This window comes from Halichoeres trimaculatus, unplaced genomic scaffold, assembly GCF_033239565.1.
Source record: "Halichoeres trimaculatus isolate MK-OKI-2021-1 unplaced genomic scaffold, fHalTri1.1 fHalTri1_scaffold_17, whole genome shotgun sequence".
NCBI lineage: Eukaryota > Metazoa > Chordata > Actinopteri > Labriformes > Labridae > Halichoeres > Halichoeres trimaculatus.
Genome location: NW_027437195.1, coordinates 26758048 through 26899152, shown reverse-complemented (window position 1 = coordinate 26899152; position 141105 = coordinate 26758048). Strand labels below are relative to the sequence as shown.

At 38.9% G+C, this 141105-nt stretch overlaps 10 protein-coding genes across 17 annotated transcripts; 3 read left to right on the top strand and 7 right to left on the bottom strand.

The window, feature by feature from the left end:
* Positions 1–9922: 9922 nt before the first annotated feature.
* ap5s1 (adaptor related protein complex 5 subunit sigma 1) lies at positions 9923–14856 on the bottom strand. Its single transcript, XM_074692213.1, has 3 exons — positions 14570–14856; positions 13673–13964; positions 9923–11164 (listed from the first exon to the last, which is right to left on the bottom strand). The coding sequence occupies exons 1-3, from the start codon at positions 14749–14751 to the stop codon at positions 11036–11038; spliced, it is 603 nt and encodes a 200-aa protein (XP_074548314.1). The 5' UTR covers positions 14752–14856; the 3' UTR covers positions 9923–11035.
* Positions 14857–23896: 9040 nt separating this feature from the next.
* cdc25b (cell division cycle 25B) lies at positions 23897–30880 on the bottom strand. The gene is made up of 15 exons (XM_074692746.1): positions 30333–30880; positions 30096–30178; positions 29514–29565; positions 28325–28366; positions 28132–28165; positions 27740–27877; positions 27341–27460; positions 27114–27251; positions 26934–27011; positions 26631–26819; positions 25455–25556; positions 25301–25363; positions 25003–25101; positions 24627–24872; positions 23897–24517 (listed from the first exon to the last, which is right to left on the bottom strand). The coding sequence occupies exons 1-15, from the start codon at positions 30545–30547 to the stop codon at positions 24377–24379; spliced, it is 1740 nt and encodes a 579-aa protein (XP_074548847.1). The 5' UTR covers positions 30548–30880; the 3' UTR covers positions 23897–24376.
* Positions 30881–45337: 14457 nt separating this feature from the next.
* pgrmc2 (progesterone receptor membrane component 2) lies at positions 45338–57775 on the bottom strand. Its single transcript, XM_074692858.1, has 3 exons — positions 57298–57775; positions 52167–52322; positions 45338–46016 (listed from the first exon to the last, which is right to left on the bottom strand). Exons 1-3 carry the CDS (start codon positions 57638–57640, stop codon positions 45919–45921), a joined length of 597 nt encoding a protein of 198 aa, XP_074548959.1. The 5' UTR covers positions 57641–57775; the 3' UTR covers positions 45338–45918.
* A 1290-nt stretch (positions 57776–59065) lies between these two features.
* On the bottom strand, positions 59066–95288 carry larp1b (La ribonucleoprotein 1B). Of its 6 annotated transcripts, none has more exons than XM_074692040.1 (19): positions 94474–95288; positions 91071–91132; positions 87824–87880; positions 85207–85438; positions 84433–84603; positions 82470–82595; positions 82228–82387; positions 79193–79337; positions 78760–78937; positions 76110–76297; positions 75221–75583; positions 68440–68554; positions 67781–67950; positions 67224–67330; positions 66685–66845; positions 66448–66592; positions 63844–63953; positions 60618–60745; positions 59066–60436 (listed from the first exon to the last, which is right to left on the bottom strand). In XM_074692040.1, the coding sequence occupies exons 1-19, from the start codon at positions 94847–94849 to the stop codon at positions 60167–60169; spliced, it is 3264 nt and encodes a 1087-aa protein (XP_074548141.1). In that variant the 5' UTR covers positions 94850–95288; the 3' UTR covers positions 59066–60166. The 6 variants fall into 6 exon arrangements, with proteins under 6 accessions (XP_074548141.1, XP_074548145.1, XP_074548142.1 ...); XM_074692041.1 differs by having other exon boundaries at positions 59067–60436; positions 68440–68551; positions 82470–82598; XM_074692043.1 differs by having other exon boundaries at positions 59067–60436; positions 82470–82598; positions 85213–85438.
* A 3399-nt stretch (positions 95289–98687) lies between these two features.
* On the bottom strand, positions 98688–103914 carry LOC141806482 (phospholipase B1, membrane-associated-like). Its single transcript, XM_074692045.1, has 10 exons — positions 103845–103914; positions 103665–103716; positions 103491–103571; positions 103064–103129; positions 101183–101274; positions 100804–100885; positions 100403–100504; positions 100210–100305; positions 98901–98972; positions 98688–98812 (listed from the first exon to the last, which is right to left on the bottom strand). Exons 2-10 carry the CDS (start codon positions 103689–103691, stop codon positions 98702–98704), a joined length of 729 nt encoding a protein of 242 aa, XP_074548146.1. The 5' UTR covers positions 103692–103716; positions 103845–103914; the 3' UTR covers positions 98688–98701.
* Positions 103915–104070: 156 nt separating this feature from the next.
* Positions 104071–105331, bottom strand: LOC141806804 (phospholipase B1, membrane-associated-like). The gene is made up of 6 exons (XM_074692484.1): positions 105208–105331; positions 105021–105055; positions 104797–104887; positions 104633–104691; positions 104412–104479; positions 104071–104156 (listed from the first exon to the last, which is right to left on the bottom strand). The coding sequence occupies exons 1-6, from the start codon at positions 105329–105331 to the stop codon at positions 104084–104086; spliced, it is 450 nt and encodes a 149-aa protein (XP_074548585.1). The 3' UTR covers positions 104071–104083.
* Positions 105332–106246: 915 nt separating this feature from the next.
* LOC141806710 (dr1-associated corepressor) lies at positions 106247–110498 on the top strand. The gene is made up of 6 exons (XM_074692351.1): positions 106247–106404; positions 106924–106996; positions 107335–107428; positions 107612–107728; positions 107956–108055; positions 109436–110498. The coding sequence occupies exons 1-6, from the start codon at positions 106363–106365 to the stop codon at positions 109460–109462; spliced, it is 453 nt and encodes a 150-aa protein (XP_074548452.1). The 5' UTR covers positions 106247–106362; the 3' UTR covers positions 109463–110498.
* Positions 110499–110589: 91 nt separating this feature from the next.
* Positions 110590–115903, bottom strand: LOC141806709 (activator of 90 kDa heat shock protein ATPase homolog 1-like). The gene is made up of 9 exons (XM_074692350.1): positions 115671–115903; positions 114064–114254; positions 113799–113881; positions 113594–113711; positions 113328–113419; positions 113063–113191; positions 112847–112948; positions 112716–112767; positions 110590–111058 (listed from the first exon to the last, which is right to left on the bottom strand). Exons 1-9 carry the CDS (start codon positions 115748–115750, stop codon positions 110886–110888), a joined length of 1020 nt encoding a protein of 339 aa, XP_074548451.1. The 5' UTR covers positions 115751–115903; the 3' UTR covers positions 110590–110885.
* A 4200-nt stretch (positions 115904–120103) lies between these two features.
* Positions 120104–127105, top strand: cdca4 (cell division cycle associated 4). Of its 3 annotated transcripts, none has more exons than XM_074692263.1 (2): positions 120104–124330; positions 124664–127105. In XM_074692263.1, the coding sequence occupies exon 2, from the start codon at positions 124673–124675 to the stop codon at positions 125591–125593; it is 921 nt and encodes a 306-aa protein (XP_074548364.1). In that variant the 5' UTR covers positions 120104–124330; positions 124664–124672; the 3' UTR covers positions 125594–127105. The 3 variants fall into 3 exon arrangements, with proteins under 3 accessions (XP_074548364.1, XP_074548363.1, XP_074548362.1); XM_074692262.1 differs by having other exon boundaries at positions 120105–120344; positions 124193–127105; XM_074692261.1 differs by having other exon boundaries at positions 120107–120344.
* Positions 127106–131304: 4199 nt separating this feature from the next.
* On the top strand, positions 131305–136727 carry LOC141807099 (SERTA domain-containing protein 3). Its single transcript, XM_074692885.1, has 2 exons — positions 131305–131421; positions 133103–136727. The coding sequence occupies exon 2, from the start codon at positions 133107–133109 to the stop codon at positions 133878–133880; it is 774 nt and encodes a 257-aa protein (XP_074548986.1). The 5' UTR covers positions 131305–131421; positions 133103–133106; the 3' UTR covers positions 133881–136727.
* The last annotated feature ends 4378 nt before the right edge of the window (positions 136728–141105 follow it).

The window sequence follows — 141105 nt, the reverse complement described above, 5'->3', positions numbered from 1 at the left end:
GGCAGGAGTTCGAAATCAAAACATGAAAGAAGAGACAAGAGGAGAGGCGGGACTAAAACATTAAAGATGTAAAAAGGTGCGGTTTTAACCCACGGAGGTATTAACTAAGAAGAAAAGTCTGCATCCAAATCTGGTTTTTGTCTTTGTTGGTCCTGACTCAGCTGCCTCAGTCTGGAGGTCACAGGCCTGAGGACCAGCTGTTACAGCAGGAGGAGTGACTCCGCTCTTACAGATTTCTCCTCGCAGTAAATCTGACACATCCCTCCAACAGACTCTCAGCTTTCACTTCCAGATTTTAAGCTCAACACGGAGGAAACACGATAATCACGTTGCAGTTGTGATCATCATTTCCTTGGCAGATCTGTGCCTATGTGCTGTACATCATACATGTAATCCTCCTGTCTCCCTCGTGTTGTGTTAAGCTGCTCTGGCTGAGATTTCTAAGGGAAACTCTACTCGGCTTCCTGTGAGAGGAATATTTTAAGTTCTGGGACTGAACGCTTGAAAGGGAATGGAAATGATGCCTTAATGTATATGAACGGGAGCCGTGGCGTTCAGGTATTTCACGCCGCATGCCCCGACAGAGGCTAAAGTGAATAAGTCGTCAACTGGCATTGAAATTCATACTGTATCCCCGGCTGGAGCCGAACCCATTTTCTCCACTGTGCTCTCGCCATGAGCCTCACAATAGTCAGGGAGACGTCTAATGAGGCAGGAGGAAAAATATTAGGAGGAAAATCCTCAAACTCAGGGGCTGACATATTCAAAGGGCGCTCTCCAAATTCAGTGAGGAAATCTTTTTGTTGGAGCTCGGGGCTGGTGGGAGGGAGAGGACAAAAAGAAAAGACAAGAAGGAGATGATGGAGCCAGTGAGTGACTGAGATGGGCTGTGACAATGTCAGCTTTGGTCTGGTCAGCGCGCGCTGAAGATGAGAGGGTATGAGGGCAGATAGAGGACGGAAAGCAGGAGGGGAAGGTTGAGGCACCAAACAACGGCAGGAGGTCGGAGGTCGGAGCAGATATCGCCTGAGGCTCAAAGCTACAACGACAGAATAAAAGGCGCTGTGAGGAGTTTGTGATAAGCGTTGACTGCAGTGACACCTGTGGCCAGAACTGGTAGTGTTTCTCCTCAAGAAAAGGGCCAACTCTGCCGGCCCGCTTAGTGTCACCAAATAGACTTTCAGTTCACGTGCCGTAAATGGATTCCTGATCAATTTCGGCCCAACCACTGATACAAGAAATAGCATTTAGAAATAACTAAATTTTGGCACTAAAAATATAATTTTCATGATTTCCATATGACCTAAAGTCCCCACAGGGCATTTGAATGAGCAACACTTTTGGAAACAAATTGAAGCTAATATAGCAAATTTAATGTTTGTCACCCAGGTATCAAGTTATTTCAGCCTAAAGAAGTAAGAAACCAAATTTCATCTTTTTTCTTTCAAGTATTGTTTGAATTTCTCTTGCCCAATGTTTGAAGAGTTACAGTAATGATAACAGAGATCGTGTTTAAGACTTTAGCCTGTGTTTTGGCCTTTAACTCATGTTTTAGCCTTTAGCTTGTGTTTAATTCTCAAACTTGTTTTTAAGACTTTAGGCTGTGTTGTAGCCTTAAACTCATATTTAAACTTTTAGCTTTAGTTAAGTCATTATCCTGTGTTGTAGCCTTTTATTTCTGTTTTGGCCTAAAGCTCCATTTTTTTTACCTTCAACTCATGGTTCAGCCTTTAGCCTTTGTTTTAGCTATATGCTCATGTATTAGTCTTTAGCTTGTGTTGCAACCTCAAACTTGTGTCTAAGCCTTTCACTTGTGTTGTAGCTTTTGGCTCATGTTTTAGCCTTTAGCTTGTGTTTAAGCCTTAAACTTGTTTTTAAGAATGAAGCCCGTGTTTTAGCCATTAGCCTGTGTTGTAGCCTTTAACTCATGTTTCATCCTGTTTTTAGCCTGTGTGTAGGCTTTTACTCATGTTTAAGCCCGTGTTGAAGCCTTTAACTTATGTTTTACCCTATAGCTCCAATTTGGTTTTTAGCTCATGCTTTAGCCTTTAGTTTGTGTTTTAGCCTTTAACCTATGTTTTTGTCTTAAGCCTGCATTTTAGCCTCAAACTTGTGTCTTAGCCTTAGCCTTGAACTTGTGTTTTAGCCTTTAGCTTGTGCTTTAGCCTTTAACTCGTGTTTTAACCTGTAGCTTGTGTTTTAGCTTTTAGCCCTTATTTCCGCCTTTGGCTTGTGTTGTAACCTCAAACTTGTGTTTTAGCCTTTTAGTTTTGCTTTAGACTTTAGTATGTGTTGTACCCTTTAACTTTTGTTTTAGCCTTTAGCCTGTGTTTTGGTCTTAAGCTCATGTTTAAGTCTTTAACTTGTGTTTTAGCCCTTAGCTTGTGTTTTGGCCCTTAGTTTTTGTGTTAGTCTTAAGCCAGTGTTGTAGCCTTTAACTCGTGTTTTGTCTTTAATTTATGTTTTAACCTTCAACTCGTGTTTTAGCCTTTAACTCTTGTTTTAACCTTTACCTTGTGTTGTAACCTCAAACTTGTGTTTTAGCCTTTCGCTTGTGTTCTAGTCTTTGACTCATGCTTTAGACTTAAGCTTGTGCTTTTTATTCTTTACCTTTTTTTGCCATTAGCTTGTGTTTTAGCCTTTAGCTCATACGCTGTCACCCTCCTGTTTAGCTCTCTTGTGCTGTTCTATCCTTTTTTTATCTGACAGTTTGGCTCCAGTGTCCACCATCACTACAAAAATTATCACAGAAATCATTTTTAGCATAGAAAAACACAGATCTCTCTTTCCTTTACTAAACTTTGTTAGCTTGCATGGTGTCGTCAAAGAGACTTTAAAGCTGAGAAGCAGCATTTAGGAATAACCTGTATTGGTGGTGATAATCTCATTAAAGTGTGGATTACCATCAGGCATAGATCCAGAAGAGAGACTTTTTCAAGATCCCTAAGAAACTCCTCACAGCCTCTTTAAGGAGCGCTCATGAAACGTGAAAAAAAAAAGTTGCAGTGAAGCGGTTTGAGGAGGCTGAAGGTCAAATGTTTACATCAGGATCTGTGAAAAACCTGCTGTTTCCCTGTGAGACCCCCTTACGCCCCAGTGAGTCAGCGGTGAACTTGAGCTCATGTGTGAACCTGCAGCACAGATTTCTCCTCTGATCCCCTGACACTGCTCCCATGTTCAGTTTGATCCCTGCGTCCTCACAGAAACCCCTCCAACTCTTCCTCCGCTTGTTTTTCTCCGTGTTGCACTCTCTAAAAAAAACACTTTACAAAGTTGGTTAATGGTACAAGATTGTTTTTTTTTGTGCTATGAGAATTTTATGTACTTCAGTTAATGGCCTTCAATTTATTCCCTCTGTAAGTGCTATTGAAGCCCGAGAGTGTTCAGGTTTTCATTTCACCCTCGCATTAAAGCAGCTGATTTCACCCACGAGCCCGCGCCTGGCTCTAATCAGGAAGTAATCACCTGCAGTGTTCTGCGCCTGGAAGGAAAAACGCTGCAGATTCTTGGGCACTTGGTTCAGAAACACTTGAAAACATTTAATCCTTGTTCTTTGACCCTGGGTGGATTCTTTATTCTGAGTGTACACAGCTGAAATTGCAAGTTACTCATTTTCAGTACTGTGATTTTCTTTTTGCAACTGTCCTGGGACACACACACTCACACACATCCTCCCTCTCACACACATGTGCAGAGTCAAATTCACATGAGGACTCGTATTGTTTTGGCCTTTAGCTCATGGTCTAGCCTTTAGCCTATGTATTAGCCTTAAACTCATTAAACTCCTTAAACTCTTTTTTTAGCTTATAGCCAATGTTTTAGCCTTTGACTCAACTATTTTTTGACTTTAGCTTGTGCTTTAGCCTTTAACTTATCTATTAGCCTTTGGCCTAAGTTTTAGCCCTTAGCTCATGCTTAAGTCTTTTGCTTGTGTTCAAGCATTTAGCTTGCATTTACGCCTTTACTTTGTGTTTTAGTCTGTAACCAGTGTTTTAGCCATTAGCTCATGTTTTAGCCTCTAACTAATGCTTTACCATGCTTTAGCTTTAAGAAAATGTTTAGCATTTTAGTTCTTGTTTAAGTTTCAAGCCTGTGTTTAAGCCTTTATCCAAATTTTTTAGACTTCAGTTTGTGTTTTAGCTCTTTAGCTCATGTTTTAGCCTTTAGCACATGTTTTAGCCTCTAACTTATATTAAGGCATTTGGGCCTTTGATTAAGTCTTTAGCCTGTGAATAAACCTTTTAACTATTTTTTTTTTTTTTTTACTTCAGCTTGTTTAAGCCTTTAGCTCACATTTTAGCTTTTAGCTTATGTTTTAGCTTTAACTCGTGTTTTAGCTCATGTTTTAGCCTCTAGCTCATGTTTTAGCCTCTAACTTATGTTTAGGCATTTTAGCCTTTGATTAAGTCTTTAGCCTGTGAATAAACCTTTTAACTATTTTTTTACCTCAGCTTGTTTAAGCCTTTAGCTCACATTTTAGCTTTTAGCTTATGTTTTAGCTTTAACAAGTGTTTTAGCCTTTTACTAATCTACTTTTAGACTTTAGCTTCTGTTAGGCCTTTGGCTCAGGCTTTTGCCTTTAACCTGTGTATTAGCCATTACTTCATGTTAAAGCCTTTAGCTTGCACGCCAACCTTTAGCTCATGTTTTAGCTTTAACTAGTGTTTTAGCCTTTTATTCATTTACTTTTAGACTTTAGTTTGTGTTGAAGGCTTTGGCCTGCTTATTAGCCTTTAGCTCAGGTTTTTGCCTTTAATTTATGTATTAGCTTTTAATTCATGTTTTAGCCTTTAGCTCTTGTTTCAGTCTTTAAATGTTTTGGCCTATTAGCTTGAGTTTGTCTGTGTTTCAGTCTTTAGCTTGTGTCTTAGCCTATAGCATGTGCTCTTTCTCACCTGTTTAGCTTTTTTCTGCTCTTCTGTCCTTTTTTTCTGTCTGACAGTTAGGCTCCAGTGTCCACCATCACTACAAGATAAATCACTGAAATCTTCAGCAGAGAAAAACACAGATTGACATGCAGACTGTGCTGTGGTAGGACATGTTTTTCCTGCTCTCTCTACCTGAAACACCTGGCTTCCCTCTGATGAATGTGCATCACAATCACAGGTGATGAAAGCAGAAAATCTGCAGCAGGATCTGTCACTCTGATCTCCACTTGATGCTGACTGGTGCAGTTTCATGAAGCAGCTGTTAGCATGCTAAGATCAGCTTCCTGCACCTGTCATTACTCGTAATTAAAAGCCAGTTTGACTCAGGGGGAAATCATCTTTCTGATGTCAACCAGATCCTTTTAAACTGTTTCAAAGCAGACGCAAATACACCGATTGTGATTTCTGGTGTCACTTATCTGTCTCCTGTTATCATCCAGAGAGGCTGCAGATCACAGCATGCCTGACGACACACTGCCCTCTAGTGGAGACACCTGAAAACCCTGACGCTGCACTGCTGTGAGGTTTAATACAGAGGATTTAATGGAGCAGAGTGACTGGATGTGCTGAGCAAAGGAAGGCAATTTTACCAAACAACAAGATGTGTTTCAAACAACTTTCTCCCCAGAGTTCGTGAGCACTAAATACGTTCCTACAAACCGTTTGGAGTCTTGACTTTGTAGTGCTCAGAGAGCTCGTTGCAGTCGAAGGCTGCTGTTTGAAAATTCAAAGATCCCCTCCAGACATGTGGTAAGACAAATAAAACTCCACAGCTTTAAATAGTGAACGCTGCCAGGTTTGGTTTGAGTTTAATTACGAGGAGTGAGGATAAATTTTCCCTCTGCAGTAGATTAATGTGAGATAAGTCTTCAAATATTTACTCTGCAGACGTCACTCTGCTGAAAACTCCCTGACAGAGAGCGTCAGCAGTATCTAAGGGTCCAGGGATGACTTTGAAGCTCTAAACCGAAGCTTAGAGACTCTTTCAGCCACATCTTCATCCTGCTGCCCAGTAAACCTTAAACCTCTCTTCCCCCCTCTCTCAGTTTGTCGTTTCAGTTTTGTTTGCTTCAACCTTCCTCCACCCCGTCAGCTCTCATCCATCTCATCAGTGTCCAGATCCAGCTCCCCACAGCTCATCCTGCATCCTTCCTTCAACACCAGCAGAGTCTAGACTCCACGGCGGGGGATCCTGCCCTCACCTTTCACGACACGAAGACATCCTGATGGAGCCTGACGCCTGAAGACATGCAAGCTTTTCTCAAGAAATAAAAAGCTGCAGATTCAGAATAGTTTCTCCTGACAGGAATTTTAGGTGGTGGTTAAGTTATTTTGTTGTCGCTGAAATCACTGTTTCAAAAGTTGAACTATATTTCCTACGACTGGAAAGTAGTTTAAGATGAAGTGTTACACTCAGTTCAAGTCTGTTTTCGCCGATATTGTTGATCTTTCTATACCTGGAACAACTAAAACACTGGGTTAGCATGTCTGTTTCAGTTTCAAATTGGTTTTCTTCTAGTTCATGGTCATTGCATGCAAAGCTGACTTCTGGGGTTCCCCAGGGGTCTGTCCTGAGACCTCTCCTCTTCTCTTTCTATACGTTACACCTGGGATGTATCATCCCCAGCCATAACCATAGCTTCCACCTTTATGCAGATCATACACAACTGTATATGTCTTTTTACCCACATCTTTTAACCCATGTCTTTTTATAAATCCTTAAATATCTTTTAAAAACACATTTTTATAGATGTGCTTTTACCGGTGATGTTTTAATGGGGTAGGATTAAATAAGTTTAACTTTTTCCTACTCCTTTTCGAGCATGTAGATCTGTAACATGCTGGTTGTTGCTGCAGTCGTCGTTTTCTTTTAATTTTAGTATGCATGTGTTTGTTTATGGTGACGACCTATTTTCCGCTTTCTTTGCATGTTCGAAATAAAATTCGTTCATTCATTCAGTGGTCATAATGCTGCTTTTATTTTATCAACAGTATCATGGGCAGGATCTTACATTTTTATCTTTTGTTGTTTTTATGGTACAGATGTTTCCTTAATCTGATGGTGGTTCTTAGCCTTTTATATATTTATATATTCTTCCTCACATTTCTCTTTTTCCTCATATTTCTCTTTTATCTTTTTATTTTATTTTTACCGTTTCTTTTTATTATGTTAAGCAGTTTGTAATATTGTTTCTGAAAAGAGCTATACAAATAAAGCTTATTACCGGTATATATATATATATATATATATATATATATATATATATATATATATATATATATATATATATATATATATATATATATATATATATATATATATATATATATATTTTTTTTTTTTTTTAACTTTATATTATTTTCATTATAATTGTTGTTGCTGTTTTGTTATTATTATTATTATTATTATTATTATTATTATTATTATTATTATTATTATTTTATTATCATTGATGTTTTGTTATCATTTTTATTATTAATAATAATAATTATCATTATTATTATTATTATTATTATTGATGTTTTGTTATCATTTTTATTATTAATAATAATTAATTAATTAATAAGTTAATTAATAATTCAAATTAAGTCATTTTAAACAAGGTGTTAAAAAAAGGATTGTCTCATCTTAAAGTTGAAGCCAGAAATCAAGGACCTTGGTTCCCAAAGTGTGGGTCTAGGGCCGTGAAACGCTTTTCCAAACCATAAACTAGTTAGAAATGCATATTCCATCCATAGCTGTAAAAAGTTAAACAGAAGTAGGAGTTAAACTTTAAATATAATCATGCAACATACTTTCTCCATTTTCTTTCCAGCCTCAGAAGTCAGGCCTTTAAAACTCGACCTCCAGCTGCTGTCTGCTCACAACTGCACTGCTTCAAAAACAAAAATCAATCAGAGGAGTAAGAAACATGATCCTCAACCCACTGTTTTGTTTTTTTATATTTCTGCTCATTTCAGTAGTTTGGGCGTCATTTTATGTCTTTTAACATCTTGAAATTAAACATTTTTCTGTGTGTGTCAGGTGAATGGGGCTCATATTGAGTGTAACAGACAGTTTTCACTAAAATGAGACATAAAAACTTGCTGGTGTTGTAGTGAAGGCAGATGTGTGAATGAGCAAAAGTGCTTTCAGGGGTCAGAAAAACCAGAAAGGTTGGGAATGCTTTCCAAAGCTAAAACTTCACCTTATATCGTGTGAGTTCTAAAAAACAAAAGTGTAAATGTGCAAAAGTCTGCAGGTGGGTGGAGGTGGAGCAGCAGCAGAAAGGGAAGAGCACGCTGCAGAAACAGGAGGCTGAAGTCGCTCTCAGGCAGTGATTTATTCATAAGTTGGCTCACTAATGTTCAGAGATAAGACCTGAATCAGTCAGTGGTTCACTTCACCTCACAGGGTCTCTGCAGGTCAGTCCAGTTCTTACACGCTGAGCTTCGTGCACGTTTGAGCTCTGGATCATTAGCAGAAAAATAATGTGACTAAGAAAAAGAAACACAACAAAAACATCTTAAATCATGCTTGACCTTTCAGAAAGCTCCTTCCTGATGGAGAGAATAATTGTCCTCATGGGACTGCAGGGTGAAAAGATTTAATAAAGAACTTTTTCTTTTGGTTTTCATCTTTGGGGGCTGAAAAATGTAATCTCAAGGCTCAATTTGCAAAGCTTACTTTTCTACTGCACAAAGATTGGTGTTTGAATCAAGAAATCGAAGCCTCCAGATTAAAGGATGAATCATTTCTATGTATCTGTACATCCTCTACTTTTGACTGCAGCATCTAGCAGACAGTTTAAGATATTAAAGTTTAAAGTCAGGTAAAGTTTGACTCGTTACACCTGTTGAATAAAGGTTTGCTGAGCTGACATGTCTTACTCTGCATTTCCCCTAAACAGGGGTGTTGGCAGCCTGTCAGCACTCCTGATTGACAGAAATACATTTTCTCCATTATTTTAGTTTAATTGACTTAGTTTTGTAAACTCATGTCACAATTTTAGTAAATTATCACTTTACCTTGAGCCTCGCTCTAAGTTTTATTTCAACAAAATGTGTTTGTTTAGTAAAAGAACCCTGACATGGAAACACATGCATGTCTGTTGATATGCTTTGCTTTAATTTAAAAATAAGTTTGTTGTCTTCATTTCAAGTTACACAAAAGAAATAACGTGTTTTTTTAGCCAATGCTTGTTGCAGACAAACTTCATATTTACAGTAAAATATTTAGCAAATATAACTCGAGTTGCTGTAACTGTAATTTTATTTGGCTTCTTGGTTTATGTTGGTGGCTTGTTTGTCTCTTTACCTTTGTTAATGCATTGTTTTTGTTCCATTTTAATATTTGCTCATGTAAAAGAAAGAAAGAAACAAACAAACAAACAAACAAAGAAAAAAGAACGAAAGAAAGTAAGAAAGAAAGTCAGGAAAAAAGAAAGTAAGAAGAAAGACAGAAAGTAAGAAAAAAAGAAAGTAGGAAAAAAGAAAGGAAGAAGAAAATAATAAAGAAAGAAAGAAAGAAAGAAAGAAGAGAGAGAAAGAAAGACAGAAAGAAAGAAAGAAAGAAAGAAAGAAAGAAAGAAAGAAAGAAAGAAAGAAAGAAAGAAAGAAAGAAAGAAAGAAAGAAAGAAAGAAATAAGAAAGAAAGAAAGAAAGAAAGAAAGAAAGAAAGAAAGAAAGAAAGAAAAAAAGAAAGAAAGAAAAATAATAATAAGGACAGAAAGTAAGAAAGACAGAAAGAAAGAAAGAAAGAAAAAGAAAGAAAAAGAAAGAAAGAAAGAAAGAAAGAAAGAAAGAAAGAAAGAAAGAAAGAAAGAAAGAAAGAAAGAAAGGAGGAAGAAAGAAAGAAAAAAATAAAGAAAGAAACAAAAAAATAATTAAGAAAGAAAGAAAGAAGAAAAAATTAATACAGAAAGAAAAAAGAAAGAAAAGCAAGAAAGTAAGAAGAAAGAAATAAGAGAGAAAGAAAGAAAGAATCTATTATTTTCCCTGCGAGATGTACACAGCCTCTGAATCCCCCTCCTGTGCGTTTTATCATTTTTAATGTGATCTCCCTGCTGCCTCCTTTTAGAAAAACGCGCCGTGTGTCCTTGATTGCACAAGTTTCAAAGAAGGCGCCTTGGGTAATGCAGAAAAAAAAATGTTTTATTTTTTGATGTGGAGAAGAAGAGAAGATCAAAGGAATTGATGTTGGCATGTCGACAGATCTCTCCTGCCCCCCCCTCCCCTCCCAAAAATCATCGCTCTGGTTTTTGGTTGCCAGGACACAAACCGGGGTGTAAAAGGCTCTTAGGAGGCCGGGAGGAGGAGCAGAACTAGTCTGGTTTCACAGACTTCACAAAAATGTTTGTTGTGAATTAGTTTTTCATTTCCTGCTTCTCTGCGTCCATGCCGATGTCTCTGCACATCTGTGGTCCGTTCTTTCTAACACATCATGTCACTTCCTGCTTTGTCCACATTTTTTTGACATTTTTGGTTCAAACTGACGGTAAAAGGGTCTGACTTTGATCTTTGCTTGCTCCCTTTTTGTTGTTTCCATGAGATGATTCACTCTGTGTCCCGGACAAAAACCTCAAACCCTGATTGCCCTCCTACTCCTGGAAAAATAAAAGGTGCACTGAAAGCCAGAGAAGCGTCCGCAGAGCTCTCATTTACACTCAGAAATCTCCAATAACAAAAAAAACAGGTTGAGATTGACTCCTCAGGGTCACACGGTGACATTTCCAGCACGGTGAATCAGATAAATGGCCGTCTCCGATGCTGGTGAGGAGGTTTTTAACCGGCCTCTTCAGCTCCACTCTGGGTGCACTTTAATCTGCCACATTTCGCTTTCCACTCTTCAATTTGACAAACAGGATTTGAACTGAAGCCTCCCACGCAGTAAACACTCAAAGAGAGCTGCGAATGGCTAAGGGAGATATTTACCGCTCTATGTGTTCACCACCTCATGCAATCTGAAGCAGCAGCTGCCAGCGCTCCATTCTTCTTCTACTGCCGCAAAAAAAAATGTCACCTTAGGTAAACAAGAGTGTGTTGGAAGGCGAGGACTTCATGGTGAGCTGAAATTGATCTCGAAGTGGAAGTCGGAGCACGATGAGGTGACACAGGACAGGTTGGGTTCACTTGGCCATGTATGCGGCTACTTCTTTCTCCAGACTCTGGGCGAAGCGGTGGTTGAGGAAGAGGAGCTGGCCGTGAGGGAGGAGGCGGCTGAGCAGAGCGTCGACACGATTGCTCCTCAGCAGCACCTGGAAAGAGACTGCTGTTAGCGACTTTTAGCTGCTGCAGTCAGTAACATGAACTATTTAAAGACGGGGTCTGCAGGAGTTTTGGTTTCATGTTTGAAAACGCATCATCCAAACTGGGCTCTTCACACACCTACTGGCCCAGAAACCACCTGTGGCATCCGTGGTAGAGACTTGAGAGCGGTGCACCTGACTTGGCATGTTAATCACAGGTATTTCACACATACCTGGTTAGCAGAAAGCTAACTCACGTCCCTCTTTGTCCCATGCTGCTCTCTAAGTTCCCAATAGCAAACTGTCTGAGGATGAATGGCGTCATTAATTTCTGTCGGACCGTGACATGGGGACAAGATGGCGAAAGTGGTCGAAGTGCAGAAATACAGGTATCTGCACCACTCTTCACACAGAGATCACCATGGTAACCAAGTGGTTAACAGTGTTGCAACAGTTACTTTGAAAAGTAATCCGACTACTGATTACTCCTTTAAAAAGTAACTTAGCTACTTCACTTACTACTTGATTTTAAAAGTAACTAAATTAGATCACAAGTTAATTTGTGAGTTACATTCAGCAGCTGCTAACAACACCTGCAGGTGCATGAGTTGGCAAAGTTGTGTGATGCAATTAAAGTGATAATAATATAAGTCCACATGTTTTTTTTTAAAAGTAACATGCAGACATTGGTAGTTGTTAACTTGAACTTAACAGTTAGAAACAAAAATATTCATTTTATACATTTTGAATTTCAAAATACAACTAAAGAAAGATTTTAAAGTACTGTTTTTGGTGCACTACAGCACTGTTCAGTTAAATTTTAGATTCTTTTTTTTTTTAACACTTTGTTTTATTGTAGTTTAGTTTTTATCAGTTTCATTTTTTGTTGAATCTGTCTGTTGATCCTGTATTTGAAATACAATAAGCAAGCAAAAGTTAATGTTAGTGGAGTGTGGGCTCAGGGCACCCCAGTCTAAAAAGTCTGGACACGCCCCTGCGTGTCACCGGCTGCCTCGTTGTAGCCAGCGTTATGTTGCTCTGCTCCTCAACAGATGGTTTAATGCTAAACAGAGTGTTCAGCTGGAATCGAGGGAGTTACAGTGAAAGACAGGACTCACCTTTCCCCCAAGCGTTTATGACCGCAGTGCTCTGATCTCTCTCGAATAGATTCCTAAATGTTTACAATCTTTAGCTGACACAAACTCCAAACAGTGACTGTGTTTCCAGCTAGAAAATGTGAATTTCTCCTCCCCTCCCTGTTGTTTACCTTTGCGTGCTGGCTGCTGTTACACCTGAGCTGTTCACATGCCGAAAACGTGATGAACACTTGACTCCTGTCACTCCCAGAGTCGCAAGAAAAAAACACACCGATTTTTTACAAGAAAAATGAAAACAAAACTAACGCACACTGATTTGAATAAGTAACTTTAATCTGATAGCGAATCTGGAAATAGTAACGTGTTCAATTACTCGTTACTGAAAAAAGTGGTCAAATCAGAGCAACGCGTTACTTAGCAGTATATTACCTGCATCACCGGTGGTAAATTTTTCAAGGGCTGAAATTGCAGACACTCATGGCAGAGAAGAGGAATTGGAAAGGAACCTGGAAAAATCTCCCAGACAGAAATGTAAATGTGTCGTAATCAAAGCCAAACTTCTTGACTCTTGTTTAGTACCCTGGTAAATGTACATCTGTGATACACCGCCCCCTGCAGTTTGAGAATGGACACCAATGGACGCCATGCGGCATGTTAAAAAGCATAAAAGCCTCACACATTCTCTCCATGCGGAAAGTATAACAGCCATTTCACTCCACCCAGAAACATCCCGATACAACCAAAACATCAACACACAGGCTGAGGAGAGGGTTTGAGTCAAACACAGACACTGACACACATGTATAGAGGCCCATAAGAGAAGATTAAGCAGGATTATTCCTGTAAAAGATGACATTTTATGTTCAGGTAATCCTAAAAGACTCTACCTTTAGGCCTGAAATGATTCATTTTGGGCTGATAATCTCTTGCAAATCATGGATTATAAACAGGCAAATACATAAAAGTGAGACTAATTGAAAATTCCTTTCAAAGCCTTGATACCGCCTTTACTGAAAGGCAAAATTTTGGTTTGTATACCAATAATAATGCGCAGAATAATACTGTATATAGTCATATTGTTGTTTCAGCAGCCTATCAGCATTAAGCCATCACTGCTCCACACATCAGCTGTTTCTGTGAAGGTCTCACTGAACTGATCCCAGTCTAATAAGGCCTTTAAACATGTGTAGACACCCTGCGACAAAACGCTTTACTCCAATACTAAATCATTAAAGCTGCATCAGGCAAAGTCTCTGTTTCATCAAGCTTATCCAGCAAGTGACACCACAACAGAGGAACATGTTCCAGTCCAGCACACACTCTCAGACTGTGTTAAATGGAGACTTTCTTTCAGCAGAGGATTAATGTACAGATGGTGCTTGAGCTGTTCTGGATGCTGTTCTGTGTGCAGAAACCTCACCTCACTCCCCTGCCCAAGCATGTGCAGGTGCTCCAGGCAGTGCCGGGTCAGGTTCCTCAGGGTCCCCTCAGCCAGCAGCAGGTTCTCATGAGACTCACAGACCAGAGTGAAGCCCAGACTCTGGACCCCCAGCCACAGAGCGCTCATCTCCGCATCAAAGGGGTCTCCGGCTCGCAGACGGATCACACCGCTGTCGGCTTCCTGCAGAGCCAGGGCCTCCTCACCGGGGACCGTCTCCACCAGAGGGCGACCTGAAGCCTCACGGGACAGAGAGACGGAGCTGCGGACCTGCCTGAGACACAGAGGAGCAGTTCATGACATGTCAACAATTCTTAACTTTCACTAGCCCTTCGCTATCAGTCACAAATACTTCTTATCCGTGCTAAAACTAAAAAACTGACCTGACCTGTGGAACACTGTGAGGAACTGTGCATTGATATAATCTCAGATGTTTCTCATATTGCTCAAGGTAAATAAATGTGTCATTTCAGCTGAGGTTAAAAGGGGAGGTGGTGGAAATTTCTTTAGATTATAACTGTAATCTGTGTCACATCCAGTTGTCAACGCTGTCTCCATAGAGCCAAATGTAGGTGGCAAAATTTGAAGATACAGGAACAATACTGCTCAACTGATGCATATAACAATTCGTACACTTAATGATTTTATTCAATCACAGCTTAAAGCAGCAGAATTTTCACACTCTGCACACAGACTTTTATTTTTTGAGGTTGTTGATATTTATAAAGATAAAATCCTATTTTGTAAAATGTAAAATATGCAAGGGTATGTGTGTGTTTTTTGATATTTTTGACACACTGAATGTTGCAAACGGGTGTTCCGATGAATACTTGCGTCCATTTAGGCTTAAAAACAAAACAAAGTCACTAACTGACCCACCTGGCCACCACAGCGACCTTCTCCTTCTGCAGGAGCCGTCTCTCCTCCGGGCTGAGCTCCGGGCTCTGCTCGGACACGATGCTCTCATCTGGACCGAACACCCGGGAGTAAAGAACCCGACTCTCCCCGGGACCGAGAGCACTGACCGGACAGACGGTGTGGATCAGGAAACAACGAACCATGATCCGAAAAGTGGACAAGGAGGAAAAAAAATTCGAAATACAGGACAGGGGAACTTTAAACACGGTACAGAAACGTTGTTGCTGCGAGGCCACTTCCGTGTTGGTCATGTGACGACCACTCTCAGCGACCGTTGCTTTTCTGTATTTCAACCACCAGAGGGCGCTCGGATACTAAAATTAACAGTAATTTATATTGTCCTGTACCATTTTATTATATATATATACATATATATATGTATATATATATATATATATATATATATATATATATATATATATATATATATATATATATATGATGCATTAGGATATATACCATGGAATAGAGCCATCATAGGGTGATAAAGGTGGACAAACCAAATCAACCACCTGCATGTTACAGGATCAGGATTTGGAGGCAAAAACAAGGTCAATACTTTCTGATCTATATTATATTATATTATATTATATTATATTATATTATATTATATTATATTATATTATATTTGAATATTGTTTCAATTGTTTATTACTATTATTGTTGTTATTGTTATTATTATTATTATTATTATTATTATTATTATTATTATTATTATTATTACTATTATTATTTATTTATTTATTTTTCTCCTTCAATTGTTCTTTTTCAGTTGATATTCTTCTCTCATTTCCCTTTGTATGACTCTCACGTGTTTAAAGTAAAGTATTCATTTATTCATTTTGATATTATATTATATCATATTTAATTATATATTTTTAGCTTATATTAGATTAGATAAGATAAGATAAGATTATATTATATTACATGTAAATATTTTTTCAATTGTTTATTATTATTATTATTATTATTATTATTATTATTATTATTATTATTATTATTATTATTATTTATTTATTTATTTATTTTATTTATTATTCATTTCATTTGTTCTTTTTTCAGTTGATATTCTTCTCTTGTTTCTCTTTGTATGGCCCTCACATGTTCAAAATAAACTGTTCATTTATTCATTATTATATTATATTATACTATATTATATTATATTATATTATATTATATTATATTATATTATATTATATTATATTGTATTATATTATATTATTATAATCTAGTTATAAAAGGAAGCTGGTAAGTATGAGGCATGGCTCAACATTTTCATTCATACTTCTTACAAAATACTGATTTTCTTTTGTTTTTTATTATTGTTGTTGTTTTTTTTTTCTTCTTCTTTTTTTTCTAAGCTAAAAAAATGTTAATTTCTTTTAGTTTTTACTGCAAAGGGGTAGAAAAGTAACACTTAGGTCAGCCTGCACTGAAATAAAAAAAAACAAAAGGTGGTAAACAAAGACATCAAGAACTAAGATTCAGGAGCAGAAAGAGTCTCTGCAGAGAAGTTTGTTGGGATCAGAGATCAGCGTGTCGGGGGTCTCAGCAGACAAACAGAGCAAGCAGCTGTTAATCCAACAGCTGCTGCTGGTCACGCTTCTTTTCTCTGAGAGGCCCAGCTTAGTGTGAGTGTGTATGAGTGTGTGTGTGCGTGTGTGTGTGTTGGAAGAAGTAATGGAGGGAGAGTAAAGAAAGAAAGAAAGAATTCACTCCTCTGACCTGTTAACCTCCTCACCCTCTGCCAGGCACAGACTGCTGAGACCGAAGTAAGACGGGTGCATGATAGGATTGTTGGAGATTTTTCTCTTTTCTTTTCTTTTTTTTTTCTTTTTTTTTTTTTTTTTTTTTACAGAAAGTAGACCTACATTTTTTTTTCTCTCAACTCTGCTTAAACCTTGATGTGTGTTATAGCTCAGCAGCAAGTTTACGATTTTGCATTAAAAATTATGTTCAATCATTGGTTCAAAGGCAAGTTCTGCTGACATATTAAATCTTCAAAATGTTTTCCTGGGATTTGGCCTTTCAACAAATACATTGATGAAATAAAGTATAAATAGTTGGCTCAGGTCAAATACAGCTGGTTTTTGACACCAAATGAAATTTACTTTATGACACACAAAACCAAACAAGACAAGAGGGTCGGTGTGAGACCAGCAGCAGGCTGAGGAAACGACCTTTCTTCATTATTTCCCAACTCAAATATTCACTGTGAATAAGACAAATGACTGTTAAAATGAACCTGAGACTTTTTTCATCCAAAATTGAGTGTCTGTTGTTGCTGAAAGTTTATAACAGTGAAGAGTTCAGTGGATATTAAGAGCTCATTTTGTTTCAGTAAATAGTACAGATGAAAGGTGTGCGACAAGTTTTCACTGACTTCTTGATGAATTTGCCTTGAAATTGTTGCTGATTTTGATTTCAAATGAGAGTAAAACACCACCTGTAAGCCACACCTTGTATTTCCTCTCAACGTACTGCTAAACTCACTCCTGAATATTAAATGAATGGATATGAAAGTAGGATCAAACTTCTGATCCGACTCCAGGCTTTATAGGGATAAGCTTTTTATTTCTCTCTGCCAGCTCCAAATGTTTGGCCTGGTAATGTTTGGAGGAGGATTTCTGCTACGCCCACACTGTGTGTAATTATTAACCCAGAGCTCTGTGCCAGCACATCTCCTCAGTAATGAAGGACTAATGGGAGTTAGCACTGCAGGTAATGCTTAACCAAAATAAAATCAAAGTGAAAGTTAAGTCAGACTTCACTGATCCAAAATGCAACACATGACAAAACACTCAGTAGCAAGCAAAAGCAAAATGTTAATTCATTGAAAATGTAATAGAGTGTGTAAATATGTACTTTTATGTATCATCCTGCATTTGTGGCAGAGAATTTTAGGAAATCATTACAAATCTGAAAGCAAATCTGTTGTTTTTTTAAGCTGTTTAACATAAGTAGTACTTTTTGCGCATATGTATGCAGAGTTTGACGTGCAAACAAAGAGCTTCTAATTTTTCATGCAAAAGCAGGATGTGCAGCGACTCGTCATAAACACACCACAAAAAAGTCTGAGCTGGTTTCAGTGGTTGAGATTAATGAGTCACTTCTCCCTCTGATGAAACAATCAGCTGAATAAGAACAACAACAGGATGTTTCAGCCGTTTGCATCCACCAATGACAGCGAGACCGGCAAGTTTGAAATAAAGGAAGTTTTTCTAGTTTGCACAATCAGCAGAGCTCCTGTAGAGAAACTTCAGTGAAGAGTCTGCAGACACATAAAATAGGAAGTTCACAAACACTACCTCCTCCCTTCCCCTGAAACCTGAGTGTTATGTTCCCTGTTTCCGCCTTCAGGTTGTTACCACCTTGTTTTACAGTCTGGTTTGTCAGTTTGTCGCTAGTATCAGAGCAAACAGGGGTGGAAGAGGTGACACCCGGTCTGCAGCCGCCTGCAGGACCTCAGGGTTGGTATCAAACAGTGCAGGTTGGGGGGGTGATAGGAAGGGTGGAGTAGCTTTAAGTGCAGCTCTACAGGGTGTTGCTGAAATGCATGAATGTTAGCAGAGATAGGTTTGTAAAAGTGAGTTTTCAGAAAATATTCCCCTGATGCTAACCATAATTAGCATCAGAAGTAATATTTTTAGACCTGTTAGAAATGTTTTTATGCGTTTACAGATATTTTTTAGACATAAGACTTCAAAGAGAGGAAAAATTATGCAGTTGTAAAGCAGATCAACAAGCTGTACAAACAAAAGCCCTGGTTATCAATGTTCTGTGTTAGCTTAGCCATCACATTTAGCAGCTCTGGAGCAGTAATACCATTCAGTGGTAGATCAGATTACTCATAAAACAGCAGTAATTTTATTTAACACTGCCCTGGTGTCCTTTAAATTCTAACTGTACCTGAGTTAGCTGCTAAATTATCCACTGTTTACGAGCTAATTGCAAACTCAAGGTAGCTGGGTGATGAGTATGCTTTTACTGGTTAAGACCAAATACAGAAGTTGTCAAAGCGGGTGATTTTACCCTGAAAATTAGGAAAATAGGACCACAAGAAACCATATATGTTAAGTGGTAGCAATCAACACAGAGAGCTGAAATCTACAACAAGCTAGCTCAAAGCTAAGGGCAACAACAGAAGTGGTGATATCTTTTAAAATGATTAAGAGTTGAAACTGAGATATAATGTGTCCTGAAGTGATTTAGACATTACCTCAGTTTACTGAGAGAGAATGAAGGAGACAAGAGGGGAATAAGCTGAGAGTTAAGCTTCGCCTATTTTAGCTTAGCTCCGCTTAGCATACAGCAACATTAGCTGGCCTTATTTTGTCCCACAAGAACTACCTGTTACAACTGTACTCAAAACTTGACTGTCCTAAGAACAAAATCTACCAACTTGTCAGGATAGAAACTTGTATTTTGTGTCCTAAAGCTCCTTGGTTATATTTTAATAGTTTAGCATAATAGTAATAATCTGTGTACATATCTGGCACTTTTGCTCAAATACAGCCATTTAACTCAAGCTTTAGGACACAAAATGCTAGTTTCCATCCTTACAAGTTGGTGGGTTTTTATTTAAGAACACTCAAGTTATGAGTACAGTTGTTGTGGGACAAAATAGAGCTAGCTAATGTTTCTGTATGCTAAGCGGAGCTAAGCTAAAATAGGCGAAGCTTAACTCAGTATATTCCTTTTTGTCCTTGTCTTTTACACAGTAAAATGAGGTAATGTGTAAATCACTTCAGGACACATTAGTATATCCCATAAGAAACCAAATATGTTTAGTGGTAACAATGAACACAGAGAGATGAAATCTACTTCAAGCTAGCTCAAAGCTAAGGATAACAACAGGAGTGGTGACATCTTTTAAAATGAGTTGAAACTGAGATATAATGTGCCCTAAAGTGATTTAGACATTTAATCAGTTTACTGGGTAAGAGAGAGGGATGAAGGAGACAAGAAAGAAATAAGCTGAATGTGAAACCGCTTAGCATACAGCAACATTAGCTGGCCTTATTTTGTCCCACAAGAACTCCCTGTTACAACTGTACTCAAAACTTGACTGTCCTGAGAACAAAATCTACCAACTTGTCAGAATAGTAACTAGCATTTTGTGTCCTTAAGCTCCTTGGTTATATTTTAATAGTTTAGCATAATAGTAATAATCTGTTAGCAAGTACATATCTGGCACTTTTGCTCGAATACAGCCATTTAACTCAAGTTTTAGGACACAAAATGCTAGTTTCCATCCTTACCAGTTGGTGGGTTTTATATAAGAACACTCAAGTTGTGAGTACAGTTGTTGTGGGACAAAATAGAGCTAGCTAATGTTTCTGTATGCTAAGCGGAGCTAAGCTAAAATAGGCGAAGCTTAACTCAGTATATTCATTTTCTGTCTCCTCTGTCCTATTCTTTTACACAGTTAAATGAGGTAATGTCTAAATCACTTAAGGACACATTAGTATATCCCATAAGAAACCAAATATGTTTAGTGGTAGCAATGAACACAGAGAGCTCAAATTCACTACAAGCTAGCTTAGGCTAAGGGTAACAACAGGAGTGGTGACATCTTTTAAAATGAGTTGAAACTGAGATATAATGTGTCCCAAAGTGATTTAGACATTTAATCAGTTTACTGTGTAAGAGAGAGGGATGAAGGAGACAAGAAAGAAATAAGCTGAATGTGAAACCGCTTAGCATACAGCAACATTAGCTGGCCTTATTTTGTCCTACAGAAACTCCCTGTGGCACCTGTCATCAACACTTGATTGTTCTTCAAACAAAATCTACCAACTTGTCAGGACAGAAACCAGCATTTTGTATCATAAAGCTACTTGGTTATACTTTAGTAGTTTAGCATACAACACAAGACAGGTAATAAACTGTTAGCAAGTACATATCCAGCACTTTTGCTTAAATACAGCCAGTTAACTCGAGCTTTAGGACACAAAATGCTAGGCTAGCTTATGTTTCTGCATGCTAAGCGGAGCTAAGCTAAAATAGGCGAAGCTTAACTGTTATCAATTCCTTTTTTGTCTCTTTAGGTTGTTCTCTCTTGCACAGTAAACTGAGGTAATGTCTAAACCATTTCAGGACACATTATATCTCAGTTTCAACTGTTCTTATCGTTTCAAAATGCGTCACAACATCTGTTGTTACCCTTAGCTTTGAGCTGTAAAATTTGTTTTACACAATCCTTCACTTTCACATTAACCAGTTTTTCAGTCCAATACTAAAAACAATATTTTTATGACCAATAGATTTTAGCAAAAGCATCTCATGAAGGATTAACATATAATTCCCCAGCTCCTTATGAAATGGATTTAAAAATCAAAGCGGGTTTTCTTTTAATGCCAAAGGATTCATCTACATTTAAAACAAATTAGTGCAGAGGTGATTGAAGCTTCTCCTGAAAATAACTGGTCCAGGTGAAAACAGCAGAAGAAGTCAGAAACAGAGGAAAAGACCATTGAAACACCAGTGGTTGTGCTTTTACTGGTTTTATTTTCATTCATTGTATCCATTTGTTAATTCTCAGGGTTAAGAAAGGATTTAAAGCATTTTCAGTTAGAGAAAACAGAAACTTGTGTCAGCTCCAAACTGCTGGCTCTAAATTAGTCTTTGGGCCTTGGTTGGTGAAATGCAAACAAAAGCTAGCCCTCTTTTTCCCACATGGCCGCTGGGAAACTGCCTGATTTCAAACTTTGATTCAGAGCCAGAGGGGCGGGAGTCGCGCTTTTACAACCCCTCAGTCTTTGCCATCACGTGTTTACAGCACAGCACGCGTTGGATCTGATATTTTCCCTCCTTTTGCTGGACTGTTGAACTCCTGTCAGGACTTGTCAGAGGGAACGGCTGGCTCCACACGGTCACTCCCTCTGTATGCAGGAATGTGTGTGAGAGTGTGTGAGTGTGTGTGTGCCAGGGCACGTGCTGCAGCAGAGAGGCCACTCCCGGGTCCGCTATGGAGGGAGATTTGAAAAACAGGAACTGCTCTGTGTGAGAGAAACATGTGTCCCCGCCACATGCAGGAGAAGACCAAACAAAAACTGCAGATGTGCTATTCTTAGAGGTCAGAGGAGGAGAGTTTCCTGTTTTGACTGAATCACTGCACACTGAAGGTCCTCTCTGCAGATTTTAAGGTTTAGGTGACATCTTTGTATGAAGTTAAAGTGTATGAAGGTTAATTCTGCTACTGTTAGAAAAACTATAGAGATCAGAAAGCTCACTGAAGACAAGTTTAGTTGGTTTTGGTTCATGGAGAAACACTGAAATGAATGACATTCACTTGGGAATTCACTGAAAAAGCTGTCCAACATTCTGTTCCCAGGCCACTCTTGTTTTAGAATAATTTAGAGGCTTCATTGACACTGATAATGCTAAATTGTTTTATGACCTGGATGTAAACAAACACAGGTGGTAGTTGCAGTTTTGAAATGTAGCCCAGTTTGCCAGTATTTCAATGGAGAAGAGTTGTGAATTATGTCTGATTTCACCGGCATATAAGTACTTCTGATTTTTTTTTCCACTCCAAGACTCATTTGTTTGCCAGAATTTAGATTTTCTGTACCACAACCAGGAAACTAGGATCTCCAGAGCATGTTTGGAAAACTCATCATCTCCTTTGTTCTTTCAGAAACTGTTTTTTTTTTGTGGCTTGCCCAAATAGTTGAAGAGTTAACGTGTTGAGAAGAGCTTGCATCAAATTGATGTCCTTCATTCTAGTCTTTGTTTATAAGATGGGTTGGAAAAAAGTTGAGATGTCAGACCCCTTGAATAAATCAGTTCATTTTGAGGGAAAATATGGCTCCTGATATGGTCCGTAAACATCATCATTCAACTTTTCACTTAGCCTGGTGTTAAAGAAGCAAATTAAATATTGCAAAAATCAGAAATATGGAAGAATGTCAATTTAAACCAGAAAAGCAGTCAGAGAGCGCAGACCTCCGCCAAGCATATTGTGATTGTCACCAACACTTTAGTCCTACTTTAATGTTATACTTCCTTTCAGCAGACTGTCTGCTACAATTTGGTGTTAGTTGCAGGTTTGTATGATAATTTGTTTCCTGACAGTGTTGAAAATTATGATGACCCAGTTCACATTTCATATTCAGGATCTTAGTATCCAGAATATTGTCAGGATCTGGATCGTACTTTTACATCTGTCAGAAATTATGGTGACCTTGTCTTGTATTGTTTTGCAAAGCAATCCGACCATTTATGGTGGAGTTATATACACCTATGGTGAAAACAGCCCTATCTCACAATGATAAAGAATCCTTTGAAAGAAGTCCTGGATCTAGACGGTGATCCAGATCACCTCCAAAATTTAATCACTTCTTCCTTATCCCATTTTGAACATTTCCTGAAAATTTCATCAAGATCTGTTTGTTACTTTTTGAGTTATGTACACAGACAAACTCCAAAAAACATTACCAGAGGCGGAGGTAATTAAATCAGCGCCCCAAAAATTGTAAAAGAATTGAATCAGGACAAAACCATATTGTTCCAGCCAGCGCTGCTATGCAGTACCATAATAACCCAGATATCAACATATAGCTTGTCTTTTTTTACAAGGAGCTGTCCGTTTCTCACTGGCCCAAATAGTTGAGGACATATGGTAATCAAGTACATGGAAAAAGTTTTAAAATGAGCATAAAAAACTGACTTTTTCTTCGATAATTAGTTTAAAAAATGCTAAAATTTTGGTGTACCTCAGGCTCAGAGATAATTATACATTTATCAAAGATTTTCCCATAGCCTCAGCAAGGACAACACAAAAACAGAACATTAGATGGTGAACGATTAATGAAGATACTGAACATCACACATGTGAACACACATTGGCCCTTTATTCCAACAGCTCCCCCACGAGCCTGATCCAAATGATTCAAACCACTCTGTTCATTTAAAACAACGACAACATCAGCTCCACAGAGGGGAAGACACTTCTCTCAAAATCAAGAATTCAAAGCAAAACAAAGAAAAGCAATTTTCTGGAATCAAAAATCCTCTCACGTTTGCCGACCTGCAGCATCAGGAAAAAAAAATACTCACTGCAAAGTGAACAGGTAGCTGGTTTGCTTTGGCATCTTCTGAGAAAGTCCAGAGAACAACCTACCAAGTACTGCAACCCATCAGAAAGGAAAGAAAATAAAAGCTCTGCATTTATTTTGCACTTCAAACTTGACGTTTAGAGTAAATTAGCACAATGGGACGCGACAGACGGCGGATTTTGAGGGGGTATATGAGAAAAATCAGGGAAATCACAATTCATTTAAAAAATGGTACAAAAGCAGTATCAAAACAAGCACCTCACCACTTCAAGGTTATTAAATTAAGTGCTTAAATAGGATGGGACATAAAAACGGGAGATAAAAAAGAAAAGTAAGGAGCAGGGCAGAAAAACCAACATGGCAGGCCTGGCAGTGTGCTTGTGTTATTGCAGCGTGGCAGTGATTTATTGTGAATCAGACATCAACAGGCGGAAGGTCCCAGTGGTTTTAAAACGATCACATCGGTGAAATCTGCACCTCAGCGTCTCCTGAGAGAGTCTTCACCGCACGTCTTCCTCCTTTAAATTTGCATAAATAACTAACTTTGCTATGGATGAATGAAACTTTGCAATAGATGAACTGAAACCTCAGAGGTGTTTCCAGGCAGGCGAGGCGAGGCGAGGCCTCAGGCTCTGAGGATTTAAGTCTCAGTCTGTTCAGGGGGGGGGCAGTGTGTTTGGAGGCAGTAGAGGAAATAACGAGGCTCTCACAGCTTCTTCAGGCGGCTGTACATGTCCCTCTTGCTGCGCTCGCCTGCCCAGGTGCGACTCTTCAGGCGAAACTTCCTCAGGTCCTCCTTGAAGTCCTCGTGGTGCATGGGCCGGTACGACTGAGGTTCACATTGTGTCTGCAAGGAGAGAGGAACAAGGAAGGGTCAAAATACTAAAGAGACTGTCAGGGTTTTATCCAAGCTTCAGGAACTGGAACAGAGAAAGATTTAGACATCAACAACTCACCTGGAAACCAGGGAAGAAGTCTTTGTATCCGCCCTTGAGGATGTAGAGCTCGGGGTAGTGGAGGTTGGGGTATTCGTTGAGGGCGCGGTCTCGCTCCCTGACAAAGCGGCACATCCTGGGGCCCCGCTCTGACGAGAACTCGCAGTGGAAGATGATAACGATGCGTTTGTCTGGGCTGGACGGGATGACGGGAGTTCTGAGGAGGAAGTTCTCCACCTGGTCCTCCTGGTGCAGGTTTAGAGCGCCCTGAAGGAACAAAGACCACAACTTAATATCAAAACGGAGAAATTACTTCGACTAAAACCAATACCATGGTTATTATTTAGGTAATGTGGAGCCAAACTGCAACGTCTGGATCCTTTGGAAACAAACTAACCTTTATATGTCCTCCCTCAAACTCGTATGGGTAGCGGCAGTCGATGACGATGACCCTCTCTACCAGGTGACTGAACTGACCGGACAGAGCTGAAACCATCTGAGAAGCACAAACATGATTCAGTGAAGGTTTCCCAAAAAGTTTTCATGACTCCGCGACAGGAAACAAACTCTTGACATTAACTTAAATGTAAAGAAAGCGGTTTGTTTTGAAACAAATCAAACATGTTTCCTCCAATTTGTGGAGCAAATTTTCCTGACAATGTGACGCATAAATAAAAGGCTACGTGTCCACTCACCACGTCTGAGTTGATGTACTTGAGGTCTTGATGTTTGCCTTCCACTGTGGGAAGCACAAAAGGCTAAAAAGACAAAGAAAAGTGAAGTTTAGATCAGAAGAGCACTTTAAAACATTTCATAGTTAATGGAGGCAACCCAGCAGACTCTCTTTACCTTTGTGAAATCTCCTATGAGCTGATTGGAGCCGTCCTCACCGTCCAGCAGCTTTTCGATGTCTGTCTGACAGAAGGACTTTGACCTCTGCAGCATGGAGCTCTGGAGGGAGGTGGAGGAGAAAGACTTTAGAGGTAAATCTTTAGCTAACAACATTGGCTGGGTAAAATCATGCGTTAACATTTTGTTGAACTAAATCTTCGTCCCATCCGTCAATAAAGCCTGCTACCACTCTATTTCACCTCCTACAACATCAACTGCCCACCAACTTTCCATGCACCTGTGGCCAACCTCAAGTTTTACAGCCCTGGGAAGATAACTACATCTACAAAAAGACTAATCTGGAAGAAAATACAGATTTTAATTCTGTGTGAATGGATTCATTTAATTGGCAACATGTCATTTATATATGGGCTTGATATATTGCTAGACATTAGCGATTGTAATGAGTTAAGCAATATTATCATTATATGTAATTAAATTGAAGTAACCTTTCAAAAATTTTGATTTTTTTTTAATTACTAAATCTTATTGTTTTTTTTTTATTTTTGCTTTCTCTTAAATTTTTCAAGTTTCAAAAGTTATTGAACTTTTTGGAATCACTTTTTCTTATTTTTACTGTTTGTTTTTGTTTTTACTTTTTAAACCTTACATTTTTGCAAAATTTGGAATTTTTTTGAAATTTCAATAAAAAAATATATACATTTCAAAAATTATTGAAAATTTTAAATTTCAATTTTTTTTGCTATTAAAAAAAAAAATCACAGTTTTATAAATAAAAAAATATATCTAAACTTATATAAATAATTGTTCACTATATTTTAAGTATGCATAGAATTTCATACACTTAATTGTTTTTATTGAACGATAAATGAAAAACTAAGACATCACATATACCATTTCATAAATTTAAAAAACTTGGTATTTTCACTGGATTTTAACTAGAGAATTTTATACACTGTATTGTCTTTATTGTGAAGATGATAGATAGATTTTGTGGCTCTGGAATAACTTTAATCCAGGTGAGCTGAGGTAAATTGCTCTTTGAAAGTAAAGATTGCAGACCCCTGATCTAAATCTAATCACATGGTGTATCTCAGAGGTGATCAATGACAGTTAGAAAGACAAAGTGACTCAAACAGATGCTGATGTGTGCACCTGGAGACCAGGTCTCACCGTTCTGGGGGATTCAGGGTTCTGTTCCAGGTTGGTGACTTGTGTTCCTGCGAGGCTGCGTCGTCTCTTCACCCTGATGGGTGTGTTTTCGTCGCCAGGGCAGTCTGGACGCTTCACAGAGGGACGGGACATCGGGCTGGGCATGGAGGGGGATCGGAACAGGCTGCGGGGCCGACAGCGGATCACAGGCTAGAGAAGGAAAAGGATTAGGATTATGAAATCCAGCATTAATAACAACTGTTGCATAGTTCTTTTTGAATTAGCTCAAAAATAAAACATTTCAGCCTTTTTGTTTGGACTTACAGAGTCTTCTCCTGCACTGTCAGACACCAGCGGGGCGTGGAGCAAGCTGGCCATTCCTATGGGCATCCCAGAGTCATTCTGTGTGCGACACAAAGACGAGTTGTTACATATAAAAGGAGAGACGATGGGGATAAGAAGCTACTTCACAGTCAGTAAGGGTGCAGGGGAACAGGGCCTCACCTCCATGTTGTCATCCAGAGCCTCCAAGAAGCCGTCATCTTCGTCATCGTTCAGAGACGAGGTGAGGGAGGAGCGCCGCAGGAGCAGGGGGCTGGAGTCCTGGAAGTCCAGCTGCTGGATCGGAGGGGGTGAGGAAAACTGGAAAATTAAGACAAGAGTTGACTGATAAGCATCTTTCAATGATGAAATCAATGATTTGCGGTTATGAGTGGACGGCTCAGACGCACCATGAGGGCTGGTGCAGAGCTGGGACGACGGGCAAATGCGTCCTTCGACTGCCCGCTGTTGAAGGAGCGAATGCGACAGCGGGAGGCAGGCTTAGTCGGTTTCTTGAACTCAAAGCCCTCCTGAAAAAATGAAATATAGGAAATATTGAGTGAATCAACTTTAAGAAGCCATGGAAAGAAACCAGCGACTTCTGATAACTTTAAGTTTTGTATGTTGGAGTTGATCTCTCTTTAAAGTCTTATTTCACAGAACCAAACAAACAAGATAAAAATTAAATTATCAGCTGAATGATACAATGCTTTCACCATGGCAACAAATCTGATTGCAAAACATCCCCTGAAATCTGCAGTAGGAAATTTGGGTGTTCTCAGGTTTGCACACAGAGCTGCAGGACTCACCTCTGGCACGTTCTCTTTGTTTTCTCGCTGAGAGCCGGAGGAAGCGGGTATCTGTGGGGGTTGTTGGCCGAATATTCCATAGCGGTGAGAATCTGTTTCCTGGCCTTTCATCGTGGGACTGAAGCTCAGGAGCTGGACCTGAGAAGAGGGAAAGGGCTCACATTAGGGTCTTTGTGTTTTCTCTTTTTACTGCCACATGGTTTTATACAAATCAAGTAAAAAAAATATCCAACAATTCTTTGGCATAAATTCATCTGCTTTAATCAAACTGAGGCAGGCTTGTTTTTTTTTCTGCCAAATTCACACAGCCTTGTCTTCCTCAAGAATCAGCCAAGTTACTATTAAAAATGAGACATGCAGGACTGTAACAAAAACATGACGGTGCTGCTTACTGGCAATGAGTTGATTCTTCGAATTGGCATCTTCCTATAATTGACAGAAGGGAGAGGAAGCAGTGGCAATCAATAGAAATCCACTCAACAGACAAGCAGCTACAGTTAGGGGAGGGTTATTTGATTTAATAAGACAAGGCTAGAGTCAAACGCAGGTTAATGATTTCAGGTTATTGATCAGAAAGGAACTTACTCGTTAAAAATTCTGCTGGACTGTTTGATGGCTCTTTCAAACCTGCAACAGAAAACATGGAAATAATTCAGTCTTGTTAGGAAAAACAGTCAAAAATGTGAGAAATTTAAAAATATGCAAGACTAGGATGAAATCTTGAATATCTCATTGATCAATTCAATTATTAGTGAATCAAGTCTGTGAAAGTGGCTGGAAGGCCTGCAATACCAATCCAAGAACACCTTGTCCTCAGAAAGACAAAGAACCTGCAGCTCTATTGGAAAAACCAGAGGGACGGTTGGACTTGAGGAAGTTGGGTGAATGCACAGAGGCAAGAGGTGGTCTGTGCATTGAAGTAAGGCCCACCTGTATGCTAAACGAGGCTGAGAGCCCAGTGTGCAGCTCCAGAGGGAAAGGGGGGGGGGCAGGAGAAGAGATGCAGAGATCAGCTAATCTACCATATGCCTGCTGAAACCAACGCCGCCAACCCCTTTCTGCAAGAGCCCTTTGTCTGTGGAGGAGAGAGCGTGTCCCACTCAATGTAGACCTCAAGAAGGGGGGCAGCCGTTCTCTGGGGGTGCCCTGATTTCAATGGCCCTGACGCAGAAAGAACTCCAGCCCCCTTTTTCCTATTGAAATAACAGTGCATAGGAAGAGTGTGCCAAAACCCAGAGGGGGTGGGCTATCATTAAACCCAAGCACAGGGCACGTCCTCCCCCAACTGAGGAAACTCCTAGCAACCAAACAGCTGCAAAGGAGGTGAATGGGGTCCATAGCACCAACTGCTGCTGTAAAGGAACTCACACATCAGACAGCGGCAGATGTCTCCAGAGACTCACAGCTGTGAATTAAGAAAATGACCACCCATGGTTGGCCAGCTGACTAACTGGTTGAGGAAAGAAAGTAAGCAAACAGACCGGACTAATGATCAGTCACTCTTCGCTGAGGCTGTTTCACTTTGTAACTTAAAGAAAGTTAAGTCTGCGTACCCCTACCATCTAATCCTCTTAGTAAAAATCAGCGAAGCAGTTATCTTAGAGCCAACGGTAGAAACTGTAATCCTTTCTTCGGGTGAGATTTTGCTTGCCTCAGCTGAGCCCAAGAGTCGGGTGGTGTTGGAGGTGGAGGAGGGGTGGTGCAGGGTGAGAAGAGGGGCAACGGGCACTGGCTGATTGATTAGAACAGACATGGGAAAGACAGTCCAACTTACGTGTCTTCCATTTCAACCGCGTCCATGGGGCTGGGAAGATCCATGCCGAGGCCTGGAGGGAGAGATGATGGTCACAGATTATTGATGGCATCAGGTGGTGCGACAGATACTCTACAGCTAGCTTAGCGCCACTGGATTAGTGCAGCAGCTGGTCAAGCTAACTGATGAAGTAACAGTAATTTAACATTTGGTTTTACACTATACATTAGCTTAGGTTGAACAAAGGACTCACAGGGACAACTGTCAATCAAAATTGATGAAGTCACAAAAAGAAATGGTAAAAAGTGGAATTTTTCAAAGTAAAAGTAATATTATTTATATATCATTGTTTAATATTATTTAAGAATAATAGATTTGCAGGGAACACTGTTAAAGTTAACTTTTCAGGATTCTGTTTCCATCTTGTAAATTCCTGCAAAACTATATGGGTTTTTATTTATATATTTTTTGGCATCATACATAAAAGCAGTAGTTCATCAGGACTTGAACTAATGTGTGGTATAAAAATAGCACAAGGACATTTGGGCATCTTCCCTGGTAGCATCAATTAGCTGAGACAATAGGTTTTACATGTGGTCTTACCAGCATCAGATGAGGCGTCAGAAGCAAAGGAGGGAACCTTTTCTAGAGGTGGATGCTTTCTCCTTTTGGGGGTATCACAATGGCTATGTGGAGGAGTAGGTAAGCAGTGAAATCAGTGAGAAAAGCCAAAAAACAAACTTGGAAGAAAGGATATATGAAGGACAAACAGTATTTATTTTTGCAAAAATAAATAAAAAAGTATCTGTTCAGACAAAGCAAACAAGGTGGTTTTATTACCTTCCAAGTCCTGCCAAATTGTTCATATCCAGAGCCAAATTAGTAACAGGGGACAGCACAGTCGCGGGTCCTGGAGAGAACAAGTTCTTGCAATGCGCGTTCGGTGCACTCAGCTCGGGTAGAGAGAGCGAGGCGAGCCCGGGGATGTCGTCGGGCCTACTTTTCATGCCTGTGTTAACAGGACTGTTGCTGCCAAAAAAACTCACCGGCTCCATTCTCAGCTGCAAAAAACGAAATTAATCCTGCAGGCAGTGTTGCTTTCAGGTGATGAATGGTTTAATTTCGGGTCGGAGAGTTAAAGTAAGTCAGATGGTCCAAACTTGAAGCTAACCCGGAAGCTAACAAGCAGCCAGCTAGTATCAACTTAAGGACTCATTTCCAAATGAAGGACCCGAAACACAGCTAGGATGAGTTCAGTGGATCCGTTAGGGGTAGGAGCCTGATTTTATCTTGCTAGAAGGTTAAAGCAGCATAGTTTAGTTTCTGTCGGAGAGCTGCAGCACAGCGTACTCCTCCTCTGACAGCCTCTGGTTTCTGAGAAAAAGACACTGAAGCAGCTCGTATTTATGTTCAAAATAGACGCTTTGGAGCGGCAATCTCTGAGCCAATCGGCGAAGCTGTTACATCCAGCGAGCCAATCAGAGCGCCTCACGGGTCTGCCCTGTTGTTCTGTCACCGGATGGAGGAGGCGAAGGAGGATGTGACACAATCCTTTAAAATGTTCATCTTTCTGCTCAGATATCTTTTGTTCTCACACTCCCAAGAGCATCGAAGCCCGCCATGTTTTAAAAATAGAATAACTTGCCCTTATAATAATAATAATAATAATAATAATAATTATTATTATTATTATTATTATTATTATTATTATTATTATTATTATTATTATTATTATTATAAATAAGACTTTCCCTTATTTTATTTTTTTTTAAGTTCAGTTTTATGAATCATATTCCTACTGATTTTAATAAAGAGAAGATCTACTGCGGAAAAGTCATTTGTTTTTTCTAACCACAATGTGTTTGTTTCTTCTGAATTGACAGAAGCAACCAACCAGGCTTCTTTTCAGTTTTACATTTCAAAAGCTTGCTGTGCAATCAGGGGTTAAATTTCATGATTTTAAAGTAACAATAAACTTTGCTGACTAATGAAAACAGACTTAGTAACTTGTTTAACCTGACTCCTGAGGCAGTCCAACTGACAAAACCAGACTGTGGATACACATTAGTTATCTGCCCCTGGTGTGAGGTTTATGCTTGTTGATCTTCCAGTTTCTGGTTCTTTGAATGAAGCGCACATTTCTCAGGCGTGGTCGACTTTGTTCACATTGTTAAAAGTATGTTTATGTGTGCCTCTGAGTCTGATATCTTTTCAGTCTTTTTCAGTTTCATTTTTAGAAATCCTGGAGTTAACACACGGGGGTGTACTGACCTTTGGCTAGTGGAAGAACCACTGTTCACTGGGACAGTCTTTGTCACAGTAAAGTATCTGTTTGATTGGCATCATGAATGTAAATGTTGTTTCATGAACTTCCCTGCAGGGCCACAGGAGCAGGCCGGTGGCTCCGGGCTCCCCACCCCACATCTCAAAAGAAGAGACAAAAGGTAGGGAGAGGGACGGGGACTCACCCTGAATAAGACACCTGAAACGCTCCTGAAGACAACAGCCGATGGATTTCCTGCTAACACACACTCACACCAGCGCACACAAAGAAAAGGTGACAAGATTCTCAAACTACTGAGTTACCGTACCTGTTAATTCTACCAAGTAATGCAAATGACATCAATGATTTTATGATGACTCTCTTTCACTTTCATCTTGACCTGGCAGATTTTGGTTGCATGTGTCTGCTTTTTCACTTTAGTGCACTGAGTTAGGTTTACCATCAACTATAATAAAATATGATGTACAAAAATTAGGCACAATGCTGGATGATACAACACAAAAGGTTACAGAATGTAGCATTACGTCATTTTGTATTACAAGACAATAGCCCTTAATTACAAAATGAAACATTGCTATACACTGCTAGACGTTACAGTAAGTAAGATATGACACAATACCATGTGGCACCTAAACATATGATATTAAACATCAAAATTTGATATGATATTATACAATACAGTATGCCATGGTACAAACATAACAATATAATATGATGCAATATGATGCCATAGAATATATTAAACACTAAGTTATGCTACTAAAATAAAAATAAAGAATCATACAACTCAAAATATGATAATACAATGCTAAACATTTCAATATGGTACAATATGACGCAACAGGATACAATACAAAACATATGATATGAAACACTGGAAAATGATAAGATGCAGTACCTTTTTAATGTACTACTAATATACCATACATTACAGTGAAACACACTTAAGTAGGCTACGATAGGATAGAAAACAAGACGTGTTGAAAAGTTACGTAAAGCTATGGCAGTCCACGGCTGACCCACAGTTAAAAACTTTGAAGAACTCATCACTATCTTTCATCTTTATACCAGAGAATGTACATAAAAAGAAGAAGAAGAAAGAAATGGACGTCATTTTGCTCTGCTTGAAGTAAGGTCTCCACAAAAACTGCTCCCTCTGGTGGCTGGCTGCATCATTGGTCAAAAACTCTGGCCCCCCAGTCGTTCAACATGAGCTGTGGTCAACTTTAAAAAATAAATATTCCTGGTAGAAATGTTTCACATCCATATGCTGTGGTGATATGAAGATTATTGATGGGTTTCGTTGTGCTAAAATCCTCTTTTTCTGAAAAGTTTTGTTTTCATTAGTTATGAAAGGTTAAAATCAGGGATTGACCTCACGTTTAACATTGACTGACAACAGATGTTTTTGTGTTATGTAATGTAGTCGGTGCAGGTGTGTGGAGCTAAATGCTAGTCCAGGATAGCAGCTCAGCATGAGACAGAAAACGGACCGAAAGGGACTTTCCCCACGTCAGTTTTATTTCACAAAAAATTAAACATGTAGCCAGGTCTCCATTGTAACAAGTTCTCTCTACATACATGAAAAATTGAACTACACGTTCTAACCTCCACCAACACGTCATGCTGAAAAACTCAGTCGGTCAGGAGGAACGCTGTCTCTGATCATACATGTAGAACGCAACAAACAAAAGGGAAGAGGCCCCTCCTAGTGGTTGCTCTCTGCACTGCTGCATCACATTCATAATACAATAGGACTGTTACAGTAATTTTTTCTAGTAATAGTAAGAAACATCAGGAAGGAGAGCCAAGAAGAGATTAGACTCTCACTCAAAAAAGAAAAAAAAATCTCATTTTTGTCACCTGGCTCCACTCAGATTCTCTCAGAGTTCCTCATCGCAGCCGCACAGTGGCGTAGCCTGTGACAGGTATTTTGGCTTCAAAACTGTATAATAATAAAAGGCAGAGCCACGCTGACTCCACTTTAGTTAAACAAAAACAGCTGAACTCATGGAGGAAGCCTGGATCCAGGATAAAATGTACTTCACACAACTCCAGGATGCAATCAAATGTAACAGATTCAATACAGTTCACTATATTTTTACTTTGCAAATGGAAATGTGTCACAAAATCAATGATAGCACACATCGAGTCATCTTTACAGGTTTATCAATGACTTATAATAACAAAACAAATATAACAGACCACAAATAACAACTGTAAACATCTTGGCCTGGAAACTCTTGGAAGAAGACTTTATTATATTCTCTATAACAACAGGGATCCATAGGTCCTGCCAACTCTAAGTATTATAAACACAGATAAAACATTATATGACCATCTACCGACCGTTTGCTGAGTCAGATTGTTCTCACCTGTAAGCAGCACATGTACAGTCTCATTCACTGTTGTCCTTCAATATTCCCGCCTAAAATGCTCCATTTATGGCCGTGCAGGGGGTGTGGCTTAGAGGTGTGTGAAGCGCCATTCCTAAGATAAATATGAGCAAACAGACATATTTTATTAGCTGCAGGTGTTATGGAAAAAATGCAACTGATATCTTCTTTTTCTTAAGTTTGTTGTGATCAGAGAGCCTCTAAAGATGCACAATACTCTTATTTGTGACCTCAACTCTGCTGGGAAAGTAGAAACTAGTTTCAGAAAAGAAATGACTCAGGTAAAGTTCAGGTACCTGAATGCAGCAGATAAGCACAGTGTTTTCTCCACAGGTTGGGTTCAGAAGGGGTCATTTCAGTAACAAAAGAAGAACTGTCAGACAACTCAAATGCAGAGTCCTGACAGTCGAGTGGGCAATAAGTGGTTGATGGGGTTTTTACCTTTGCATTTGCATTTGTCTTATCTGTGAGTGCATGTTAAACAGCATTAACATTGACACCAGTTCAAACAGGGCGTTAGAGCAGACTCAAAGGCAGCTGCATTCAGAGCAAGCAGACTGTCACATGCACAGAGGAGAGACCAGCTGAGGACACAGCACTCCAGGCTAATTTCTGAAACAAGACGAGGAAAATGTCCCAAGACCTCATTCTAGAGGAGGAATGATGTGTTTCCTCTGTGAGATGATGAAACTCCGTTAATTATCAAAGCATTTCAGTGAGAATAAGAGAGCAAGTTTGTACAACTTCACAGAATAAAAGCACAAATACAGCCGTGGTTTCACCCCATAAAAAGCAGCATAAATCTCACCATCCTGGATTCACATGATCAGAAATATCACTGAGACTGCAGTCATTGTTTCTGAGATAAAGACAGCATTTAAAGTTTCACCCAAAAGATTGCAGATGCTGCTGTTGCAAAAAGTGTTAAAGGAGATTTTAACTCTGTCGGTCTGAAATCCAGAATAACACAAGGATGAGGCCAGTGAGCGATTAGACACTCCTCAGCAAACGAGAATGTCTGTGCCAAACAAAGCGTGCTGCATAAATCTGCATCAGCTCAGCTCTTAAATATGGTAACAAGGGTTCTACAACCTTTACTTTCATAGGAGCCATTTTTGCCTCAGTTCACTTGGATTAAAGTCATTCTAAAGCCACAAAATCTACTTTATCTTCACAACAAAGACTATACAGTATATGAAATTCTATACATATGTAAAAAAAAAAAAAATAGTGAATAATTATTTAAACGAGAAGGTTTGCAATATATAAAATGGTAAATGTAATATCTTATTTTTTTTAAATGTCAAAAAAGTTTGACATTTAAAAAAAAAGAAAAATGTTAAATAAATATTGTGATAAAATAAAAACAATGTTCAAAACTTGTGCAATAGATCACACAATTAAGGAATTTCTATGCATGGTTAAAATCCAGTGGATATTTATCTAAATTAGAAGTTTTCTGAATCTATGTAATTGTACATGTGATGTTTTAGTTTTTTTTTGTTGTTTTTTTTTACCAAAATTTACAAAAATAAAAAATAAAAAAAAAAAATCAAAATTTGCTAGATTAAAAAAAAATCTTTAAAATATAGAAAAAATTGAAATGTAAAATATTTGTAAATGTTTAATATATTTTTTTAAATTAAGTAAATGGAAAAATTTGAAAAACATTTTTTTGTGAAATTTCAAAAATTTGCAAAGTTTAAGAAACAAGTGAAATTTAGTTAATTGTAAAAATTTCACAGCTTTTTGATGAATACCTAAATTTGATTGCTAATTGATTGATAATATTGTTTAACTCATCATGTTTTGTAGTTTGCTAATATCTCGCAACATATCAAGTATGTATGTTAAGTCAGCATGTTGGCAATTAAATAAATCCATGCACACAAAATTAAAATCTGTATTTTCTTCCAGATTTGTGTTTTTGTAGATGCAGTTATCTTCCCAGGACTGTAAAACTTGAGGTTAGTTACGGGTGCATGGAAAGTTGGTGGGCTGTTGATGTTGTAGGAGGTGAAGTAGAGCGGTGGCAGGCTTTATTGACAGATGTGATGAGTATTAAGTTCAACAAAATGTTGATGCAAGATTTTATCTAGTGTCGATGTCTTGAATCATCAATACCCTCTGTAAGACAAATGAAAATTCTTTATCGAAACAATAATATTTTTTAAAGCTATAAGGAGCCACTGCAAAGGAGTCAATGAGGCTCCAGAGCCGCAGGTTGCAGACCCTTGATGGTAACTGAAAAGGAAACTAGAAACTCGTTCAGCTCATCTTCTGCAGAAAAAATCATCACTTGTAGCACTGATAGAGTCAATTTATAGTTTCTTTCGTATCCACAGGAGTTTCTGTCTGAGTTAGCTAACAACACTCCTTTAGAAACAGGTTTAGAGGCTTCACCCAACCTGATGTTTGCACACAGGAATATTTATCATGTGTAACCCTCTTGTTTCTTTTTTTAAAGTAAGCCTAACTTTTAAATTAGTAAAACTTTTGAATTTCCTCACTGAAAAGCTGTTTGTAAGAAGCTGCATTTCCAATAACAGAGCTACCTCACAGCGGTGTCACAGTTTCCTCTCTGCTGTGTTCCTTATCACAGGGTTTCTGCTTTTCCTGCCAGCAGACTTTTCAGATAAGAGGATTATAAAGATAAGTGGTGCAAACTGAGCCAAAGCAGGTATGTTGCCAAAACATTGTGCTGGTTCTCTTCTTTTATAGAACAGAAAAGGCAAAACCAATGCAAATTTTAGCATTTGAAGTTATCTACTGTGAAGTTTCTGATTTGTGCTGGTTGGTAAAGGATGAGAGAGATTTTTATTTTCTCTTCATAATAGTTAATTGAGAAAATGCAGGCACATCAGATGAACACACACAGCTCTATGAAGGAGAGCTGAACTGCAAAAAGATTAGAAATTCAATGAATACACTCTGTAAGGTCTAAGTTCTCACAGTGTAGGATTATTAATGATAAGCTGAGGAGCGGGAAATAACTAAACTAAACCCCAGAAGGATATTTGACACAGTAGTAGATAAGAAATCAAAGGTTGGCTAATATAGAGATAGTGTTTGCTCTATGAATAAAAGAGCAGACCAAGTCTTAAGAGGCAGAAAAAAGGCATGTATTTTACTCTGTACATGCAATTTAGGCGCCATTTTTGTCTTTTAATATCTTGAAATAAGACATTTTTCTGAATGAGGCTCATATCAAGTTTCCCGCCTTCAGTGAGTCACATGACCAGCTGCACGGAACTGCACGGAACTGTGTGACATCATCACCAATTGCCACCCTCTCAGGAGTGCAACTGACCAAAGTTTTGAAACGTCTCCTCCTATATACCACAATTTTGATCAAATCTCTTTAACAATATAATATTTTTGAAGTAAAACTTGTCAGGAATCCATCTATGTCATTTTTAAAGCTTTAAAACTAGTACTTTTTTGTGTACAGGCCTAACTACCGCAGCTTGCGAGGAGCTGTATCCTCCTCTCCCATTCATTTTAATTGGGGGAGCTGAAAGGGCTTCTTTGGGGTTCACCAACTTCAAGGGCTTGTTATTCAAAAACAGTTTGAGAGACGACAAATTCCCACAGAGCTTTTGTAAAGCAGGGTCCAATCTGTAATCTGAGTGAATTTCAAGCTGATACCATTTATGGCCTGGGAGGAGATACATTTTGTTTGAGGCCCCAAATATTACCTTGATTTTATTTTGAAAGGCAAATTGTCAGCTTCCTGTTTGAGATGGGTCAGGGGTGTCTTCATATAATTTGTGCGTCTTAATGAGACGAACATTTTGACATTAGTTTGATCTCTCTAACACGTTCCTACTGTCATTAAGAGCGGATTTAGTCTGCCTAGGTGGCGCTAGAAAGCACATTTTGGTATGTTGTGGGGCTAATTTTTGTGTCATATCAAATTTTTTGGCCCAATCTGAGGTGTGTGCTAATTTTGATGATTTTTTTTTAGCATGTTTAAGGGGTCAAATTAGAGCTCAAAGATGGAACAGAATAATAGGGAAGAAACAGACGAAACACAATAGTGTCCTTTCCCTTAGTACAAGGACACTAATAAGGCACAAAGGTTGCTTAAATTTCTGTTTTTGCAGAGTTAAGTTTACAATATGCTGCAAGTTTCTTTTTTTCTGTCAACACAAGGTTTGAAAAGGCACATGTGTCAACTTCTTCAATGTTATGCAGTAACAGCTTATTGCTGAAAATTTGAATTTAAAGCTGTACCATGCCTCTCCTTAACTTTAAATTGGTGGCAGAGGAACGAAGGGTTTGTTTACATGCAGACGGTCAGTCAGCCTCTGCTTCCCCCGCCGCTCCCTGGTGTCCGTCCGTACCTTTGTCCTCTCTATTGTCTCTGCTGGTGTTAAAGCAGACTCCCCTGGTAAAGGGATCCACTCCGCCGCTCAAACACCCCCTCACCTCCTCCAGGCTCCGCTCACATCAAATCGGAAGAAGCACACATCTGCTGGTGGAGGAGGAGGCCCGGCAGGCGACAGATGGATGACAGCACAGAGGGAGCAGCTCGAGGCTGAGGCAGGAATTCTGGAGGGAAAGGGAAACAAAAGAGGAGGAGACGGGAGGCTGTGGAGGATGAATGTGGGGGTCAGGGTAAGGAAAGAGGAGGAGGAGGTTTAAAGAGTGCAGTGACATAACTGACAAGGCTTTCAGTGAGTGTCTGTGTGAGATGGTGACGATTCAGGGACTCAATTAAGTCCCACAGCTTGGTGCAAACCTGCACATCACGTTTTAACTTCTGCTTGAATCCGTATGAGCAGTTTAAAGAGGGGGTTTTGAGATTTTTAGACTTTGTTCTGTCCCTGCTGTGTCACCAAAGTGGCATCTTGCTTTTTTTCTAACAGGTGTTTCAAACCCTTCTTTTAGCATCTGTTTGAAACGCTTCATTTTTGCTGCGGTCTCTTTAATGCTCCTCAAACCCCCTTTCGTCTGATTGGCCAGCCCAGCTCTGCCAGTTGAGAGCAGAAATATTGGCAGACCTTGGTGTTTGAGGCCCGCTCCTTCAGCCCCCTTCAGCAAGTCTGTGAAGATCTGCACATGTCTAACATAAACATCCAGCATTATTACTTGATATCCTTGTTTAAAATACTTGGAAGCATAATAGCCCAAGTTGTGAAGAAAGTCCATTTGCATCTTGATCAAATGTACCTCTGCCACAGACTCTCTGCTGTAGATGAATGAATGTGAGCAGCCAGGGTGTGGTGTGTTTTAGTTGAGCCTAGGGTCCATCAGTGGATCCTGCTCTGAACTGTGTGACTGTATTTGTGTGTGAATGCATTTGACTGTTTGAGGCCTTTAATGATCTGATCTTAATCTCTGCAGCCTGAGAGCTGCAGGCTCCAACTCTGAGATCAGCTGCAGTCACATCACGCTTACAGATCCAACTTTTGGACATGTAATGAGAAAGGAAGCTGTCTTTACATGAAGTTTATTATGGTATTAACCAGGGGTCTGCAACCTTTACTTTCATAGGAGCCATTTTGCCTCAGTTCACCTGGATTTAAGTTATTCCAGAGCCCCAAAATTGACTTTTTCTTCACAATAGAGACTTAACAGTGTTTTAAGTTCTTTACAGTTAAAATCCAGTGAAACATTATCCTAACAAAAACTTTTTTGAAATTGTGAGACTGAACATGTGATGCCATAGTTTTTTATTTCTAATAAATTTGCAAGAAAAAAAAAAGAATAAAAAAAAACTCCATGTTTTTTTAATAAAACAAAATGCTAAAAAATGAAACTTCAAAAATTTGAAAAAAAAAAAAAAAAAAAAAAAAAAGGAATTTGGAAATTTTTGCAAATAAAAAAACCCTTATATGTTAAAAAATATATAAATATATATGTCATAGTTTTTTGATTTCTAATATACTTGCAAAAAACGTAAAAAAAAATAAAAAATGCAATTTAAAAAAATTTCATATGTTTAAAAAATGAAATGGAAAAATGCTAAAAAATGACATTTCAAAAATTTGAAAAATTGAAAAAAAAAGGAATTTGGAAATTTTGAAATTAATAAAACCCTTAATTTGTTTAAAAAAAATCAAATATATGGCATTGTTATCTTGATTTATAGAAAATTTGCACATAAAAGTATTGAAAAAAAAAAGAAATTCAAAAAATGTCCATATGTTTAAAAAAAAATAAAATGGAAAAAATGCTAAAAAATTTCTTTTCAAAAATTTGCAAAAATTGAAAAAAAAAATTGGGAAATTTTGCAATCAATCAAACCCTTTATTTAATATAATTTAAAAAAAAATCTGTATTTTAACAATATTTTTTAAAGCTTTAAAGAGCCACTACAAGGGACTCAAAGAACCACACGAGGCTTCAGAGCTGCAGGTTGTAGATCCTTGGTATTGCCTTTAAGTAAGCGCATACTTATTGACTGATTTAAAAGATTTCACACTCTTCAGACTGGTCTGTGCTCCCATGGTAATCACTTGTTGATGAAGTGAAACTAAAGAGCGACATCCTGCTCAGAGAGGAGTGTCTGTATGGCAGTGAGTCCCCCCTTTGTTTGACTGCTACTATGACTGATGGGCACGTGTGTGTTTGTGTGTGTGTGTGTGTGTGTACATCTTACATATTGCATGGAAAGCAGTTGGCAGCAGTTGGGCCGTCCATCTGTCAGAGTTGAAAAAGGATCAGACTGAGTTTATGAATCATTGACGGGGTCAGGGATTAAGAGTTAATCAGTCCAACACGCATCAAAGGTGATGTTATTAAATGTTCATTAACTCAACATTTAGCAGCGCTTCACCGTCACCTCCCAGCTGACTGCTCCTGTATTAATTAACTGCTTAAATATTCAGGTTTGATTTTGTACATGCAGGTTGTAAAACAGTCCCACAGAGGTCAGAGGACACTTCCTCTAAAGCTCCAGTCATTAACTCACTGTTATATGTCACACCACATTAAAACCCTACAGGGTCACAGCCTTCACTATCCACATTAATGGGTTTTGTTTAAATGATTGTCTCTAAAACCAGCTGTGCATCATGGAGAGCTGACCCTACAGAAGTCGACACTGTTTTCACAGAGACTCCCTGGATCTGGTCTCTCCAAAATCAAAGTCAATCTGTGATGATTTATTGATACATCTGATTTAAATATGCTAATTCCAACTTGCTAAGTGCTCACAGGAGGCTGCCATCTTTCTTTTGGTCGGTCAACCAATCAGTGGTTGTATTTTGGACAGTTGACCCCCAGGGGGTAATGAATCCCTCCTGCCTATCAATGGTGCAAGGGCTCCCCATATGGGCTAAAAGGTTACTGCAATATTATTTTTTAAATTAACTCTTAGGGATTGTAGAGACGTTTTTTAAATGAGAAATAACATTTATCACCACAGGTAAGCCAAAAATCAAAACTGATCCTACCTTCTCTTCTTGGTCTGAGATATGTTCAGGTTTTATTTCACTTCTTTTTATTTTCCAGGTCAAAGTAGCCCCAATGTCCAATTTCTTGGATATCATATTGTTTTAAATTTTGTCAGTGTGTATCTCTAAAAACTCATTTCACTTCTTTTTAATTAATGATTTAAAAAACTCTGTAGAACTTCATCTGACATCTCTTTGGTTGGCATCTTCCCCGGAGCCTTCTGGGTAAAAAGAGGTTTATTACATTGAGGTAATGTGTGTTTGTTTTCAGTTCAACCTTTTTCCCTCGTATCTATTTTCTGAAGACTTTTTTTTAAAGTGACTTGTATGACACTTCAACAGTTTATAAAATTCTTCATTAGCTGATTGGAAAAGTTGTCTTGCTTGAAAAAAAATCCTCAAACAATGGCGTTTGTATTAAAAATGAAGCAGCTTTACATGTTTTACAATCATTTCAGGAACCCTTAAAACCACCGATCCATCCCTACATTCATCCCCTGAGTAAAGACTTGCAGGTGTTTAAGATAAATTACTTGTAAAATATCGCCACCTGCTGGTCATACATTGAACTACAGATGATGAGATGAACCTTTTTGAAGCTTTGAAGGCATAAACATAAATTACTTACAGCACAGTGCCACCTGCTGGTTAGACATTGAACTGTGGTCAAAGTTAGGACTACAATCATGGAGACTGTTGAGGCCCATGTGGAAGTGTCAAAAACTGCATTTCAGTATCCCTGAGCCTGCAAAAGATATTTTGTCTGCAAATATATTTTCAGTGAATCTTTTAAAAACGTGAAATCTACAGTTCAATTTCATTAGTCTTGTGAATTTTGGTCACACTCTTCTGCAAACAAACCAGAAACCATGGTCGACTACTGACCACATTAAGTTATTTAATATTCTCTATATCAATACAGTATATTACTGTACACATTGTCATATTGAATACACTTTACCATCCACTTTACTTTTAGAGTGCTTAGATACTCCTTTATGTATCTACAGAACTAACTTTAAAGCTCTCTTAAGGATCTTTTTGGAGCCTCCTGTAGAAACTTCTTTGCCTCTATTCTAATCTTACTCTGAACATTTTAAGCTGTGTTACATACCAAAAAATCTTGTGCAACTCAATTTCACTTGTCTTACAGCTCCTATTTAGTTAACATTTTCTTTACACCCATTTGTTTTGAGCATAGACTGTAAAAAAAAAAAAAAAAAAAAAAAAAAGTCATCTTGCTCTGCTTGAGCCAAACTGCTCCCCCTGGTGGCTGGCTGTAGTATCAAAAACTCCCCAGCCATTCCAGATGGGCTGTGGTCAAGCTTTAAAAAAATAATACACCCAGTAGAAATGTTTCTCACATCAATTTGTTGTTGATTTGAAGATATCATCTGGCTGTCTTGTATTCAAGTCCTCTTTTTCTGAAAAGTTTTTTTTCATTTGTTATAAGAGGTTAAAAACAAGGTTTAACGTCATGTTTAATGATGTTTGACAGCTGACATTCTTGCGTATTTTTTCAGAGACTGTAAAAGGAGGGAGATTGTCAGGAGGGAGAGCCAAGTAGAGATTAGACTCTCCAAAGGAAGAATAACTATTATTTTTGTCACCTGACTCAACTCAGACTCTGTGGTTTTGACTCAGTATGTGGTAGAAGCTTACTTTTGTGTTTGAGATGGAGACATTTCAACAGGTCTCCCCTCCACCAGTGGTGTGAGAAGCTAAAACACAGACTCACTCTTGTCACTGATGCTCTCTGTAACTGTTTTAGGTCATTCGGCATAGTAATTTTCAGGCTGTCGGCTTAAAACTCCTCACAGAAGCTTCAAACGTCATAAATTCAGCAGTTTTTTCTAAACTTTGTGGTAGTCAGTAGGTGTCAGCCGATTTGCAAAAGCAACAACACAACGGACTTTAAGAACATTTATCCTGACAGACAGAAAAAGTTGTGAAAGTTATTAAATGATTGTTTTCTTTATCACCTTTGGCTATGATACATATAGCTTTGATGCTAACATTATTGATTCATAAAGATAAACATGAGCTGACTTATTTTTATTACATGGTGACACCCCTGGGAAGCTATATTTGTCATAGATGAAGTTAAAAAAGAAAATTATTTTAACAACTTTTCTGCATCTATTAGGAAAACTAACTGCTTTAAACTTCTGTTGTGTTGTCACTTTTGCATTTGTCTTGTAGCTTTTGTAAATCGTCTGACACCAACCGGCCACCGTACATGGATCTCAGTACTTTTTTTTTGGCCTCTTGCAGCGCTTCATTGAAAAGGACAAAAGGAAATTGACTGATTGATTTTGTTTCTGGAGCATTAATACTTCCTCACAGATAATCTGGCAGGTATTTGCCTTGAGGATGAAAATGTCTTCACGTTCCAGTGCTCGGCTCCGATTTTATGAATTTTCTTCCCTTCCAATCCAGAGGCTGTTTTTGTGATTCTCAGAATCTGGCAGTCATACTTTCTCCAGAAACGTTGCCATGAAACAGAAAGGTCAGAGATGAGTGAGTTCTTTGTTTCTCCAACATTTTATTTTAACTATGAAACTAACTGTCCTGTGGTCTGTTAGCGTCTGATATTCTGGTTAAATGATGAAGAGAGGAGACGGTAACTTAAACTCCAGTCTCTGTCCCGAGTTTGTTTGAAGAGACACCGCTCACTGCTCAACATTTAATAATCAACCATAAAACATCTTCCAGGTAGAGATCCAACCACGCAAATAAATTTCAGACATCTTCAATTATTAACCAAATCAATTTATTAAGCATGAACAAATCCCTTCCTGCCTCTGTCACACAGACACGCAGACACGCACACACACACACCCAACATTTAAATACATGACGTGGTGGGAATTCGGCATAGCTCACTTTGTTGTTGCACATGCTTTAATAAAATGATAGATATATTTACAGGATAAGCAACGTCTCCGAACAAAAAAAACATTCGCAAGAACAGCTCCCGGTCCCGCCCTGCAGCACTTTGCAACGCTCCCCTTTCTGTTTTCTTTTTTTTGGAAATTCACCCACGTTTAAAAAGAAGGTCAGAACTGAAAGAAACAAAAAGAAAAACCAGGGGGTTTTGGCCAATACGACGTAGCATTATACATATATGGAGTTCATCAACTACATAAATATGGCAGTAACACTGAGTAATTCATACGGACTATTTACAGAGTTTGTGAAGTGGGGAGATATTACAGTCTGTGCGTGGACGACTGACAGAACGTACGTATGCCTTCTTTTAAGTCTGGGGGGCCGAGTCTAGGAAAAAACACACCTTTCTTCCTTTCCTCCCTCCTTCCTTCCTTCCTTCCTTCCACTCGCCTCCTCTGTTAGAACGGTCAGGACTGACACGACAAACGAAATAAGGCACAATTAATACTTGGACCATTTTCAGGGGGATCTACAGACTTGCAGCTGGCTTGTGAGGCATGTAAACAATTGAAGTCGATTGATTATGACTGCCTTATCACCTTCCCTTTGTATTCCCGATCAGTGATTCAGTCCGTCTGATGTGATTTGAAGCAGGATTTATATGGCAAGGACCTTCAAACCCCCCCGACCCGGAAAGAGAAGAAGAAGAAAGAAAAAAAAAAACGAACTCCCCTCCCGCTGTCCCTCCCTCTATGCTACTGGACAAATACAATCACATGGTGACAAACGAAGAAAACTAGTAGTGCATTCACTACAAACACAACAGGAAAATGCGACGCACCGCCAATTTTCACAGCGCTGCCCTCTGAACAAAGGGGACTGATTCGAAGAGAGGAACAAACGATTGATTGATGAGCTGTCCGAAGCTGAAGCAGTTTCAGTTGCGACGTGACTAAACCAACGATAAAAAGAGAGAAATCTTTACCCGTCCCGATGCGCCGGTCGTCTTTGCCCGGCGTGTGTTTCTACTTCTGACCAACCTCCACACAGCGCTCAGCTGCGATCACCACACTTTCCCCCCCTTGCGTGGAGAAACGACTAAAATATTTTGTGGTTTTTTGTTTCAATTACACCTAATGGCACAGCGTGTCTCCTCCACCCCCAGACGTTTTCCTCTGCCGATAAAAAGCCCACTCCGATCGCGCTCTGTTGGTGGTGATCTTCGCAGGATGGAGGGAGGGAGGGAGACTTGAGTCCTGCCCGTTCCAGGACAGCCACGGCAGCGGACAGGTTGAGGAGGTGAAGAGGCAGGGGTTGGTGGGCGGAGTAAAGGTGTGGCGGGTAGATTGATGGGACAGGAGGAGGAGGAGGAGGAGGAGGTCTGGGGGGCTGGAGGCGGTCTGTCGCAGCTGTTTTGGGGCTCCTGGCTTTGGTTGGAGTGATGGAACCGCTCAGTCGTGTTTCAGGTGGTCCTTGATGTCCTCTTCGTCTGTGTACTCTGAAGGCTCGTCTCCCGGCTTCAGCAACCTCCCAACGTAATCGTATTTTTCTGAGGATCACAAGAAAGTCAAAGTTTATTCTTTCACATCTTAAACCAGCCTTTCCCAAACTCTGGGTCGCAGACTGAATTTGACTGGGTCACCAGTTGGTGGAGTAAAATGTGTAACATGTTTAGTAGGAGTGTAACGGTACAATGTATCCGTGCTGAACCGCTCCATAAGGCCGTTTGGTTCGGTACAGTGCTGTATTCAAACGAGTACAGTGAGTTTACGTTAGCCGCTGTACATGGCTCTTTAATATTCATGTGAGTACTCGTCTATGATTGGCTGAGCAGGGAAGGCGTTTTAATATTCATGAGAAAAGTGGTCTGTGATTCGTGCTTTGTGATCATGTGCATATCATGTGGACGTGATGTCTCACAGTGAGCCAATCAGAAGATAAATATCAAAGAGCTTCTGTAGCCACAGGAGCTTGTGTCTGAATTGTGCATCATGGCTGCTGCTAACGACCAACCTGAGCTTGAAGAGCCTCCCCCCTCGCTGTGTAATGGCAAGTTTTTGGTTTAATAAACATGCTAAACAAGCAAATGGTTTTGTGTTGTTCCATACTGTACAGAAAATGTACCAAACCATGACCCTAAAACCAAGGTACGTACCGAACCGTGATTTTTGTGTACCGTTACATCCCTAATGTTTAGGAAGTTTATCTCAGGTGCATCTCTGTCTCTCATCACCAACCCCTCTGCAGATCCCCACCCCTGTGACAGTTCAGTTTACGTGCTCTCTGGCTGCCTGTCCGCACTGATCAGACAAAGACAGAAGAATAACTCTCTGTCTACGTCGCAATGTTTCCTCCAAAAACACTAAAACGCAGTGAAAAAAAATCAACATTTACATGGGAACGCTCAGGGGCTGAAAATGCTGTAGTAAGCATGCCAGGCCTGTAGTTGGGGCTATAACTGTCTTGTCCAGAAGCGGCTTCTGGTAGATCTCCACCGAAGTAGAGTTGGGCTGATCATCTGGTGTATTAGTGAATGCTAAGAGCAGAAGTGAAGCAACAGATGCTCATTTTGTTGAAAGATAGTCAGCAGATTCAGCAGCACAAGCAGAACACGGTAGCTCTGGTTGGCATGCACCAACCAAACTGTGCTGATTTCCTTAATTTTGGGGGATCGGTGATCAGAGATCAGAGATTGTAGATCGGCCCATCCATACATATGAAACTGATCTTATATACCCCTGGGAAGGTCTGACAGCCTTTGTTGCTTTTTGCACTGAGACCTAACACTCGGGACACTTGGTTGTTTAAGTTAAAACGTGAAGATTTTATTGTTTCACAGATATTGTTCAATGATTTTCAATAAAATAAGGTTGGAACATTGAAGGTTTATGCTGTCAGTTATAAAAAATAAAAAGTAAAAACCAGCAGGTGATCAGTGATCAGCCATGAAATTGTGATCAGTGCACCTCTACTTAGCGACGATCATAACAATGATACTGTTGTTTGCGCACGTGCGAAGCGGAGGGTGACGCCAGCATTTCCACTGAAAACACCGGCTTACTGTTAACACGACAGTTTTTTCAGATAAATTCCACTCTGGAGGCTGTTTTCAAAAGTTTGCATTTTAAGTCAGCAAAACTGCTGTTTCCATGTAAGTGCGAGGCCAAAACGCAACAAAACTTTTGCGTTTCACCCTAAAACCATTGTTGTGTAAACAACCCTTAAGTATCTATCTTCTAACAGCGGCATGCCTGATGTTTAAACATAAATAGGAAGTTGGCGTTACAAAACCCAAAGACGTGGAGAAAAAGACTTTGATGTATTTTATGTGGCGAGGTGCTCGGTGACGAGAGTTTGAAATTTGATAAACTGGACCGACGGTTTCAAACCAGACACCCGACATATACGGGAGAATCAAAGGAGTTTTACAGATGCTCAGGAGGCATTTAAGAGGAAATTTCTTTAGTTTTCACCTTTGTCAATGTCTCAAACATAAACACATCATTTCAAAGTGACCTACCAGCACTCCGACTTGGCAGGGAGTCTCCAGCTTTTTATCCCTTCCTTGCACTGTACTTCTGATTTCTCTTAATTATCCCCCTAGTTTTAGTACAGTCCCATGATCTCTAATATCATTTTGAGGTCAAATCAAGTCTTGTGCCTTTTATCAAAACTTCCAGAAACATCCACCCCTCTCCCTGTAGTTGGTTTGATCCAAAGATGCATGAGACCCTCTCTACCACAGTCAGACACATGGAGACAGCAGGTGGCTGTGAGACACTGGTTACTGAAGAGTTTATCAAAGCATCATTAACCATAAAAAAATCTGTTAACACAATATGTCATGAGTTAAACTCCACACTTTAAAAATAATCCGAAAAGTAAAATGTAGTGTAAGATCAATAGTTAAATGAAAACAACATTATTTCCATCTGTATATTGCGAGAAAGACTCAAACTACTCCCGAAACTAATAAAAAATAGATAAATAAAAAAGAAAGAAAAGGAAAAAGAAAGAAAACCTGCTTGAAATGAACAAAAACTAAGATGAGTTTTGGTCCTGGGGAGACACCAAATTTCTGTTTTGGGTCTTGAGTAAGAAAAGTTTGGGAACCCCTGACTGAAACAAATATGTTTTCCCTCTGCTTCACTGCATTTCATGACTTTTTCTGCAAACGACACAAAAAACAAACATGTTTGATGAGGCGTCTTCAGAAACAAAGCGGTTAAATATTCCTCATCCAGAGGCTGTAAACAAAAGACTTCTGCTCTCTGGAAAACGCTCAGTCATGCTGAATATTTGCAGCTGAGAGTTTCAAAAGAGTTCAGTGAATGTTTCTGTTTCAGACAGAATCACATCTGAAACATCACGCGTCTCTTCAGAGAATTTGCCAGAAGGACTCAGCGAGGGACGTCACACTGCGAGTCATTTACTCACATCTCCTTACTCGAATTAATCAGACGATGCTGGAGGATGCCAGCTCCTCTAAATCTGCCCGTCCAGCTTTAAATGTGTTCTTCACATCAAGCCGAGCTGCAGCGGAGCTTCCAGGAGCTTGTTATTTGTGTAAGCAGAGGCCTGGCACCACTCAGGGGGGATTCAGTCCCAGACTTAGACACTCAGAGTCCAAAAAGGTTTGATGGTTTCAGAAAAATTAGTCTTTAAGAGTGGTTCATTTCAAGTGTACAACAAAGTGAAAAAAGGAGCTTTTTTGCTTCATATTCTATTTATTTTCAAAGTTTATACCCGGAATATACCGAATCCATTAATTAACAAGCTCTAATGTAGGGATACTTAATAATGGACTTTTTGCTGATATCCGATATGTCGATACTTAACAACTCATTTAGTCGATACTGATATTTTTTCTAGGGATGCACCAATATGAAAATTTTGGCCGATACAAATATCAGATACTAATATTGCTGTTATGGCCAATATCCAATATTTACCAATATTGGTAACGTTCAGAGAGAAAGAGCGGCGCAATCGTGAGAAAAGACGATCATGGAGAGGGTCAAAGGATAGAGCACCTGAAATGAACAGGATCAAAAAAGTATGTTTTGTCAGAAACAGGGAGGGAGGCATAAAAGATGAGAGTTCACTCTTCTTAGGTAGTTTTGGTGTTTACAAGGTCATAGAAAACAAGATCAATTGGGTCTTAAAAGGTCGTTCAAGATGCTCTAAATACTAAAAAAACACTAAAAATTCAATTCAAAAAAAATGACTAACATCAGCCAATAATGATATACTAAAAAAAATGACCAACATTGGCCAATAACAATATACTAAAAAAAAGACCAACATCAGCCAATAACGATATACTTTAGAAAAAATGACCAATATCGGCCAATAACAATATACTCAAAAAAAATGACCAACATCAGCCGATAATGTGATACTTAAAAAAAATGACCAATATCGGCCGATACCAATATACAAAAAAAAAAAGAAAAAAAAAGTCGGCCGATACCAATATACTAAAAAAAATGACCAATGTTGGCCAATACAATACACTAAAAAAATATGACCAATATCGGCCGATACAATATAGTAAAAAAATGACCAATATCGGCCGATACAATATACTAAAAAAATGACCAATATCGGCCGATACTGATATACTAAAAAAATGACCAATATCGGCCGATACCGATATTGATACCGATAAATAATGCATCCCAAATATTTTCTGTCCATTTAATTGCAGAGATCATCAACTCTCTTCTGTATTTGAAGCAGCATTTTGTATCATGGTGCATACTCTTGTCACATTTTCTATTTAATGTTCATTTCTTGTGCAAAATGAAAAAAATATATACCTTAAAGATTTATTTATGAGAACTGCTTTTAAACAAAAAAAAATCCACAAGATAAATCCTACTTAAAAGCTGAATGATGCTCTTCCTGAGAAAATCATAACATTACTCACAACCAGGGCAAATTTGACCAATTTCATAATTGACAACCCAAATTGAATAAAATGGTTTATTTGGTAAATGGTAAACGTACCTAAAGTAGTTAGATACATGTACCTCACAGACTGCTGCTTAAATTCAAGTTTAACTTAAAACAGGAGACAAATATGGGACTCCTCAATCTGAACTGTGCAAACATAGCCACATAAAGTGCAAAAATATCTGCAGCCTTAGCCCATTATTTTATCGGTTTATTATATCGACAGAATTGGGAGTTTTGGCTAATATCTGATATCCGCCCATACTGACAATATTGTGCATCCCTACTCTAATGAATTATTTAACATTTAAGTAATGGTGTTTTACGTTTTTTAACTGAGTTATGGACAAAAGTTGTGACTCTTTACATAAGTCTATATTATACGGACTTTAGAGTTATTCAACATTTCTATGTCTATGCTTTCTAGAAATGTTCCTCATCATTTATATCACAGTTTATTTAAAAGAATTATGGCACAAAAATCACAGTAACCTAGCTGACAGGACAAGAAGACAGAAACCTGTCTCTACAACACTACATTTAGTGACGCTAACACAGTTGGTATTTCCTTCAAAGTTTTTCTTTACAGTTTGGTCTTTATAACATCTTTAGTAAGAGCAGCAGAAAACATTGATAACTCAGCTGATGAACAGTTAATGCGCCCCATGTACAGACAATTGATTTAAGTCATGTGACTTAGGAGCAAACCATTACTGATTTATAGTTTTTTTTTTTTGAGATTACTCAGTCACACACAAAGTGAATTTTATCTAAATTAATTATTTAAAAAGTTTTTAAAATACCTTTGTCAAGTTAAAATGATTATTTTAAACAAATAATGTTTAAAATAAATAATAATACATTTATTCTGGTGTTAATTTTGAAGAGGAAACTTGACATCTGAGAAATCTGACAGCACAAAAACTGCAAATTCCAACACATAATTTGCATTTTTTGCTAAATAAATGATGAAACCTGTAACTTTCTGTATTAAATGAAAGTGAAATATCAACCAAACGACCCACTGTAAAACTGATAAGTATACCCCATGGGCTTGAAATGTACCCCTAATCGTAGAATCCCTCTTAAAAGAGCTTCAGCTGTGTCAGGTTTGGGCTCAGGTTTCTGTGAGGATCGCCACATTTCTACGGTTTCAGAGTTTCCCGTTCCAAATTCCTCAGCATATGTGGTCGCGAAGGATATTTTTAGTTTAACTTTATCACCTCCAATCTTGGTTCAACTGCTGTCACTGGAAACAAACTTCTATAGAGATCTGAGGTGAGTAAGTTCAGAGTTAAGGAGCGGATCGACAGCACTACTTCCAAAATTTATCGGCTTCAGGTTTTTAAAAGTGAATTCTCCTCTGTAAACATTTTTATTCCTGCAGGCTGAATTTTCTTAAGCTCAAAAACAAACACTGGTGATTTATTGAAGTAAAGACAGTTTCACAAGAGCTCCTCAGTGAGTTCCTGTGGGCTGTGAGCTGAGCTATGTTAGACTTATAATTTTATCTCTCAAAACACACTCAGAGGTTTGGGTTATAAATATTTCAGGAACAAGGAGTTGTTTCTTTCCAATTTAGATGTTATTTTCTATAAAATCTGTGAGATAACATAAGAAGCCTCTGACTCTGACTCTGCAGAGGTAAAGCTGGAGACACAGCAGACGCACAGTCCGGGCTGTGCCCATGAAATCTGAGTCTAATCGATCTCTGTGAAAGTTTCTGTGGCGTGAAGCTCACCCAAGAACTGCATCTCCCACTCCCTCACGCTCTCCATCTGCACAGCGTTGAGGTCTGACAAGTCGTCGTACTCGTCCCTCAGGGCGTCTTTCTCCAGGCAGAAGGTGGCCAGGCCTCTCGAAGCATCCCGACCCGCGAAAATGCCGTAAGGACCATCTGAGGGAGAGAAAACCCCGAGGTCAGGGTGAGTGGTTTAGGTTTGAGCAGGTGAGAGGTTCAGGGACACATGAGTCAGTGTTCTGCTGGGTTCGGTTTGACTCTCTGCACTCTGAAAGTTTCACACTGTGGCAAACTGATTTGACAAGAATTCAAACGTTACAAACTCTGACCTGCATCATGTGACCACTGCTGCTGCTTCACATTAAAACCTTCCCAGAGGTGCCCGGGAGTACAGGACATGAGTTTAGACAGATACAGAGAGCACAGAGGGAAGGACTCAGGCTCCTCTTCCCAGAGTGACTGAAACTAACACCAGTTTATGATCCCATCCTTCAAATGAGCTGCTTTTTCATTTTATTTGAATGTAACAGGTAGTGTACAGGTTTTTTTCAGGATTTTAGTGATTTAAAATCATATCATCACATCTACATAAAGACATTACAGGTGCAAAATAAGAAGACTGTGGTCAAATAAGTGGTCAAAAAGGAATCATAACACTTTTCTCCGACTTTAATGTTATATTCCTTTCAGCAGACTGTCTGCTACAATTTGGTGTTAGTTGCAGGTTTGTACAATAATTTGTTTCCTGACGGTGTTGAAAATTATGATGACCTCGTACATATTTCATATTCCAGATCTTAGTATCCAGAATATTGCCAGGATCTGGATCGTACTTTTACATCTGTCAGAAATTATGGTGACCTTGTCTTGTATTGTTTTGCAAAGCAATCTGACAATTTATGGTGGAGTTATATACACATATGGTGAAAACGGCCCTATCTCACAATGATAAAGAATCCTTTAAAAAAATCCTAGATCCAGGAGGTGATCCAGATCACCTCCAAAATTTGATCACTCCTTCCTTATCCAATTTTGAACATTTCCTGAAAGTTTCATCAAGATCCGTTTGTTAGTTTTTGAGTTATGTTGTTCACAGACAAACAGAAAAACTCTCCCAAAAACATTACCTCCTTGGCGAAGGTAATAGTTACGAAGTTTTAAGAACTGCTGAGTTTACGAAAATAAAGGGATGACTGATCCAAATCTGAACTGTCAGATCACATCAGGCTTAATCTCAGCAATTTTTTCAATGACATTGAGAGGTCAAACACAGAGCATATTTTATAACAAATTACAAAATATACTCAAGAGAGGAGGGGTGGTAGTAAAATCCTTGTATCACAGTATCAGGATTTTTTTGTTGCATGAATTTAAATCACGAGTTTTGGTACTTTTTTTTATTTTAACCCTTTATTTTATTCTTTGTTTATAAGCTGGATAGGAAAAAAGAAGCAGTTGAGATGTCAGATCCCCTGTATAAATCCTAATAACTGCCTCTCATGTGATGTTCATTTTTTGGGAAAAATATGGCTTCAGATTAGGGCTGAACAATTAATTGAATTTAAACCGACGTCGCAATGTAATAGAATGCAATTTTTAAATTGCAAAGGCTGCAATTTAAAAAACAAAACAAAAAAAATCAAAGTGCATTTACTTTAGTTTGTGTTTTGATACTGATGAGAGATCAGTATGATTTCTATACAATTAATATTTAAATCTATGTTCACACACCGTTTCTTTTTCATGTTATAAAAAAGTGCATTCCACATGTTGACATAATTCAGTGGATAAGCCAGAGATTTGGTCTTATTTACATTTCTGCACTGTATTTTATGTGAGATCCATAGACAAGAGGATTCATATTTATTTTTTATTCTATTGTTCATAATAGGCCTGTTTTTCTGCAGTGCTTTGTTCCTTTCTCTGATTTCATTTAAGGTAATTAATGATAATTTTATTACAGGTCTATAAGGCCTAAAGTTAAATCAATCAGTCAATATTCTACCGTGATTGTAATAGTTAAATAAAGGTATATGTTATTTGTAAACATGACATGTAGGCCTGGCAAACAGGAAAAAATTGTTTGTATCTTACACTATCCTTGTGTGGGTTATACTAAGAATGGTATATTGCTTGTGTTAAGTGAATAATGTAGAAGATAAAAATCCTCCTAAAAAAATCACATGCTAAATTGCAATCGCAATATTGGTAAGAAAAAAATTGCAATTAGATTATTTTCCAAAATCATTCAGCCCTAATAGGAAAAAAGAAAAAAAGAAGATATGTCAGATCCCCTGAATAAATCCTGATGTTCATTTTTGGGGGAAAATATGGCCTCAGATGTAGTCTGTAGACATCATCATCATCGTCATAAAACTTTCTTGCTTGATCTGGTGTTCAAAAAGTGAACAAAATTGCCAAATTTGGAATATTGAAGAATCGCAATTTATAAAATATATTGTCCCAGCCCAACAAGAGAGGGTCAAAATATTACAGAGAAGGTGATGCATTCATCACTTTGGAGATAGAGGATGCAGGTTCTTGCTGTCTCCTGAAGCTTTAAGATGCCCTGCAGTCCGGACACCAAATATCAGAAAGCACCATACTAGAGCTATGCAGCAAAGTTTGTAAAAAGTACAACAGAGGTATGTAGATTTGGCCTCCATCTCATACTAATCTGAGCATTTACTTTGGGAAAAGTTAAATTTCTCACTTGCACGGTCAGACACTTGGCTACTCTCGCAGGCTTTACAGAAAACAACAGAAGTTTGGAAATCTTGTTGCTGGTGGTTTTGTTTGTTTTAGTAGATCTTAAAAAGTTATCACTTGTACATTTAGTCTGTTTTATTTCCAGTTGAAACTCCTCAGAGATTGTTTTGTGTTTTGCTCTCAGGTCTGTTTAACACACTGAACTCATTTGAACATTTGTATGAAAAGCACAGCTGCACATGTCTCACTCCTTCACCCTGCAGGCTTCCCTCCATCTTTTCTGTTTCTTAACTTTTCTAAAACTTCGCTCATCTTGCAGGAGACACATCATCTGATCAGCATGTGACACTCTGCCGGCTCTCTGCCTTTTCTCTTTTAATTGTGCAACAGAGAGAAAAACTCAGTCCACGGTGTTCAAACTGCCGACCACGATGCAGAGAAGTCTTATCACCTCGTAGATTAGATGTGCTCCCAGCCTTGCATAACTACAGGATCAAGCATTTCACAGATAAAACTGCTGAAAGCACTTCATGTAAATCTCAGTAACACTGCAGCGACAGCTGTGCACGGTTATTTTTACGTCAAAGTCTATTATTGGAGGCTTATTAACTTGAATATCATGGACAGTGACTCACAAAGGGGTGAAACGTTGCTGAGCTGGATTTGTGCTTGAATAATGAGTGAGAAATATTATTGACAGCTGGAAATGACAGCTTGACTTTCCTCCAACCAGAGTCTGGGGCTGCATCACATGTTCATCACTGTTTTTTAATGATTGTCAGATTTATTGATGTCAAAAATGGGAGTCGAAAGCACATGTGCAAAGAGAGCAAGCAGTGTGTGTGAAACATTCTAAAAGACAAAGGCATCATAAACTTCATTTTTATCTTATTGTTTGTTTGCATTAGGATAGAGGAGCATATTGTCTCGGATAAACTTCCTTGAACTCACACAATTTAATATACGACCCAACCCTGCCAGCTCCCGCTGGGATCTTAAATGTGTATCATAATTTACAGAGCTGGATGGGTTCTGAAGCTTGGCTCCTGTCCTAGCCGAGTGAAGTAGGAATAGCAGACATGACATATGAGACTGTGTGGGAATAATTATAGCAGATTACAGAGGAGATGGGTGAGTTTGCTGGGTTGGAGAAAATGCTGAGTAGCAGGCGAGAGTTGCTTTGCAGGAATATATGGAAAGAGGAGTGAAGTGAAGAAATGCAGCCTGTAAGATTGAAGAGTAAAGGGGACAGGCATTTGCATACATTTCTGTCAAACCTGTAAAGTCAGAATGTAAATGTGTAAGCACAGCACAGGTTTAATCCAAGAGGAAAGAAGGTTGTTTAATGTTCAAGAAGTTTTTAAACAGCTTTTTATTCAGTTTAACCGCATTTAGTCTCCTCTGCTGTGCATTTCTCAGATCAAGATAAGATAATCCTTTATTCTTCCCACAATGAGGAAATTTACAGTATTACAGCAGCAAAGTGTATAAGCATAACCTAGCAGCAGTTTGTACAGAAGGTGTGAAAGGTGAAGTCTCACATGGAGTCAACTTTTAAAAGCCCAAATTGTAAATCTTTGTGATTAAATTTGATCAAATAGCCGGGTTTAAAACACTACTTTGACCAACTGACATCAATTTGAATTGAAAATCAGCCTGGGTGAAAGGGAAGTTGAGGAAACAAGGTCCTCCTCTGTGAGGGATGAACTGTAACAATGCTTTAGGTAAGATTAGAAAAGCTTAGGTGTTGGAAATCTTAATCTGTGTTTTAAGAATTCTGTAGCTTATCTTGTGTAATGTAGTTCAGGTCTGAGAAGTCTAGAAGTATTGACCTAACCTCCCTCTTTGGAAGTTGTGAATAAGATGCTCACTTTAGCGTCGCTGTTATATTTAGCTTTTAATTCTGTAAGTTGGTTTTAGCCACAACAGTGTAGGCTTAGTAAATACAGCTTTATTGACGACTTTAAGGTATAAAATCATTAAGACAACCTTCCCGTATTCATTCATAGCGAGTCCCGTTATTGTAAACAAGAGCCCAGACCAGACAGCCAGACAGTACACAGTGTCTGTGTGCACGTCAACAAGCTAGCAGGCTAACACTAGCAGGCTAGCTGGGTAAATTTTGCACTTCAGTCTTCAAAGAGTAGATAAAATAAGAAAAACTTTCACAGGTTAAGAGTTTTTGATAAATAGGGTTAGAGGGGGATTATTTATCCTCTCAGTGGTGACGACCCTAAACAGTCACGCTACGTAGCTAACAGCTAGCATCCCATTCAAAAACACAGACAAAGCCCAGGAGCAGGCTTTAGCTAACCACAACGGTTAGCGCCCAAATTTTAGGTTCGGGACAGCTCACCACAGCGGGGACGTGTCAGCTAACACCACAACTGTCAGTTACACACCTCCCCGTACACACACTCACCTTTTCCGTAAAACTTTTTGCCGCTGGTCACGTCGAAAACTTTCATGTTGACAGCCATCAGGATGCGGGGGTTCTGAAGTCCGTCGTACTCCCGCAGCTGCTCCAAAGTGAAGTCCCGTCTCCTCATCTTGGGAAGCGCCGAGGCCTCGTCGCCCTGGGCCGCGTCAGAGACGAGCCGCCTGCCCCACCGCCGGTACACCGCCAGACATACCGCTACCACCACCACTAAAATACTGATATTCAGCAACATCCCGCCGAGGCCGAGCCCGTCAGACTCATCCGCTGCCCCCTGCCCGCCGCTTGTGTCAACTGGTCCGCTCGAACTGTCTCCATCGTCCGCCATACTGCACGGTTAGCGCCTACCCGCCCCTGGCCAGATGCTGCCTTCACGTCCTGTCGCGGATTACGGAGCCACTAGTTGAGCGATCTGTGTTGTCACATTGTGTTCTCTCTTCTGGGGCGGTGAAACACTGCCAATCATCGTGCAAACACACGGCGCCGTCAAGTAACGATAGGAATCCACTTTATCGATTGATTACTATAACAAGTTGTCCACACAATGCCAGCATGTTGCGGCAAATGCTCACAATTTGTTATAAGACGCTAATGTTTAACCGTTATAACACATAGTCATAGAAGTTAACATGAATACTTATGCACCGTTGGGAAGCAGGACATTAAAAGTATTTTCTAAACTGAGTTAACACCTAAAGTCCACAGTAAGTATGATTAACAACGGTTATATCATAAAATAAAGCTTTTTTTAGTTTTAACGATAATAGTTGTTTTTTGGGGGGAAATATGTCAGAAATTAGCGCTAAGATTTTCATCTTTCATGAAAAAAGCCTGCTACACAGAAAGCGTCCCATGTTTAACGTTTGCAATTACCGCTCCAGCCTTGGTCCAACCTCTCAGTAAGAAGTGAGATTTACGATGGACACTTGAAGGCATCAAAACACCCGCCCACCTTTCTGTTCTTCTGGACGCATGATTTTTGTCCCTGACAGTACCCGTACTGTAAAAAAAGAGATCACCCCACATCATCCAGATGCTTTAACAATTTCCTCAACAGGAGTTTATAAAAAGATGTGTGCTCGTTTCTGACGCATGTCAGCTTTGATGGTTGTAGCAGGACTCAGGATCTACCAGCCATAAATGCATTTTAACTAATAAAAATGTGTTTTTATTGGTATGAAGATACTTTTATGATCATAAACATGAGTTTAATGCCCCTTAATTTGTATTCTATCTTATTTTTAACTCACACACCTCCATTTCCCATGTGTTTCCCTTTCATGTCATTGTTGTCTGTATGCCATTTGCACTCTGTGTAAACACTTCCCCCACCTAAGTGCTTGTTTAATCTGCCGGAGATGATGTGTGGGTGAAATGCACTCACTGGAACAAATCTCACTTTAGGTGTTCAGCTGGCTAAGAGACCGTCGTACTGTTTGCCCGATGACGACTGATAAATTTCACCCTCAACAGTTGTTGGGAACAAAAAAACCTGTTGATCAGGCTCGCTTACTCAACTTCGGCTGCACCACAAAAATCTTTCACAGGTGGAGAAATGTGCAGAGTAAGCCAGCAATAAGTAGGACAGAGCACACAAACACAAGTTCATACAATCAACTGTTATTTTATATTTTTTTGCATTTTACAATTCAAGACTCTGGCATTAAACATGCATTGCTTTCTCCTAAAACACACTTAAAACCACACTACCGATAAAACAAATCACTTCTTGAAATCAAAGAATAACTGAATAGCAAATGATTTTTTATAGTATTTACATTTTTTTTCTTTAAATTCAACTCTGAAACCTCCATTTATAAAGTAAAAGGAAAGTTAATGATTTAAGTGCTCTAGAGCACCAAGCCTCAAATATAATATGAAGTAAACTTCAAGCTAAAATATACTGTAGTTTTTACGATGCTAGCTCACACCCATAATTCCAGCAGAAACATTTCCTTTTTTATTTATCATATTCAATAGCGGAAGCCATTAAAAACTGCAATGATTACCTAAGACTATTCCATCAAATCAAGTAAATGGAAAAACAAAATAAATTATTCTACCTCTGGGTGTAAAATGGGACTTAAAGCTCCCCAGATAGATTCATCTTTAAATCTGCAGGCGTAATTAAAAACCAAACATCAGAGTTAAGCTGTGATGTATGTCAGTCGCTCAAAAACATCAGGCCGTGTTGGTTTGGCTCGGCGGCCTCATAAGGGGTCAGTCCTTCACAATTTCTGTCTGTAGCTGTCATCGTGATTGTCTTGGAGAAAAAAAAGATTTTAAGATCTGAGGAAATAAGATGTGTAAGTGATGTCACTTTCACACCCCAAAAACTCAACTTGGAAGACTTGAAAAGCAAATTTTGTACTTTTTGGTTGCAGATCGCCCTTTTTTTTTTTCTTCCTACAGATTCATCTTAAGGCACACAAGACTACCTGCAGTATCTCTTATCTTGGCAAACTAGAATCACAGTTCAACAGGCTGAGAGCTCTTTACAGACCAGAGCTGTTTACAGATTGAGATCAACAAACGTGTCGAAGAGTTTTGGCATCTTGAGAAAGAGAAGATAAAGGCAAAATGCAGGGAATGCATTTTTTTGTTGCTTTTTTTTTGTAAACGTTAAGAGCTGTGAGGCGCACAGATTCAAGCTCTCTGCCTATACTTGCTTGCTTTTTAAAATGAAATGCACTGATAAAAACAATCAAATTACGTCAACCACGCTCAGATCTCTTCATACCCAAACAGTTTGCCGCTGAAAAGAGCTAGCGCTGAGCCCAGAGCTGCTGCTGCTGCTGCTGCCGCCTCGCTCTGCACCTCTGCTATCCAAACCCACACCCACAGGAGGGGAGCTTCATTTATTCGGAGCAGCACTTTCCTTCTTCCCGGCTCCAGGGTCAGACTTCTTCCCCTGGTTGGCGGCGGCGGCTGTTTTCTGGGCGTTGTCTTTGGGTGCGTTCTGTGCGGTGGTGGCAGCAGTGGTGGGTTGAGTCGCAGTGTTAGAGGATTTAGAGGCCTGCGCTGGTTTTGAGGTAGTGTTGGAGGGGTGTCTCCGACGCCTCCCCTCATCCCCGGCCGAGGATGAGTGACGCCTCCTTCTGCCTCCCTCTTCTCCCATCGGGGGCTGTGGACACAAAGTTTGGAAGTCAGGACCGGAGGATAAAGAAGGAGCCAGGAAATCCCCAAAGATCAATGATGTGTGATACAAACAGGAGCCTGAGCACCTGAAGTCACACATCAAAGACTTTGGGGATATGTTTTTGAATATGAGTGTTTGTGTTCCTACATCAGGATCAGACACTCACCACTACCCTGAAGTCCTCCAGGTTCTTAAACTTCGAGAGGTGTTCCCGCAGTTTGGGGTCAATGGGCTGGTTCTTTATCCTTGAATACTTCAGAAAGGCCCAAAACTTCTCCAGTCCGTACAGCTGGCCTGTTGATTCAGAGTTCATTCAGCGTCAAAAACAAAGCTGACACTTAAATGTACAACGATGACACCAAGATCCAGAGATAATATAAGGGTTTTTTCCAGAGGATTCCTGCCTACACCAATTTCTTAATCTGTGTTAAACTAAAGCTCCTCTTTGTGTTTAGTCCAAGGTACAATCCTGATCCAAACTATAAGACCATTTGAAAAATGGCGCAAATCAACAATTTGCTCTGTTGGGTCTTAAATGGGTTCTAGGAAGATTTTTAAAATGCTAAAAAAAAGAAACGAGAGTAAGACAAAGAAAGATCAGACCAAGGGTTTGCAACCTGCAGCTAAGTATTCTTTCAAAAGGTCTCAAAATTTTGCATTTTATTACAATTTGACTGTTTTTGAAATTTTGCATAAAAATTGAAAAAACATAGAAATAAAATAAAAATATTAAAAAAGAAAGACATTTTTTAAAGAATTTGGGGCAAATTGTAGATTTTTCTTCCATTTTCCCAAATTTTGCATTTTTTATTTTATTTTTTTATACTTTTGTGAATTTTTCAAATTTCAGTTTTTCTTTTTTAATTCATTTTTTAACTTTTGCAAGTTTTAGAAATCTTTATTTTTTAATTTTTTTGCAAATTTATTAAAATAAAAAAAAGGACAACACATTTACAGTTCTATAACTTTAAAAAACTTCTTGTTTAGATAAGTATTCCTTGGATTTTAACAAGAATTTTAAACACTATATTGTCTTTTTGTGAAGATAAAGAAGATTTTGTGGCTCTGGAATAATTCTAATCCAGGTGAGCTGAAGTAAAATGGCTACAGACCCCTGCAACAGAATATTTCACTTTAACTGCTGTTTTACAATAAATTGCGTACTCAATTTTCTTTGTCTCACTCTCATGTCTTCTTTTGTATGTTTTTAAGATCCAACAAAATGTAAATTTGTGCAATTTTTCTCATGGTCTTAAAGTTTGGATCAGGAGTATAATATTTTTTTCTCTTAAACAGTGAACTTAGGAATCAGTGGCGCTCCTCTTTTTTTGGCTCCTTAATTTCAGTATTTCTGAAAGTGTGAGCTCCTTTAGCAGAAAGAGCAAAAACTCCTAGGAACTTGTCAAACCCGGATTTTAAAGACCAACAAAGAGAATGAAACCTGAGACAGTTAGCTAGTAGAATAGTGAAAATAAAATTAGGAGGAAAATAGATGAATGTTCAGTTAGTTAATTTCACCCTCTCGCTGCTGCTACAGCTGAACTTTCCGTTTAGAGATTCAGAAAATAGAGGAAGGTAAATATGATGCAAAAAGTCAAACTTTTAATTGAGCAATGTGCGGAAATGACTGATACTTCATATAATTTCCCTCAACAGGAAGTTCAGTGAGGAGATGTCTTTTCAATCAGATATTTTCTTGGCACTGTCGTAACATCAGAGAGCTCTGAGATAAGGAAACACCTCACGTGAAGCAGGTTTTGACTCGTTACTACCAGGAGGTGACTGTGGGCATGTTACTGTTATCGTGGTGCCACCTCTGACAGCTCGGCCTCTGGCCTGTAATGTTATCCCAGCATTAAACCCATTCAGCTGGAAGTAAGAGGCTGCAGAGTTCACTGAGAGTCCTGTGTTCTGCTTCAGCGGGTCACTCCCGGTGTTGAAAGACGTTGAGGAATCGACTTTAATCCCATTTTTCCACTTTTCACGCAACAACACACCCAGATTATGACGGGTGAGCTCGAGCCCTGTGAACTCTTGAACTGGGTCAGGCAGGTTTACAGGACTCAGGTTAATAACGCTGATTATGCAGCACTAATCAGCTGCATGTGTGCAGCTTTAAAACACATATAAATGTAGTTTTACAAATCTCTCTTTGACTTTTTCTTTCACACATCTGTCAATCTCTTCCAAAAGTCTGGGGAGAGGAAGGTTGGTTATCAAACCAGAACGTGGTGAAAATGGTGGCAATAATGTTTTGTCACGGTGTCAACCGGCAAGGGTGAGATGTGTTTAGCCCCATTTCAACCAAGCGGTGCGGGTTGGATCAGTTGAGCCTGGTCCTTTTTGTGTTTCCATTGTTTACCGTGCCCTTCTTGGTAGGCGGCGTGTAAGACGGATGCTGATAGCCGCATTAGTTACATCGATGTGTCGTATCTTAAACATAACCCTGTAGTTTCACTTAATCTGCATGGCAGACGACTGCAACACTTTGTGCTGTAAAAAAATGGCCGTCGAAGTGAGGCTGCCACAAAATCTGCTCCCCCTGGTGGCTGGCTGCAGTATAGGTCAAAAACTCCATCTCCCCAGTCATTCCAGATGGGCTGTGGTCAAACTTTAAAAAATTAAGACACCTCTTGGAAATGTTTCTCACGTCTGATTGTTGTGGTGATTTGAAGATATCGTTTGGCTGCCTTGTATTCAAGTCCTCTTTTTTCTAAAAAGTTTTGTTTTCATTGGTTATAAGAGGTTAAAAATGAGGTTTTACGTCACATTTAACAATGATTAACAGCTGCCGTTCTTGTGTATTTTTTTCGGGGATTGTAAAATATGTTGGGAGGTATTATTTTCGTCACCCAAGCTCCACTCAGATTCTCCCAGAATCCCTCACAGTCTCTACTGCGCAGACTCTGGCTGCACAACTGCCACCAATGGCCGCGCCTGTGACAGGGGAATTTTGGCTCCAAAACCGTACAATGGTCCGGTGTGTGTTTGTTGTGTTGGAGACATAGACCGTGTGAGTGCAGAAACCCTGTGTATCATGGTTATCTACTTCCTCTTCCAGCCAAAATCCATAGAAATCACATTACCGCGGTGTGTTAATGGAGCTATGCTCAGTCTGTTCTCAATCTGACTAATCTGTTTAGATGCATCTTAATAGTCCCATCTCAGTCTGACTAAGCTTATAGTCCAGTTTTTGAGGCTGCATGGATGTACTGACTGATAAAAGCTAAACTTCATGACATGAGGGGTGTGTGAACATGCTACTCTGAAGTTTTCAGGGGTCAAAACGTGTCTTGATAGTCACTTTAAGGGGAGCTGTGTTTGTTGGTGCCAGTTGTGTGGTTTCACGTTAAACCCATGGGACAGAAGTTTGGAAAGCTGATGTAAATTACCTTTCTCAAAGTCTTTGATGGTCTCTTCTTGAAAGTCCTTGAACAGATCTAACCTGAATCTCTTCTCCAAACCGTAGCTGTAGTACCTGAAGAGGCACTCCAGTCCATACCTGAGGGAGAGAAACAAATATTTAGCTGCACTCTGACCCCAAACATGACTCAACAGGTGACACCCAGCTTCAATCTGGCCTGAAGACACAGGTATGTTTACACAGAGCGTATATTCAGAGCTGTCATTGATTCAGTGTGAGATGATCTTTATGCTGTCAGACATTTTCCCATACGTCCCTCCACAAAGACAGCTCTGTCTCTCTCGTTATTGATGGCTGGGATAAAAGTGGTGGAGAAACCAGACGGACGGGTCCTCCAGTTTTTCTCTCAGCTGCTGCTCGAACAGCTGATGGGGTTGTTTGATTGTCTGCTCACACACACACTGACACACACACACACACACCCTGAACGACACTCAGCCCCACTTTTCACAACTAGGGCTGAGCTGCCTACTTATGCCACAAGTATGTGAGTTTGGCAGGTGAGTGAGGTCGCTCCTGGCAGATATACAACAATGCTACAGTGAAGCAGCCTCCCCTGTTAACCCTCTGCTCTCCAATCAGGGATGAATGAGTTAACCACCTTTACAAGAGGATTGTGGGTAAACTTTGTGAACAAGAGCCAGATACAACAAAAAAATCAGATTCAGTCATTAAAACTTCATCTATTTAATTTGTATCGCGTAGTCTTGGGTGGAAAGTTACTTGGATTCCTCACATTTCTTTTTTACTTCTTCTCTTCTATTTCTTTTTACTGGTTGTTTTTATGATGTAAATCACTATGTAACTCTGTTTTGAAAAATAAATAAAGTTTATTATTATTTTTACCAAAAGGGTCGCCCGAGGAGTACCCCAAGGATCTGTGATTGGTCCAATATTATTCATACTGTATATTAAAATATTTTATTTGAATACATTATTTTTGTAGATGACACAAAATAACCTCTTGACTGACACTGAAAGTGAGCTGGAAGGTCTAAAAACTTGGTTTAATGATAATTAACTAACTCTTAATATTAAAAAAAACTAAAGTCATTAAATAAATGAGGATATTTTAACCAAAAATCAATAATGTTTGCATAGAATAAGTTTTCCAAACTAAATTTCTTGGGGTTGTGACTGACAATAATCTAACATGGAAGCAACATATTGATTATATAAAAGGTAAAATCTCAAAGTCAGTGGCAATTCTGTTGAAATCTAGAGATTTTTTTTTAATTATAAGGCATTAAAGATTATCTATTATTCATGTATTGTTCCCTACATGTCTAAGTGTGTAGAATTGTGGGATCTACATATAAAAAAAAGCCATATGCATCACCAATAAGACTGATTACTACGCTCACACTGATCCTTTATTTCTAAATTCACACATTATCACATTCTCTGACTTTTTTTACTATAAAATAATGCAAATAATGTTAACAACAAAACTAAATTCACTTCCAGGTTCTGTGCAAAAGTTCTTTACAATTCAGGAGACTCGATATAATGTAAGAGGTGTTTGCAAGTTTTCTGTTCAGGAAGCTGAAAAAGGTCTAAAATGGAGATGTGTTTGTGTTGTTTGGGTGAAACTGTGAAATGATGCAAATATAAACTTAAAAACCTGTAATTTGGGTTACATTTTCAGAAAAATGCTTTGTTAAGGTTTTTTTTTTTCAAAATTAGTGTTGATCATGTGAAGATAATAATGTTGTTGATTCCTTTAATCTCTGGATTTTGGTAGCTTCATATTTATTTTTTTTACATATGTAAGCTAGGACCAGATGAGCATCCTGCTCCTGACAGGCCTTTTCAGTCACTACCTATTATAAGAATTTTGGTCTAAAACGTCTGCCTTGTGACAAATATTGTATTATGTATAACAGCTGAATAAATCTAGCTTACTTGTCTAACTTTTATTTGTCTCCCTTGCAGCTTATTACCTCCGCTGAGGAAGTTATGTAACAAACAGATCTTGATGAAACTTTCATGAACTGTCCAAAATGGGATAAGGAAGAGGTGATTAAATTTTGGAGGTGATCTGGATCACCGTCTGGATCCAGGTATTTTTTAAAGGATTCTTTATCATTGTGAGATAGGGCTGTTTTCACCATATGTGTCTATAACTCCGCCATAAATGGTCAGATTGCTTTGCAAAACAATACAAGACAAGGTCACCATAATTTCTGACAGATGTTAAAGTACAATCCAGATCCTGGTAATAATCTGGATACTAAGATCTGGAATATGAAATATGTACTGGGTCATCATCATTTTCAACACTGTCAGGAAACTAATTATCGTACAAACCTGCAACTAACACCAAATTGTAGCAGACAGTCTGCTGAAAGGGAGTATAACATTAAAGAAGGACTAAAGTGTTGGTGACAATCACAATATGCTTGGTGGAGGTCTGTGTTCTCTGAGTGCTTTTCTAGTTCAACATTTTTTTGCCGATTCATTGATCCTTCAGGTAAAAAGAAACCCTGTGACCACTGAACAATGGTATCAGGTAAGTAGGGATCCACCTGGAGCAGGTGACTTTAGGCCTCTAAGATGTGGTCCTCCTCACCTGTTGTTTTCTTTTGCGTCTTCCAGAGCGGACTGTTTGAACTCCTCGTACATCTTTCTGTTGAAGTTGTCTCTGAGGAAGAAAGACCAGAACCTGAAGAGAGAGTTCATCTCCTGAGACTGGCCGATCCCCAACCGTTTCCTCTCTACAAGGGAAAAGAAATCAGATCAGACACTCCTCTTTTTTTTATTTTGTTGAAAGAATATAAAACTGAGCTTCAGTAAAAATAAAACGCACCGTTCAGGCACCGTCGGCGAAACTTGTGGTATCCCTGCTGGGTGAAGCCGTTGTCTCTCAGCAGCTCGTGGGATGGATGCCAGAATTTGGGCAGAGACTGAGGGGTGCAGCCGTAGCTCCCCGTCAGAGGGGCTCCTTCGGATGGAGAGGCGTTGGAGCTGCTGCAGGACGACGAAGGGAGGAAGGAAAATGTTTGAGTGTGGATATTTACGTTTCTTCAGCTGCCATTTGTGCCATATTTGAAATGTACAAATTATTAAGACTTTATAGTCATTAAATTCGTTCTTATTTGTTGGAAGACTTCATGAGGATTTGTGGAAACCCTCAATGAACTCAAGCACAGTTTGTATTATCAGAGTAAAGTTGATAAAGGGGAAAACGGTCCAGCTGGAGAATCCTAACTACAGGAAGAGTTTGAAAAGTGTCAAACTGAATGAAAAGGAAGAGATGAGTTAGTGTTCTTCTGTTGCTTCCTGTTTCCTGAATCTGTGCAGGTGTTAAAGCTGCTGAAATATCCAGTAAATAAAAAAGTTTCGGACCTGATGGAGGCCGAGCGTGGCCGGTGCTCACGCGAGTCCATCACCCAGCCGATGTGGGCTTCTTGAGGAGGGTTTGAACTGTGGCTGGTTTTCTTCTTCCTTGGTGTCTGAGGAGTGAATCAGAGCAACAGATTGGTTCAATTCATGAAAAGGGGATTGTGATGGGACTAAGGACAGTTTGACGTATATCTGAAACACATATAATCAAACTCCTTCAAAGTCCAACTCCTTTATTTGGTGTTAAACCCTTTCAAACAAACAGTATGGTATAAAAAGAAAAAGGACATTTGCATAAGCTGCTACACTCATGCAAAACAGGTAAGAAGGAGGTGGTGTTAACCTGGAGTTTAAACTGAAGGTGTTTCTAGAAACCCAAAATGCAAAAAGGAAATTACACTAACAAAAGAGGGACATGCAAAGAGTCTGCACATCAGGAGCTGGGTTAAAAAAAACCATCACAGAAATTAACTGTTAGAAAGTTTTGACAAAACTTCACGTTTTTCTATGGGACTCGTCTCGATGAGGAACTAAAACAGGACCTTTTGTCGTGCACTCACCTGTCCGTCGATGGTGCCACTCTCCTTCATGACGGGGTAGAAACGTGGCGTCTTGTTGGGGTCTTGGCGTCCGGGGGTGCGGGGCGTTCTTGGCGTTCTGGGTTGATGAGAGCGGGGTGACTCTGGGACCGTTGTCGGCAGAGAGCGGGCTAATTCTGCTCCACTATCCACTGAGGACAAACAGGCGATAAAGACGGCGTTTGATCGCTTTCAGATCATCATGATGTGATGAATAATCTCAGGGTTTACTTGACAGATTGTGTAATCTTTATACATTTAATCCTTTATTGTAGAAATCTATTCAAAAGTATGCGGTGTAAATGAATGAAAAGTCACATTTAAAGCTGAAAAATTAAGACCTCATAGTAAGACATATAAGATATTAAAGCTGATTGGCCATTGTGGTCTTTCTTATCGTCCTGAAGCCTCTCTAAGGTTTCTGTGTTGGTCAGATACAGTGTGTGCATGGCAGTGAGCAACCGCTCTGGCACAGATTTTGGGGATTACAGGCTAAAAAGTTTGGGAACGCCTCATTTAATTGGCAAGAAAAGGGTTTAAATCCAAAAAACGTCAGAAATCAGAGATTTTAACTCAACAAATAAAACCATCCAAACAGAGGAAACAGTAAACAGGAGGATTGTTTTTTATAGCAGACTCACCTGGCACTGGAAGAGGAGGGACCTCCTGGTTTGAGTCAACGGGCATTTTGGGCGTGAGAGTGTCAAACTCGTCTTGGCTGATCATGTTCAACTTCTTAAAGCTCTCCACTTCCTGCTGAGAAACACAAAGACACACAGAGAGTTAAAACACAGAAGCAGGAAAGGAGCTCTGTGAAAATTAGGGAGCAACAAAGTGAACAGGAAGGAGTCCCAAAACCTCAAAATACAAGACAAACAAATAAACAAATGTGATATAAACATGTAAGGAACCTTCATTACCCTTAATACATTTGGTCTGGAGTTGATCATACACAACTCTCCAAAGCATTTAGATCAACATGTTATGTGTTTACAGGTTTAAGTCCTTTAAGAACAGCTGGATTTATAAAATGGACACATGGATAAAATCGCACACACGCATGGCCCGCCTACGTCACCGTTAAGCGTCTCTTTACATGAAGCGTGATCTCATCAGAGTCAGCACAATGAGACACAGGGAGCACTGCTACAACTTTAGAGACTTTTGGACTTATGGTAAGTCATTTTGGCCCGACACAGCCCTATAACACCCCTGCTTTGTTAAATTGATTGTCATGGATCCCACGCGCTGTCCTCGTGCTTGTGCTCGTGCATGAAGTAAACTGTGCCGAAGCCCACCTTTCCGAAGTGTGCCAAAGCAAAGAAGTGAATCGTGCTCAAGCATAGGGATGGGTACCTTTCACATTAAAAACGATATGGTACCGACGCCCGGTACCTGCTAATCGGTACCGGTACCCAACGGTATCACTTTTCTGTGCTTTTTTGTGTTTATGTGGTAAAAAAATCTCAATTTGTTTCATAATAAAATATATATTTTTTTCAACTTAACATATTTATTCGTCAATATGTAATCTTGCAATGTTGTGTTTATAACCAGCATGGAAAATCAACTACTCTTCCACTCTCTCAGAGTCACAAGAATGCATTTAGGTACCGTAATATGGTACCTTTTGATTTTACATGAATCGGAACCAGGTACTTTTGACAGAATTCAGTCGGTACCTATAAAACTACTGAACCACTACTACTACTGAAATGTGTCTCATTTCTGACCTGAGCCTTTTCAAATCTATACTGAAAACATATTTATTTAGGATGGCTTTTAATACCCAGTGGTGTGGTGACACTTTTACTCTGTTTTACTTTATTTTATTGTATTTCCCCCCCCCACCTATTGTAAAGCCCTTTGGTTCACCGAAAGGGTTGTTGTAAAGAACTGTATAAATAAAGAACATTTACAAAGAACATTTACAAAAGTACCTAATTAGGTATCCATCCCTACTCAAGCACACCATGGTTGTGATCACACTGGCCATTTGAAACATGCTTTAGGGCTAAAGCATGTTCAAGCACAGGATGGTTTGCCAGTGTGACTGGCAAAACTTTATTTACTGTAGAAAACTTCAGCCATTTTTTATTTTTTTATTTAACTTTATAAAACATGCTGCTAAGCCTGGGAGCTCTTTAATAAACTCGTGCTTAAAGGTATTTAAATAAAGTTAAGTGTTGGAGTTTTGTTCAAAATTTTGACCCCAATATTTTTACTTTGACTGCAAATAAATATCGGCTTCAAATATCGGATACCGGCCTCCTTGAATACAAATAATCGGTATCAGTATCGGCCTGGAAAAACCCATATCAGTCTATCTCTAATCTGCAACCATAAAAATGTACGTTTTTAAATTAATTTGAGGGAATAAACCTGAGTGTCATATCAAGGAAGTGTTTCTTTTGATTCATTTTTTCTTTGTTGAGTTTGCAGTTGTAATTTTACAATTCAGGGTTGCTTTGCTTGTCATTATTCTGTAAAAAAAGAAATTTATATTTTAAATGTTATTTATTTTATTTTTTTGCAAATCTAAAGGCATGCTTGCTAAATTTTTGATCATTTTGTGGGTAAAGGGGCCATACCATAAGACTTTTTCTTCTTTCTGCTTCTTTTCATTCATTTTGAGACTTGTTTTGTTTTTGTATTGTACTTATTTTTTTTATGTCATCAAGAATGAAATAAAGACAAACTAAAACTAAAATCTATTTTTGCTTCATACCAGTTTTGTTTTGCATTAGTGTGCAGAAAAACTCCTCAAACAAACAGGAGTAGTGAGTGTATCTCTGCTCTGCCTCTCAGGGTGTTTGAACTGATAACACGGAGGTGTCACGGTGGTTAATAACACCAGATACGCCGGCCGCTGCAGCCATGACAGCCTGTGGGACACCCAGCAGATGTGCGGCGTACTTTGAACTCAACACGTCAGCGTAGAGAAAAAAAAAAGAAGTCCCAGTGACCTTGGAGCGTGTGTGAGTATGTGTGTTCAGGCGTGACATTTCCCACATGTAGAGATATTATTGACAACCTTTGAACTCAGAACGAGCTGGCTGCTGAAAACGCGTCGGCGACAATGAAAAGAGAGGAACTTGTTTCTTAGTTTTATAAAATGTCCTTCTCAGAGGATGATAATCAAAAGAAAATTAAGCTTTTAAACTTTTCACGGATGATCTCAGGATTCAGAAAGCTTCCATCTCTGTGTCTTCTTCCTGATTGTAGCTCTACGAGTACATCCATACATCATCTTGGAGCCTGTCACAGCTGTTACTGGTCGAGAGGCGGGGCTCATCCTGAACAGACCACCAGCCTATCACAGAGCTCACAACCCTCACACACACACACACACACACACACTCACACTCATACCTACAGGCAATTTAGAGTCACCAATCAACCTGACAAGCTTGTTTTTTGACTGTGGGGGGAAGCTGGAGAGAATCCAGGCGTGCACAGGGGGAACATACCACGAGGCTCCGTCAGGCGTCCCTCCTTCACATGCAAAACTAAAATTTTTGCTGAATATTTAACTCAGGTGTTTAATTTGATTGCTTCAGCTGCTGCACAGCTTTTGCACATGAAATCAAAGACTCTAAGCATTTGAGGTACATGTTGTGACAGGATCAGCTCGCTAAAAGTGGGAGGTAAAAAGTAAGCAAAAAGGGGAACAAAACAGCAAAAATTATAATTAAATGAATTCTTGTTCTTGGCACATGATCCCTGTATTTAAAAGATGTAATAGGTGCAATAAAATAATACTAAAGTGAACGAAAGGTTATAAAAAGGGAGGATGTTGCATGGGGGAAGAGGTGTGTGTGACCAGGAGGGAAAGTGTGTACAGAGAAAGTGAGCAGAAGCTATGGACTACTGAATTGCTATGAAGTACGGTGGCCCTGAGAGCTCACAGTTCTGCAACTTAAAAAAAAACACAAGCAAAAGTACAAACCACAAGCAACTTGAGAAAACATCTTCATCAATATGACAAAAAGTGCAAAGAGTTTAGAAAAGATTCACACGTTAGAAAAACTGAAAAACTGCTTCAACATGAAGCGAGTCTGGACATGTGCATCACTTTTAAGTGTCCTCTGGAAACACTTCCTTGCGCATGTTTTCTAATGTGTTGAGTTCTTTGCAGAGTGTTTTCTAAATGCTGCGCATGTGTTGTCAAATTGATGAAGATGTTTGTGTTTTGTCTTTTTGCATGTGTTTTCTTAAGTTGTAGTGCTGTAGAGCTCTCAGGGCCACCGTAACAAAGTAAACTGACAATAAATTAAAGGAGTTCGGAACAATTTAAAGCAGAAGAACACGCGGAGGAGAACAAAAAAAACAGGTGCCCGTTTTTACCTTCCTGCCTAAACCTTGTTAAGAGTGTTATCTTTTTTCCTCCTATACCAGTGATTTTTCTTGATGGATCATTTGTGTTTTTGGATTGTTTTTGACTTCTTTTGTTGGATAACTGGGCTGTTTTGAGCACAGACTTTCAGGGCAGGAAGATCGCAGATGCACAAACAGTTTGTTTCGGTTAAAAGGTAGGGCTGGGACGATATGCTATTTTCGCAATTTCCTTGGTTGCCCATTTAATTCAAATAGTGATTCTTCAATATTTACCATATTTGCAATTTTTAGTTTGCTTTTTTGACACTAGACCATGCGAAAAAGTTGGGAAAAAAGACTGAAATGAAGAATTTGAAGTTAAAATAAATGTTTGTTGGACAAAGAATCCCAATCTTGATATTGTCACATAAAAAAGCCTGATATATCATATTTCGATTTTTTCTCCCACCCCTACTGAAAGGACTCATAATATCAATGGTATTGATGGGGATTGTGTTTTTGTTAGAGGGGAATTTAAGTTTATTTAGAAAATTGTACAAGTTCAATTTTGTTATTTGTGTTTTTTCACTTGTCATTGAGACATTGGCTTGTGTAAAAACTAAAGAGCGCATCATTGTCTGAAAGCTTTTTGGTTTGTTGGGATCCTATTTAAAAATTGTCTTTACACACAGGGAGTATAAATAGCTATTTTCTCTGTTTAACCAGATTTTCGCTCAACTATCAAATTCCCTCAGAGTCCCCCTTCGAAGTAACGCGGTATCTGTCAGAGTCTGACAAACAATGTTTGCAGAACTACAAACAGAAAAGCTGAACCATCTGAAGAAAGTGGCTCAGGATTCACAGTTTAAGGCAAGGATGATTTTTTCATCATGTGTGTTTTCAAACGCTCATGGACACGAGAAGGGGTTACTGAACATGATCTCTTCAAGCATAAAAAATGTTTAATTCCTGACTACAACATTAGCAGAGTAACACTGAAGCTTCTCCACGGCTGTAAACGTTCAATACTTTTAGAAAATGACATAACGCTGTGTAACTCAGACTGCGTTTCTGCATCCTGTTTCTGCAGACGAGGCAACTTTTCCAAAAGCAGGTCACACTCCTCTCTGGCAGCAGCTGTGTGACACACATGTAGTCTGCAGACTCACACAGTAGGTAATAAATACTCGTTATTTTGGTCCCCCTCTTTGGTGTGACAGCTCTGCTCTAACGCCTGAACAGCAAAGCGTTTCGTAAGAAATCTTGAAACTGAAGGGGAAACACCAGCGCAACATGTGTGTGAGTCCTGATAGAACAATTTCTGTTTTTCACGGTGACATCAGGCACAATGTAAATGTTCAGTCGCCTCAGAGTTCAACAGTCAAGAAGCTCACTGACCCATTTTTCAGTCCCAGGATTGAATGTCAGGTCCCTCGCCTCCACTGTCTGCCGCCTTATTTAAGACTCAGGGATCTGGATTTCCATCTGAATGATCTGATATTTTAAAGAAGCTCCATTTGTGCATCAGTCTTGAAATAATCCTTTTATGCACCCTTTGAATTAAGAAAATGAGACTTTAATCTGTGTCGAACAAGATATTAGTCATCATGTATTGAACTAAAGCGCCTGTGAAATTTCAAAAAGTTTGGAGATTTCAAACATTAGGAAAAGTTTCCAAAAATTATGCTTTTTTTTAAATGCGAAAAAATTTGAAGTTTCAAAAATTCTCAAAGTATCAATAAAATTTTGCAATAAAATAAGAAAATTTGAAAACTTTTCAAAATTAGGAAAATATGCAAAAAAATATATATATATTTTCAAAAACTTCAGTTATTTAATTACAAAAACTTGCAAATCTTAAAAACAAATGAAATTTAATTTATTTTAAAAATGTCAACATTTTTTAAAAACTACTTGAATTAGAAGGAAATTGGTTGATCATTAAGAAATTTGCTAAAAAAAAATTAAATGAAATTTTCCAAATTTGCAAATATTTCTAAAAAATTTAAAATTCCCCCAGAAATTGCAAAATAAAGTAGAAATAAAAAATGCATTTCAGTTTTTTTTTAATTGGGAAAACAAAAAAAAAAATCAAACATTTTCAAAAATTGCAAATTCTTTGAAATTTTAAATATTTGCAAAATTTCAAAACCAATTGAAATTTAATTTATTGCAAAAGAAAAAAAATTGGAAGAATACTCTTATTTGGTTACATAAATTGATGATATCGCTGAACTAGTCTTTTTTAGTTGTTTGCTTATGTCTTGCCACATATCAAGCCTATAATTAATTTGGCACGTTGTCAGTTAAATGAATCCATCCACACAGAATTAAAATCAGTATTTTCTTCCAGATTAGTCTTTTTGTAGATGTAGTTTTCTTCCCAGGGCTGTAAAACTTGAGGTTAGCCACAGGTGCATGGAAAGTTGGTGGGCTGTTGATGTTGTAGGAGGTGAAGTAGAGCGGTGGCAGGCTTTATTGACAGATGGGATGAAGATTTAGTTCAACTAAATGTTAACGCATGATTTTATTTAGAGTCGATGTTGTTCATCATCAATATCCTCTGTAAGATAAACACAAATTATTTATTTTAATATTTTTCTAAAGCTAAAAGGAGCCACTGCAAAGGAAAAGAGCCACAGGTTGCAGACTCTTACTTTATCGTCACATTATAAAAACATTTTGAACGAGTATCAGGAATTCCGGGATAAAACATAAATACTGTTTACATTTGACAGCTGCTGACTCTGAAGACTCTTCTGAAGACCTTTCACTGAAAGCGGTTCAAAATGTGAGAAAACCTCTCGACCTCATTTCTTCTTGCTCAGACTTGACTTGACTCAGTGTTAGAGGTAGATTTATTCCTCAGGTGACACACCTGCTCTAACATGTTCGCTTCCTGAAGATAGCGTTACATTCACAACTGTCGATCTGATGCGGGATGATCTGGGTTTTCTGGAGTAAAGGTCGAACATTTGGATTTCGCTGGTTTTTAACGGATCATTTCAGAGTTTTTCATGCAGAAAACAGCAGAATAAACTAAACAAATGAAAGCACAGTAAAAGAAGGGTGAAAGTGTGACCGATAATTATCATCTTTTCTTACCTTGCTGCACTCGATCTGTTCCTCCCCCTTCCACAGGTCCTGCTCGTAGTAATACAGCCCGTCGTTGATAGCTTTGGCCAGGTCGGTGGTGAGCTTTGCTCGGGACTCGTGGTTTCCTGTCCGGTCTCCACCCGGGTGTTTACGCAGGTATGGGGGCGTCTGGGTGACGATCAGGATCTTGTTGACGTCTTGGTCGTCCAGCTCGTAGTCAGAGTCGTCCTCGTCTGACCAGTCGGTGAACTTGTTTTTCCTCGGCGCCATCTGCTCCATCTCTTCATCGAACATGAAGTCCAGCTCCTCCTGGTCGGGCTCAGTCTGAGTCAGAGGAGTCTGCTGGCTGCGTGGAGACGCTTCGTTACGCTCCTGAAGGAGACAATCAGCACACAGACGTTACAGGAAGAACACAGGAAAAGACGGTTTAATCTACAAACTGAGCTGGAGTAAGAGTTTGACTTTTCTCATATCTATTCTCAGTCCACTGTCGGAAAGGAATTATTCTACCACATTAAAAAAAAAAATTATCCATCATATCTGAGTGTCATATTTTGGGTAACACAGTAAATAAATGATGAGAAGCAGAGACAAAATCAGGGAAGAGAAAAGGTTCAAGGTGACGAGGGAGTGAGAACAAGGAGTACTCAACCGCAGAGGGGAGGAGGTCAGGGAGGAGGTCGGTTGGGAGTGGAGAGGGAGGAGAGGAGCTGACAACACACACGTCATCCGTGTCATGCTGTCAGATGAAAGATGGAGGAGAGGAAGAGGAGGAAACGACAGATGGATGCAGAGGATGATGGAGGTCATGGAGAGGAAGAGGATGAGAAACAGAAAAGTTAAAATGAAGGGATTGAAGAATGAACACCGGATGCTACGAGGTGGAAACTTCCAGCACCTTTGCTTTGCCAGAGTGTTGTCTGTGGCGTTTCTCCACCTGGATCCAGGCGTCAGGGTCGGGCTGGGGGGCGGGGGTGTCTTTGAAGGTGTCGACGTTGGGGAGGGACTCCTGGCTGGAGGAGCTGGGATCAGCCGAGTCCTGAGGCTCAGCAGGGTCAGGAGGAGTCTTCTCTACAGGGGAGGAGGCTGAGAGGCCAGAACACATCAGACTCAGACAAACGACAACACGGCTCTACATCATCCCTCATTAATCCCTCATCACTGGAGATCTACGTAATACAGAAAAACTTCTTCTGAGGAGTTTAATGTTCTATGTCAGAGGTCAAATCTCTAAAATGTGCACTACAAAGTATCTTTAAACAATAATAAGAAACTTGACATTATCTTTCATCTATATTTCAGATGCTTCGAATGCTTAACGACAATCATTCAGTACTTACAGCTTCCTAGAAATAATTTTTATTCATTTTAATCAACTTCCAGCAAAGACAGCTGGGTCTTGTGGAGTTTTATTCTCTTCTTTGGAAATAAAACAGAAGATTTGACACACCAGAGGCATTCTGGGAAATTATAAAGGACCATTTTTATAGTTTTTGCTCATTTGCAAACATTTATATGCACACAAGGGATGTGTGTGTGGAGCTCTGACTCCTGTTGATGAAGACGAACGTTGATTAAAGAGCAAAGCATCATGCACTGTGGAGCAGATTTTAGTTTGAGTTGGAAAGTTGAAGTTGTTTATAGACCGTTAAGTGTTTCATAATAAACATCAGCATGTTGACGTTTTCCTGCAGAGGAGTGAAGCTCGGTGCTGTTGACATCATAAACTCTCCACTTCTTGTTCAGCTGTTTTCATTAAACTGCGCCAATCTTTCCCTTTTTTTCCTCCTCTGAAAAATATTTTTTTCTAAATCTATTGGTATAATTTATAAAATAAGCAATATGTCGAGTAAGAAATGTCTGCATACACGGTTTTTCTCACTTATAATGTACTGAATGTCATATTGTGTTGATTTCTGGGGGAATACATACATATCTATGAAATTAAACTCCAGAAAAGATTATAGAACATTAGGAATACTATTTCAAGCAAAGAATAAAAGTCATCCCAACTGTATTCAATTTTATTTTAATGAGAAGAAAAAAGTATATACTTTAAGGGGATTTGGTGTCTTTGAGATAGGTAAAGTAAGAACAAATGTTAAATACAGATGTGTTTCTTTTCTGGGAGTGAAATTGTGGAACAGACTTAGTGATGACTTGAAATTGTGTAAATCTCTGTTGAGGTTAAAAAAAACTCATTGAAAAGTAAAAACAAAAAAAGGGTTGCAATGAAAATGATTAAATGTGACATGATTAACATGAAAAATTCAAATAAATCAAGATTTTTTTTTCCTTATTTGTTTTACTGATATTTTCATGGATCACGTAGGATAGGCAAAAATAAGACTCAGCTTCAGCCTCCTCCTTTTTCGGTTCATGAGTTTTTTAATTTTTAATTCATTCATTTATTTATTTTTTGTGATTTTTTTGCATGTATATGCATTTTTTGTTTTATCTATTTATTTATTATCTATTTTCGTTCTGGGATATTTAAACCATGAACCATAGGACAGGCAGTTATTTTGTTTTTTGTGATTTTTTTGTTTTTTTGCTTCATATACATTTTTTGTTTTATTTATTTATGTTCTGGGATATTTTATGAATCGTTTAGGATAGGCAAAAATAAGCCCCAGCTTCAGTGTCCTCCTTTTTCGGTTTAAGGGTTTATTTTTTTATTTTATTCTTACTTTTTTGGCATGTATATACATTTTTATTTATCTATCTATTTACTTATTAATTTATTATTTTTTTGTAAATTAATGGCACATAATTCATATTCAGTACTGGAGATTGTAACTGAATTAAAATACTAATACTCAATATTTAACTCATGTTAAGCAGAAAAACGGCTCAATACTGTCCTTAAATCAAAAGTTGCTGCGCACTTGTGAGGGTCTATTTTTAGCTGAAGGTTAATCCACATTTTGTGGTCCGCTGAGTTTTTGAGGCAGACGTCTCTGATAATTTACCAAAGACAGAGTTTTTCATATTGAGGTCAGTCTTTTCCTGAGGTTATCTATCACCACAGTGCTTCCTTTATTTCACCTTGTTACCACCAAGGAGGTTATGTTTTTGGGAGTTTGTCTGGATCTTGATGAAGTTTTCAGGGAATGTTCAAAATAGGATAAGGAAGAAGTAAGTAAATTTTGGAGGTGATCTGGATCACCGTCTGGATCCAGGACTTTTTTAAAGGATTCTTTATCATTGTAAGATAGGGCCGTTTTCACCACATATGTATATAACTCCACCATAAATGGTCGGATTGCTTTGCAAAACAATACAAGACAAGGTCACCATCATTTCTGACAGATGTTAAAATACGATTCAGATCCTGACAATTTTCTGGATACTAAGATCCTGAATATGAAATATGTACTGGGTCATCATAATTTTCAACACTGTTAGGTAACAAATTATGGTACAAATCTGCAACTAACACCAAATTGTAGCAGACAGCCTGCTGAAAGGGAGTATAACATTAAAGTAGGACTAAAAGGTCTGCACTCTCTGAGTGAAGTGATGCACATGATGGTGTCTTTACTGACCGGAGTTTGTGGAGCTGAGGGACTGTCGGGGAACAAACTCAGGGCAGTTGATGAGCTGGGAGAAGTCGGTCCGAGGGGAGCCGACGACAGGAGGGGTGGGGATGGGCCAGCGCTCCGGGTCGGATTTACAGCGAACTTTATCATCCACCAGCTCCACCTCTTTGCTGCTCTTCAGAGCCTGGAGGAAGAAGCAGATTCAATTAACACAATCTGTGAGACAAACCTTTGGCCTTACATCCTTTCAGGTTTTTAACATAGTTTAAAGCAACACATTATACTTTCTTTTTTCAAATATTATTCCTACATTACTCAGGATTAAAGCTTTGAAGCAAATACCAACAGAACTTCTGTGAACCAGGAGCAAAATAGCCAGATCTAAGGCTCAAGGAAAACAGCTTTACTCTACGCTGGTTTCCAGCTGCAGGTGTTTTACCTCGATGATGAGGTTGATGTCTGTGGTGAGAGCCTGCACTCTGTGGAAGCTGGCGATGAGGGAGATGGGGAGGAAGCCCTGTGCGTCCATTTTTCTCCTCAGGAAGAAGTCTCGCTCCAGGTTGTGGAGGCTGAAGTAGTACTCGCTGGAAGAGGAGGAGGACACTTGTTCAGTGTTCATCAATGTTATTTTAATTTCATATCTGTGTATTCTGTGACGTGACCTTCACGTCTGGAAACCTGCAGCACCTGTCACACACTCAGCAGGTGAATGGAGGAAGCTGGTGCATAACTCACAGAGCGACACTCCGTGTTACACATAAACCATCTACTTTCTTTATTTTCTTCCACAAACGCAGGATCCACACATCCCTCTCCCAAGCGATGTTTCTGCGCTCCTCCTGAGGAATCTCTAAGTGTTCCCCGCCCTGATGGGAAATAAAATCCCTCCAGTGAGCTCTGGGTAAACCTCAAGACCGCCTCCCAGCTGGATCCACCCAGAGCATTTCCTCAGGGAGGCGCCAGGAGGCGTCATTATCAAGCTCCTTCACCAGAGTCGAAATAACAGAGCAGATGTGGTAATACAAAGTGGGTAAAGGTGTATTTCACTATTTTAACCCACCTCATAGTTGCCACAGGAATAAGGTTAGAAAGTCAAAATGTGATTTTTGATATCAAATCAGAAAATTTGTCTAGAAAAAATATTTTCTGTTTAAGATTGCAGAAAGAGGTTTTTATTAAAATCTGAAACAAATGGATTAATTGAGTAAAATCCCTACAAGAAGACTGTGGATGACGTCATTCAGGAGCCCCTGTAATACTGTCCTGACTCAGCAAAATGTATGGTTGCTGTTTTTTGTTGTTGTTTTGTTTTTTCTTTTTTCAAATCTTTGTATCTTTTAATTCTACGTCATGTTTCTCTCTTTGAATTGCTTCAGGCTCACTCTAATATATACAAATTAACTCCTCTGGGCTTTTTTATATCTAATTACTTTGTAGAAAAAAATTGCTGTCCAACTGAAAAAAATAAAAAATAAGTCAATAAATAAAAAATTAAAATAATAAAAAACATAAAAATAAAACAATAAAATTAAATTAAAAAATAATAATAATAATAATAATAAATAAGATAAAATAAAATTACAAATAAGACCTTAAATGAAGCTCTACAGTCCTGCTGTTCGGGAGCCCCTGTACACTGTCTTGACTCAGCAAATTGTATGGTTGTTGTTCTTTTGTTGTTGTTTTGCTTTTTGCTTTTTGTCTTTCTTTTCTCAAATCTTTGTATTTCTTATTCTACATCATGTTTCTCTACTTGAATTGCTTCTGGCTCACTCTAATATATAATTAAATTACTCTGTATGAAAAAAATTGCTGTCCAACGGAAAAAAATATAAATTAATTTAATTAATTAATTATTAATCAATTAATTATAATTAAATTAAAAGTTAAAAATTAAAATAGAATAATTAAAAAATTAGAAATAAAATAAAAATAAAATAAAAAATAAATAAATCAGAAAACACTTCAAAACTTAGAAATATTTCCAAAAAAGTGGATAGATTAGCATTTCCTCCTTTCATATCACTTTTAAAAAACATAGAAATGACTGACATTTCCAGCTGACTCAACAATACTTGGTTTAACAGCAAAAAGTTTGTCAGTCTGTCAAAAGCAGCAAAGTTTTCTTTTTAAGACAGCTACAGGATGAATGTTTGCCGTCCAAAAAAACCTTAAACAAAGCTCTACACTTCTGCTTTAAACACAAACACAGCCATATCAGAATCAAACCATCTTAAACTGGTTAAAAAAAAACTTTAATTGAAGTCAGACTCTACTTCATTCAAGACTCGTGACTTCATCTTAAAATTACGACAGTCATAAAAATCAGAGCGAGGAGGTTTGACACATTTATTCTTCTTCTGTGAAAGTCAATAAAAATCTTCTGTTCGGAGCACCAAACAAAGAAAAGCTCTCCGTCCCCACTTGTCACACCACTTTAAGTCACCACACACACACACGCCCACTCAAACACACACGCCTGTGCGTTGAGCAGGGCCTGCAGGCGGTATGCAGTGGTTTCTCCACGTAGAGTAACGCCGACTGAGTGAGCAGCCGAAAAAATACTGAAGAGACAAGAGAGATGAAGATAAAAATGTCCCTCCTCTTCCTCATTTTCTGCCTCCCTGAAACCTGTTTTTTCTCCCCACATTTCCTCGCTCAGGCCTCCTTATAATAATTCATCTCCTGTCCCCTCCGAGGCACTCAGGCTATATTTAGGAGTCCAGCTCACCCTTCACTATTCTGAGTCTGCTGCTGCAACCAGGCCAAAGCTGTCAGGCAACGCAGAGCGCACGCTGCCCCCTGCAGGACGCAGTAAACTCAGAGGAGTTTCAACTGACCACACACGCTCTGTTCACTGCTTATCACACTGTTCACACCTGTAATCTGTAACCTTCACCCGTTTGACGCCGGAGAAAACTGGTGGTTAAAACGTGACTTTGGCTGCTTCCCATCTTGACCCTTACGGACACATTTCTCCAGTCACACAGATAAAATGGTGACGCTAAAATATCTTTTTTTGAAAAGTTCAATCTCAAGTATTTTGCTCCAGATACTCCATTTTCTTCTTTTGTTATTGCAATAAAGCTATTAAGTCCATCCCAAACAATCAAATGTGTTCATACGCCTGCATCGATATTCAAATAATCTTTATTTGACTTGTGGAAAATGTGTAAACTAACCTCACCCTGAGAGCAGACACTAGATTTTCTATTTTTATCTCTATCTTCCAGTAAGTCACCAGCATCGTCGATTTCCAGTCTTGTGATGAATATTTAAGCTCTTTTATGTGTTGGTATCAGTAATTAATCTGTCATTTGCATCACTCCATGGTTTAATCATCTTGGAAATTTTGAAACAGAAAGAAAATTTGTTTTCCCAGAGATGACATTTGGGTATTTCTGCGACCTGATATTAAAACCTGTAAAAGTGAGGATCAACAGACAAATGAAACGACAAACAAAAGAGACTCACATTTGTCGTTTGATGTACTCTTTCAGAAGTTTCTCATCCACAGTGTACATCTGGACTTTGTTGCCGTCGTCGTAGTAATAAACCATGTTGGTGCCAAACTCGGAGGAGACCTGAGCCGAGCCGTCAGAGTCCCGGAAGTTCTGAGAGTATTCGTAACGGCCTGAGAGACATACGGAGGGTTTTCAGCGTGCACGTGCAGGGAAAGCCAGGAGGAAAAAATGTTGTGAAATTAAACAGCGTACCTCTTCCACCTCGACCTCTACCGCGCCCACGACCTTTCCCTCGGCCTCGTATTCCTCCACGAATGCTGCCGCCGTCGCTCCGGATGCTGGAGGTGTCGTCCCCAAAGTCTCGCTGGCTCCTCCAACCTGCTGGGGAAAAAAATTCACAGCGTAAATAGGGGGCATTTTAACCCTTTGACTTGCAGTTCAACCATTAGGTAGAGCTTTTTTTTTTCATTTTTTGAGACTCTACTAGAGATAGACCGATAGAGATTTTTCCAGGTCAATACAGATACCCATTATTTGTAGTCAAAGAGGCCAATAACTGATATTTGAAGCTGATATTAATCTGCAGTCAAAGTGCAAATGTTGGTGTCAAATTTTGAACAATACAAACTCCAACACTTAACTTCGTTCGAATACCTTTAAGCACGCATTTATAAACAGCTCCTAGGCTCAGCAGAATTTTTTATACAGTTAAATTAAAACTTTAAAAAATAGATAGCTGAAGTTTTCTACAGTAAATAAAGTTTTCCAAAGTTTCAATGTAACTACAATAAATGTAATAACTGCACTGCTGATTGGCTGTTTCCCCACCCATGGCTCTGCTTGTAACCAATCAGATGGTACCGTGGGTGGGACAGTGCTGGGGACTGAGTAGTGACTGCAGACAGCAGAGCGGCTGCATTAGTGCTGCAACAACGCAGTTTTAAATTTGTTTCTTATCGCCTGTCAGATTTAAAAAAAAAGCAGATACCGATGTGCCTCAAAATGCCAAATATCGGCCCTGATAATCGGTCTATCCCTAGTCTCTACATCCTATTGAAATTAATTTTAACTGAGTAAAACCTAATTGGGTCTCTCTAGCTTAAAATATATTTCTGAATGTGTTTTTTTTTAACTTAGTGCAACATAAATGTTAAAAAAATATTTTAAAAGATTTTTTTGTCTTTTTTGTGTTTTTGTTTTTTTATTTTTTTTATTTTGTCTTTTTTGTCGTTTTTGTTTTTTAAATTTATTCATTCGTCTTTTTTGTCATTTTTTTGTTGAATTTTTCCTTTGATGGAAGGGTTTAAAAATAGATGCAATATCCTTTGCATTTAAAAACTGAAAGTTGAAGGGTTAACTGCAGATTAAAGGAATCAATCATTTCTGTCTTCTTTAATATTAAAAAAAAATTATAACATTTTGGTGCATCAAACCGTAATGGCTCCTTGTGACATCTGCCATATACTAAGGTAGAACATGAGGCTGAATGATTCATAACTTTTTTAGCAACAGGCAAAAAGATTGCCAAACTTGGCTCAATTTAAAAAGACAGGGAATATAATAATAAAACAAGCGTTAAGTGACAAAAAAAATTATTATTCCTCTGTAAAACCATTTTTTATAAAACAAATAAAGAAAATATATAAAAATATTTTTTTTCAAGGAAAAGCTTGAGGTGGGCCTGTCAGAAAGTGGGTAATGCCACCCCTGGGCTATACCAGCATCCAAAAACTTCAAAGTTTTGGCTCTGATCTAAAACTTATGGTCTTCTTGTCCAAAAAAAGTTTATTCAGTTGTTAGGATCCTTTTCAGCGCTTCAGTTTCTTTCATTACAACTACTCTCTCCAGCTCATTTACCTCCCTCCTTCTGCTCCTTCTCCACTACAGTGAGTGGCAAAGCTGTAAATAATAACAAATTCAGTCTATGAGCAAATGTGTTTGTTGGTTATGTAAACTGAGAGCACCTGAGTCCCCGGTCTTAAAGAAGCTCATATTACAAAAAAAAATCATTCAGATTTTAAGGATTTCATTAACATGGAGATTATTTCAAAAGTCTTGAAAAGTTGAGCATGCTTTCATTCTGAATAACAGGTGAAATAAACTCTGCAGACTCCAGAGACAGATGGTAGCGAGAAAGGTTTCCAGCAAACATGCATGAAAGAGCAAACACAAACCCAACCACCAGGCGAGGAAGGACAACAGAACAGAAACTTACTCCTGCTATCATGTGCCCTGTTATTATGGAGTGTGTGATTGGGCGACGTGGGGTCAGGTGAGTCGCTGGTGGGGTCTGTGTCGGAGCGGGCCGGGCCCCCGCCGGGCGTCTTGTCACCGTTGTCTCTCGAAGCTTCCTCCAGCGGCAGAGAAACCCACTTACGTTTGTTACCTATCGATGATTGCAGAGCGGAAACAGAGTTTTGTTCCAGTTTGACACAAAGTAAAAATCAACAACTGAACTTTGTGAGAAATTATCCACATGAGTCACTCAAATTCAAAAAGCCTGAGGCCTTTCTCTTTTCTCTTTTGAATACAGAAAGATTTGGTGGTGGAACAAAACTCTTCACTTCATCCTGAAATTAAACCCTCAGAGAAGTATTTTTTCCTCTCACTTGTTTTGCTCAAGCTTTGGTTTTAACTTTTGGTTTATCTTATAATCAGAGTGAACCAGAAATTGCTGCATGTTCAAAGTAAAGTGAATCAGGGAAAGTGCAAGACAATCACCTTTCAGTAAACAGCATGCAAAAATCTGCACCACACAGGAATCATCAACACATCAACAATGATCAACACAGTTATGAGCATGCTTTGTTTGTGCAGCAATCAATGAAGTCAAACATCTCTGTCCAATGAAATCTCAGGAAATGACAAAAGTCAAACTGATCAGTAACATAAAGTTAAGGAGGAGAAGTTTGTTTAAAATGAAGCGTTTCACTGGTCAGAGAAGAAGTCTTTCACCCCCTCCGTCACGCGTCACCCCCGAGAAACTCACCCTCACCTCCTCTCTTCTTCAGGGCGTTGCTCTTGGCGTCCTGTCCCGTCTTTGTCTCCCCGTCTTTGGGCAGATCTCCCAGCGGGTCCAGCTGAGCTTCCTGGTTCTCCTTGCTTTCGCCGCCGTCATGGCTGCTCTCTGACTTTCTATCCGGTCGCTCTCTCCTCTTCTCCTTGTCTCTGCGGGAGGAGGGAGGCTTCTTCCCGTTGTTGTTGAGGACATTTTGTTGCTGCTGGAAGGTAAACGACGAGGTTTAAATGTGTGTAAGAAATTTCACAAGGGCACGCAAACACCGTGAACTCAAAGAAGCTTCTACCCTTTTCAATTTCTGTTGACTTGGTCTTGAAAGATAAAAACCACCAGCTGTAGTTTTTAATAAAGTCATATTGCTTGGTGATGAGGTATTACTGTCCTTACTGCTTTCTCTGCGCTTTGACAACCATCATCTCATTGCTTATTTTTGTTTTCATTAAGTATTCATGTCTTCTCTTATTCCTGCTTTGTATTATTATTACGGAGGTTATGTTTTTGGGAGTTTGTCTGTGAACAACATAACTCAAAAAGTAACAAACAGATCTTGATGAAATTTTCAGAAAATCTTCAAACTGAGATAAGGAAGAAGTGATTAAATTTTGGAGGTGATCCTGATCAGTGTCTGGATCTAGGACCTTTTTAAAGGATTCCTTATCATTGTGAGATAGGGCTGTTTTAACCATATGTGTATATAACTCCACCATAAATGGTTGGATTGCTTTGCAAAACAAAACAAGACAAGGTCACCATAATTTCTGACAGATGTTAAAGTACGATCCAGATCCTGCCAATATTCTGGATACTAAGATCTGGAATAGGAAATATGTACTGGGTCATTGTAATTTTCAACACTGTCAGGAAACAAATTATCGTACAAACCTGCAACTAACACCAAATTGTAGCAGACAGTCTGCTGAAAGGGAGTATAACATTAAAGTCGGACTCAAGTGAGGTCTACGCTCTCTGAGTGCTTTTGTAGTTTATAAAAGCAGCTGTGGTGACCAAATTTTCTCTCGACATAAATAAAGCAAACCAATAAAACATTTTCTTCTGATTTTGAAATTCAACGTTTGAGCATTTCACCTCACTAAGCCTCAACTGTTTTAGTAATTCAACTCAAAATCCATTTTGAGTGAGATCCTGAGACCTCTTTGATGTTTCCAGTGCTCCATCTAGTGAGCAGAAATCAGAAAAGTTTTCTGTCATCCAACTACCTTATGTGGAAAAACATATTTACATGAGCGTTTACATGTTTTACTGAGCTCTGTGTGTCAGGACATCCAGACACAGGAGCAGTTTCTTTCCCCAGGCCATCACACTGATGAATAGTCATTTATATACCTCATATACAGCTACAGCCTCTGTTTCTCTTTGCATATTCATCTTTCTTTTTTCTCTTGCAAACTGCACATTTCTTTGACCTGTCTCTAATTCAGTGCACTATTTTAACTCACGTGTATATATTTTTTTATAATCCTCCGTACAGCGTTCTTTTTTTCTTACTACTTAAGTTCTTCATTTTCTATTTTTGTAATGTTTGGTGCTTATTCATAATAATTGTAAGGAGAGAGTGTGGTTTAAACAGGAGTTGAATCTCTTGTATTCTTGAAGATACCTGGCGAATAAATGCTTTTCTGATTCTGATGTTTACTCCAGAATTGGTTTTAAGGTGGTTGTTAGCTTCTTCTTGAGTTATTTTCTACTTTTGCTTGAACATTTTAGAGTCCAAGATACATCTTTTATTAAGTGGCAAACTGATGGTGACAGCTCTAGTCATACTAAAAATATTTTCTGCGTTGTTTACTGTCTACTAAGCTTTGAAAAGTGTAAAAGTCCAAAAATATGACTTGAAAAAAGAAGGTTTGGAAGGTTTTTATGTTTTCCAAATCCCAAATATTACATCAACAGGGAAAACCAGCATGGCAATTGATAAAAGGCTGATCAAGAAAATTTAAATCTTTTAAGCAAAAACCATTCATGGGTTCACCTTCTCAAATGTGAGAGCATGCTGCTTTACTTTTGGTTTTTTAACCACTCTGTTTAGTTTTTAATCACATGGACTCAGCCGTCCTGTTATCGCGCTCTGACTCGATCTAATGTCATATTCTGTAACTGTGTAAAACCCTTAGAAGCTTAAGTTGTGGTCTTCTTTTGAAGTTGTGCACACTTGCTCAAATATCTGTCTTTACTTTTGAACAAACAGTAACGTTTGGTAAAGGAATGTAAAAATTAAATGTAGTTCCATGTGTGTCCACTGGGGGCTGGTTCCAAAGCCAAGGCCTCCATAATAACACCAATGTTAAATGTTTAATCTTTAAAATTATGTTAGAACTCATCTATTTGGAGGGCTCTAAGAGTTGTGCACAGATGTGTACAACGACTGGTGTCTTGACCCCGCCCCTTGCTTCTTTCTAGGTTAAGCGTAAAGGAAGCTGTGTTGGAGTTAAATATTTCAAACACCTTTTAATAACAGCTAAGAGGAGTTTAAGAGTTAAAAAAGCACAAACTGGTTGGTAAATAAAACCTCTCTCCAGCACTGTCAATATGTTTGTCCTCACAAACATTAGTCACATTTAAATCATACCTCTTTGGCCAGTTCACCAGGTGTGGGCCAGTTTGTGATGTCACTGAAGTCACTCGACTGTAAAACCAGAGAAGAAAGGAAAAAACGTTAACACAGAGCGTCGTTGAATCAACAATCACCTGGAGTCTTGATTTTTTTAAGCTTTGTCTCATAAATGTGGGTCAGGTGGGTCCTGAGTGGCTCCTGGTCGAGACCAGCGTGGGAGGAAAAGGAGGTCAGTGCTCCTGGCGTGTCAGGGAACTGCAAACAACAACGATAAACAGGCCCGGTCGCCTTCCACCTCCGTGAATGATGTAAATTTGGACAGTCTGATATGAGATCAAGGTTACACAGAAAAGAGCTGCAGCTCTGATATATGAATGAGTCCATCACGGGGATATGAACCCAAAAACTCTTCTTTATGTTTCCTAAAAAGCTAAGAGTGAAGACTCAAGCATGCATTAAACTGAAAACAATCAATTCAACATGTTTAACTTGGATTAAAAGGCAGTGTTTACAAATCTTATGGCACAGAAACAGCAGCTGAAAGTCTGAATAAGTGTTTTTAATATATGCAGAGCAGCTGAAAAAGCTGTGTTTTGTTTTTTGATGAACCAAAGAAGAGCAAAACATCACAGATAAAGCTCTTACTCTCAGTGTTTCTCTGTGTAAAAGATGTGCTAATTCAGACTAAGTCCTAGCTAAACTCCTCCTGGACATGTCTGCGACCTGTGATCAGCCAAACCCTCTTACAGTACCACTGAGTTCACAAACAGGGTCATCACAGGTAAAGTATCTCAGGCATTAGTTACAAGTCAGAAGCCAAATTATATCAACGACCTGTTTACTCAGCATCAGCTGTCCTCAGTCAACCTGAGATCCTCAGAACAACACTTTTATATTCAAATGAACACATTTAGCTAATGAAGCTGTGTTTACACTGAGCGCACTGCGAGTTAAAGGTAGCGTGAGGAATTTATTGTAAACAGAGTCTCTGTTTACCTTCACCAAAAGCATTCAGTGTAGCTCTGAGCTACGACTTCTGTTATTCTGATGTAACAAAACGTTTTAAAGGTCATTTTCAATTCTTTACACAACAATTACAAACTCTCCTTCTTCTTCTGTCTCTTCTCAGTTTGCTGACTCATTGCTGAATTTGGCATTTGTGTCCTCACGTGCCCGAGAGGAAACGCTGCACAGCACAACTTTAGATCGAAATCTCTACCTTGCATTCCAAGCAACAAAAGTGAGAAGAGGTTTACATTTCAGCTGATTTCCAAAGATAGTTTAGGCAAATATTCTCAGTGAAAGTAGATATTTTGAATATTTAAATACCACAAACTTAGAGTATGCAGTCCTGATAAAGGTTAGCCTCACAGGTGACACATGAGACTTCTTGTATCAAATGTCGTCTGATAGTTGATGCTGCATTCATGGGATGTCAGACATGTCGGAAAAACAAGTTTCTAAGATGGAAAATGTCTGCTAATGCCTTCTTATATCAAAACGACTTTGAAATTTAGGAAAGTTTTTGTTGTACGTAGGTATTGGTGCCCGACTTAGCAACTTAGTATAAACAGCATCAACACAATGGGCAGACAATGTTTAAAGAAACTTATTCACATCAACTAGGGCTGCAGCTATCGAATATTTTAGTATTCGAGTATTCTACTGAAAATCCCAGCAATTAATCGATTAATCAGATAAAATGTGTTTTTGTTTAGTTAAAGAGCAGTTATTTATCAAATGAAATTTTTTCTCTTAAAGAAATAGAATTTTCTGGTACAGCATGTCAATAAGAGCATTTGCTTTGGTAGCTCCAAAATCTGTAAACACACTTTGACACATTTTTTTGTGCCTTTGCATCTCATCAAATATTGCGGACCCAAATGGCACCCGTTTTGTAGAATGATCCATTAGTCTCCAAACTCCAGAAAAGAAGCTAGATTTGTTGCTAGTTGCTATTTTGTATAAGAGGTAGCTTGAGGGGTCTGAAAACTCTGTTAATATGGCCTCAGCTCTATTTGAAATACCACTCTTTGATCTTTTTTAAAATTAAACGATTCCTCGAGGCAGAGAAAATTACTCGAGTTTTTTTTTTTTTAATCGAGTATCTCGAAACATTCGAGGAATCGTTTCAGCTCTAATGTCAACTTTCTGCTTTGGTATAATTTGTTATTAAGAATTTATTGACAATAGAGTTGACTAGTTAGAAGTTACGAAAATGTGTTAGCTAAATTAATACAGTACTTTTCTGCAGATTGTCAAAATTAAAGTAAGTTTTATTATACAATGTTTAAAGAAACGTATGTACGTCAACTAGGGCTGCAGCTATCGAATATTTTAGTATTCGAGTATTCTACTGAAAATCCCATTGATTAATCGAGTAAGTTTTCAAGTAAGTTTTCAAGTAAGTTTTATTATACAATGTTTAAAGAAACTTATTCACGTCAACTAGGGCTGCAGCTTTCGAATATTCCAAATTAAAGTACGTTTTATTCACTGTTTTGAGCAGGGTGTTGTTAAAACATGACAAACATGGCATTTAAGTTTTTTGCTTCACACATTTGAAAGATTTTCTTAAAAACAAAGCATATTTTGGTGATTTTGCGTTTAATTTTCGACTACTTTTTCTGATAGCTAACATAAAAACATGTTTTCCCTGCTGTTTGAGTGCAAAGTCTCCTGGATTAGCAATGGTGGCTACATTAAAATCACGAAAAAAATGTCACTATGTGGTTTCATGTGACACAGAGGTAATAAACTGACTGTGAACATTAATTTTCATCACTATTATAATATTTGGTTCTCTTTCTGACATTAATCTCAAACAGCTTCAGTGGAAAAACAGGTTGGAAAAAAGCAAACGAAGCAGCTCAAACCGGCAAACATTTGACTTGTGGCAGATGTTAATTTCCCATCCTTCATGTCAATATCTGGCAGGAGTTACAGTGCTGAAATATGAACACGTGATCCATGTGACACCTCGGCTTCAAAGAGCCAACATGTTAGATTATTAAGAGGTGAGAAACAGGCAAAAGGGAACTCTTAGGACTTGACTTACAGCTTAATTTAAATGCAAGTTAAAACAAAGGCTGTGGGAAAAGGGTGAAGGAAAGTGCTTTGTTAGTCAATGTTTCTTTGGAGTTAGTTGTTAAGATGTGTGATCTAGATTTAGGATAGTTTTCAAAGATCATCAGAAAAACTTTTAGAGGCTTTTCAAAAAGGAAGAACAGTCACAGTAAAACCCAAAAAAGTTGAGTGTTACCTTGCTGGATTTTCTCGTCCTGGGCTTGCTGGCACGGACGACTTTCAGAGTGTTTTGTTGATCTGCAGATAATGAATCAACACATGAAAAAGACATCATATTTAACAAAAACAGGCCTAAACCAAACCAGTTTCTGATGCTTTTAGGAAACACAATCTAAAAACCAGCAGCGAGCTTGCTCAACACTAGAGTTGAGCAAAGTTTACTCATGCATGCGCTGCTCTTTGGGAATTTCTGTCAGTACGGGATGAATAAATATCCCCCCCTTCCCCATGACTGAACTAGTTGAGGGTGTTTTGTGTGCAGCCAGCGGCAGTATGCGTGTGTCTCTGCAGGCTGGGAGTGGCTCGCTGTAGCCTGACAGTCCCTATCGCTCGGCAGAGGATGGTCGGATTGATAAGAGACGCAGGCCGAGGCTTCAGCATGAATGGGTGTATGCCCGACCAAGCCTGCAGAAGTCCACCCACCGAGCGAGCGGCGCGTACAGTAACACTGTAAAATGATGCCTCTGCACTGGCCAAGAGACGAATGCTTCAAATATAGCTCCCCCTGCTCTGACACACATTCACTACTGAACTTTTACTTAACTGTCTGAGCTGCTGCTTCACCTCAGAGCCAACTGTTGCAAACATAACGGAGAAAATGTCACCACAACAGCAAATCAGTCACACTTACACTTCATTCTCACCCACAAAATGAGCTGTGTCGCCAGTTTTCACATTTGATTGGCAATGAAACTATCAGCTGATTATTCATCTGCCTGATAAGATATACAGAAAGTTAATCAGTACATTCTGATATCTGACCTTATGTTTATAAAGGTGTCCTCCATCAGGTGAGAATCTAACTTCCATAAAGTTAAAGGACACTACATCATGAAGTGACCAAAACATCCTGACTTTAAGACTTTTAGATAAGCAGAACTACAACTACATTTCCCATGATGCATCTCTGCATTTTAGTGGATTTTTCTTGTGTAATTAATGATATATCTTTAGATTTTAAACTAGTAGCTTGTAACATGAGTTTTTTATTTGATAACACTAAGAAATAGACTTCAGTTGAGGCAAGAATATCTTGAAAGCAACTCTTTGACATCGCCTAAGTCAAGATGGCAGCCTGCAAGGGCCTCAGGTGATCATAAAACTAATTTATAGCAAGTCAAGAGAGTAAATTGTGTAAAACTCTGTGTAGTATATCTTCATTTTTATATAAAAAGCAACAACAATAGGGCTGGGTATTGCTTAGAGTCTCACGATTCAATATCAAGTCAATTTGTTATTGATTAAAATGCTTTGATTTTCAATTTTTGTGCCTATGTGAACATAACTGGTATGTCACCTTACATTTTGAAGCAATAAAATATCCCAAACATCAGATTTTAAAGAAGAAGAAGCTGGCTTTATGCTGCTATTTTGTAGATATTTTGAATATTTAAATACCACAAACTTAAGAGTATGCAGTCCTGATAAAGATTAGCCTCACAGGTGATACATGAGACTTCTTGTATCAAATGTCGTCTGACAGTTGATGCTGCATTCATGGGATGTCAGACATGTCGGAAAAAAAAGTTTCTGAGATGTAAAATGTCTGTGAACGCCTCCTTGAATCAAAAAACTTTGAAATTTAGGAAAGTTTTTGGGGTACGCAGGTATTGGTGTCCGACTTAGCAACTTAGCATATTCAACATCAACACGTTGGGAAGTCAGTGTTTAAAGAAATGTCTTCACATCAAGTTTCTGCTTTGGTAAAATTTGTTATTAAGAATTTATTGACAACAGAGTTGACTTGTTAGAAGTTACAAAAACGTGTTAGCTAAATTAATACAGTATTTTTTTTGCAGATTGTCCAAATGAAAGTAAGTTTTCTTCACGGTTATGAGCTGGGTGATGTTAAAAAATGACAAAACATGGCTTTTAAGTTTTTTGCTTCACACATTTGAAGGATTTTGTTTGAAACAAAGCATATTTGGGTGATTTTATGTTTAATTTTCAACTACTTTTTATGGTAGCTAACATAAAAACCATATTTTCCCTGTTGTTTGAGTGCCAAGCCTCCTGGAATAGCAATGGTGGCTACATAAAGCTCGTGAAAAACATGTCACTATGCAGTTTCATGTGACACAGAGGTGATAAACTGACTGTGAACATTAATTTTCATCACTTTTATAATATTTGGTTCTCTTTCTGACATTAATCTCAAACAGCTTCAATTAGCCTGTGCGGCTAATTAAAATGCTTTGATTTTCGATATGTAACCTGACGTTTTGGAGCAATAAAATAACCCAAACGTCAGATTTTAAAGCAGAAGCTGGCTTCACGCTGCTATTTTGTTGTTATTTGGTTTTGTGTGGCCCTTAATACAATTCAAAAAACACGCACAGCCCACCCTCACTTGCCAGGAGGTGAATCAATCCAGAGGATTTGCTGAATTGAAATTAAAAGCAACGATTTATCAATATTTTTACTCACCCCTAAACAACAAAGTCTATTATTTCAATAATCTAGAAATAAAAGAAGATTAGCTGATGCACTGCTAGACTGCTAAGTGATAATCTGTATTTTAACTCCAATACTTACCATTTGAAATAGGTTTTAGGGGCGCTAAATGAGGATTCTGACCCTGTTTATGTTGGGCTTTTTGGAGAGATTGGTGGTTCTTCTCACAAGATTTTGACATTTAATACAGAGAAAAGTATTAAACTAGTCTAATATATCCATAAACATTCAGAAGCAGTAGCTGTAAATCAACTATTCACAAACCAGACCTACTTTAACTCTCCCACCTGTCCAGCCACCTTTTTCGCATACTTTCACTGGTGACAGTAGTGAGCAGGCTGGTGGGAGGAACTGCAGGCAGCCAGGCCATTGGACATGCAAAACGTGTCTTTACAGCAGCAGTTAGCCTGGCTGTCTTATTAGCTCTCTACACTGACACAGCAGCTCTTTCCCCCTGAATTACTCCCACATTATGACCCTCTCCGTGCTTTCATCCACCAACATAACCTCCTGCACTGTCACTGTCCCATAAAGCAGGAAATAGCAGGCAAATAGCTCGGTGGTAGTAGCTAAGTTCCAGGCAAAAGAAGTAGCAGTTGTCAGCAATCAACACGTGGTGCTTCAGAGCAATCTGAGCACGGAGGGGGATGGGGCAAATATGCCACCATCAACACGTCTTGCTCCCCCCGACATTCAAGTTTAAGCACTTCATTCAACTCCTAAAAACCCCAAATGAGCTATGACAGACATGTTAAGTGGAGATTTAAGCGGATAACTCTGAAGTGAAGCTGTCAATATGCTGCAACAGCGTGCTGCTGGGGGAGCTGAGTGCTGAACTGGAACTTTATTGTACACTTCACCCATGACAATCTGCTTTAGCTAGTAGAAATATAAAACCTTCTCACCTTTCTCATGAGTACTTGAGTTCATATTGTTGATCGGCACCCTGCCCGTGGTCCTCTTAGTCCAGGGGTTCACTTTAGGCGGAGGAGCTTCAACAACTTTCCTCTTCACGGTCTCAACAGCCGAGTCAGCGGTGCTGCTTTGGTCATTTTCTTTATCGTTTTCTTTGCATTTCTTCAGCACGTCTGATGAACTTTTCGCTACCTCACTGTTTTGTCCATCAGCCAGCGGCTTCTCCACACCTTTCTGCCCTTTCTCTGTTTGTTCTTTCTGCAGGTGATCCCCCTCGGACTTGTTATGGCTCTTCTCCGCCGCTGCTCCGGAGCCTGCTGCTGTCAAACCTGAATCAACCTGACTGCGCTCAACCTCTGTGGACATCCTGCTAGTTTCCTAACAGCGCGCAGTGTTAAATCCAGTGTGAATATTTGGTCCTGGCTCTCTTATCCCAGAGAAAATTCGCGAAAAGCTCAGAGGGTGACCACATCCACAACTTGAGGTAAACAACTTTTGGGCTGGACCTCGCTAGCCAGCTAGCTCGTAGCTTCTGAAGCTAACAGTTAGCTAGCTAGCGACCATGCAGAAGTCCGCGAGCCCGAGCTAAATGTTGTTGTTTTCGTCGCTGAACTAACGCTTCATATCAACAAGAAGTTACCTCTGAATCTGTAATCTGTCACCATGTGAATCAGACGCGCTGGATTAGTTCGCCTGCGAGTTTCTGTAACTTTTTAAAGCGACCTCCTCTCTGTCTCTCTGCTCCAACTCCACGCGACCAGCTACGAGCTCGTGCAGCCAGCTGCTCCCTGCCTGTAAACAGTGACTCTTCCGCCCCCAGCGGCCACTCTCAGGTACTGCGCTGCATACATTCAAACTGCAAAATAAACTGTGGTAGAAAAGCAAATTTACTCAGTACTTCACCTAAAGTCATCAGTCATTGTGCCTGCTCGCATGTTAATTTTATTTTCATTCTCATCAAAGACAGCTCCAGGTATACTTTACATCTTCACAGAAGTAAATACATGAAAAACTTACCATTGTGACGCTTTTTTGTGGTCACTACACATCAAACATCTCTCTATTCAGCTCCTCAAATGCTGACAAAGACCACAAAGAGAGCCCTTGTTAAAACACATTTTAAGACTCCTTTGAAATGGGTTTTAAAGTTCTTTTATTAGTTTTTGATCCCTTTAAAATGATTTTGCTCCTTTTATATAAAATTAGTTTTTATTTTATGTACTTGTGCTTGTGAGAGCCTGGTAAGACAGCTTTTTATCAATATGACCCATGTCTGTAAAACAACATGAAAACTCAAGGGCTGCACAAAGTTTAAACACTTTAAGACCTACATTTTAGCCTTACTGGAGCTAATTCTTACACTTTGTTATTCATTCATCTGTTTTACTTTTGAACTCGTTTGATTTGGGACATTTACAACTAGAGCCCGATCGATATGGAATTTTTGGGGCCGATGCCGATACCGATACTGGGGGCAAAAAAAAGCCGATATCCAATATATCAGCCGATATCCAATATATCGGCTGATATATATGATAAATTCATTTATATACACAGGATATATAGGCCTACTGTATATAATCACAAATCATTATTATACCCATATGGTTCAAGACAGAGACAGAACACTGTTAAATCAAAACAAGGAACTTAAATTATAAAACTGTCAACATATAGGAACTGTAGTGTAAACCAATGATAAATAAGAACAAGCTGTAAACACAATAATAAATCAAGAAGTCAAACTTTAAACACCTTAAATAAATAGGTCAAACTTTAAACACAGTTTGTATACAAAAAAAGTAAAACTGTAAACACACAATGAGCAACTTACACGATGTTAAAACGCCTTTCTATAGTCTTACATTAGATAATGGTGGACGGAGAGGGCGGGCACTCTGGCAGTGTGCAGCCCAACACACAGACACACAGGAACAGGAGCGACAGAATCTCTGTGGAGCAAAAATTTTTATTATCTTATTATTTTGGCCGATGTTGCTTAATCAGTGACAGGCATAATCGGCCCGATTAATCGGCCTGACCGATTAATCGGTCTGGCTCTATTTACAACATCAAGACTTTTATATGAGAATTATTGGTTATGCCAACTGACATCTACATATCAGTTTTACCAAATGACCATTTCTTTCACTCATTTACAAACCAAATAGTTTTGATAAAACTTAAGCTAATATTTGCAAGTAACAAACATATATTTACAGCCCTGGTTCATGGGTGTAAACTGAGTTTTGTAAGAACTTGAAAACTTGAATTTTGTCCTGAAAATTATGTTCAGTAAACAAAGTTAAAAGGTGAGTTAGCTCTTGAGTGTGCTAGTTTGAATTGGTCTGTGTGTAAAAATTGGTGCCTAAGGCAAAAATTAAGTAAACCCTTTCACAATATAACAAAGAGCATCAATGAAGAGTGGATAACAAGAGAAAGTCCAAGTCCAGAGCTGGTGTTTTCCTCTTATTTATTCTAATATTAAAAAAAAAAACATGTTACTGCTCGGATCCTCTTCTGACCCCGATAGGAACTGCTGGAGCGCTTAGGAGTGCAGGGGTAACCCCAGCAGGAGGTGACCATACCATCCTGGAACTGACCCAGGTCCCACCTCACAGGGCTGATTTGTCAAGACAGGAGGGCTCTAGTTGAAGGCCTAGTTAAAGCTTTTTTCCCAGAGCCTGGTTGAAGGTCTGTTTGAAGCTTTCATTGAAGGCATGGTTGAAGTCCCGGGTGAGGCCCAGGGTGAAGTCATGGATGAAGTTTCACCAAAGGCCCGGTTGAAAGCCTTGTGGTGGATCCAGTTGTGAGTCTGGTTGAAGGCCTGGTTGTAGGCTTGGTTGATGGCCAGGTTGTAGGCTTGGTTGTGGGCTTGGTTGAAAGCCTGCTTGTAGGTTTGGTTGTAGGCTTGGTTGATGGCCTGGTTGTAGGCTTGGTTGATGGCCTGGTTGTAGGCTTGGTTGTGGGCTTGGCTGAAAGCCTGCTTGTAGGCTTGGTTGTAGGCTTGGTTGATGGCCTGGGAGTAGGCTTGGTTGTAGGCTTGGTTGTATGCTTGATTGAAGGCCTGGCTGTAGGCTTGGTCTAAGGCCTGGTTGAAGGCTTGGTTGTAGGCTTGGTTAAAGGCCTGGTAGAAGGCCTTGTTGAAGGTCTGGTTGTAGGCTTGGTTGTAGGCCTGGTTAAAGGCCTGGTTGAAGGTCCGGTTGTAGGCTTGGTTGAAGGCCTGGCTGTAGGCTTGGCCAAAGGCCTGGTTGAAGCTTCTGTAGAAGGCCTGGCAGTAGGCTTGCTCGAAGCACTGGTCAAAACCCGGTGGAGAGGCTTGATAAGGATCACTGTCTGCTCCTGAAGTAGTAGGAGAAGGTGCTCCAGAGTGACTGCCTGAGATAAAACTGGGAGAAGACATCTCCAGAAATTAGCTTTAGCTCCTTTGTAGTTAGAGAGGGTCTCACTTCTTAGTTCAGTTTACAAGTTTCTGTGGAAACTGAGGAGAACTCTTAACAGCCGATGGGTGACTGCTGGGTGTTGCTATGTATACAGGCAGTTTGAATGATAACAATAACACACACTTATTTTGTATAGTGCTTTTCAGAGCTTTCATTTTGGGACAAATTCAATCTTTTTTTAGTCATATCATTTGATCTGTTATGGTTACATTTATTTTTTTATCGTATCTAAACAAAGACCTTTTAATCATTCAGAGTTCTGATGATGTTTTTTCAGTTTGCCAGCACCAATTGACTGATTGAATATTTATTTCTGTTTACAAACATTATGAAGCCCATACCCTACATTAAGACCACTCCTCTTCTATCCCAACCCACTTCACACAGGGGATGGTAGATAGTAACAGAAAAACATGTAATTACTGGTAATAATAAGTTAGGGATACTGTATTGTAAACAGGGGCTTATGTGAACTATGATCCCAGCAGGGGGAGCAAGACCAGACATGAAGTGGGGCCTCGCTCTCATTTTGCACATTACATCAAAAGTAAACATAATTTAAAAACTAAATACAGCTTTATATCAAGAAATCTGAACAAAGCCTGTTATAACTTTGTTCATAGCATCATGTTTGTATAACAGAAAAAACAAACTAATGTAATTTTGTTTAATTGATCTAATTAGTAAATAATAACATTATCCTCGTGGAATGGTTTAAGCTTTTTTTCATATCTCAAATCTTTATCCCACAGTGTCAGAGTCTCTGTTCGATCATCTACTGAACATTAAACACAAACAGCAAAGACATCAGAGTCAGTGCATTGAAATGTGTCAGGACTGCTGCAGAAGAATCAGCCCGAGGTTTGGTGTAGATGTACGGATGTTCCTGTAAAAATGTTACACAGACATGTTAGTATGAGTAGTTTCGACACAAACAGAACAAAAAAAAAATCTTTAAATCTTAAATGATGTACCTTTGGAGGGCAGATGAGTTTCACCGGGTCGGAGAATGTCTTTATTTTGTCTTTCTTTCCCACAGGCTGGAACTGAGGGGACATTTGCAGGTCAATGCATAGAAAACATTGTTCCAACAGACAGTCTGTTTGAGGAAACAAATTTTCCTGGACTTTTTGAAACACTGATCAAATTGTTTCTTATTTTTAAAGATTTTTTTCACAATTTCATTTTTTCCAGGGAGGAACATACAAAGTCCTTTCAGGACAGTTACATACAAAAATATCAAAATATATCCACTTATCCATTACACTCCCTTTTATTTACAGGTATACAAAGTTAGAAAAACAAAACAACGGACCACACTACTTCATTTTCCATAAAATTTGGCTCACAACAGTTTTCAGTCATCACACACAATACTTAATATTCTGGTTCTTAAAGCCACATATTAGAGATTCTCAAAACAATTCAGGCTTCATCACTTTTATATAGGCTATCTTATCCATCTGGACCACAACTTCTTAATTTTTTCAGATTGTTGTTTTAATGCAAAAGCCATTCTCTCCATAATATTATTTTTAGAGATTTTATAAATTAAGCAACAGAGGAACCTGTCGACATATCAAATGCTACGTTTTACCATTTTCTGTTTGAGATCCAGATTGCAGAGTTCTTATAAGAAGCCCTTATAAGTATCATGTAACCCAAGGGCCTGCGACTCTGGAGCCTCATGTGGCTCTTTGACTCCTTTGCACTGGCTCTTTTTAGCTTTAAAAAATATTATTGGAATAAAAAAATATTAATGTGCCAACTTGATACACATGTTTGACTTGAGGCAGTTATTCTTTCAATTGTTTTTTTTTTTCCAACTTATTTAATTCCACATGTTCTGGGAATTTTGCTTATTTTTATTTTTATTTTATTGTATTTTACTTTATTTTTCATTTTTTTTGCTTTTATTATTTGATTTTTTTTACTTTTGCAAATTTTTGAAGTTTCAATTTTTCTTTTAAGTTTTGCGAATTAATTAAAAAATAAAAACCAAAGATATCACACGTACAGTTTTATGAATTCCAGAAAAAGTCTTGTTTGGATAATTATTCACTGGATTTTAACAATGTATAGAATTTTTACACTCTATTGTGAAGATCAAGTAGATTTTGTGGCTCTGACATGACTTCACTCCAGGTGAGCTGAGGTAAAATGGCTCCAATGAAAGTAAAGGTTGCAGACCCCTGGTCTAACCCATCAAACTAAACCTTAAGCTTCAGCTTAAAGCATCTTTAATGGTTATCAAACAATAGACTTAAAATAAATAAAGCTCACCATATTGTTCCACAGCCCCTTTGCCAGCTCCTCGTGTCCTTTAACAGTGAAGTGGAAACAATCTGCCGTGAAGAAGCTCAGGTCAATCGTCCCGTCCTAAGAGAATGAGACGTGAGGACATCAGACAAAAAAAATAAAAATAAACTCTCAATTACAGAAAATGAGAAACTGCCTGTGTAAAGGGGAGACTTACAGGAAGTCGAGGTGGTTCTGCTTCCTCCAAATAAGGTTGCAAAATGACGGCAAAGTCCTTTTTAAAGTAGCGGTTGCTGTCAAGGATCTTTTCTAATCTTCTCTGGAGACAGAAAGTGAAACCAGGTTAAAAATAAGAAACACTCTTCAGACCTAAAGGCAGAGGTTTCCATTACACAGTGTTTGGTTTGAACAGTAAATAGCACCATTCATTTTTTCTGTTTTTCTACGTAGGTTTCTACATAGAGTATCAGGCTGTTTTTCTCGTTCTTCTGGGGAAGTTACAATCTGTAAATTTTTGCCCGTGGTCATTTTGAGAAGTAAATTGACTTATTATTATCATTATTAACATTAACACGGGTTGTGAAGAATGTCAAATGGGGTCTCATATTGAAAACACACCTGGAACTCATAGTTAATCTCCACCAGCTCCTTCAGCTCAGAGGAGTCGTCTTCGGGTTGGACGAGACAAGAGCAGAACCTCCTGTGAGCAGATTATCAGATTAACACACTATTGGATTATCAGGGTATCAAATTAACAGATTATCAGATCAGTCAGCTAAGTGAAATATGAAACCTTGTTCAGTTACTTTTCTACATTTGATGACATTATTTTTTAAGTTTCTCTTGATTTTCATTATTTTAGTCTCATAACAAAGTAAACTTTTTCAGTGTGGTAGTGATGGAAACGTGAAGCAGTTCCTGTCAAGTATTTATCATTTTGTTTAACAGTTTGAAATGTAGGTGATCAGGTAAAAAAGGAGACATAAGCTTAGGTCACTTTTGAAGCTGACAACCCAGAGATGGTTTCTGGACTTCTCGAAGGGGCTTCATCTGAAGGATCTGCACCACGTTCACGATCGTCCTGGGAATCTGAAACCACAGAATGATACTAAAAGACTCTGGTTTAACTTCTGATCATTCTGTATTTCATACTTTTAGGTCAAACTGTTCCATAGAAAGTAAAACAGGGACACATGAAGTAACTGTTCATTCAGAGTCAGACGAAGGAGAAGTCAATAAAGACACAATACATCCAGAGCTGAGGTGAAACATTTCACTCACAGGTTTCACTTTTGGAAAGAGCTTTCTGTGTGTTTCTATCAGTGAACCTGCCTGAATGAATAGTTGCTTTCTGTGTGGGTCAAACCCTCCCTGTATGATTTCTATTTTTAGACACGTTAATGCCGACACTGTAAGTTGGTCAACCTGTTGGTCCACAAAGCAATAGTTTGTCTTCATGGCTTTATGGGAATTTTTTTAACACTTTCTTTATTGATTTAGCATACTAGAAACTGTTACAATCAGAAACATCCATATTAACGGTGTGGTTGTTGCTTTTTGATCCAGTCCAGATTAAATTGGCAATCAGTGCTTTTGACATATAACAAAAACATGACATAAAATTCATCACAGATTGCCTTAGGGTCTTTAACCTGTGGCATCTCATCTGTCAATAAAGCCACTGCTCTACTTCACCTCCTACAACATCAACAGCCCACCAACTTTCCATGCACCTGTGGCTAACCTCAAGTTTTACAGCCCTGGGAAGATAACTACATCTACAAAAAGACTAATCTCGAAGAAAATAAATATTTTATTTCTGTGTGGATGGATTCATTTAACTGACAATCTATCAGCCTAATATATGAGCTTGATAAGTTGCAAGACATTAAAGACAACTAAAAATGATGAGTTCAGAAATATTAACTATATATATACTTCAATTCAGGTATTCCTTCAAAAATTGTAAAGATTTTTTTTTATTTATTAAATTTCGAAAAAAATTAACAATTTTTGGATTTATTGAATTTCAAAAATTGTTAAAATTTTGCAAATTTTTGACATTTAAAAAATGGAATCTCCCCAAATTTCAAAAAAATTCTTTGCATTTAAATTTTGTATTAGTTTTTTTTTTTTTTTTTTTTCAATTTTTTGAGAAATATTTTTTTTTCTTTTTTTGCATTTTTTTAATTGTACTTTTTAAACTTTTGCATATTTAATAAAATTATTTTTTTGCATTTTGATTTTAATTTTTTTAAACTTGTGTAATTTTTTTAATCATTTTTTTTATTAATTTTTGCAAATTATTCTAAATTAAAACTTAGCCATCACATGTAAAATTTCAATAAATTGAAAAAAAAAACTCCTTGTTTAGATCATTTTTCACTAGATTTGAACTATGTTTTGAATTAATTTACTTTAAAGTCTTTACTATGAGGATAAAGTAGATTTCGTGGCTCCAGAATGACTTTAATCCACATGAGCTGATGCAAAATGGGTCCTATGAAAGCAAAGGTTGTAGAGACCTGCCTTAAGAGAACACATTAAAAATGAATAAATAAATACATGAAAAACTTGAATTAAAAAATGAGTTAAAGCCCCAGTATGGAACTTTTCTGTTTGTCTTGGTTTTGGCTCCTCCTTGTGGACAAAATAGTATTGCACTTGAACTGTAAATGTGGAAGTAAAGAAGAAAATCCCCTCCTGCTTCTTTTTAGAGGTCGAACATAACACTTGCTCTTAATATTTTCTGTGGTAACTTGAAAAAAAGCCTCTTCTCAAAGAAAAAAAATCAACATTCAAGTCTCGTACCTCAGCTACAGGCCTTTACCTTACCACACCTTAAAGGTAAAGGTGTAAAAATGAGGTCATAACTCACTTCACTCATCATCATGTCCAGAGCTTCTGTCATGTAGTGAATGAAGTTTTCAGGGGAGAAGAGAGTCTGTGGAGAGTGAGAGAAAGACGACATAATTCTGACCCTGTTTTCACTATATTTGCATACAAATTGCTCTTTTGTGTCCTGTGACGTTAAGATGCATTTTTCTTCCTTATAAGGATGAAACCAAAGACAGGAAACCATCACTGCCACTATTTTCTAGTTTCACTTTCATCCGTTTCTTTCTGCCCTGTCTGGTTTTAAGTTCCAGTGCTGACCACATCCTGCATTCAAAGGGGTGCGGCTGCTCAGAAGTGTTGAACCACACCACTGCAGTAAGATCTCAACAGCTGAAAGAGCAGGTATCTCAGATTTATAGGTGAAAACAAATTTCCTGAGCAGAATCCAAACACTTTAAAACCCTCACTTTGTTTTTGCAGTAATCACAGATGTCATTCATGCCGATCAGCATCGTCACCACCTTCCAGTCCTCTTGGAAGTTCAGGCCCTGAAAGAGATGATTCGGCTCAGTTTGGAGGTAGAAAAAAGTAAATAAGATTAATTAACCTCTGATGGTCGAATGATGAAGATGGAGACTCACTGGATAGGACTTGAAGGTGTCTATCATGTGTCTGATCTGATCTGAAACATTCCTGCAAAGAAACAAACATGTCCTCCATGAACGTTTGATATGATGGTCAGATCATTTGTTGGTTTGCCCAGTCAGGATAAAGAGACATCATCCAGAAATGTTTTTACAGTAAGAGAGGGAAAATCTCACAGAGTGTTGTGTCCCGTTACGGCAAAGTTGAATCCGGTCTCGTTGACGGTTGTAGGACGGCCGTGGAAAGTTGCAACAGGTGAAGGACCCAAAATTTTAGGGTTGAAGAGTTTGAAAATATCTGGAGAAAGAGACAACCAACATATGGTTACTGGAGTCTAACCTTCACTTTTATACTTTTATGAATTTTTTTTTCTTTGTTAGCTTTTTGTCAGTCCATCTCATTGTGGTCGTTTGAATCATTTCTGCTCTCCAGAAACAAACGTACTCACCAGTGTTATGACATTTTGATAAGTTCCATATCCTCCAATGCTGCAAATGGAATAGACAGAGAAAGCAGAGTTTTCTATTATTTATCAAATCCAATCAGGTCATCATTATTCTCATTAATTAAAGATATTAAGACGACCCAGATTATGAGCTGAGTGAATCATACGGTAGCTGTTTACACTTTCATACCAGGTCTAGGGACAGTTGGGGTTTCTGATGGTTGTATCAGTTAAAAGAATTAAGATAATCTCTTGTAAAAAAAAAAAAAAAACTCTGTAAGATGATGCATTTACTGACCTCCAGGACACCTGACGAAACTCAAAAGGGATTGATAAAATTGTGGAACCATTAGCACCGATAGCTGTCTGCAATGACAAAACAAACAACACATTATCCTACTGACTGCTGGAGGACTCTCGAGAGTTATACTGCCCATAATCGCTTCACGGTCATGTTTATGCACCTGATATCTAAGAACGAGTTGTAAATAAATGATAAAAAGTAAATACATTACACACAGTTAAAGAGTCTCCCAGAGCAGCTATGACTTTGACGTCTGCAGCTTTGACGAATTCAACTACAGCAGAAAACAGAAAAAGTCAACACACTCAAACAAAGCTTTAAATTCATTTTGATTAAAAGCAAAATGCATCCTTGAATTTCAATATGGAGAATATTTTACTTGATGTGGGGACAGCTGAGGATGGAGTCATATCCGGACAGCTGAACGGAGGATGAAGACGATGCTGGAGGAAGTCTGATCCAGAGACGTCCTGCAGGGAAACACACACACAGACATGGGTCAGTGAAGGCAGCGCTGAGTGGACTCCATGAAGAAGCTTCTGCTAAGGCTTTAACACTTTTATAAATTAAAACATGTAAGATAGTGTAAGATAGAAACAATACCTGGTTGAAAACTTCTCCATCTTCGTTCAGTGTGGCTGAAAGGAAGAATAAATAACAGATCCATGTTCAACATGATACACACAGGCCTCATTAGATTCTTTAAAACAGACATTTAGCTACAGTTTAAATACGAACTGGGTAAGAAACAGAACTTTCCTCACTCCAAACTTGCATTAATTCAACTTACCACCTGATGGACATGTGAGAAATGTAAAGACAGTGATCAGCGAGAGCAGCATGTTGAGCAGCATGGTGGCTTTGGATAAACACGGATCAACACCGAAGAATAAGCAGCAGTAAGTTGTGTCCATGACTTATTAGCCAACCTTCGTTATGATGGATCTTATCTCTGACCTTTGCAACCATTAGTGTCACCAGGCAGAGAAATACACTGCTGATAATCAATCCATCACGTATTTGCAAGAGAGGTTTTTTTGTTTGTTTTTTCTTAAAAATACACTTGTAATATTGTGTCTCTTTGTTATTATATTTTATGTAGATCATGTACTGAATCCAATGCTAATTTCAGTTTTCTTGATGTTTAGATTTTTACTTTGTCATTAAAAGTGGTTGTGTATTAATGAAAAAAAAAGAAAAGCAAAATAGAAATAGATTGGTGGAAAAGCAACTAATATTCTTGCGTGTATCTTTAACTTAAGTTAATATATTTTAAGTTTCTGGAAAAAAGAAAACATATGTCAATTTATTGATCTCCATAAGGAGGTATTTCCTTCAAATTTCAAGACCCAACACTAAAAATATGATTTACACAAATTCAAATTGACACTTTTCTTCAGTCTGGTGTGTTTTCAACATTTAAGGCTGTTTGATAACAGAATTGAGTAAATTAAAATAGATTTGGTTTATCTGGCCTTTGAATCGTGTTGTTATTCCAAATGTAAAATAATAATAATAATAATAATAATAATAATAATAATAATAATAATAATAATAATAATAATGATAAAAAAAATTAGGTAATAACCGAAAGGAAAGGCAATATTATGATTTTTTTAAGTGGGTTGAAAATGTTTTTTTTTTTTAATTGTTTATTTCAACAATTGGGGTGTTCCGATACATGAAGTGAAAAAAGTAAGCACCTAAAAATCAACTAAAGACAGATTAATACACTCTTAGCCCCAAAACAGACAATAAATAAATAAATAAATAATTATTTTTAAAGGACGCATTCTTGTCGTGACGTCATCATTTGGGGTCACGGGGTGACTCGGGTGTGTGTAGCTTTCAGGTTTACTCCTGCTACAAGTAAACAAATGGACTCATCGGCAGTCAGCGGTAAAATCATGAAAAATGTGATAAAACCGAGTGGAAAGCGAGTGAAATGCCCGGACAGAAGAGAAGATATAATGTGCGGTTTCCTCCCGTGAGTACAGACCGTGTTCAGGTGTGTTTGGGCTGTTTGAGGCTCAGGGAAACGAGCTAACGGCTACCGGCGCAGCATGGGGCGCTAAGCGTCTGATGCATTCAGGAGCTGTCGGAAATCTGACTTGTCACCGTCATGACGACTGTTGACTGTTATTAAACAGCTCAAAGAGAACGAAATCAACATGTGTATATCAAAATTAAGACGTTAAGATTTTTAGCGTGTAAGATTTGCAGAGCTATGGTAATTCATGTTATTATAAAACCCAAATTTAACTGTTACAAATTAGTCGTATCGAATGAAAACAGACACATTGTGCGGGTTAATAAAAACAAAAGCCCAATACAGTTTTGATCTCAAACTTACGTTACAAAAGAAGGATTTGACAGAACAGCCGTTTACATCTCGTAAATGCCACGTTATATATGAAAGAAAATTTTACGAGTAGTACCTGAATGTAGCAGCCCGTTAAACAGCATATGTCTGAAAGTGGTTGAAAATCTTGTTTTCTGCCCTCAGGGTCGCATTAAGAAGATCATGCAGAAGGATGCAGAGGTGGGGAGGATTGCGGTGGCAGTTCCCGTGATCATTTGTATCCTTTCAAACCTGCAATAACACAGAAATCAGTTTATTGAAACCCAAAAAGTCAGCAGTTTCTGGTGTCATTACTTTTTACATTGAAACCATCATGTGACAAACATTCATGAATATCTTCTAGGTTACACAGCTATCACCTGCTCTGTATGATACACAGTTAAATTAGGGGTTATATGATAAAAGCTACAACAGTTTTATTTCAATGAAATGTCCCAAAGACATCCCTGGAGGTGGTAACAGCTCTTAAAAGAAACCATCCTGCTGATAAGGTCCAGAGCTGCTTTGTTATCAGGTGTTTGAATTCTGTTTTAAGTCCTGAGCTGCAGAGATCAGCTCGGGTCCTGGAAATGTTCCTGAAGTGCCTCCTGACTAAAACCTGTCTGATAACTCAGTCGAAGCACAGCGGTGTGGTATCTGTGGCTCATATGTGAGTATACCTGCTGTGTTCCCCTTTACAAAGATGTATCAGGCTGTGAGATATTCTGCTCATTTAACAAACAGCTCAAAAAAATAATCTGTGTCATTCAACGGCTACTTTAACTGTTTTATAAATTGACAATAAAAAGATGTGTTTATAAATATACAGTCAGTGTGTTCTGCTGCTTTCTAGGAAGCAGTGCATCGAGTCAGAGAAGCTCTTTCACTTCCTCAAGGACCTGGCAGAGCGAGCAACCTCTACGGCAAGCCAGAAGGACAACCGAGGCATGAATATGTGGCCATTGTACAGGTAGAGACTGACAGATTTATGTTGAATTTTTATGGGGTTTAAAAAGTCAAGCAGACCGACAGTTTTGTTGACCTGTGTTGGAGGCCTTGAGTTGTCTATCATTTAGAGAAGTTTAGTTTGACCCATCTGATTTTTCAGGAGCAAAACAGGATGCAGCAGCACAACCAAATACTGCATTTTAACTATTTTTCAAATGCTAAAAAATACTTTGTGTGATGTTTCTCTAGGACTAGACGTCAGGACGTTTCAGTTAAAAAACCACCTGAAGTGACAGAAAAAGCTCCACGATCAAGTCTTGACTCGCTGGACAACGAGTCCAGCTCCAGTGTAAGTTTTCAACCCCTGACTTATAAACTGATACAAGCTGAATGTTGTGTTATAGTCTTACATTAGTATGATGTGCAACAGATGAGTATGGAAGCCCAAAGTGGACACAAATCACTTTGTTAGGAGTTTTTTTTCCATTTGTTACCAGCTCGCTTTTCTTTACATGAGGCAACAAAGCAGATTGTCTTGTGGTAACATCATTTCATCCCGTTATCTTGAATAAAGAAAGCATTCTTTCTCGTGGAACCAAAAAAAATGTTTCCTGTTCTTGAAAATCTGAGGATTTGAGTTATGATCATTAGTGATGCATGTCTGCTTAGGGTTTCCATACAGGAGCAGGATATAGTTAGCTTAAATATAACATAATCAGCTCATGATGTGTTTGGCCCTATGTTTGCATTGCCAGATATTTTGGGAACCCCAAAAGATTCATAATTAAATAAAAAACAACAACATTTTAGAATTAATACCATTTTGATAAAATGTCCATTCAACTGTAAAATACAGTATTATTTTGAAATATTTTTGAAGTATTTTTTAATATCCAATTGTTGTTACTAAGTATTTTATAATGATTATTTCAGCAATTTGATACTTTTTAATAATGACTTTTTATTTATTTTCCAAGCTTTTATACAAGTTAAAAGAAATATATACATATTTTTTCTGAAGTCAATTTTTATTTCACAATGTTGTTTTTCAGCACAATGACTTGGTCTATTATTCAGAGCACATTAGGTGGAGCCGATATGTGATTGGCTGATCCAAACTAATCAATCTTACATTACCTTTGATTGACAGACCAAGTCATTCTGATGAAAAACAACATTATAAAATAAAAACAACGGGAAAAAAAACTGACTTAAAAAAACCCGATTGTTTTTAAATCTTATAAAAGCTTGGAAAATAAATTATTGTTATTTTTTTAAGGATGAAATTGTTGAATAATCATTATGAAATATTTGATTATAATAATTTGATATTTAAAAAATATTTAAAAAATAATTCAATGGCCTAATTTTGCAATTTAATGCCTGTATTATGTACTTGTCTTTTGTTTATCAAAATGATACTTATTTCAAAATGTTCTTATTTATTTATGAACCTGTAGGGGTTTCATAGATATTTGCATGTTAAACGCACAGGATAATGTTCTCTACTCTGAAGGGTACAACAGCGACCCCATGAGGCTGTGGGCTCTGTCTGCACCCCAGAAACTATTTATAGATTCTGAACTCATCTGGGTAAAAGAATGTGGACACAGTCGGTCCAGCAGCACTAGAGCAGAGTTCATGTTGGATTCTGAATTAAAAAGAAAAAAGTGATGGATGACTTCAGTTACTGAAAGATGGAGACACTGACTTGTTCTTTCTTTTCCAGGAGTCGGAGCTTTACATCTGCCTCTGAGTCAGAGGAGTGTGTGCAGTTTTCACATCTTTGCACTTTTGTTTCAAAGTCATGGGGATATAATGATTACAAGTATTTTTTGAGAGAAACATACGATGTGAAGTATTTTAGACTTTTCTCTGCTTATACTTTCTTTTTGTTGGGATTTTCTTTTAAAAGAGAAGTTTAGTTTGGACTGACGCTTTCACCCCATTTTCATTTGTAGCAGATATGTTTTAGGTGGAAGGAAGACGAATGTGATTCTTCTGTGTGGTGTTAAACAAAATGCGTCAGATGTTTAGATTCTGTTGTTCTTTTGGACGTTTATGTCACGTTCTACATGTTTATATTGAGGAATAATATCCCCATAATCATCACTGTTTCTCCAAACATTTTAGACCATGACACACCTTAAAACCTCTCCATAGCTCTTGATGAAAAGTGACCTTTGTGTTTCTGTTTTTGAGCGTTTAATTTTTAAAGAATGTGTAAATTAACGTTTTAAAGACAGTAAACCTTTGGATATGTAAGTGTAAATAAATAACTTCTGTGTTCAACCTGAAGAAGTTTAAAAAATGTGCTCATGAAACCAAATAAATAAAAACAAAACAAACATACAGGGATTGGTTTATTCCAACCAACTAATATTTTTACAGCGTGAGGATGAAATGATGAATAAATAGATGTTTTCAAAACTTTTTTTTAAACTTTACATTTTGATGCCAGATATAGCAAAACGTCTTGTAGGTTGCTACGGATGCTAGCTACCTGCAGAAAGAGGTGAATCTGTTTTTCGGACAGTGACAAACATTAGCGCTAACGTCCTCACTGATCTGATCACACAGACAGGCGCGGGGCTCGTGATGTGCATGAAATCAAGTCTGAATGAAACAAAAACAGAGTACAGAACCGCTGCGATATAAGAGACAGACTTCACATGTAAAGTTCAGATCCAGTAGTCATTCCTCTGTCTGGCAGTTTGAAATAAAACATGCATCTTGGCTGAGAGCATCTTTACTACACGAACACTTCAAGAGTAAAAAAACAAATCATTGAAAGCATCAAAGAACCTTCCAAATAAAACAGAAGCTCTTGCATTAATTACATATTTATAGCTCTGGAGGCCAATTTGCTTTCAGAATTCAGTACGTTCTTCTTTTCTTTATTTTATTCATTTTTCATCCAAAGTCCCAAAGGCACAGTCCATCGTTTAAACCACTGCCCCAAATACTGAGAGGGAGAAATCCAAATTTAAATATGTTCAAAAATTAAAACATTTACACACACACACAGGTGACACATTGGCCCCACCCATCTCGTCTCTCTCGTTAACTCGTGCCGTGAGTTTACATTTGGACATCCTGTGCCAGACGGACCGGAGGACAAGCAGTTTTAAAAATTCAAAAAGAGGGAAATGAAAAGGAGCACTACGAGTGAACCGTCTTCAGAAGAGCCGCGCCCCGAAGCCAAAAGTCTGTTTGATCGCTTCGAAGTAATATCTCTTCCAGCCCTCTTTCGTCCGCTCCTCCTCGTTGTCCGGGACGCCTCGACACTCCACCTTCAGCTCTGTCTCGGTGCTCCGGTCCTGGAACGTCATCGTGATTGTCGCGTAGTGCTCTGTGAAGAGAGAACAGAGACGAGTTGAGAAAACATGGAGCAAGAGGTGTAAAATTTAAAAATACAGTGATTGATAAACGTGGCTGTGAGATTGGTTTTGATTTCAATTTATTACATTTAGAAATACTTTTTATCACCATGCTGTCTCCAGGCGCAATCTCCTGTCTAAGAATATGAGACAATGCAGAAGTGCTAAAATCTGCTGTTTCTCAAGTTTCTACTTGAAGCTGACTCTGGAAGTACCAGAAGTCACATACACACCAAGCCAAAAAAAGACGTTTTCAAAGCAGAAATTAACCTATTTACAGCCTGGTTCAAAAAACGTCTCCTGTCTGAGTCGCTAATTTCACTATCAGCCCACTTTGTACAGGGGTGAATTTTTTTCCAACTCAGCCGTTCAGGGAATATGAAGATCGCAAGCACGCCCAATCAGAGGCACAGCTAAGGGTCACATGACTGACAGGGGCCCTATGGCTGTACACGAAGCCCTTGCTACTACCAATATGGCCGCTATAGCCGATGTGCTTCACTTCCTGTTTCAGAAACAGACGAGTGATGTCAGGGGAGACCCGTCCATGTTTTATACTGTCTATGGTTGTCTCATTAAAGAATACATTAAGTGTTTTTAGTTTTACTGACTTTTAAACTAATGGACGAAATATCAAAACTATATGACGAAACCCCAAGAATGTAAGTTTTGGTATTCTTCCCCTACTTAGGCCCAGTCTACATGGCGTTTCATTCGAAAACTCTAAAGCACAGTGCAAAAGATCTGCGTTAACATGGAAATGCCGAGGGACTGACAATGCTGTAGTAAGCATGCCAGGCCTATAGGTGGTGCTATCACTGTCTTGTCCAGAAACCGCTTTTGGTAGATTTCCGCTGAAGTATCTCCATTATTGGAATGAATTATTGTATAATGGAACGTATCTCCATTATTGGAGTGAAATTCTGTAATGATGCCAGCATAAATTTTAAAACATGTCATTCTTTTTTTGTTTTTAAGAAAATGGTTTGTAAAGTTGTTTTTGAAACTTATAAGTGTGAGTAATTATCTATGTTGTTGTTTCTTTGCTTTTCTGGGGGTTGGCAGCCTACAAAGATGATAACATAGGATAAGCCTTTATAAGCAGTCTGATTCTGCCTGTGCCTTTCAGTCATTTTTCAACACATGACACTTGATTCTGTCATTTTGTGGGAAATGTCAATATTGGGTACAATATTTGGTGTTGACATGGCTGAATAAATGAAAAAAAAAGTAGAGTTGAGCCGATCATCTGGTGTATTGGAGAATGCTAAGTGCAAAAGTGGAGCAACAGATGCTCACTTTGTTAAAGACAGTCAGCAGATTCAGCAGATTGAGCAACACAAGCTCAACACGGTAGTCTGTGTGTTTTCAGCAGGTGAAAACATGGAGGCCGACATGGCAACGGTATCGGCAGCGTTTCAGAAAAATCCCACTCTAGAGGCCATTTTCAAAAGTTTGCTTTTTAGGTCGGCTAAAACGCAGTTTCCGTGTAAACACGAGGCTGAAACGCAACTAAACTTTTGCGTTTCACCCTAAAACTGTTGTCGTGTAAACGGTCCCCTGAGTTTCTAATTGCAGCTCCTTCAGAATTTAAGGTTTTAACACTCTTTATGGTCTGTGTTCACTTACCACTGGGCCAGTTGTTATATCGCCACTTCATTACTATTTTCTCATCAGGAACCTGTGAGGAGAGGATTCATTGTTAAAAGCCTTTTTATTGTTTAAAGATTTATAGTTTTCTGGACAGTGGTCAGTCTTACCAGCTCTGTGAATTCACCAAAGACATTTCCCTCTAGAAGGCGAAACTTTCCGCCTCTTTCTCCCTCCACTGTGGCTGGAGCGTGTGTGAATGCCTGGACCATCTGCAGGTGAAAGAAAAATCCCTTTAATCAGGCTGATAAAGAGTGACCTTAGCATATTGTTTCCAGGCTGTAACCCGTTAAAGTTTGAGAGTCGATGGATGTGATGATGCTCACCTCCTGGTGGAGGAAAACCCTGTAGAGTTCAGCCGGGGAGGTGAGGAACTTTTCTTTCAAGCTGAATTTACAGGTGGGGATCTTGACGCCAGTGTTGACGGGAGCAGCTGTGCTGCTGGAGGAGGAAATCTGTTTCACATGAAAGGAACAAAAGTCTGTTGAGAAAAAGAGCTGCTACACTGCCTGAAGGTGAACACTGCAGCGGCTCATAACCGATGAATCATTACAGTAAATAATTAAGAGACGAGAGCTCTGCAGCACAAACCTGAGTTCTATCCATCTTTGCTTTGGACTGTGAGGTGGACGAAGGTTTGGCCATGCCGTTTGCTGTTGGCAGGATCATTCCCTGCGTGAACTCTGCAGGAGAAAAGGAGAAAATGAGCATAAACATCTTTTTGTGGACAGTTTAATTTTCGATAACTGACATGCATCAGAGGAATCCACTTTGAGAATTTACATTTAAGTATCACACATGAAGCATTTCTTGCTTTTATTTGTTGTTTCTTGAAGAAGGTGATTTGTCTCCCTCACCTGTTTTTAAGAAGCCAACGTAGCTCCCGAGGGCTTCGCGGATCTTCTCTGCTCCTTTCGTCTTCATCAGGTTGGTCAGCGGCGTCTCAGGTTCATCTTTATTCAGCGACACAGAAATCTGAGACAGATGACAGGCTCGGGTTCAACACACAGCTCCTGCTTAACCGTTTTAATCTTTTTTAATAAAGTTGTGTCTGAAACTTACATCGAGATCCTCCATGTCGTTCTCATCGGACAGATTTGGAACTTCGATTGTTCCTTTATATTTCACACCTGATTTTGATGTTCCTGGTGAGACAGAGAGAACGTAGATGTTAGAATTCTGTCATTAATCTTCTTGAAAGTTTACAACAAACAACAGGTGATTGAGTTTTCCTTTTTGTTTGCACTTTTACCACCAAATATTAACAACAATATTAACTGAAAGTCCCTAAAAATAAACTCAACAGTCGCCTCCATCTTTTCCTCACCGGTCCAGGTGGCTTTCATGTTCCATTCATAGAAGAAAATGAGTTTCCCTTTGCGATTGTTGATCGAGGCTTCTCCTTCCAGCTTCCCGACTTCAGTCACCTCACAGCTGCCGTCATCGTTCTCCACAGTCACCCCAAGGACCAGGGATTTTAATTTGTCAGATGACCAGTTTGTTGCGTCTCGTTCAGTCCTGGAAGAGACGACAGAGATGATAAAGCAAATCCAAACAGATGAAAACACATTTTTCCATCTCGACCATTTCTATTCTGTTGAATGCTGCAAACTTCTCTGCACTGTTTGAAGCAAACATGCACTTTTTGTTCTGTTTAACCCGTCTGTACTGCTTTGATGCTGTTTAAATACTTTCTATCGTATATTTTCTATTGTACGCTGACATAAGAGGTAAAGTGGATGGTTATTATTACTGTTGCATAAGAAAATACTTGAAGACAGTAAACACAACTGTTCTATGCTTATGTTAAAAGCTACCTAGAGGGAAGCAAATGTTTAGATCCACTGAAAAGAAATCTGAACACGCCGCTCTACAGGTGAAGTAACAGGTGCTCAAGCTTTAGCACAACTTTACCCATTACTACACTGAAACGCAGCAGTGTTGCTAACACCACAGACAGCTAAAGAACTACAGTAAGTAAATAAATTATTATAATTTAGGTTGTTTTTGTCCCTGAGGCTTTCATACATGCTTGTATCTCCTCTGATTTGGACTGTTTTAACTCTCCGTAACACAGTCTGAAGAAGTTACAGCCAGCCCAAAACACAGCAGCCAAAAAGAGATTATTTGACTTCTGTTTCAGCTTCTTTGATTGTTGACTTTGAAAGAACACTCTGCACCTGCTCCCAACCACATTTCTGGTCTCCTCAGTCAATCACTGCCTGGTTGTATTCTAAAATTTTCAGCCAAGACTCTGCTTGCTGTCCCAAAGTCAAGGCTGAGGACCAAAGGTGACCAGGCCTTCCTGCCAGAGCTCCCACCCTGTGACACAACCTGTCTGAGGAGATCAGACTGGTATAAAGTGCATTTTAATCTATGTACTTTAACAGAAAATATTATCTTAGCATGTTTTAGCCTCAAAATGCTGCATTTATTCTTGCTTAGTTAGTATCACGGGCAGGATTTATAATCTAATGCCTTTTGTTGTTTTGATTTTATTTTACTGATATCATCTGATAGTGGTTTTTAGCCTTTTAATATTGTTGGGTTATCTGCCGTTTCTAAGCTTGTCCCCGTCACATAATCTTCTTTTATTGTTCATATTTATTTTTTGAGGCACTTTGTAACCTTTGAAAAGTGATTCAAAAATTTAGTTCATTGTTATTACTAAGCTACAGTGGCTAACTACACCGGAAGCTAACTGTAACACGACTGTAAGATTAGTCGACTCAGCCCCTTATATTAAATATTTTCACACCACCAACGCTCTATTTACGCTTATAAATGTTAATAAATGTGTTTCCAACAGTAATTTGTCCAAACAACTCACAAACATCCCAAACTAACGGCTGTAGCTTCACGTAAAACCATCTGAATGGATGCTGTTAGCACAAGCAGGCTAGTTAGCAGTCAGTGTCCTTTCATCTTTCTCACCAGTGCCAGTTGTTGACATTCGTCGCATCAGCTCTTTCCTCCACGATCCAACGAGGGTCTCCTTCTCCCCACTTCGCCATTTGTCCAGCTGATTGACCTCAAACGTGTAGACGGTTCACGGGGAGTGTGGGTATCTGGTCTAATGCCGGTGACTGTCCCGGTGCACGTTGTTTCTAGAAGCCTCTCGATGCTGTAGCGGTGCTCCCGCGTTTACCCGCCGTGCTCAGAAAGTGCTGGAAACGGAACTTTGTAGAATGTGCCAGTAAAACATGCCCCCTGTCGGATTTTTTGTTTTCACGGAAGAGAAGTTCCGCGTCTGAAATGAGGCTTTCTGGGGGTTACATAATAATAATAATAATAATAATAATAATAATAATAATAATAATAATAATAATAATAATACTGATAATAATAATAATAATAATAATAATAATAATAATAATAATAATAATAATAATAATAATAATAATAATGATAATACTGATAATAATAATAATAATAATAATAATAATAATAATAATAATAATAATAATAATAAAAATAATAATAATAATAATAAGAAGAAGAAGAAGAAGAAGAATGATGATGATGATGATAATAATAATAATAATAATAATAATAATAATAATAATAATAATAATAATAAAAATAATAATAATTAAAAAAAAAAAAATAATAATAATAATAGAACTTTATTTTCATTGTAATAAGTACAACGAATTTGAAGTCACAGCAGCAATCAAGAAAAAAAAAGTAAGAAAGTGTACAGAAAGTTCAAAAAGCTCCATAAGAAAATAGATGATGACAGCTTGTCCATCATTGTCCAGTCAGCCAGCCTCCACCTCCACAGGGTCCAGGACTGAGCTTCTTCAGCAGTCTGTTCAGTCTCTGTCTCCTGGATCCTGTCTGCTCACAACAGGTGAAGCTCTTTCAATGTGGCATTGGTGTCTGATGTTAGCTCCATTAGCCATGTCTGTGAATACCATGATGCTACTCTGCCTTTTGGTATTCCCTCTGTTGCTGGGTTAGCATGGCTAGCTCGTCCATCTTATTGGAGAGGTCTATGTCGTCACTTCTTAGCTCACACCAGCATCACACCTCACCTCCTTCTCCTCACCTTGTGGGGAAACATCTGGCCTTGCACCAGTTAGCACTGACATGCTACAGGCTGCTAACGGCTGAGTTTACATGTAAACAATCCACCCATGGTTACATGTAGGATCTCCAGACAAACACAGGAGAAAAAGTAGTAAGAATATCACTGAAGCCACAAAAAGTTTGGTGTCCATGACCAACAAATGACCCATACAAAGTAATGATCCACTCCAAATACAAAGATTGCAAAAAAGAGGCAAAAACATTAAAAGAAACGGACAAAGAAGAAAGAGCTGCTACAAAAGGCAGCCATAGCCAACAGGGCGGCGCCTAGCAACCAATAATAATAATAATAATAATAATAATAATAATAATAATAACCTATGAGTCAAGATTGGCTTATTATTTATTTTATGGCCTAGTATCCTATAATTATGTGTTTCGAAATATATTCCAAATACATATTACTGGAATTACCACCTCTTCACCCACCCCCAAAAACAACAAAACAAAACAAAAAATATATGTATGGACGCCCATTTGTTCCAGTAAATTAAGTAAAAAATATTAGAAAAAAAAGTCAGTCATAGTAATGGGACACTACAGTATTTCTGATTTTTAAGAACATAAGTAATAATATAGAGATGGTATCTCATAGTTTAGACTTTTGATTTTATTTTGTTTTGCTAACACATCTTTTTTTTTCACTAGCAGAAACACTGGCCTCCCGTTAAAGGGGTAGGCACAGGAACTAAAAGTCTGGGGTCTGTATATTTTAAAACACATAATAATGTGATTCTTAGTCGGGATTATGAGATACCAAGTGATAATTTACAGATAATCATAACAATGAGATCAGCAACAACTTTTGAAACAATATCTCATAATTTTGACCTTCCTTGGGTTAGACCAGCAACTTAAAAGCATGGGGTCCTGTGAAATATCTTTAAAAACACATAATAATTGGATAGTAAGTCATAATAATGATGCTTTAAGTCATAATTTTGACCATAGAGTGTAAAGTATCCATTATACAGACTATTAGCAAAATGAAGTAGGTATTTTTATTGGTACCAACTGAATTATAACTGAGTATAATTCGTTTAAAATTAAAAGGTTCCATGTTTAGGTACCCAAACGCATCTTCGTGACTGTTAGTGAGTGGAAGAATAGGTAATTTTCCATGCTGGACATGAACACAACATTGCATGGTTATATATTGAAAAATAGATGTGTAACAGTGAAAAACGTGATTTTATTTTTAAAAAAATGAACATTTATCACCACCTTAACACACAAAAGTACCGAAAATTGGTTTTGAGTATCGATACCAATTGCCAGGTTCTGGGCATCGGTACCATGCTGTTTCAAATGCAAGGTACCCATCTCTACTTAAAAGGTCATGAGGTTAATCTGCTGAACAAGCTTTGCCCTCCTTGTTTCCTTTCCATTCTGAGAAATTGTGAAATAGTTCTCTCTTTTTTGCTTCTTCAACAGCTTCTTAAATAAAACCATCTGAAAGTTTGGAGGGGAAATCCCTCTTTGGTGGCACAACAGCTCACAAACATCCGAAATATAAAAAGCAGCCCCAGATGGTTGTTTCAAGAAACAAACCCTCACTTACACATAGTTACACTTTTTCTTTCTGCTGTCCCTATGTTAGCAATGTATCTCAATGTGAAAGCAAAATGTAGAAATCAAAGAGTAAACAGAGAGTTAAAGAGTTTTATGGATCAGTAGGAGGTTTTTGGCGTCAGCTTTACTGCCATTCATCCACACAGACATATATTCACTCCACCTGATGCTGTAAGTTGACAGATGAGTATAAACCTGCGTGAACCAAAGGGGGTAAAGAGCAGGGGTGAAAGATATGAGTTCTTCAAACACAGGGCAAATTCTTGATTTTTAAAATAGTGTGTAAAGTTTTAACCACTTCCTGCTGAATAAATGTCAGACACTTTGACATTTTCACAGAAAGGCTAAGAGTGAGTGAAAGCAGGAAGTTTTTTTTTTTTTTTTTTCTCAGGAAACACTGCTCACACATTTATAGGTCAGGACCATTCAGTGCACAGAATGGACTGTGCACCTTCTGCCCAGGATAGGATGTGAAGGGGACCTGGTCTGTAGAGTTGCTGGATGACAGCTCACAGCAAAACAGATTCTTGTGTTGAGCAAAAAAAATCAGGGCTATAGAAGATTCTTTAAAGCTTTTGTTGGTTTATAAAAGTTTCCAACCCAGCAAAGCATTCAATCAACTCTTTAAAATCACATGACCAAGTAAAACTACATTTATGAGAAAAATTAAAACTGACACGAATCAGCAAAAACTGACATTAACCACAGAAACCATGTTAGAAATAAAGCATTTTCTCACATTTTAAACCACTAGTTTGACCTATTTTCTATTTGTTAACTTTATGGGGTGAGCTCATGAATTACACTAAAAAACAAATAATGATGAGTTTAAAAAGGAAATGGTGTAAATTTAATGTTCTCCACTTGAAAACAGCCCAGTGCTTCTGCTTTCAGAGGCAAAATCTAAAGCACTAATAACACATTTTTATGCACTTTTTCACCAACCTCACCAAGCAGAGCTAATGTAACCTCACTCTTCATTTTATTGATAGACTCTCAAGTTTGAATAGACCACTGCAGAATAACTGCTGACTGTGGGTTGGGATGAACTTTATCACAGTTTAACCCGTGTTTTAGCTCATGCTCCATCACTCTCCTGTTCAGCTTTCTTCTGCTCTGACCTCATTTTTCTGTTGGTCAGTCCAGCTCCAGCGTCCACCATCACTACTAAATTGATCCAAAAAAATCCTGCTTAATTTAGCTTGCTGGTGTAGTGTTGTCATCAGGATGTTGCCATTAAGATTGGCTGTCTGTGAAGATTAGCAAATAACATTTAGGAGTAACTGATTTTGATGCCGATAAACTCATTTTAAATTGTGGACTATAAAAGTGATGCTATTTTGATATTGCTCAGAAAGTCATCATAGAGCCTTTAAGCCACACTTTTTAAAAATAAGAAAACAGTTTATTTCTTCATTTAAACAATACCTTGAGGAATTTAGAAATGTATCACATGCTGGGTTGTGTTTTGCAGTTCATGCCAAGAATATTATCATAAGTTACAACTACAAAAACTGTTCCAACGTTTCAAAATGCACTTTACTTCTTGCTTTGTTTATCTTTGATTCTCTTTGATTTAGAAAGATGGGTAAATGTAAATTTTGTGTAAGTGCAGAACGGTTAACCTCGCTAGCTTCTTTTATGAGCTTCTATCCTCGTTTGAATATCAACCACTGCTTTGACTTGTTTTTCATATTAAAGCATTAGGGGGAAAGCAAAGCAGGGAGAAATCATTAGAGAGGAATCCCAGGCATATGGCTGGCTTTTGTCGGCTCCCCTCCCCCTCCCTTCCTTCCCTCCTGCCGTCCGCTCCGCAGCAGCAGCAGGACAGAGGTACTTCAGTTTTTGAAGCCGTGGCATGAATGATCTCATCTGAACCTGATCTCCGCTTTCCCTGCCGTCGATCCTATGACCGAGACGGGAGTAAAATAACACAAACACGAGGTGAGTACGGACACAACCACCCGGTGATAGTCGTTTTAACCTGGTAGCTTTGTGACTGTTTGTTGATTTTAGGAACTTATCGGCCAGCCGCGGTGAAAACTCTTGTTTTTGGGTAGAAAGGAGGAAGGACCGCGGAGGATGTGTGGGTGGGCGCTTTGGGCTAATTAGCCTGCTAGCACTCATATAGTGTGAATTAGAGGAAGTAGCCAAAAAAGGCAAACGTGAGATGAGTGCCAAGCGTTTTGTACCTCCACCGTGGCATCGTTTTTCCGTTTCACTGATCATATTAGCCCAGTTAGCTAGCGGGGAGCTCATAAAGTCAGAGCCGGAGCGGAGCTAGCCGGCTAGCTGTTAGCTACTAGCGCAAAATGGCCTCATTGTCGCTCGGTGGTTCGATGCTGTAAAGACAAAGCATGCGGCAGACACTGCGAACAGCCTCCAGCCGCTCCGTATAGCCGCTGTATCGGCTTTAAAGGGTCGCTCATGGCTGATTAACCGTGATTTTCAACGGGGGGATAGTTAAAGTAATGCCGCCGTGTTGTGGGTTTATTTCATCGTTTATTAGGACGAGCTGTGAAAGTGCTGGTTTCAGTGCAGTGGGGGATGGGCCATGCTAGGAGCCATTGACGTAAAGCGAGGCTCCTAGCATAAAACAAAACAACAGCTCAGTTGAGTAGTAATGTTTACCTAATACTTTAATTTCCAAAATTGTCTGACCTACTTCACATTTAGTCAAATTAGTGTCTGACTCCAACACAACCCGAGTAAACACGTAGAGTTAAATTTCTTTACTTGATTACTCATTTCAGTGTTTGAGCATCTTGTGTGTCAGCATTTTCTTGTTAAATCTTGTCAAAGCTGTGTGACTAAATCAAAAGCTATGACACAAAATTAAGACTAACGGGAATCAGAAAGGTTAAATGACAGTCAGAGCTTGTTCTGTTTGAGCCTGTCTTTAGTTTAGGAGTAATATATTTGACAAAATTGAGGACTGTCATTGATACAGATTTGATTTAATTTATCATTCAACTTGTATCATAGAAAACACCCCACATTTTTAGAAGATATTCAAGCTTTTTGTGCATATGCATTCATTTTTGAGCACTTTTATAATACACAGCTCCTACTTTAACAGTTATCCAGTATATTCTGTAAGCAAACACTTCTGTTTTTTAATATTTTTATGTTTATGCTGCACCATCAGATCAAAACAAATTCATTGTCATGCAAAAACTATGAATAATGGCTGATTTTGACTTTTTCTTTTTGTAGAAAATGTTAATACTTTTAATCTAAGATAACTTTTATTATCCTACAGCAAAAAAATACAGAATTACTGCAGTAAACAAACAAGTTTTATAGTGCAATAGGAATATCTTAGGTATGATAGTTTAAAAAGTGCAACCCAGAATAAAAAATGTACAGAACTCTTTTGCTGCACGAAATATGTAGAAAACCAGTTTGCAATAATAATATTATGTGCACAACCACACTGAATGCACAAGTAATTAAAAATAGTTAATTAAAAAATCAAAACAGTAACTTATTGTGAAAAAAAACTTTAGCAGAGCTATTATTTGGATTTAATCTCCCCGATAAAAGTAAATTACTTTGAAATTTTTGTTCCTAATAGCAAAAAACAGTGTAAACAGAGTCTGCCATCAGTAGTTTTATGTGTTGCGGTACATATTTTGAAGCTCTCAATTAATTAACACCCAATTGGTTCATGTCAACACTACCCCAACATATATCAGTGCATCCCTCTTATATAAATCCATAACTGCATCTTCAAATTAGAGTTTTTCTCTTCAGTCACTTTATCAGAAAAGCGGGTGATGTGTGCCATAGATAGAATAGCGCCCAAGTCCTGCAAAATTAAGTGTGTTAATTAAATGTATTTAGCTTAAGTCACTCGTTTTTGGTGTAAAAGTGTTCATTTTTGTGATTTTCTTTATGTCTTTAAGAGAGTTTTTGTAATTTCAGTTAGTTTTAGTTAGTTTTGATTAAGGAACTTGCATAAAATTTCCCCATAAGTGAGAATAGCGAATAGTAAATACAGACACTTTCATTACATGTCTGTCTGCTCCGGTTGCAGTGTAGGAATTCTTTTAACAATTTCAAAAACAAGATGTGAGAAGAAGTTTTCCACCGTTTTATTGGTGCTGCATGGTATTAAGAGTTGAATTAGTTCCCAGATCAGTGTCTTTGGATTGAACTCTTGAATGCTGATCAATAAGGTAATCAAACTACTAGACCCATCCAATCAAAATCTGTCATGTCAAAACTGTTTTTAATTCTCTGCAGTGTGCTTTCTCTCAGGTCGTAGGTCATCCTGGTTAAACCTAATTCTCTTTTTCAATTCTCACACACTGTTTGTGTTTTTCTATTCAAGGAGCTAGTACTCGCTAGTGTCTCTTGTTTAACAGGAGGGAGCAAAAACACACCACACAAGAAGACAACATATGTCCATGATTGTTTTCTCACTTGTCTTGTATTTTAGATCCCTGGGCACCTTCAGAAATGACTTTTTCCTCACCCTGTCCACTGTCAGGAAATGTTTCTCTTTGTGCAAACAAGGACTCAAAGACCCACACATTAGCTCCTTATTTATCAGGACGTGAAGTGAACTTTTCATTGCACTCAGTCTGATCAATCAGGTGAAGACAATGGTTTTAATCTAATCATTCTCTCTGATTTGATGTCAGGTTTTCATGTGATAAAGCGCCCAGTTCCTCCCTCTATTCAAAGGTGATGTACAGGAGAGTCTTGTCATTAATGGTAATTAGCTCTGTGTAAACATATTGATTATCTGTTTGTGTAAGTGTTGACTGAATGCAAAGTGAACCCCAGTTTTTGGTTGTGAAAGCTTAAAAAAAAACTCCAAGTCCTTTAAAATCCTAAGTGTGTGATTTGTTCAGCTTCATGGCTTTGGTTTCACCTGGAACTGTAAAATGACAACTTCAAGAAAACCCATGCTGATTTTTGGGGTGAGGAAATGAATTGTGACAGCTACAAGAAAGTTGGCTTTTTTGTGTAAAACTGTCATTTTTTTGCTGTTTAAACTGTATTCTGTGTTTTTAAAATCCTTGTATGGATACTTTTTTCATTGTACTCCTGGTTTAACTTTTTGTGAATTATTTCCAAACAAAAAAAAAGAAAGAAAAATGTAACTGAAGTAGAACTGGAAAGCAAGTGGAATCATTCACTCATGCCCTGCCCACAGGTTTTTAACACAGAGGAGACACAGACGGACACTGCAAACTATTTTTTCTGTCTGATGGAAAATTAAATGCCACAGGCTGCTGTTCAGCGCTCAGCCTCCTATTTATGTGCATCCCATCTATTTCGGGGAGTCAGAGGGACTTTAATGTTGGCAGGAGTGTTGTTTTGTTCCTGTAAGACATCTGTGTGTTCCACTCGGTGTGTAATAAGGAAGTTGACTTTACTTTTCTTCCTCCCCCCTTCAGTGAACAGAAAGTGAAAATCTTGTTTTACTAGTTCTGAAGCGTGTCGTGTGTAGACCTGGAAACCTGATCTCCCTTGTACATATTAGTGGTTCATGGTGGTATATTGTATTGTGACCATTGTAAATGCTATTTTTCTCTACATTCCTCTCTGTCTCTACCCCTTAAAGCACCCTTTATTGATAGGATATTCTCTTGATCACAGGTGGCAGTGGGGGACGATATAAGTGCACTGATTTTGTAACTTGAGTGCTTTTTCTTGTTTTCTGACAAAGGTCTCTCTAGTCTGTGCTTACTTTGATGCAGCGTCGGCTTGTAGTTGGTAACCATGCTATTTTCGGTGGCTCAGTGGTCTGTTAAAAGTGTGGTTGTTCCGCCCAGCAGGAGTCTTGCCTCAGACTGGCCTAAAATGGGCAGAAATGGTGCTGAACAAAAGCTGCTTGTCGCTCGTACTAAAGTACTTGAAGCGTTGCAGCCCGGACCAAGCTGCATTGCTATTGCCTGTGCCTCTCAACAGGAAAGGTATAGCAAACTTTAAGAAAAAACTACAACAAACAATTTACTGTTTACTGTAGTTGATAAAGACATTCAACCTGTAGAGTTAATAGATAAAGTCACAGCTGCTGATGAGCAGATTATAGCCTTAGCTCCCCATGTCCACACACAGATACCACTTCACATAGATTGATCACATCACATTCACATGGTTAACTACATGGCACTTACTCTTTCCACTATGTTAGCTAGTGAAGCTCACAGCAGTAGGCATTCTGTGTGTTTGTCAGTGTGATTCATTTGTTGACGTTTCCTTTCAGACGTCTAACTGACTTTCTTTTCTCCCTGCCGTCACCACAGAGACACAACATGTTCCCGAAGGGCACCAAGCGTAAGTTCTCAGACTCCGGGGAGGAGCCGGTCTCCAGCGGTGACCAGGCCGCTGCAGCTTCATCCGCAGCGGTTAGGACGCTGTCGTCGTCCTACAGCCTGCAGCGGCAGTCGCTGCTCGACATGTCGCTGATTAAGCTGCAGCTCTGCCACATGCTGGTGGAGCCCAACCTGTGCCGCTCGGTGCTCATCGCTAACACGGTGCGGCAGATCCAGGAGGAGATGACCCAGGACGGGACCTGGCAGATCATGACCCAGGCCCTGGCAGCTGCACAGTGTCCCGCAGACCGCCTGGTGGCCACGGAGGTGCTGTGCCGGCAGACGGACCCAGCGGCTCAGGCCAGCCAAAGCCCGAAGCCGTTCTCCGTGGTGGGCCTGGAGGAGGGCTACCACACCGAGGAGGTGGTGATGGAGGGCGATGTGGAGACAGAGGTCACCATGTCCACTCTGTCGCCTGTTTCCCCGCAGCTGTCGTCTGCCTCCTACCTGGCAGGCCCCTTTGGCATGGGGCCCTGCTGGGAGGAGGAGGAGGAGGACGGAGACTGTGAAGAGGACGAAGAGGAGGACAGCGAGGAGTGTGTGTCAGAGGGAGAGGAGGCTGAGCGGGACCACCTGAGCGCAGACTCCAGGACAGGGGAGCAGGTTTTTGGGACTTTCGAGATCAAGCACCCAGCGCCGCCCCCTGACCCCGCGCTGGAGGAACTGTTTTCAGACGTGGACCCCTCCTACTATGACCTTGACACGGTGCTGACAGGCATGCAGAGCGCCCCAAAGATGGGGCCGTACGATCTGCTGGAGAGCCTTTCCTCTCACGGGCCCACGGCCCTGAGCTCCAGCACGAGCTGCAGGTCAGACCTGAACGAACTGGACCACATCATGGAGATCATTGTGGGATCCTGAAACTCAGAGCATTCCTTTGGCCTGAACTGATCCCTCAGACTCTTACCAGACTATGCACAGTCCACATGTGCATGTTCTGTTTGTGGTATTGTTACACACAGAGATTGCTGCAGGTTTTGGGGGAAGGTGGAAATTAACTGCAGGAGGAGCAGGTGTCGGTCTCTCTGTTAGTTTCCGTCTTTGACTAAAACCTGCCTGTTTCTGTGAGAGGGCAAAGATAATTACCTATACCATGATGCATTCTTATTTACGTACTTTCCATGTTTACGTCTGTCATACATTCTGTCATACTAGCTCCTTCTGGACATACTCTGCCATTTTGTCCATTTCTATTTATTATTACATGGACCGAGGAACAACTCATCACACTACACACATCAGAAACCAGAACAAATTGTAAATCCAAATCTATGAATCAATGCATATTTTCCTAAAGATTTGAGCAACTATGAATGGAATATATGTATATGTACGTATGTGTATATAGAAATATATTTTTTGCATTATACAGTTGGGGGATTTTTGCAAGTATCATTTGATATTATTATTATTTTTCCCTCCTGAGCGGTTTTTAAGATTTTAATGTAGCCAGACTCGAGACAGTGTCTTCCCATGGTTTGGTATAAATAGTAGACTGTAACGGGTGTCAGGGCTGGCGTTGTCACACTTTCTAGGCGCTGTTCTTTCATTTCTCCAAAGCTTTACGCAGAGCAGGGAAACGGCTGCCAGTCACCAACCACACGCTGGTTAAAGGTTGTCCGTCGGTGCAGAGTTTACAGCATCCAGAGGACCAACTGGAGTAAGCTTCCTGCCCTGCTTTTCATTCAGATCCAATAACAATAACAGCTTTTGGCGAAACCACGGGGTGATAACTGCATCAAGAAGCCATATTTCTTTCTCTCATTTGTTCGATCTACAAATGAAGAATTCTGTGTGTTAACCCAATCTAATTTATTGTTGTTTTATTTATTGTATTTATTATATCTAGGTACAGACATGCCATATTGACTTATCAAATCAAACACCAGGCCTGATGAAATTATACCCGCCCAAATTGCGCCCTCTGTTCTGAATGCAGTACCTATTTATTCCTCACATTGTGTTTCATCACTGTTAGTAATAATAATATCCGGGTTACTATAAAAATCACTATGCAGCTCTGTCATACGTGTTTCAAAATGATTGTATACGACTCAAATGTCCTTTAAATCCTTTATGCAAACAGTTGCCTTTCTCCTAAAGATGTGGAAAAATCAAATGCATTTTTCAAAAATTGTTCCTTATGGTGATGAAGAAATTAACTCAGGCAAACTAAATGTATTGACACAAATACAGTATTACGACACGCGGAATACCTTACCACAACACTCCTGAAGGATGTCACTCTGGTCTGAATGGGAGCTAGAACTTCAAAGACTTATTACCGTTGTAAAATGTATGCATTTTTTATATTAAGGAAAAACATTGTAGCATCTTTGTAAATATTTTTTATAATAAAAGGTGCAACTATTACTGGTGTGGTGCTGATTTTTGGTTTTCACAGAGGTTCTCTTTAAGATGCTGCTTTTCTCTGGAGCTGGGTTTAATTTTGGATTAAGTTTGGGGAAAAAAACTTCACCTAAAGCATCTCCAGATGTGTCTTTTTCTGACCCAAGCTTACTAATTTCTACAGCAGATTTGTTCAAAAGACTTTACCCAATACTGAAGCGCTTAAAAAAACGAATTCTGGAAACAGGATTGTTCTTTAGAGGCATCTTGTTTTGGTGCAACAGGAATTTACATGGGAAAATGGAAAACAGGAATTTTGGAACTTATGACTGTACAGATAAAATAAGTTATTTGTTGTGAAATTTCTCAAATGTTTAAATATTTCAATTCTAAACTTGATATTATGGGTCTTGTACAAGAGTCAGTAGTGAGTCAGTACGCTATAAACATAATTGTTTTCTCTATTTTAGGATCAGTTGGTTTATAACAATTTAAAATCTACTTTTTTTTACAGCGTGGTAGACTGATAAAATCATATTCAAAGTATTTTTTCTGTTTAATATCAGATATATTTCAAGACATATTGGTAACACTAACTGACATTTTTTAGTCTTACTAAAAGACGCACTTCAGCACAGGTTGTGGCTCCAAAGACGGCACTCCTGGTGAAAAAGAGCATCAAACTGCCACCTTAGCTGGCTAAAATATGAAAGACTGCCTTCTTGCGAGGCTAAAATGAAAAGTCTGGTCTGTATAAGCAAACATTCATGCTAACACACCAGATATAACATACTGGCACTGATCAGTTTTTAGAACTGTAGAACTTGAATGGTTTCAATAAAGTTAAAATACAATCAATGTGCTTAGAATTGTTTGCACATGTGATGCAGGGTACACAGGTATGTTATGTTATGTCAATCAAGATCATTTTTGAAAACCTCACTCAAATTGACAGGACAAAAACTCCAAGCCAATTACTTCCTAGGAACTTTTAAGAAAATTCATTTAGGTTGACGGCAACAAACCCTAAAATTCTCCAATACTCCTGAGCTAAAGTATCAGTGGAAACTTTCCTGAAACTTCCCAGAATTTCCCCAGCCCTTTGCAACCAAAGGAGCAACACATGCTGCCATTTAGATGAAGCCACAAAGGCATGGCTCTGTAGTAGAAGAGTCCAGGGCAGGGGTCTGCAACCTTTATTTTCAAATGAGCCGTAATGGCTCAGCTCATCTGGATTTAAATTAATCCAGAGCCAAAAAATCTGCTTTATCTTCACAATAAAAGCTTTTAAATACAATTCTAAACATTGATAAAATCTAGAGAAAAACATCTGACCATGTTTTTTTTTAAAGTAAATGAGATTGTACTTGATTTCTTATCTTTTTAAATAAATGTGTAGAAATTTAAAAAATTACAAAAAAAAATTACAAAATTTCAATAAATTGCAAAAATTATTAATAATGAAAATGTAACAAATTTGTGAAAATTAAAATAAATTTGATTTAAAAAAATGTAAAATTTTCCCAAAAACTTGGAATTTTCAAAAATTTGCAAAAACGGAAATGTAAACAACTTTCAAAAATCTTACACATTTTTGAAAATTAAAAAAATACCAATTTTTTAAAGAAATTTCTTGAAAAAGTGAATAAAATATGAAAAAATAAAACAAAAACAAATAAAAAGTATTATTATTATCATTATTATTATTATTATTATTATGAGAAGTGAAAAAAACTCAAACTGTTAAGCAGCTAAAATCCCAAATCAAGGAAAAAGGGGCATTTCTCCTCAAAACTCCAGAAACCATCTCCTCAGTCCCAAACGTTCAAAAGAAGAGGTGATGTAACGCATTAGCAAACATGTCCCTGCCTCAGTGGTTATGAAACATGCTGCTGGCTTCATATTTAATATGAGCATATACACTTGTTTTCTGACTATATTTAGTTAAATATTGGGGTTTTGATGATTTGCATAAGCATGAAAATGTGTTTCTATGAACTTTTCACACAGTGTTAAAACTCAGCAGGGACTGGGGGTGTGTTTGTAGATCAAGAAACCATCAAATAACTAATGCTGAGAGATTCACCTCTGCTGCAGTTTGTCTGCAGTAGCATGTTTGTGGTCACGTGCTCTCACATGATGAGCTCCGACGGTGAGATCCTGCTTTAGATATGCAGAGTTACAATGGATTCAACAGAACACACATATTGTCCTTTTGCAGCCCGACAAAGACATAACCACCTCTCCACAGTGGAAGTATAGATACTCTGTTAATACTGAACACTTCTTTTCAGTCCACAGAAACAGACTCTTTCTCTTCTGCAACAGACAGCAGTAAAATAAAAATCTCAAAGTCAAAAGGTACTTGTTCATAAAGAAATCTAGCTTACTCTGCATGTTGGCTGGCTGCCTAGTCTTGGTTTGCCCATAGTTAAAGATTAATGGCCTCTCGGTGGTGACTCAGCAAAAAAGCAGCCTGAGGAAAAACCGAGTCTTCAGAGAAAGAGACTATTGTGTCTTAAAAAAGCAGCAACACAGAAAACAGTAAATATGCTGCAGAAAGTCTGTGCAGAGTTTCAGAGAAGCAGAGATCTGAATTTAAAACCATCCAAAGTTATTTATTTCTCTACAGTTGTCCAGAAAAACTGCTCTGAACTTTATTCACAGGGTCTTGTAATCTACTATGCATGTGTCTCCTCATTTATAGGCCCAAACTATCATTAAAACCAGGATCAGGAATAAAACTTGGGCCTTTTGGTGCCTTCAGGTTCTTCTCTTTAGCTTGAAATCTGAAGTGAGGGAAACTTGGTCTCACAAATTCACAAAAAATATTTCGATTTGGATTTCTCACTGTTGTTCCCAGAGTCTTAATGATCTTATTTAACCCAGTAAAACTAATAAGGAAAATAAAAAATATCCATAATCTATATAAAAAACGCCTAATCTTTAAGTTTTTCTTGTCCAGGGACACCAGCATTTTGAGTTTTGCACTCAGTCTTAGTAAAATTAGTGTAACATGACAAAAAAAGTGCAATAACTAATTACCTAACAGAACTTACTTTCTGATTAAAGAAGAAGTAGCAGTGGAGCCCTGACAGCTTCAGCAGGAAGAGAGTAAAAAAACGTGAATGAGGAGTTCCCTTATATGGCGCTTGCCTCCGTCTTTCCGGTCACATCCTCCCCCTCTTCCTCTCTGAGTCATCTGTCCCTTTAAAATGTTGCGTTCAAGTGCTCACTGCAGCCTTTAAGGCCTTCTAGACGCCTCTATGTCTTGCGTCTTACATATTGGTTGCATAATATCTGAACCCATACCTGAAATAAAGGATTTCTCCGAGTCAGATGTTTCGAAATCGGTTTGAGAATTGATTTTAAGTGTTTTGTTAAAAAGCAAAACACGAGAAAGGCACAAAATCTTGTGCTGTAATACATCATAATACTGTGAGGGAGGAAATCATTACTCATTACCCATTGCAAAATGGTGTTAGTCCATCCCTGTCCAGCTTTATGCCCTCAAAGTTTATGCAAACCCTAACCTGCTAAAGTTTTCTTCACCATTTATGTTATCCCAATAACTCTGATGGCATTTTTTTCTGCAGATGTCCAAAGGATTTAAATCTTAGGATTTTACAGTTTATGTCACATTAAAAGTGTAAGAATGAGCAAGATGGGATGAGCAGTTTATCGTTTGTTCCCGAGTTTTTGTTTCCCTTATTTTATATTGTGATTTTATTTCATCTTAACTTTGATTTTATGTGTAGGTATAGTTTTATTTTATTACTTAGCTGCTTCATTTAATTGGTTTTACAGTTTGCTTTTCTTTTGCCCGTTTTTACTGCCTGTGTGAAGCATTCTGTGACTTGTATTGTAAAGTGCAGTATAAATAAAGTTTTCTGATTGCTTTGTTCATAGACTGGATCAACATTTTGAATGATTTATAGTTATACGTGTTGAAGAATACACCTCCGCTATAATTTAATCCAAATCGCCGTATTCTTCTGACGACTTCCTCCGTACACGTGTGCTCCGCCGTCCTCTCTGGATTCAACGGGCCGCTCCTGAACGCAGCAGCAGCTCGCAGTTGGAACAAACGTCCGCACATTCGCTGCCCCGTGAGAGGTGGGGGAGTACGCATGAGCAGCGGGCGAGCTGACCAATCAGACGCGCCGGCTCTCTCCGCGGCTCCGCCCCCTCCCCCCCGCTCCCTGCTCCCTGCTCCCCGCTGCTGTGGATGGACGGAACATTCCTCATATTCTCGGGGCTCGACAGCAGCGGCGGAACGAAACGAACCGAGGACACGACGGATCCAAAACGGCTCATGACACTTTCGAAGGGCACGTAAGGTTGGTTACTGCTTCTGTTTGTTCATTTGTTTGAAATGTTCCTGAGTTTTGCTTTTTAACTTGGTTTAAACGGCGCTGGTGTTTGTCCAGGGACCCTACAGGGTTAGGGGGTTGCTCTTGGGGGTCCTGAGTGAAACAAGTAAGATGGGGGGGAAGTAGTTTCCTTATTTAACCTACAAAAAATACACGTTAAAGTGAGTTCATGTGACATTTCACTTTCTCCTGCTGTTGTTAATGTGTCTTGAAATAGACCCAGCACCTCTTAATGTCCTCTTTCAGGGGTCACACTCCCTCAACAAATAAGGGTTCATGTTATTTACAAGGTATATGAGGACACATTTCCCCTCACAGTGATGAAGGCAACCTAACCCTGGTCTGTAAGGATGAGTAAAGTCTCACAGTCTGCAGGAGTGTCTCACGGTGACTCATAACAGTTGTAATGTTCACTTTTTTAAATGTCTACTAAATGTTCACCCTGCAAACTTCTTCCATTGGAGCAACATGAGCTCCCTGAGTGTGTTTTTGCTGTCAGGAGCTCTGTTCAGTGTTGTTGATCAGTTGATCAATTGGAAGTGAATGAGAATTAGCCATGTTTGCTAGGTTGGTGGTGTTACATAAACTGGATGTAAGGTTTAGTGCAGAGCAGGCAGTGCAGCCTGATGTGGAGCAGCTAGTCAGGGATGATAATTACAAATGATCCACCTGCATTTTTAACCCTAAAGTCAGCTGTTTATCATAGTTAAGTTAACTTTTGACTCATTAAATACTTTATGAAATAATGTTATTTTGTTTTATAGAGCTAGCAACACCTCAGAAGGAATTTGTCTCATCTTAAAACGATGCTACTATCCATAAATATACGGCTACTTAAGTTTTTTATCCAAGTTACAGAGTTATTCAATCTATGTGTTGTAGTGTCAGGATTTTTTTGTTTAACAATTGTAAATTGTGATATTTTGTTAAAAAAAAATCATTTCAGTATTTGTTTATGAGCTGGATTGGAAAAAAGTTGAGAGGTCAGGTCCCCTGAATCCCCTTAAATCTTAAAAACTCACATGTAATGCACGTTTTTGGGAAAACATGGCTTCTGATGTAGTCTGTAGACATCATCATCATCATTTAACTTTTACACATGGGCTTATATTTAAAAAAGCACACTAAAAACTGCAAAAATTGGGGAAAACATCAAAGAATCACAATTTCGATCAAATTAGCACCCAAAAAAATTGTAAAAAGAACCGAATTGGAAGAAAAGCACATCGTCCCATTCTTGTTAAATGCTCATATAATGGATGACATATCTACAAAGTCATCATGATGCTCTGTATGTCTCAGAGTAGAGCTATCATAAGGAGATTTAGGTCACTGTCCATGTAAAAAGGTCTGAACCTGAACCCCCATCCACCAGGTTTGGGGCCAGTTGTTAAGTAAAGGGGACTGGTCCACTGTAAATTCAACGTTGAAGCTCTCAGGAAACACATCAACACCATGCCAGAGACAAAAACAGAAGGACTCGCTTCATCTGAGATTAGTTGAGTTCAGAGCGACCATCTGCATGTTTCAGGATCAGGGTTTAGAGGCCAAAAAAAAGTCCATACTCTCAGATCTGTCAGGTGTCTGTCAGACTGATCACACATCGTGCAGTGAGCCTAACTGAACATCTTTCACTCTCTTGATCCAGGCTGATGTTGGGCCGCGGTGTGAAGCGAAAGTGGAGCTGCCTGGAGGAGCTGGAGGTGGAGACCCTCCCTCCCGCTGCAGAGAAGGAGAAGAATGAGGAGGAGGAAGAGCAGGAGAACGAGGACAGGTTCCTCCAGAGTCCGTCCAAGCAGGACGCGAGCCACCTGCAGCAGCGTCAGCGGGTGCTCGGCCTCTGCTTGGAGAAGCTGCAGCGCTACCAGGCCGGCGTGGAGCTCAGCCTGCGTCGCTCTGTGCTGCTCATCAACACGCTCAGGCAGATCCAGGAGGACATGCAGAGCGACGGGGTGGGAACCTGCACGCCGGAGGTTCTCCTCAATGGCGTCCACTCTGATTCCTGCATTCTCAGGGAGGACATGCCGGTTACGTGCCCCGGGTGTGCAGAGGAAGGAGGAGACACCTTTCCTCCACCTCTGTTCCCTGAATCCCTTTCTCAGGAGGCAAACAGCTCGCCCGACCAGCAGAAACCCCTTCCTGCGGCGACGATCAGTGCTTTTAGCGATGCAGTAAACGCCATGGGCTACCTCAGCGACCTCGCCCTGGACGACATCTTCGAGGACATTGACACATCCATGTATGAGACGTCAGATCTGCCTTCTGCCTGGGCTTCGGGCTCTCTCTGGCCTGTTAGCGTGTCACTCTGGACTGACGAGGACGTTAAAATGCGCTCTAACAGTCACGCCTCAGCTGGGAGCCTCCAGTCATGTCTGATGGACCTGAATGAACTGGACCACATCATGGAGATCCTGGTCAAGTCTTGATCTCTTAGAGAAACTCCTGAACCAAGTCCAGGAGTGTGAGGACAGTGGAGACTGAACCATGTGTGAATGAACTGAGCGTGACTTTGGGTTTTTAAGGTTCCATCAGGTGTGGGGATGTTTCAGAAATCATCAACTCCTATGCAAGACGTTTTTAAGGAAACATGACGCATCTTAAGTTATTTACTCAATATTTATTAAACCAGTTTAAAATGTGAATGGGATACAGCAAACACTAACTCTTCAACACTTTTATACTGTCTTTGATTGTTAAAACTCAGGTTGATGGTTGATCCACACAAGAAGTTTTGATCGGATTAAGTGTAGGAGTGGTGAAAACGAGGGATGTCCCGATCAGGTATTTTTGCGTCAGAGTCCGAGTCATTTGATTTTGAGTATCTGCCGATATCGAGTCCCGATCTGATACTTCCACTGTGATAGATCGAGCTCCCAGCTTAAAGCTTCTGCCATGTTCTGCTCTACTTTACGGCGTTTGTGCGGAAGAATGGTCCCCTTTTCACGCGGGAAATTTCCACGCCAAACTCTCTCAAAAATTTGTAACCTGTCGGACAGAGACGCCCGGACAAGATGGCAGAAGAACGGTATCTCCTAGTGGTCGAAGTGCAGAAATACAGGCATCTGTATGACTCTTTACACAGAGGTCACCGTAACAACCGAGTGGTAAATAATTAATGGCATGAAATTGCGGCAACTCTCGGCAGAGAAGAGAAATCTGTCAAAAAAACCTTGAAAAATCTCCGGGATAGATATGTCATGTTGTAAACAAAAGGCAAACTTCTTCGACTCTGGTAGACGTACGTTTGTGATTCACTGCCCCCTGCAGTTTGGGAATGGACACACATCTGTCGCACAGATCTCGTGCAGCAGTGAAAAACTAAAAGAATGTATTTACCATTTGTTTGGGAATATTATAGATCTGATACAAAATAATGAGAATTTACATATATATAAAACCAATCCTGGTCGGGATGTAATGTCCGATTCCGATCAAGTCTGTAACTATGTGATCGGCCCCGATTTTCAATCCCATGATCTGATCTGGACATCCCTAGTGAAAACATCATGTGATGAAAAACTCTGCATTTTAAATCAGAAGAATGATTTTTAACCTAAAAACTTGTAAAGTTAGTGTTTTAACAGCCAGGTGTGGATCAAATTCAGCCGTATCAAAGTGTTGAAGCTGTTTTTATGGAAGCTGATGGAACCTTAAAGTCTCTGTGGTCCCTCCTGTTTCTAAGCAAAAAGCATCATCGCCTCTCGGAGTGAATCACCCGCTCAGGAAGAGGAAACCTGAGCCAACCCTGCGTCACCCAGGCTGTTGGATCAGACCTGGGTTGATTATTAATTAAAATCTCGTCAATTACTTAAGAGGGTGTGATTCAGCCTGGGGAGCCTGGAGGGCAAAGGCCCTTGCTTTGCTTTCATCACTGGGACTGAACGCTTCCTGTCGTAGGTGTTTGAATCTGTAGCTGCAGTCGTGCAGACGGCGGATGGTGTATGAATATATTTATTTGTGAAGAGAAGAAGGAGAGTGATCAATGTGAGGATTCACCAGCCAAAGAAAAAGCCTCGAAGGTCCAGAGACAGGAAGCAGGAACTGGTTGACGCCTTGTGTCTCGTTGGAACTGATTTGATTTTATTTATGAATGAAAAAACCACAAACTGCAGCAGAAAGGATCCTTTAAATGTACAGTCTTTGAGCGGAAGTTCGAGACAAATCCGCTCATCCCGTCGTCCCTTTGGCAGCTCGTACTCACAGGTGAAGCAACTTGTCATGAATGCAGCGTAAAACATGTATTTTAAATGATTCTGACTGACAACAGAGGCCTCTGTGTTTTCACGGCCATCCTGAGAGGTCGGGGAGTTTTTCAAACGGTTTTCTATGTTTCTACCTGAAACAAATCACCTGTCCAGTAGAAGAGAAACAGCACGAAGGGTTAAAGCTCCTTCTCTGTCTGTGGTTTACTCCTGTTCTACCTCCTGATGTCTGTCCGTCGTCGGTTCAAATGGAAACTCTGACTCTTTTCTGTCTTTGGCTGAAATTCCTAACCCGAGGAATCCAACGCTTTCCTTTCAGACCAAAGTGATCCGTCCTCATCTCCATCTCTCATGTCGACAATGTGCCTTACTACTGAACCTAGTTTTTACTCATGTGAAGGGTTTTGTGCTTTAGCTTCATTGATAAAACAGCTGAGAGCAGAGCTGAGGTGTTATGAAAGCGTTCAAACCCACAGCCGTCGTCTCGTCCTCCCTCTTCTCGGCCTTCTCCTGCGCTCGGAGAACACTAGTAGCATATGAGCTTAATGTATCGTGACAGGCTGACAGTGAACTAGCTGAGGGAGGAGGTGGCAGTGAGGGCCAGGAGGGAAAATAAGAGGAGGAGGTGGAGGAGGAGGAGGAGGAGGAGGAGGAGGGGGTGGGAGGAAGCAGCTTGCGTCACTTCGTTCAGTAGGAGGGGCTTGGAGCTTGTTTTGCCCGGACTCAGACCACCGACCAATCACACGAGGAGTACGAGGAGTGGGGTTGATGTGTGAGGAGCTCGCTGCTTCTCCAACAACAACTTGTTTTTGCTCCTGGTGGCAGAAACACAGAGTCAGTCTGCTGATTTACTCAAACAAATCCACTTTCCTGATGTTGTTTTGTATTTTTTTTGCCATTGAGCTAATCTTCCTGAGCGGACTGAGATCAACAAGCAGAGAGCTGCGGTGTTATTTATAGATGTATGAAAGTACAGAGTGTCAGTATGGTTTGTGAAGCACAGGCTGTATTGAAAATGATATAAATGTATGTGAAGGAAGAGTTTACCATGTGAGAAGATAAAATTATTAATGCATTGTATTTTTTGTGAACTATTTTATAGATTTTATTCAATAATACTGTAAAAAATAACCTGTCCTCTGCGTGTGAGTCTTTATTTCCTGGGTGCACGGTAAATTAGGCCACATTATGCAATAACACACACCTGTTTGGTGTTTTTAGGTCAAATACACACATCAGAATTGTAAAAAACAGATCACGTAGGAATGATTTGGGTGGTTGCAGCCAGACTCTGTGAAACGTGCCGTACTGCACATCATGCATAAACAATGAGGTATTAGTCAATACTCAATGACTGCATGTGCTTTTTCTCCCTGGGTGAGGCCTCACAGGCTGAACCTTTGCTCAGTTTTAAAGGGGACATACCATGCTGATCCCTGATTTATTACTTAAATATAGTATAATAAATTTGAAAACAAGACCTTTCACCCCCTGAATTTTCAAAAAATGAGATATTGTATTTTTTCTGATATCCTAGAACGAGATTTGATGCCCCTGAAAATAGGTCATTGACAGTTGGCCGCGAGATTTCGACCATCGTGACGACACAAGGATCCTTTCTTTTTATTGGAGTAATCTGATAAAGCAGCTCCTCCTCTGTGATGTCAGTTAGTCACACAACCGCCACCAAGGGATACACCCACCAAGAGCTGACTGACTGAGTGCTGGATGCAGGGACTCTGCTCTGCTGAGCAGCTCGGCTTTACATGGTGAATTAGCAGTTAAAACACTGTAGTTTTAGCAGACGTCGTAATACTTGTGAGACTGTGATATTTGCATGCTTGTTCTCACATACACTGTGAACCTGAACCACAATAATGCTGCAGTAATAATATAGCAACGAACTGACGGTCGAGGCGATCTTTAGACTACACTTTCAGCATGATGGATAAAACAGACAGAGAAAAGTGAAGGAGCAGGATGGAGCCCTGTTATAGAAATAGTTTATTGGTGAAGTCTGCCTATATTTCCACGTATAAACTCTACATGTTACAGTACCGGTTTGACTCACCACACTGAAGCGTCCTGATATGATCTGTGTCCAGGTGGATTTTCTTCCTCCTGAGCTGCAGAACCGTCCGGGTCTGACTCGGGGTCCAATACAAAAGGACGTATCCTACACTCTGCCATTTTATTAGTGCTATTAATGCCTTACGGTGAAGTTTTGGCAAACAGCAAACTCGCTCGGTCTGCTCCATCCAATATGGCAATTTTGTAAATACTGCCATGCTGCAAAAACCGCCCCCTTGCTCTACCCCCTCCGCCCCTCTGATAGAACTGACCAATCAGAGCACAAAGGGCTGTGACGTTGCGAGGTTACTGGAGGTCATTCTCGAAACGGAGCGTTTCAACGAGATCTTCAGAATGGCCTAAAATGAGGATATTGAGAATGCTATTGTGGGGCAATGAAGGAACTAAATGACTTGTACTGAGGGCAGAAGTGCTTTACAGGCATCCTAGTCTGGCATAGTAAAAAGGAGAAACAAGCATGATATGTCCCATTCAACCTAAATCAGCTCAAACCATTGTTTTTAAGTTTTTAGAGGGTGATGGCTTCATGAATGAGTAGAGAAATCTTAAACTGGAGTGAAAAGAGCAACACGATCTTTGAGCTACTGAAAAAAGTCTTCATCCACCTTTACATCTAGAAAGCACAGGTAGAGACAGGCAGCATGCAGCGCCTGAGAAGACAAGCTCAGGGCAAAATCTCCCTTCATGTGTTTGCTGCACATGGCACAGGTCTCATACCAGAGCAGAGACTGCCCTCTGGTGGTAATGTGACTAAACGGCAGCTGTTTGCTGAGGGCGAGGATGACAATGCAAATTCTAACTATTGAAAAAAAAAAAAAGTGATCCTTGTGGTGTTTTTTTGCAGTCTGGGGTTTTTTGCAGCATCCTCATGAACACAGTCAGGATCAGAGGATCTGGAAACTTGAGCTCATCTCCTGCAGAACGGAAAAGTTCTGCGTTACTTTTCTGCAAAGGAGGAGTTCAAACCCACATTTGCTTGAATCATGATAAACCTTTATGTTTGGATGGGTGAGCTGTATCAGTGGGCTCTGCTTTATCTAAACTCCAGAAATGAAGTAAACTCACAGAGAAAAATCCTTATCTAGAGTCAACAGTGGCTAATGAGAGTAATCAATTGAATTACACCTCCTCAGAGTGGGACTTGTGTACACGGCTGATGTCGAGTTAACTCTTGTCTTTGCCAATTTCACTGAAACAACAAAAAGTTCCCATGACATCTTGGGAGAGTGGCTCCAGCTGCATCCTCAGCTCCTGCTTTCTTTTAAAGTTCTGATGCTATATCACAGGGAAGCTGTATTTCTGCATTGATATGGATCAGTAGGTGTTTTGTTGTGTCACTCTGAGCAGCGTTTCCTCCCAGCTGTAACAGCAGAGGGATCACACCGCAGAGTGTGGGACAGACGTGGAGTTCCGGTAGATGTTGTTGTTGAAAGAGGCTCCGGAGCTGGAGCAGGAATTCAGGGAGTGGTCAGAGCTGAGGAGGAGCAACACGTGAGCTGCTGCAGAAAACCACCAGCAGGAGCTAATGTGACCAATAAGACATGAAGAGAGCACCACTCCCATACCTCTATCTATCTATCTATCTATCTATCTATCTATCTATCTATCTATCTATCTATCTATCTATCTATCTATCTATCTATCTATCTATCTATCTATCTTTTATGTGTGAGTGGTATATAGAGCATCTCTGCGGTGGCTCAGACCTGGTCCTGGTCTTTCTCCGCAGGCTCTCATCAGTCAGCTGTGGTGGACTAAAGCTGCTTTTTGGCTCCATCTCCGTCACTGACTCAGCACAAACTCACAAAACAAACTGCAGCACAAACACTAGATCCACCAAGTGGACTGACAGCTCGATGGGCCCAGCAGCACCCAGAGAGCCGTTATTTACAGGGGGAGGAAGACGCGAGGTGTCAGATGGGGTTACATGGAGGAGAGGGAAGGTTTGGCATCAGGTTTCAGCATTTTACCCTCAGTTACTCCACATTTTATAACACATTATATTTTTACATCTTTATCTGACACTAGGTGTATCTGTCGTAAAATCCAAAGTATTTAAATTATATCTGTAGTCCTCATGTGGCTCCTATCCTTCAGATTGAACAGCTTTTGAGTCAAAAATGATGACTTCCTCCTGGCAGTGCTCTCACATTGGGCTTTAAAGAAGGTTATCTAACACAAAGACAGAACTTTGTTCTGGAAAATTGGACAAAATGAGGAACAATTTACAACAACTGTCATTCAGAGCTGCCATTGCTTCATGGTTTTTTAACATCTCTTCTTTTTAGACTTTTGGTCTTTTTTCTGTGGAGAGCTTTAGCGCCCCACTCTGGTCTGAAAATGGTGTTTTACTTTTTTTTTTTAGACAAGAAAAAAACATTTGTTGCAGAGAGAAAAACTCTTCCTGGACATTAGAGTGATTAAAGCTGTCTTTAAAAAACTTTAGCTACCCTTTGTGGTCTTCTGTTTCAGGGTGTTGTGGGCTCAATCAGTTGAACTTTGACCCTTTGATGCATAAAACTTTTTTTTTTCTTCTTAGGGCAAATTTTTTTTCTTTCTTTTGTTTTCCACCTATTTGATCTTTAAAGTTACAGACACTTCCACTCCAGCATTCAACAGTACAAAATTAGTGTAAAGATAATTCAATTTCTCTGTCTTTTTATTTTATTTTATTTTATTTTATTTATTTATTTTATTTTATTTATTTATTTATTTATTTATTTATTTATTTATTTATTTATTTGGGGGGGGGGGGGGGGGGGGTTAAATCCATGAATCATTGTTTCGTTTTGTATTTTCAAAATTAATTTAAAATATTTTCACACATTTTTAATTTGTATATTTTATGGTTAATGAGCTCTGATGCATGTCTGGAACTTTCTGGAAAAAAAATCCAATATTTGGAAAAAAAATACAAAAAAAATACAAATAAAAAATGTACAAAAAAAAAGCAAAGAAAAAAAAAATTAAAAAAGAAAAAGAAAAAAAACAACCTCTTTTTTACAGTGTATTAAGAAAAAAAATCCACTCTGTTGAACACACTGGTTAATTTCCAAGATGTTCTTAGCACAAATTCTCAAAATTAATAAACCTGTTTGTTTTTTGTTATTGGGTTTAAATCATTTAATTCACTGTATTGTCAGTAATTTCAGTTTTCTCAATTTATTGAAGGTTGACATGAAATTTACTCTCTTGTCGTAAAAATGTGGTTTTGAACTAACTGCATCAAAGCAAAGATAAAATCTGGATCTGAAAGTCTTTTAATGTGTTCATAGATATAATGAAAGAGTGTGTTATTTACAGGCGTAAGAAAGATCCCATGACTCCAGAGAGATGTGCCAGCTCGAGCTACTTTCCG

Excerpts from the sequence above, each read along its gene's own strand:
- ap5s1 (XM_074692213.1), bottom strand. The coding sequence starts at position 14,751 with ATGGTTCGTTGTTTCCTGATCCACACCGTCTGTCCGGTCAGTGCTCTC. Across the intron at positions 13,965-14,569 it reads AAGGTCGCTGTGGTGGCCAG|GCAGGTCCGCAGCTCCGTCT; the intron begins GTGGGTCAGTTA and ends TCTGTGTCTCAG. Across the intron at positions 11,165-13,672 it reads TGCTTGGGCAGGGGAGTGAG|GTGCTGCTGAGGAGCAATCG; the intron begins GTGAGGTTTCTG and ends GTCTCTTTCCAG.
- cdc25b (XM_074692746.1), bottom strand. The coding sequence starts at position 30,547 with ATGGAGCCGGTGAGTTTTTTTGGCAGCAACAGTCCTGTTAACACAGGC. Across the intron at positions 25,557-26,630 it reads ACCCTGAATCCCCCAGAACG|AGCTCCATGCTGCAGAGGTC; the intron begins GTGAGACCTGGT and ends ACCTCCCTCCAG. Across the intron at positions 25,102-25,300 it reads AGTACATCAACTCAGACGTG|ATGGTTTCAGCTCTGTCCGG; the intron begins GTGAGTGGACAC and ends TGTGCTTCTCAG.
- pgrmc2 (XM_074692858.1), bottom strand. The coding sequence starts at position 57,640 with ATGGCGGACGATGGAGACAGTTCGAGCGGACCAGTTGACACAAGCGGC. Across the intron at positions 52,323-57,297 it reads CAAAAAGTTTTACGGAAAAG|ATGGTCCTTACGGCATTTTC; the intron begins GTGAGTGTGTGT and ends TCTCTCCCTCAG. Across the intron at positions 46,017-52,166 it reads GTGGGAGATGCAGTTCTTGG|AAAAATACGATTACGTTGGG; the intron begins GTGAGCTTCACG and ends TGTGATCCTCAG.
- larp1b (XM_074692039.1), bottom strand. The coding sequence starts at position 94,849 with ATGTCCACAGAGGTTGAGCGCAGTCAGGTTGATTCAGGTTTGACAGCA. Across the intron at positions 79,338-82,227 it reads GAGTACATCAAACGACAAAT|CGAGTACTACTTCAGCCTCC; the intron begins GTGAGTCTCTTT and ends CTCCTCTTCCAG. Across the intron at positions 68,555-75,220 it reads AACAGATCGAGTGCAGCAAG|CAGGAAGTGGAGAGCTTTAA; the intron begins GTAAGAAAAGAT and ends TGTGTTTCTCAG.
- LOC141806482 (XM_074692045.1), bottom strand. The coding sequence starts at position 103,691 with ATGATAGACACCTTCAAGTCCTATCCA. Across the intron at positions 103,572-103,664 it reads ACACCTTCAAGTCCTATCCA|GGCCTGAACTTCCAAGAGGA; the intron begins GTGAGTCTCCAT and ends CATCTCTTTCAG. Across the intron at positions 100,505-100,803 it reads AGATTAACTATGAGTTCCAG|AGAAGATTAGAAAAGATCCT; the intron begins GTGTGTTTTCAA and ends TTCTGTCTCCAG.
- LOC141806804 (XM_074692484.1), bottom strand. The coding sequence starts at position 105,331 with ATGGACACAACTTACTGCTGCTTATTCTTCGGTGTTGATCCGTGTTTA. Across the intron at positions 104,888-105,020 it reads ATGGAGAAGTTTTCAACCAG|GACGTCTCTGGATCAGACTT; the intron begins GTATTGTTTCTA and ends GTTTCCCTGCAG. Across the intron at positions 104,692-104,796 it reads CTCAGCTGTCCCCACATCAA|TTGAATTCGTCAAAGCTGCA; the intron begins GTAAAATATTCT and ends TTTCTGCTGTAG.
- LOC141806710 (XM_074692351.1), top strand. The coding sequence starts at position 106,363 with ATGCCCGGACAGAAGAGAAGATATAATGTGCGGTTTCCTCCC. Across the intron at positions 106,997-107,334 it reads GGCAGTTCCCGTGATCATTT|CTCGGGTCCTGGAAATGTTC; the intron begins GTATCCTTTCAA and ends TGCAGAGATCAG. Across the intron at positions 107,729-107,955 it reads AATATGTGGCCATTGTACAG|GACTAGACGTCAGGACGTTT; the intron begins GTAGAGACTGAC and ends ATGTTTCTCTAG.
- LOC141806709 (XM_074692350.1), bottom strand. The coding sequence starts at position 115,750 with ATGGCGAAGTGGGGAGAAGGAGACCCTCGTTGGATCGTGGAGGAAAGA. Across the intron at positions 112,949-113,062 it reads GGGTTTTCCTCCACCAGGAG|ATGGTCCAGGCATTCACACA; the intron begins GTGAGCATCATC and ends TTTCACCTGCAG. Across the intron at positions 112,768-112,846 it reads TTGGTGAATTCACAGAGCTG|GTTCCTGATGAGAAAATAGT; the intron begins GTAAGACTGACC and ends CTCTCCTCACAG.
- cdca4 (XM_074692263.1), top strand. The coding sequence starts at position 124,673 with ATGTTCCCGAAGGGCACCAAGCGTAAGTTCTCAGACTCCGGGGAGGAG.
- LOC141807099 (XM_074692885.1), top strand. The coding sequence starts at position 133,107 with ATGTTGGGCCGCGGTGTGAAGCGAAAGTGGAGCTGCCTGGAGGAGCTG.